Raw genomic sequence first — 144,179 nt, 5'->3', positions numbered from 1 at the left:
TAATATGATGGTGGGCAGAGGAGGAGGCTACTGTGAGGATGTATCATGTCCGCAGCCTCTGTCCACCTCCTGTAGTATGTCCGCAGCCTCTGTCCACCTGTACTATGTCCGCAGCCTCTGTCCACCTCCTGTAGTATGTCTGCAGCCTCTGTCCACCTCCTGTAGTATGTCCGCAGCCTATGCTCAACTCCTGTATCATGTCCGCAGCCTCCGTCCCCCTCCTGTAGTATGTCTGCAGCCTCTCTGCACCTCCTGTAGTATGTCTGCAGCCTCTGTCCACCTCCTGTATCATGGCCGCAGCCTCCGTCCACCTCCTGTAGTATGTCCACAGCCTCTGTCCACCTCCTGTAGTATGTCCGCAGCCTCTGTCCACCTCCTGTAGTATGTCTGCAGTCTCTGTCCACCTCCTGTAGTATGTCTACAGCCTCTGTTCACCTCATGTAGTATGTCCGCAGCCTCTGTCCACCTCCTGTAGTATGTCCGCAGCCTCTGTCCACCTCCTGTAGTATGTCCGCAGCCTCTGTCCACCTCCTGTATCATGTCTGCAGCCTCTGTCCACCTCCTGTAGTATGTCCGCAGTGTCTGTCCACATCCTGTATCATGTCCGCAGCCTCTGTCCTCCTGTATCATGTTCGCAGCCTCTGATCATCTCTTGTCTTTTATCATGTCTGCAGTCTCTGAGGGGATCCTAGAAAGGAGTCAAGAGTGGGAGCGCCGCCGGGATGGGGGTTACGGGAAGAGACAGACATGTGTGGACTGTGGAGAGGAGACTATAGAATAGCCGCCAAGCTGGAGCCACCTGGCTGAGCCCTGCAAGGTGCACCTGAGAGGTGGTCAGTGACAGCCCTGCCAGGCCAGTCTGGGGGGGTCACTAATGTAAGGGTGGAGTGAATACAATAATGTAAGAGGGCACTGATATTAAGGTTCCCCCCTATATTAGTAACCCCCCTTACCTTAGTGTATTCACTCTGCGGAAGGTCTCTGGTCACCATCCTGCACACTCTGATGTAAGGGGGAACTCTCTGGTGGCTGGGTTATAGTAACCTGACCTTCATGTAAATTGAGAAATATATTTTTTGACTTTTGTTTAACTTAAACACATTGGTAATAGCACTAGCTATGTATTTATAGTTCAAATATTGATATTTTCACAGTTTAGCACTAAAACAGTAATTTTAGGTAAATTGTTACACTGCCAGTAAAGAGTGGGGATGCGCCAGTAAATTTCAGGATTTTTATGCCAGTAAAAAATTGGTGCCGTTTGTAAATTTTGGCTTTCTGCCAGTAAATTTCACTTTGGGGGGTTGGCAACACTGATGTGAGGATGTAGATATATATATATAAAAAAAAAACAGGCTCACCACCTGCTACAGCACGTACTTGACACACACATGTGGGGGTTGTTGTGGTGTGGTGGTCACAGATCTCTCAGCTGCTCCCCAGATCAACATCTGAATTTCCCCCGACCCCATATATGGGGGGAAGGGGGTGGGGGGACCCCCCGTCTCAACCCCGGGTGAGACACTCTGTCCGAACCCCCTGCATTTCCATCTTGGAATTGGGCATGGTCTATGAGCGGAACCATAAGTCTCTGATTAAATGTTAGCCCCTTTTTTATAGTCGTGTCCCTTTGAGGATACTATATGCTAATGGTCCTCTCTTTAATTATAGTACAATCACTGCATCCCACTCTTATGAGTAGCTTTAGGCTACGAAACGCGTAGAGTCTACAACAAGGGTGCTCAGACAAGCTCGTCATAATCATGGCTTTTAATCTAATATAACATTTTTTTAATACTGTATACTAAGGTGTAATATTGGATGTACCATGCTATTCTGGATCTGCTTTGTTGATCATGTCTATATATGTTCTCCTTTGATTATAAACTCTTTATTTCTGTACCAACAATGCCTTTTATTATTTGATTATGAATTGACGTGTTTTTGATTAAAGCATATCGATACTAGAGTTAATGTTATTATCATTATTATTATGAGTATTATTATTATTATCATGAGTATTAACATTATTGGTGGTGATGTATTACTTTATGAATACCACTATCAATTGTTGACTATCTTAATCAAACAACATACGTGTACTGATCTGATGTGTGCGGTTGCTTTGCAATAATTTGCAAAGCTACTTCATTACATCATATCATTATCAAATGCTATTACAGAATATATACCGTTTATTTCAATGCTCAAATGCACAGACACGCCTCATGTAAAGTCCCACCAATTTTCTTTTCTTTTGGCAGTACCTGTGAGTCTATCCAAAGAACGGCTTCGGGTGCCGACATCGCGGGTTCCCCGGACAGGTAAGTGTCCATATATTAAAAGTCAACAGCTACAGTATTTGTAGCTGGTGACTTTAAAAAAATTTCCTAGGCAGAACTCCGCTTTAACAACCAACTATTCCGGGCTGTTTTGTTTACATTCTGCTGTCAGAGGGCAAGCAGCATGACAGCAGATGAGTCATAGTTATTAAAGACACGCTGGCTGCCCACTCCTTAGCAACCAGCTATTCTGGGCTTTTTTTTATTTTTAATGACATAACAAAATTTACAAATCGATTCTGAACAACTAATCTGAATTCTGAAAATGAATCATTTTAACATTACGATTGTGACAAAACAAACGTATTTACTTAACCACCTCCCGCCCATGCTATATCTGAAAGACGGCTACAACGCTGGCCTTAATTACTGGGAGGGCGTACATGTAAGGGGCCGATCCCAGCCTCTAACCACATGATTAGCTGTCAGCCAATGACAGCTGATCACGTGATGTAAACAGATCGTAATCGGCTTTTTTTCCTCCTCATGCTGACAGTGTGAGAAAAATTACCTGTTTGCGAAATTTTATAACAAACTATGAAACAGTTTTTTATTTTCAAATATGTCGGTCTCTTTTTAGCAAAAAATAAAAAACCCAGCAGTGATTAAATACCATCAAAAGAAAGCTCTATTTGTGTTTAAAAAATGATAAAAATGTCATTTGGGTAGAGTATTGCACGACCGTGTAATTGTCAGCGCTGTAATGTAAGCTGAAAATTGGCCTGGGCAGGAAAGGGGTTTAAGTGCCCAGTAAGCAAGTGGTTAAAGTGATTGTAAAGTCTCGTTATTTTTCCTACAAAAAAACAAACATGTTATACTTACCTGCTCTGTTGCAGTGGATTTGCACAGAGGAGCCCAGGTCCTCCTCTTCCCAGGTTCCTGTTCTGTGATCTTGGCCCCTCCCTCCTGTTCAGTGCCCCCACAGCAAGCAGCTTGCTATGGGGGCACCTGAGCCGAGTCACAGCTCCCTGTGTAGATTCCCAGACGGAGCCCTGACCCAGTCCTGCCCCTCTCTCTCCTGATTGGCTAGCTAACTTTGATTGACAGCAACAGCAGCCAATGGCGCCGCTGCTGTGTCTCAGCCAATCAGGAGGGAGAATCTTGTACAGCTGAGGCACTCGTGGACATCGCTAGATAGAGAGGGACCTCAGGTAAGTATTAGGGGGGCTGCTGCACACAGAAGGTTTTTTTATCTTAATGCATAGAATGCATTAAGATAAAAAATCTTCTGACTTTACAACCACTTTAACAAAAGAATCCGAAATGAAAAGATTTTTTTTTCTTGTGCACATTTCTAGTGGTGACACTCTCTAATTGGAAGTTGGTTGAATGATTCTGGGCATAATTAGTCTTGAAAGACAGCAGCAGAGGACCTAAGAGAGGACTTTCTTCGGTATGGTGAGCAGTTTTTATTTTTTATCATTGTCAATATGCAAGATGTTATGTTTATTGGTGTATTTAGTTTTATCCCTTATTGCTAATGCCATTTTGTTTTTTACATTTTGCTGTCATAATAATACTTTTTTTTTACTTGACTTTTTTCTCGATTTCTTTAAACATTCAAAGTTACAATATCATAAAAATGTACTTCCACATTCAATAGTTTGGTTTGTGCTTTAAATCTAAAAATAGTAATGTCTAAAGGAAGAAGGATTTTCTGACATGAAATACTTTGACACCTATGTATTCCCAGAAACATTTTCCAATTTTAATACCATAAAACCTGATTTAGAGCTTGATAAAGGAGGGCGACTGCCATTACAAATGCAGTGCGCATGCTTGGAAACGCACTGCATCTGGTCCAGTGACGTCACCACTGCTCACGCATCGCTCCACGAATGCCTAATCCCTCGTTCTGGGATTCCTTCCAGGAATTGATTGATGGGCTGTATTGGCTGGAAATGGTGTTCCTGGTGACTATCACTGTTGACAAGCCTCCCCAAGATACTTTTCAGACATGCTTTCTTTAAGCTTAATGTGAAATGCCAACTGTTTAATTGCAATAAATGTACCTTATTACGTCTGCACTTAGAGGCGCCTTTCCTTCTCCTTTTTTAAATAAACAGCATACAGATTTACAATTATCATTATAGTGTTCATTTTTAAGTTCAAAATATAAATTAGTACAAAGTACAAATAGCTAGTAATGTTTCCTCAAATACATTTTGATTTTTACACATAAAGGCTGATTTACTAAAGTAGGTAAGAATCTTCACTCAATAAATTGAGTGAAGATTTTAATCCAGTTAACCAAACACAGCTACAATTTAATGAAGTGAAGATTCTCCCTTCTAGTAAATTAGCCTTATTTTATTTGATTTACTAAAGGAGTAGAGAATTTTCACTTAGTAAAGTGAATATTGAATAGCAACTTCGGGTCAACTGCTTAATATACAGCTGAACTACACATATTTCAGAGGAAAAGAGATTCAACTTCCAGATATGGAAAGACTTTTTCACAGTAAGGCTAATTTCACACAGAGGCGTGTGGGCGCTGGCGGTACAGCGGCGCTAAATATAGCGCCGCTTTACCGTCGTTTTAGTGGCACTAGTGGGGCGGTTTTAACCCCCCGCTAGCAGCTGAAAAAGGGTTAAAACCACCCGCAAAGCGCCGCAAAGAGCAGATTTGCAGCGCTGCCCCATTGTTTTCAATGGGAAGGGGTGCTTTAGGAGCGGTAAATACACCGCTCCTACAGCGCTCCAAAGATGCAGCTTGCAGGACTTTTTTGACCGCCCTGCAAGCGCACCGCTCCAGTGTGAAAGCCCTTTGGGGCTTTCACACTGGAGTGCATTGAGCGGCTCTTTAGTGGTGCTTTGCAGGCGCTCAGTGTGAAAGTAGCCTTAGAGCTGTGAAAATGTGGAATAGACTCCCTCAAGAGCTGGTCCTGGCCAGCTCAGTAGATTGTTTTAAACAAGGCCTTGATTCTTTCCTAAATAATATAACTGGATAATAACATTTGGTAAAGATGATCCAGGGTATATCAAATTTCCTCTTGGGGGATCAGGAATTTGTTTGGAGAAAACTGGATCATTTATTTTTATTTTTTTTGCCTTCTTCTGGATCAACTTCTTCATAGGATCAATTGAGGAAAAGGACCTCCAAGGTAGTGTTCTCAGGAATACTACCGGTACATCGAGCCACACCAGAGAGGCAGAGGGAGATTAGGGAAGTAAACAAGTGGCTGAAGAGCTGGTGTAGTAAGGAGGGGTTTGGGTTCCTGGAGGACTGGGCCGACTTCTCAGTCGGTAACCGGTACTATAGAAGGGACGGACTGCACCTAAATGAGGAGGGTGCAGATCTGCTGGGAATGAAGATGGCCAAAAAGTTAGAGGGGTTTTTAAACTAGGCGATGGGGGGGAGGGTCCAGAGACAGTGATAGCCAGCGCGGAAGATATTCCAGAGGGTAGTATTGGGGGCATTAGTGGTAGGTTAACCAAAGCACAAAAACACAAGGTGAGCATAGTAGCAAGTCCAAGTTGCAATCTTGAAACACCCAATACGAGGACAATATGCGACCGGTCTAAACTATGTGGCATGTTCACCAATGCCAGGAGCCTGGCGGACAAGATGGGTGAACTAGAGATACTGTTGTACAAGGAGGATTTGGATTTTGTGGGAATTTCAGAGACCTGGTTCAACAGCTCTCATGATTGGCTGGCAAACATTCAAGGGTATACCCTATACCGCAAGGATAGAGAGGGTAAAAAAGGGGGAGGGGTATGCCTATATATCAAGAATAATGTACAAGTGAATGTGAGAGATGACATCACTGAGGGGGCTAGGGAGGAGGTGGAATCTTTATGGGTAGAGCTCCAAAGGGATGAAGCTAAGGGGAAAATAATACTGGGAGTATGCTATAGGCCCCCTAACCTGAGGGAGGAAGTGGAGACGGATCTCCTATCACAAATTGGATTAGCAGCAAGGATGGGAAGTGTTATCATAATGGGGGATTTTAATTATCCAGACATAGACTGGGCGGAGGGAACCGCACATTCATTTAAGGCTCGCCAGTTCCTTAATGTCTTGCAGGACAATTTTATGGGTCAGATGGTAGACGCACCAACTAGAAATAAAACATTACTAGATCTACTGATTACCAACAATACAGACCTGATAACAGATGTGGAAATACGGGGCAATTTAGGTAACAGCGATCACAGGTCAATTAGTTTCAGTATAAATCACACAAATAGGAGACATGAAGGGAACACAAAGACACTGAATTTCAAAAGAGCCAACTTCCCTAAACTACAAACCTTGCTAAAAGGCATAAATTGGGATAAAATATTAGGAACAAAGAATACAGAGGAGAGATGGGTTTGCTTTAAGAGCATATTAAATAAGGGCATTAGCCAATGTATCCCATTGGGTAATAAATTTAAAAGAGCGAACAAACATCCTGGATGGCTTAACTCCAATGTAAAAATGCATATAAAAGCAAAGGAGAAGGCCTTCAAAAAATACAAGGTTGAGGGATCATCCACAGCATTCAGAATTTATAAAGAATGCAATAAGAAATGTAAGGGTGCAATTAGGATGGCTAAGATAGAACATGAAAGACACATAGCGGAGGAGAGCAAAAAAAATCCCAAGAAATTCTTTAAGTATGTAAACAGTAAAAAAGGGAGGACAGACCATATTGGCCCCATAAAGAATGAGGAAGGACATCTGGTTACAAAGGATGGGGAGATGGCAGAGGTATTGAATTTATTCTTCTCCTCAGTATTCACGAGTGAATCGGGGGGCTTCAGTAACCAAAACTGCAGTGTTTATCCTCATGACACAACACAGGAAGCACCTACATGGTTAACAGAGGACGGAATTAAAATTAGACTTGAGAAACTTAACATTAATAAATCACCGGGACCAGATGGCTTGCATCCGAGGGTACTTAGGGAACTCAGTCAGGTGATTGCCAGACCATTGTTCCTAATTTTTACAGACAGTCTATTGACTGGAATGGTGCCAGCTGATTGGAGAAAAGCCAATGTAGCACCAATATTTAAAAAGGGCCCAAAAAACATCCCTGGGAATTACAGACCAGTTAGCCTAACATCAATAGTATGTAAACTCTTGGAGGGGATGATAAGGGACTATATACAAGATTTTAGTAATAAGAATGATATCATTAGCAGTAATCAGCATGGATTCATGAAGAATCGTTCTTGCCAAACCAATCTATTAACCTTCTATGAGGAGGTGAGTTGCCATCTAGATAAAGGAAGGCCCGTAGACGTGGTGTATCTGGATTTTGCAAAAGCATTTGACACAGTTCCCCATAAACGTTTACTGTACAAAATAAGGTGCGTTGGCATGGACCATAGGGTGAGTACATGGATTGAAAACTGGCTACAAGGGCGTGTTCAGAGGGTGGTGATAAATGGGGAGTACTCAGAATGGTCAGGGGTGGGTAGTGGGGTCCCCCAGGGTTCTGTGCTGGGACCAATCCTATTTAATTTGTTCATAAATGACCTGGAGGATGGGATAAACAGTTCCATCTCTGTATTTGCAGACGATACTAAGCTAAGCAGGGCAATAACTTCTCCGCAGGATGTGGAAATCTTGCAAAAAGACCTGAACAAATTAATGGGGTGGGCGACTACATGGCAAATGAGGTTCAATGTAGAAAAATGTAAAATAATGCATTTGGGTGTCAAAAATATGAATGCAATCTATACACTGGGGGGAGAACCTCTGGGGGAATCTAGGATGGAAAAGGACTTGGGGGTCCTAGTGGATGATAGGCTCAGCAACGGCATGCAATGCCAAGCTGCTGCTAATAAAGCAAACAGAATATTGGCATGCATTAAAAGGGGGATCAACTGCAGAGATAAAACGATAATTCTCCCGCTCTACAAGACTCTGGTCCGCCCGCACCTGGAGTATGCTGTCCAGTTCTGGGCACCAGTCCTCAGGAGGGACGTACTGGAAATGGAGCGAGTACAAAGAAGGGCAACAAAGCTAATAAAGGGTCTGGAGGATCTTAGTTATGAGGAAAGGTTGCGAGCACTGAACTTATTCTCTCTGGAGAAGAGACGCTTGAGAGGGGATATGATTTCAATTTACAAATACTGTACTGGTGACCCCACAATAGGGATAAAACTTTTTCGCAGAAGAGAGTTTAATAAGACTCGTGGCCACTCATTGCAATTAGAGGAAAAGAGGTTTAACCTTAAACTACGTAGAGGGTTCTTTACTGTAAGAGCGGCAAGGATGTGGAATTCCCTTCCACAGGCGGTGGTCTCAGCGGGGAGCATTGATAGCTTCAAGAAACTATTAGATAATCACCTGAATGACCGCAATATACAGGGATATGTAATGTAATACTGACACATAATCACACACATAGGTTGGACTTGATGGACTTGTGTCTTTTTTCAACCTCACCTACTATGTAACTATGTAACTATGTAACTGTTGGTTGTGCATATGGAGGTTTTCTATTTGACACAGGATCTATATTTCCATCTATGCAGTCCATTTAGCTCTGAGGCACATCCCCTGATCTGACTTTTATGAAGTTCAAAAATAAATCTAGGTCACCTCCCAGCCCACAGCCTCTGACTGGTCAACAAAGGAGCAGCAACAGACTAATGCCGTGTACACACAAGCGGAATGTCCGACAGAAAAAGTCAGATGGAAGCTATTCATCGTCGTGTGTAGGCCGCATCGGACTTTTTTTTGCGGAAATTCTGATGGACCTAGAAATAGAACATGTTCTAAATATTTCCGACGGAACCAATTCCTATCGGGAAAACGTCCATCGTACGTGCTGTACGTCACCGCGTTCTGGACGGTCAGACTTCAGTCGGACTTTGGGTTGACAGTGTGTAGGCAAGACCGCTTGAATGGAATTCCGTTGGAGTTCCGTTGGAGAAACCTTCAGAGTTTATTCCGACAGCAAAACCGGTCGTGTGTACGCAGCATAACAAGATCAAAACTCCAACCCTACAGCTGTACAAGAGACTGAAATCAAGTTAAATTTGTTTTTTTTAAACATGTATTTGAATTACTTAAGTCTATTTTGCTATAAATAAGTAATTACATTAATTCTTTTTTTTGCTAATATTGGCGAGAAATTTAGCTTTAGCTTAGTTTGGTGAATAAAGTAAACCTGGTCACTTTAATAATCTAAATAGGTGCAAATCATAATTCTGTTTCTGTTAAATTTTCTTGCATATGATTGGGAATTAAAGTGCACACAGCTCCACTTTGTTTAATTAACTAAATACAATTTTTGTTCTACTCCTTTAGTAAATCAACTCTTATGCATGCCATTTATTTATTTATTATTCAGATGTTTTTTCAGTTTAATTTTCCTTTTTAAACCGTTATCTCTAAATGTTTTCCTTTTTTAGTCTATTTTTTTTCCTGTATTTTTTGGGTTCATTTTGGTTCATTGTTTTTCTCTTTTGGTGTTGTTTTGGATCACCATTTACAAAAGACCATTATACCCTGTTTGTAAATGATGACTTTAAAGTACTAAGAAGCAACATGATGGTTTGACTCTAACATGTAACTGTTATGGAAAGGGTTAATGGAGGGACATGACGCAAACCTGCACAAAAGGTTAATGGAAAAATTAGGTTTCCGGAAGGTAATAATGGATGAACTATGAACTGCATTGATTGGACTGATTTCTTTGTCATCTTTCAGGCAGACAATAAACCCCCTATGAGACGTCTCTCAGATTTCATGCTATCTGAGACAGTTATTGACAAAAATATCACATAACACTTTGCTGTTGGCCACAATGACATGGCAACAGTCTCGTCATGATAGCAATGTACTCGCAGGCCTGTGCCAAAGCCAGGAACTGATATTCAGTAATCAGCATAAAGGGAAACATTACATGAAGACAATACTTCCTATATATGTCCCAGAAAAAAGAATAATTTGCTGAAACCAGTATTAACCACTTTACGCCTAACACCGTCATATGACGTCCTGGAATTTGAGTGTGGATATCTGCAGGCATCATTCAGATATCATCTTTTTCAGCCGGCGATTCCCTGCAATGTAATGCCCCGTACACACGATCGGACTTTCCGACAACAAAACCGTGGAATTTTGTCCGAAGGGTGTTGGCTCCAACTTGTCTTGCGTACACACGGTCACACAAATGTTGGCCAAAAATTACGAACGTAGTGCCGTACAAGACGTACGGTGAGCCGATAAAAAGGAGGTTAGATAGTCATGTGATGTCTGCATTACGAACGCTAGTTTTTCAAGACTGAGCGCTTCCGGCTTGTACTTGATTCCGAGCATGCATGGACTTTTGTGCGAAGGACTTGTGTACACACGATCGGAAAGTCCGACAACAAAAATTTGTTATGAGACGAAAATAAATGCTGGACAGCCGCACTAATGTTAGTGCTTACTCATATGAGTAAGCACTAACGGTGCTAAACGTCAGCTCTTCTCCTGTCTGCTGTTACTTTTGATCTTGATGTGAATTTTCTGAATAAATGAGGCAAATCTACGAGTGCGGCTGTCCAGCATTTATTTTCGTCTTATTGCTACTAGCAATAGCCAGCACCAACAACCTCCTAACCAAGAAGGACTTACCTTTTGCCTGTTTAATCCTCCTGGAGCGGTAATTATTCTCCAACAAAAATTTGTTGGAGGAAAATTTGAGAACCTGCTAGCCAACATTTGTTAGCGGAAATTCCGACAACAAATGTTCGATGGAGCGTACACACGGTCAGACTTTCCGCCAACAAGCTCACGTCCAACATTTATTGTTGGAAAATCCGATCATGTGTACGGGGCATAAGGACAGTCATAATAGCGGCAGTTCAGCCGCTTAATCGTTCCTACAGTCGGCCGGAGGGGACGCCCCCCCCCCCCATTACAAAGACAAGCAAGTTCCTCTGTAGGACTTTTAAAGGCAGAAATTCCTTGACAAATAAATGTAATGAAATTATATTGATGTTTTATTAGAAAAGTTTAAAAATGAATTGGTGATTTATGGGAAGTCACAATAGGATGCATATATCTATTATACGAAAATACAAAGTACAATATCAAGAAACATGTGTGTATATGTATACAGACAACCACTTGAGACTGGCCAGTAGGTAACTGGGTCAGACGATAGCCGGCGCGTTTCAAGGTTTGTAGCGATTAAACCTCTTCTTCAGGGGCTAGTGGTTCATTGGTTGTCTGTAAATTAATAAAAAGCAAAAACAAACATAATAAGCATTTATCATGCAGAATATATGAATAAGCATTACATAATGAACGTATAATAGACTAACAACATGAGATCTAACCATGTTTCTTGAGATGCCAGGAAAAATGCATCCGGTTAAAAGAAACAGGGAGAAGTGTTCCGCTGCCCCAGATGAGCCAAGATGGAAAAGCCAGGGAGGTTAGAAATGATGGGCCCAAGCCAAAAAAGATCACGCACAGAGGGCGTCTAACCTCCAACCAAGAAAGGAGGGGGAGGGGAGTATTTTTTGACCATGCAGTGAGCCAGGCAAACCCTCCAACAGTCTATAGTAAAACATATGAGGGATGAAAGAAAAACATCAGAAGGAATATCCATTTATAAATACAAAAATGGTTTCAAGATGGAATAGTATAATCTGCTATAGAAAAAAGATTGGTCCAATGAAAAACACACCTTGTTGTAGGCCTGAAGTTGACAATGCGCAGATTTTTAAAAAAAATCTCTCCCACTAGTCCTCCAGTGCTTCTAACGGCTCACCCGTGCGATCGACGTCCCGTAGAAGCAATCCGCCAGTGTCAGGTCTGGCCTGGCAGTTGTAAATATTGCCGTGTACTCAGCTGGAAAGGCCAAGATCATTTTTTTTTAAATCTCAGCCTTTCCTGCCTGGAGGAAAGAAGTGGGGTCTTGTAGACCCCACATCTCTCCATAAAGAGGACCTGTCATGCCCAATCCCTTTTACAAGGGATGTTTACATTCCTTGTAATAGGAATAAAAGTGATAAAAAAGAATAAATTAACGGGAAAGTGTAAAAATAAAAATAAAAAAATAAAAATAAACAATAAAAAAAAAATTTGAAAGTACCTCCGTCCCCGTGTGTTCGCATGCAGAAGTGAACGCATACGTATGTCGCACCCACATATGTAAACGCCGTTCAAACCACACATGTGAGGCATGGCCGTCAAAGTTAGAGCGAGAGCAAAAATTCTAGCCCAAGACATCCTCTGTAACTGTAAACTGGTAACCTGTAAAAATTTTTAAAAAGGTCGCCTATGGAGATTTTTAAGTAGCAAAGTTTGGCGCCATTCCATGTGTGTGCGCAGTTTTAAAGCGTGGCATGTTAGGTATCTTTTTAGTCGGCATAACATCATCTTTCACATTATCCAAAAAAACCTTGGCTAACTTTAGTGGTTTTTTTTTTTAATTATTCATGAATTTTTTCCCAAAAAAAACGCATTTGAAAAATTGCTGCGCAAATACCGTGTGACATAAGAAGTTAAAACGACCGCCATTTGATTTCCTAGGTTCTCTGCTAAAAAAAACAAAAACAAAACATACATAATGTTTGGGGGTTCTGAGTAAATTTCTAGCACAAAAATTATGATTTTTACATGTAGGAGAGCAGTGCCAGAATAGGCCCGGCATAGAAGTGGTTAAACCACTATTAACCCCCTTCCTGACCAGGCCAGTTTTTGCGATACTGCGTTGTTTTTACTAACAATTGTGCGGTCGTGCAACACTATACCCAAATTAAATTGATGTCCTTTTTTTTCTCCCAAATAGAGCTTTCTTTTGGTGGTATTTGATCACCTCTGCGATTTTTTTTTTTTGCGCTACAAACAAAAGAAGAGAGACTATTTTGAAAAAAAAAAACTATATTTTTTGCTTTCTGCTATATAACATATCCAATAAAAAAATTTAAAAAATCAAATTTCTTTGTCAATTTAGGCCAATATGTATTCTGCTACATGTTATTGGTAAAAAAAAATTCCAATAAGTGTATATTGATTGGTTTGCTCTAATGTTATAGCGTCTACAAACTATGGGATAGATTTAGGAACTTTTTATTTATTTTTATTTTTTACTAGTAATGGCGGCAATCAGTGATTTTTAGCAGGACTGAGACATTACAGCAGACAAATTGGACACCTGACACTTTTGACACTTTTTAGCCACTTCAGCCCCGGAAGGATTTACCCCCTTCCTGACCAGAGCACTTTTTACAATTCGGCACTGCGTCGCTTTAACTGCTAATTGCGCGGTCATGCAATGCTGTACCCAAACGAAATTTGCGTCCTTTTCTTCCCACAAATAGAGCTTTCTTTTGATGGTATTTGATCACCTCTGCCGTTTTTATTTTTTGCGCTATAAACGGAAAAAGACTGAAAATTTTGAAAAAAAATGATATTTTCTACTTTTTGTTATAAAAAAAATCCAATAAACTCAATTTTAGTCATACATTTAGGCCAAAATGTATTCGGCCACATGTCTTTGGTAAAAAAAATGTCAATAAGCGTATATTTAATGGTTTGCGCAAAAGTTATAGCGTCTACAAACTAGGGTACATTTTCTGGAATTTACACAGCTTTTAGTTTATGACTGCCTATGTCATTTCTTGAGGTGCTAAAATGGCAGGGCAGTACAAACCCCCCCCAAATGACCCCATTTTGGAAAGTAGACACCCCAAGGAAATTGCTGAGAGGCATGTTGAGCCCATTGAATATTTATTTTTTTTGTCCCAAGTGATTGAATAATGACAAAAAAAAAAAAAAAAAAATTTACAAAAAGTTGTCACTAAATGATATATTGCTCACATAGGCCATGGGCATATGTGGAATTGCACCCCAAAATACATTCAGCTGCTTCTCCTGAGTACGGGGATACCACATGTGTGGCACTTTTTGGGAGCCTAGCCGCGTACGGGGCCCCGAAAACCCAGCACCACCTTCAGGATTTCTAAGGGCATACATTTTTGATTTCACTCCTCACTACCTATCACAGTTTTGAAGGCCATAAAATGCCAAGATGGCACAACCCCCCCCCCAAATGACCCCATTTTGGAAAGTAGACACCCCAAGCTATTTGCTGAGAGGCATGGTGAGTATTTTGCAGCTCTCATTTGTTTTTGAAAATGAAGAAAGACTAGAAAAAAAAATTTTTTTTTTTCTTTTTTCAATTTTCAAAACCTTGTGACAAAAAGTGAGGTCTGCAAAATACTCACTATACCTCTCAGCAAATAGCTTGGGGTGTCTACTTTCCAAAATGGGGTCATTTGGGGGGGTTTTGTGCCACCTGGGCTTTCCATGGCCTCCGAAACTGTGATAGGCAGTGAAGAGTGAAATCAAAAATTTACGGCCTTAGAAAGCCTGAAGGCGGTTCTTGGTTTTCGGGGTCCCGTACGCGGCTAGGCTCCCAAAAAGTCCCACACATGTGGTATCCCCGTACTCAGGAGAAGCAACAGAATTTATTTTGGGGTGTAATTTCACAAATCCCCATGGCATGTTTGAGCAATATAACATTTAGTGACAACTTTGTGCAAAAAAAAAAAAAAAAAATTTGTCTCTTTCCCGCAACTTGTGTCACAATATAAAATATTCCATGGACTCGACATGCCTCTCAGCAAATAGCTTGGGGTGTCTACTTTCCAAAATGGGGTCATTTGGGGGGGTTTGAACTGTCCTGGCATTTTATGCACAACATTTATAAGCTTACGTCACACATCACCCACTCTTCTAACCACTTGAAGACAAAGCCCTTTCTGACACTTTTTGATTACATGAAAAAATTATTTTTTTTTGCAAGAAAATTACTTTGAACCCCCAAACATTATATATTATTTTAAAGCAAATGCCCTACAGATTAAAATGGTGGGTGTTTCATTTTTTTTTTTCACACAGTAATTGCGCAGCGATTTTTCAAACGCATTTTTTGTGGAAAAAACACACTTTTTTTAAATTTTAATGCACTAAAACACACTATATTGCCCAAATGTTTGATGAAATAAAAAAGATGATCTTAGGCCGAGTACATGGATACCAAACATGACATGCTTTACAATTGCGCACAAACGTGCAGTGGCAACAAAATTAATACATTTTTAAAAGCCTTTAAAAGCCTTTACAGGTTACCACTTTAGATTTACAGAGGAGGTCTACTGCTAAAATTACTGCCCTCGATCTGACCTTCGCGGTGATACCTCACATGCATGGTGCAATTGCTGTTTACATTTGACGCCAGACCGACGCTTGAGTTCGCCTTAGCGCGAGAGCAGGGGGGACAGGGGTGCTTTTTTTTTTTTTTTTTTTTTTCTTTATTATTTTTTTGCTTTTTTATCTTATTTTTAAACTGTTCCTTTCATATTTTTTTTTAAATAATTTTTATTGTTATCTCAGGGAATGTAAATATCCCCTATGATAGCAATAGGTAGTGACAGGTACTCTTTTTTGAAAAAATTGGGGTCTATTAGACCCTAGATTTCTCCTCTGCCCTCAAAGCATCTGACCACACCAAGATCGGTGTGATAAAATGCTTTCCCAATTTCCCAATGGCGCTGTTTACATCCGGCGAAATCTAAGTCCTAAAATGCTCGTAGCTTCCGGTTTCTTAGGCCATAGAGATGTTTGGAGCCACTCTGGTCTCTGATCAGCTCTATGGTCAGCTGGCTGAATCACCGGCTGCATTCTCAGGTTCCCTGTTGAGACAGGAGAGCCAGAGAAAAACACAGAAGACGGTGGGGGGGGGGGGGCATTCCCTCCCACTGCTTGTAAAAGCAGTCTAGAGGCTAATTAGCCGCTAGGATTGCTTTTACATGAAAGCCGACCGCTGGCTGAAAAGAATGATACCAAGATGATACCTAAACCTGCAGGCATCATTCTGGTATAACCACTCAAAGTCGTGAATGGCGTACCTGAAGACAAAAAAATGGTTAACAATAAAGCACAGTAAACGGTAAAGTATAAAAAATTGTATACCTGAAAAGCAAACATGATAAAACATAATAACAATAAAACATTGCAGAATAGAATACAGTAAAAAAGAGCAGAACACCAGAGAGAGAATAGAGAGAGAGAGAACAATAAAACGACAACTATTTTTTTTTATTTTTGTTTGTGTTTTTTTTTTTTTTTTTACACTTTTTTTTTGTAACTGTAACTTTTATAACTGTAACCGGTTCCAGGTTCGGGTCTCTCAAAATGTGATGGCATCTTGGGAGACCCTGTGAAAGTGTGCCTAGTCTGTGCAATGCTGTACCCTACGCTAATACTCAACTAGTGAATGGTAGCGTTCAAAACATTCACCAATGCAAAGACCAGGATTATCAGGACAGGAGGGACAATAATAGCTGGTGTCACGCCTATATCCGCGTTTGCTGCAGACACAACATCTTTTTTGGGGGGTTCGTTGGGTAGGGGTACTCGGGAGGACATATAAATGCCTCTCATGCAGCCGACTGCATTTGGTTGGGGATGTGAATGGGGGAAGTACGGGCGCTGCAGAAGTGGTGGGTTCCCAATTAGGATTGGCGAATGCAGCAGGAAGGGCATTATGGGCACGACGGGCCTGTGTTTGTCTTCTTGGTGGCAGCGGGACACTACTTGTGCTTGCCACCTCACCAGCTTGAACTGCACTTATGGGACTCGCCACGTCACCAAGTGTTACTGCAGTGCTGGTTTGACTACGACCGGGGTGTACTAGGCCGCTGGCGCTTGCCAGTTCACCAAAACGCTACAAAAAAAAGTGACAGTGATCGATCGATACTGCACTTGGGTGGGCTGGGCTGGGCCGGGCGGAGGGGCAAAACGCAGGTGCTAGCAGGTATCTGGGCTGATCCCACTAACACTGCGTTTTTGGGAACCCTAAACTGCTGGGGACGCTAGTATAGATCTGATCGGATCAGATATTGATCCGATCAGATACTATACCACTAAGGGAGGTGTACGGTGCGTGCGTGGGTGTTAGTGGTACTGGCGCTAATCTGACGCTGCTTGGGGCTGGTGCTTGCCAGTTCACCAAAATGCTACCAAAAAAACTGTTAGCGATCGCAGGGATCAGGCCTGACTCTGCGAACGCTGCAGTTATGCGTTTAGTGTTTTGTAAGTGACAGTGATCGATCGATACTGCACTTGGGTGGGCTGGGCGGAGGGGCAAAACGCAGGTGCTAGCAGGTATCTGGGCTGATCCCGCTAACACTGCGTTTTTGGGAACCCTAAACTGCTGGGGACGCTAGTATAGATCTGATCGGATCAGATATTGATGCGTTCAGATACTATACCACTAAGGAAGGTGTACGGTGCGTGTACGGTGCGTGCGTGGGTGTTCGCGGTACTGGCGCTAATCTGACGCTGCCTGGGGCGACGCATATCACCGCCGGGCGATCAGGGGGCTAAACCTTTATTCGGTAATAAACGGCGGGTGCCCTGACACTATAAAAAATAAACAAACTAACCAGCGTCACCCATAACAGTTATACAGTGATCAGTGGTGAAAGGGTTAACTAGGGGGCAATCAAGGGGTTAAAACATTTATTAGGTAGTATATGGGGGTCCCTGTCGCTATAAAACGCTGACAGCGAACCTAAATATTTACGTTCCTAACTAGCGTCACCAGTGACACTAATACAGCGATCAGAAAAATGATCGCTTAGCGACACTGGTGACAGGGGGTGATCAAGGGGTTAAAACTTTATTAGGGGGGGTTAGGGGGGTACCCTAGACCTACAGGGGGGTAATACTAACTGTCCTACCACTGCTAACTGTCACAAACTGACACTATGCAGTAATCAGGAAAAAAACAAAACAAAACAAAAAAACCTGCTTGGTGTCAGTTTGTGACGGGGGGGGGTGATTGGGGGGGGATCGGGGGGCGATCGGGGGGGGATCGGGGGTGTTTAGTGTGCCTGGCATGTTCTACTGTGTTGTGTGTGTGTGTTGGTGCACTTACATGTCTTCTCTCCTCGGTGCTGGAACGGAAACTGGCCAGCCGAGGAGAGATGACATCACATCCTCTGCCTCTGTGTACTATACAGAGGCAGGGGATGTTTCTCATTGGCTGGGAGCGATCGCGAGGGGGGGGCCACGATCGGATGGCCTCCCCCTCATCTCTGATCGCTCCTAGACAAATGCCGACCGCCGCTGGCACCGGGGGGGGGTCCAATCGGACCCCCAGCCCGCGGGAAGGCAATCACGTACCAGGTACGTGATTTTGCCTGCCCGTGCCGCTCTGCTCACGTATATATGCGTGAGGCGGTCGGCAAGTGGTTAGGGACCAGTGACACCAATACAGCGATTGGTGCTAAAAAAATGCACTGTTGCTGTACTAATGACACTGGCAGGGAAGGGGTTAACATCAGGGTGATCAAAGGCTTAAATGTGTTCCTAGGGAATGCTTTCTTACTGTGTGGGGGATGATTTAACTGTAAGAAGATAGAGATCTGTGTTCCTGCTTAGCATAAACACAAGATCTCTGTCTTCCTTACTAACAGTATGGTGATCTGCCTTGTTTACATAGGAAGACCGTCGTTCTTTTTCCTCGCTTGGAACGATCGCTGGCGAACATCGGGTCTGCCGGACCCGTTGATTGGCTCCCGCTGTGATTGAGCGCACCCCAGCGGTTAAACACCAAAACAAAAATTTTATATATTGCAGCCTACTATTTTTTTTTGTGGTGGCTGAACTCATTTCATTTTTTTCCTTTATTCTCACCTGGTGACCTGGCAGTTAGTCTGTTCTTTTTCAACTTACTTTAACAGACCGAGCTGTCCACCAAAACTGTCAGAGGACTGAGACAAACCATTTACCACTGAAAGGGGTGCTTACAATGGTCAGATTTGATTAATTTATGTAAAACTTTTATCCCAAAAAGAAACAGGCTGTTGCTGTAACTGCCTATTTTGTGTTAACTAGAGTTTAGCTTTAATTTGTTAGTTAAGTTCATCTAAATCTGCTAGTGCATTTAACACTCCCCTCTCCCAAAACTAAGAATGCTGCTGTCCAAAGTTGTCTCTACTGCTCCTCCAGTGGAGTGGAGACATCCTAAGGTGGGAAGTGTATTACTGTCCCGATCATCACGTGAAAAATCCTAAAAACATAAAACCAATGAAGCCACCACATATAAAGCAGTATTAAACATAAAGCCAAAAATGTATTATATTGCAGCTTACTTATCATTAAATGTGGAGGCTGCTTTTGTTATTTTTTAGGCTTTTTTCCCTCTGTTTTTACCTGGTGACCTGGCCAGTATTAAAGTGCCTCCACTCTGGATGAAAGAGCACAGGGGCACCTTTGGACAACAGCATTGTTAATCTGGGGGGAGGGGAGTGTTAGATGTACTAGATTTGGTTACACTAACAAACTGAAGCCAAACTCCAGCTCACACCACAGTTAAACAAGCAGTTATAGCAACAGTTTTTTTTTTCCTTTTGGGATAAGGGATTTGCTTTAATAAATAAAAGCTGATCATTGTAACACCCCCGTCAGTGGTAAATGGTTTGTTTCAACACTCTAACTCAGGCGTCTCCAAACTTTCTAAACAAGGGTCCAGTTTACTTTCTTTCAGACTTTAGGAGGGGCTGGACTGTGGCCATTGGGAGTAGAAAAGTTTCCAACATCAGTGGGAAAAACATCTTTGGTGTTACTGGGAGAAATTGTGCCTTATCTTTGATTGTCATTGGGAGGAATTGTGCCCGATCATTGGGGTCATTGGGCCCAATTGTTAGTGTCATTGGGAGGAATTTTGCCTCATCGCTGTTTCACTGGGAGAAATTGTGCCCCTTCAGTGGTGTAAGTTGGGGGGTAATGATGTCCCATTGTTGGTATTAGTGGATGAGATAGTGCCCCAAGGGCAGGAGAAAAGTAAAAAAAGGGCCACATCTGACCCCCGGGCCACAGTTTGGAGACCACTGCTCTAACTGATACATTTGTAGAAACGTTTGTTCTGTTGAAATGCAACAGACCTACTGACTGGCTATCCAGATGAAAATAAAGTAAAGAAAGCCTAAAAAAGAAAACATATGCAAGCATCTGATCTAAGAATTGGGTTTAATACCACTTAAGGCCCCTTTCACACAGGGCAGACTCTGCTGGTGATCCGCTTGCTCAACAGGGGATCTGTCTGTTGATCCCTGCTGACCAGGCGGAAAACAGGTCCATGCTAGCTCCGCTTATGCAAAATGGACACAGACACAGCCTGCTCTCCTCTATAAGCAGTCGGGTGTAAACGGTCCGGCTATCCATTTACACCCGACTTCCTCTAATCCTGTCCGCCCAGACAGAGGGGAATAGATCCCCCTTCCATTTGTTTTTGGTGGATCAGAATGGAGGTAGGCGGGTGTAAACGGACACATGTCATAGAGGACAATAGAAGTTCCAATCGGGTCTGCCTGAAAAACAGACATATGTCTCAAAAAGGTGGATGATGTAAAATGTGGGTTACCGACAAAGTCGCTAGCTTGCTCCACACTACCATGCAGCCTACCACTGGATATCAGCAGAGTGATCTCCTGAGTGTGAAGCAAGCATAGCAGTTCATGCTAATGGACATTCTTCTTGGCATTTGATGGAGGTCCTTGAGAAAGAAACTGATTTGCCAAAAGTAAACTTTGTATCGGATTTCACAAACCAGGCTTAATCTTCCTGTTGGCAATTCTACAAGAGGCGTTTCTTTAGGATATGGTGTGAAAGTTTCAAATGAAGTCAAGTGTTTAGCTGGTGCAATTGTCAGGAGAGATAAGCAGCACATCTTACCTATTACCATGAAAGTACTTGGCAACTAGGGATGAGCCGAACACCCCCGGTTCGGTTCGCAGCAGAACATGCGAACAGGCAAAAAATTTGTGCAAACACGCAAACACTGTTAAAGTCTATGGGACGCGAACTTGAAAAATCAAAAGTGCTAATTTTAAAGGCTTTTATGCAAGTTATTGCTATAAAAGTGTATAGGGAACCGGTTCCTGCCCCAAGGGACATGTATCAATGCAGGAAAAAGTTTTAAAAACTGCTGTTTTTTCAGGAGCAGTGATTTTAATAATGCTTAAAGTGAAACAATAAAAATGAAATATTCCTTTATATATCGTGCCTGTGGGGTGTCTTTAGTATGCCTGTAAAGTAGCACATCTTTCCCATGTTTATAACAGTACCACAGCAACATTACATTTCTAAAGGAAAAATGTCATTCAAAACTGCTCGTTGCTGTAATGTGTTGTCAGATCCCGGCAATATAGATAAAAATACCAAAAATACCAAAAAAAAAAAATGGCGTGGATGTCCCCCTCCAAAATCCATACCAGGCCCTTCAAGTCTGGTATGCATATTAGGGGAAAACCTGCACCAAAATGTTTTAAAAATGGAGTGGGGGTCCCCCAGGCTTCCAGGCACTATATAGTCTGAACAGCAGTATATATACTATACGGCCTGCCTTATATACTCTACAGAAAAACTGTGCCTTAGGTGTTGGTGGTACACTGATGGATGAGAACACAATAGTCTAAGTTGGTGAAGTAAAATTAGAAAAATATATATAGAAAAACATTTTCAAAAATAAAAAAATGATAATTGGCATGTGCGTATGTATTCACCCCCTTTGTTATGAAGCCCATAAAAAGCTCTGGTGCAACCAATTACCTTCAGAAGTCACATATGAAATGAAATTATGTCCACCTATGTGCAATCTAAGTGTCACATGATCTGTCATTACATATACACCTTTTTGAAAGGCCCCAAAGGCTGAAACACCTAAGCAAGAGGCACCACTAACCAAACACTGCCATGAAGACCAAGGAACTCTCCAAACAAGTAAGGGACAATGTTGTTGAGAAGTAAGTCAGAGTTAGGTTATAAAACAATATCCAAATCTTTGATGATCCCTAGGAGCACCATTAAATCTATCATAACTAAATGGAAAGAACATGACACAGCAGCAAACCTGCCAAGAGACGGCCGCATACCAAAACTCACAGACCGGGCAAGGTGGGCATTAATCAGAGACTCAGCACAGAGACCTACGGTAACCCTGGAGAAGCTACAGAGTTCCACAGCAGAGACTGGAGTATCTGTACATAGGACGACAATAAGCTGTACAATCCATAGAGTTGGGCTTTATGGCACAGTAGCCAGAAGAAAGCCATTACTTTCAGCAAAAAACAAAATGGCACGTTTTGAGTTTGCGAAAAGGCATGTGGGAGACTCCCAAAATGTATGGAGGAAGGTGTTCTGGTCTGATGAGACTAAAATGTAACTTTTTGGCCATCAAAGAAAACACTATGTCTGGCGCAAACCCAACACATCACTTCACCCAAAGAACACCATGTTTTTCAGCAGTCGGGACTAGGAAACTGGTCAGGGTTGAGGGAAAGATGGATGGTGCTAAATACAGGGATATTCTTGAGCAAAACCTGTACCACTCTGTGTGTGATTTGAGGCTAGGACGGAGGTTCACCTTCCAGCAGGACAATGACCCCAAACACACTGCTAAAGCAACACCTGAGTGGTTTCAGCGGAAAAATGTAAATGTATTGGAATGGCCAAGTCAAAGCCCAGACCTCAATCCAATAGAAAATCTGTGGTCAGACTTAAAGATTGCTATTCACAAGTCCAACCCATCCAACTTGAAGGAGCTGGAGCAGTTTTGCAAGGAGAAATGGGCAACAATCCCAGTGGTAAGATGTGGCAAGTTCATAGAGACTTATCCAAAGCAACTTGGAGCTGTGATAAGCGCAAAAGGTGGCTCTACAAAGTATTGACTTAAGGGGGGGTGAAAAGTTATGCACATTGGCTTTTTTTGTTATTTTGTCCTATTTGTTGCTTGCTTCACAATAAAAAAAAAAAAAAATCTTCAAAGTTGTGGGCATGTTCTGTAAATTAAATGATACAAATCCTCAAACAATCCATGTTAATTCCAGGTTGTGAGGCAACAAAACACGAAAAATGCCAAGGGGGTGAATACTTTTGCAAGGAACTATATATCACAACCCAACGACGAGAATTAAGGTCAATGGTACGTTATCGGACACTGTATTAATTAATAACGGAATGCAAAAAGGGTGTCCTCCTTTGTCACCTTTACTCTTCATCCTTACCCTTGAACCATTAATTGGAACGGTAAATAATTCCCCATCAATACAGGGCTTTCAAGTAGGAACCAAATTATATAAATCTGCGGCATATGCCGATGAGCTTCTGTTTTTTATCACCCAACCACATATCTTACTGCCTAATCTATGTAAAATCTTCGCACACTACAACTATTTTTCTAACTTCAAAGTAAACTATAAAAAGTCTGAGGCATTGAACTTAATACTAATAGGAAATAACCACACTACTACACGGAATAATTATATCTTTAAATGGGAAGACAAGGCCATTAAATATCTTGGGATCCGGCTCACCCCGAAAATGGAATCACTATATACAGTAAATTTTAAGCCACTTTTACAAAACATTACTAAGGATTTGGAGAAACGGTCCTTAAATTATTTTTCCTGGTTTGATAGAGCAGCCATAATAAAAATGACAGTCTTGCCTAGAATTCTGTACTTCTGCCAGACTCTACCGGTCCTGTTACCAGCAAGCTTTTTTCATGCATTGAACTCCATGACTAGGACATTCCTTTGGGCATCTAAAAATCCACGTATTAACATCATGCTACTCACAAAAGCAAAACACATTGGGGGCATGGGTTTTCTAAATTTCAGAAACTATTATCTAACCTTGCATGTGAATCGCATGATCGATTGGAAGCAGACAATAAGGACTGGGTGAGTCTGGAAAATGTCATAGGGCCTATCCTGATAAAATACACACCTTGGATTGCATGGGAAGCATGCCCTACACAATTTAAAAATCATCCAACTGTAGGAGCCATGCTAAAAGTTGTACAGAAAATTATTAAAGATACAGAACTGATCTCATCACCGGGTCCATTTACTCCAATAAGTAATAACCCTGAACTCCCACCAGGTCTAAAAATGCGAAAAGACAAAACAGAAGATGAGATAAAACACTTGCTAGCAATACACTGTTTTGAGAAGGACAGAGTGAAATCATTACTAGAATGTAATCAGGCAAGTGGACAGGAAGCATTGTCACACTGGGAATATCGCCAAATTTATAGCTTTATCTCCAACCCCAATAAACGTAAATACTGTACTAGGCCATTATCACCAATGTGTGCCTAGAGGCTGAAAATAGTGAAAAGACTATTTCTTTGGCATATACATGGCTGCAATCATCAGGAGCCACAGAACTAAACAAACACAAAAGGTTATGGAAAGATGCTCTAAACACTGCTTTTAGCGATGATCAATGGATACATGCATGTGTGTTTGTGCACAAATGCTCAATTAGTACACGCAACCAAGAAACCTCCTACAAACTTTTGATTAATTGGTACAATACAACTAAAATTCATAAATGGTTTCCCATGGCTTCAGATTTATCTTGGAGATGCAAGGGGGCAAAAGGAACAGCGTACCATATATGGTGGGATTGCGACCTGATTCGTCCATTTTGGCAAAAGGTTTGTGACATCATTAAACACATTATAGATACTTCAATTCCACTGACGGCAGCTTGCTGCCTATTACACATTTCTAACAGCCCAATGAAAAGATACAAGTGATCGTTGACCAGATTTCTAATTACAGCTGCAAAAGCCCTAATTCCCAGATATTGGAAAACCACAAAAACACCCACTATTAAAGAATGGCTCTTTAACCACTTGCTGCCCGCCCGCCGTCATATGACGGCGGGACGGTGCAGCTGTTGTTCTGGGCCACCGTCATATGACGGCGCAGCCTTCCAGGCAGCCCAGGGGGCGCGCGCCCGCCCCCTGCATTGCTCGGGTCCCAGGGCGCGTGCCCGGTGGCCACGATGTCCGCCAGGCACCCGCGATTGCCCGGTAACCGAGCAGGACCGTGGATCTGTGTGTGTAAACACACAGATCCATGTCCTGTCAGATGGGAGGAGACCGATGGTGTGTTCCTTGTACAGAGGAACACCGATCGGTCTACTCCCCTTGTGAATCCCCTCCCCCCACAGTTAGAATCACTCCCTAGCAACACATTAACCCCTACAGCACCCCCTCCTGGTTAACCCCTTCTTTGCCAGTCACATTTATACAGTAATCAATGCATTTTTATAGCACGAATCGCTGTATAAATGTGAATGGTCCCAAAAATGTGTCAAAATTGTCCGATGTGTCTGCCACAATATCGCAGTCATGATAAAAATCGCAGATCGCCGCCATTACTAGTGAAAAAAAAAATAATAATAAAAATGCTATAAATCTATCCCCTTATTTTGTAGACGCTATAACTTTTGCGCAAATCAATAAATATACGCTTATTGCGATATTTTTTACCAAAAATATGTAGAAGAATATGTATCGGCCTAAACTGAGGAAAAAATTTGTTTAAAATTTGGATACTTATTATAGCAAAAAGTTAAAAATATTGTGTTTTTTTTCAAACTTGTCACTCTTGTTTTGTTTATAGCACAAGAAATAAAAAACGCAGGGGTGATCAAATACCACCAAAAGAAAGCTCTATTAGTGGGGAAAAATGATAAAAATTTCAGTGCAAAGTGGATTTGCCTTTAGTAAATAACCCTCATTGTGTTTTTGTGAATTGTTATATCTACCATTACATAGTATACAATTAAGATTATTTGTCTTAACCGGTTCAATACAAGGCATTTTCACCTCCTTCCTTCCCAGACCAATTTTTAGTTTTCAGCGCTGTCGCACTTTAAATGACAATTGCGCAGTCGTGCGACGTTGTACCCAAACATAATTCACGTCCTTTTTTCCCCACAAATAGAGCTAGCATCAACAAGATTGTGGAGGAATAGGATAGTCAGCATAGGCAGTCTTCAAGGGATCCCAGATCCATAGCAAATTCAATCAGTTACATCAGCATCAGGTGCTTGATAGCTGCTAGGGATTGACTTTATGTTTGGGTCAAACATGAGTTTGATGCCAAACAGCGAACAATTTGGGGTGATCGCGGCAAATTCGAAAGCCGCGGAACACCCTTTAAAAGTTTATGGGAGAAATCAAAAGTGCTAATTTTAAAGGCTTATATGCATGGCATTGTCATAAAAAGTATTTGGGGACCTGGGTCCTGCCCCAGGGGACAAGTATCAATGCAAAAAAAAGTTTTAAAAACGGATGTTATTTCGGGCGCAGTGATTTTAATAATGTTTAAAGTGAAATGATAAAAGTGTAATATTCCATTAAATTTCGTACCTGGGGGGTGTCTATAGTATGCCTGTAAAGGGGCGCATGTTTCTCGTGTTTAGAACAGTCTGACAGCAAAATGACATCTCTAAAGGAAAAAAAGTCATGTAAAACTACTATCACTAATGCCGGCTATAATGAATTGTCGGTCCAGCAATACACATAAAAGTTCATAAAAACGGCATGGAATTACCCCACAGGGGAACCCCAAACTAAAATTTTTTTTAAAAATGCGTGGGGTCCCCCTAAATTCCATACCAGGCCCTTCAGGTCTGGTATGGATATTAAGAGAAACCCTGCGCCAAAATTAAAAAAAAAATGGCATGGGGGTCCCCCTCAAAATCCATACCAGACCCTTCAGGTCTGGTAAGGATTTTAAGGAGAACCCCGGCCAAAATTTGAAAAAAAAAATGGCATGGGGTCCCCCCAAAAATCCATACCAGACCCTTATCCGAGCATGCAACCTGGCAGGCTGCAGGAAAAAAGGGGGGATGAGAGAGCGCCCCCCCTCCTGAACCATACCAGGCCACTTGCCCTCAACATTGGGAGGGTGCTTTGGGGTAGCCCCCAAAGCACCTTGTCCCCATGTTGATGGGGAGAAGGGCCTCATCCCCACAACCCTTGCCCGGTGGTTGTGGGGGTCTGCGGGTGGGGGGCTTATCGGAATCTGGAAGCCCCCTTTAACAAGGGGACCCCCAAATCCCGCCTCCCCTTGTGTGAATTGGTAATTAGGTATAAATGTACCCCTACCATTTCACAAAAAAAGTGTCAAAAAGGTTAAAAAACACAAGAGACAGTTTTTGACAAGTCCTTTATTAATTTCTTCTTCTTCCATCTTCTTTCTTCTGGTCTTTCTTCAGTGTTCTTCTTCTTCCTCTATCTTCTTCCTCTCCATCTTCTTCTTCCTCCCCCCTTCTCATCTCGCATCTTCCTCCAGGTTCTTCTCCGCTCCGTCCGCATGATCCGCCTCAGTGGGAGTCTTCCGCCGTGTGACGCTTCGGTTCTTCTGACGCTTCTTATATAATGCAGGGGACTTCACGGGGACTTACTTCTGGCTTTCCCCATGTTGTCAGAGGAGGCGGGGTCCTCTGGTTACGTAAACGGGTGACCCCACCACCTCTGACAACATGGGGAAAGCCAGAGGGAAGTCCCCGTGAAGTCCCCGTGCATCAGAGGAGTCCCATAGACTTTAACGGTGTTTGCGTGTTTGAACAAATTTTTTGCCTGTTCGCATGTTCTGGATGTGAACCGAATCAGAGGGTGTTTGGCTCATCCCTAATAGCTGCTGATCCAAGACTGATTTATTTTTATGAATGTGAGCCTATCAACAGAGTCTGTGAACAGGCACACTCTTTGATCCGTTACAAACCCTCCAGTAGCACTGAATGTACATTCAGAAAGCAAGCTGGATGCAGGACAGGCCAGTAGCTCAATTGCATATTGAGCAAGTTCTGGCCAGTGGTCCATCCTCAAGACCCAGTAACCAAGTTGATGCTCTGTTGGAAAGGTCTCCAAGTCTGCTCTTGCCCCTAGATATTCCTGCACCATATAATGTAGACGCTGGCGATGGTTGCTTGAACCGATCAGACCTTTGTGCTGAGGACTGAAAAATAGTTTAAAGGCATCGGTCAGCCACCTTCTCCACCACTCTTCCTCTGACTGAACGAAGCCTCAGCAACACTTGGTCCAGCACCAGTAAATGGTAACCTCCCAGGGTCTGGAAATGCGTTACACTAACCTTTCTTCAAGGCCTACTGAAGATGTTTCATCCTCTGCTCCCTCTGCGAAGGCAGGATGAGTTCTGTAACTTTACCCTTGTAATGTGGATCAAGAAATGTTGCCAGCCAATAATGATCCCTCTCCTTGATACCACGAACCCTAGGGTCATTTCACAGGCTTTTCAGAATCAGGGAGGCCATGCAGCGTAAGTTTGTAGAGGCATTCGATTCTCAGTCCTCTGGGTCACTAAGGATCACATTATCCTTAACTACCTCCTCCCAGCCACGTACAACTCCAAACTTGGGTTTTTGGGGACTGAAAACCATCCCTTGAAGACTGCTGCTGAGTGCTATTCTCTACATCTATGCTGACACAATCCTCCTCCTCGTCTTTCTGTGTGTTTGGCAGGCCCGCAGAAATGCTATCTGAATAAAGGGGGCCTTGAGAGGAAGGGAAGTCCTCCTCTTCCTCCCGCTGTTCTGCCCCAAGTGCCCTGTCCATGATTCCACGAAGCGTGTGCTCCAGCAGGAAGACTAGAGGGACAGTGTCACTGATGCATGCATTGTCGCTGCTCACCATCCTTGTGGCCTCCTCAAATGGTGACAGGACAGTGCATGCATCCTTGATCAGTAGCCACTGGCATGGTGAAAAGAAGCCAAGCTCCCCTGACCCTGTCCTGGTGCCTTACTTTCACAGGTACTCATTGATGACCCTCTGCTGTGTGTGCAGCCTCTGCAGCATTGCTAATATTGAGTTCCACCTGGTGGGCATGTCACAAATGAGGCGGTTGGTGGGCAGGTTGCATTCCCTTTGAATGTCAGCCAGCCGAGCACTGGCATTGTATGACCGGCGGAAATGACCACAGACTTTTCTGGCCTGCCTCAGGAGATCTTGTAAGTCTGGGTACCTGCTCAAGAACCGCTACACCACCAAATTCAGAACATGTGCCAAACATGGAACATGAGTCAAGTGTCTCTGTTGGAGGGCAGAGAGAAGGTTGGTGTCATTGTCGCATACAACCATTCCTAGGTGAAGCTGGCTTGGCTTCAACCACCTCTGAGCCTGCCCCTGCAGAGCTGACAGAATCTCTGCCCCAGTGTGGCTCCTGTCCCCTAGGCAAACCAACTCAAGCACCGCATGGCATCTTTTAGCTTGATCGCTTGTGTAGCCCCTTGAATGCTTACAGAGCACCGCTGGTTCACAGACCAAATCTGCAGAAGAGGCCATAGAGGAAGAAGAAGAGGAGGGGGTGGAGGAGAGAGCTGTGGCAGAAATACCACTAGCATTTTGGATCCCCTCTAGACATAGGTTGCAAACAGCAACGTGCGATCTGCTACACACGCGTTGAAAAAGGCCCACACCAAGGAACTTTTAAAAGTCAGCGGGGAGTCAGCAGCGCTCTGCACCTGCGGAGCTCTGCGTTGTGATGCAATAGGGTGGCTGCCCTTTAGCTGCTCCCTAGTGGATATCCTGCTTCGTTGGAGTTTCGTTATCCACTCCACCAACTCTTCTGCATGTTGTGGCTCAATAACACGGCCAGCAGCAGAAAAAAGGACAAGCGCACCCCACGGCCACCTGCAGAGAATGCACCGTGTCCATGACCACCACTGTTGACTGTAGACACAGAGGCTGCTTGCCCTCTTTTAGTGGCCTGTGAGGGTCTGCCTCTCCTTGGTGGCCTTCCAGACATAATGTATTTTTTGTTTTGCAATACCACACTACATTGCATTAGATACTGTGTACACCACCTGAAGTGTATTAGAAACTGTACACACTGTATTAGATACTGTGTACACCACCAGAAAAGTGGTAGAAACTGTACACACTGTATTAGATACTGTGTACCCTGCCTGAAGTATATTAGGAACTGTACACACCATATTAGATACTGTGTACACCACCAGAAAAGTAGTAGAAACTGTACACACTGTATTAGATACTGTGTACACCGCCTGCACTGTATTAGAAACTGTACAATGGCTGCAATGTATTGTATACTGTGTACACCACCAGAAGTGTAGTAGAAACAGTACACACTGTATTAGATACTGTGTACACCGCCTGCACTGTATTAAAAAACTGTACTACGGCTGCACTGTATTGTATACTGTGTACACCATCAGAAGTGTAGTAGAAACTGTACACACTGTATTAGATACTGTGTACACCACCTGCACTGTATTAGAAACGGTACTACGGCTGCACTGTATTGTGTACTGTGTACACCACCAGAAGTGTAGTAGAAACTGTACACACTGTATTAGATACTGTGTACACCGCCTGAAGTGAATTAGAAACTGTACACACTGTATTAGATACTGTGTACACCGCCTGCACTGTATTAAAAAAACGGTACTACGGCTGCACTGTATTGTGTACTGTGTACACCATCAGAAGTGTAGTAGAAACTGTACACACTGTATTAGATACTGTGTACACCGCCTGCACTGTATTAGAAACTGTACTACGGCTGTACTGTACTGTGTACTTTGTACACCACCAAAAGTGTAGTAAAAACTGTACACACTGTATTAGATACTGTGTACAACGTCTGATGTGTATTAGAAACTGAAAATACTGTGTTAGATACTGTGTACACCACCTGAAGTGTATTAGAAACTATACACACTGTATTAGATACTGTGTACACCACCAGAAAAGTAGTAGAAACTGTACACACTGTATTAGATACTGTGTACACCGCCTGCACTGTATTAGAAACTGTACTACGGCTGCACTATATTGTATACTGTGTACACCACCAGAAGTGTAGTGGAAACTGTACACACTGTATTAGATACTGTGAACACCGCCTGAAGTGTATTAGAAACTGTACAAACTGTATTAGATACTGTGTACACCGCCAGAAAAGTAGTAGAAACTGTACACACTGCATTACATACTGTGTACACAGCCTACACTGTATTAGAAACTGCAGTTTTCAGTTTTCTTGTGCATCATCTTTAGAAGAGGCTTACATCTGGGACAACAGCCATGCAGATCAATTTAATGCAGTGTGCAGTGTATGGTCTGAGCACTGACAGGCTGACCTCCCACCACTTCAACCTCTGCAGCAATGCTAGCAGCACTCATACGTCTATTTCCCAAAGACATCCTCTGGATATGACGCTGAGCACATGCACTCAACTTCTTTGGTCGGCCATGGCGAGGCCTGTTCCGAGTGGAACCTGTCCTGTTAAACCGCTGTATGGTCTTGGCCACTGTGCTGCAGCTCAGTTTCAGGATCTTGGCAATCTTCTTAGAGCCTAGGCCATCTTTATGTAGAGCAACCAGGGCCGGTCCTAGACGGGGTGCACGGGGTGCAGTGCACCCGAGCGCCAGAGAGGTGGGGGCGCTGAAGCGCCAGAGTGCTCCCCTCCCTCCTCCTCCTCCTCTTGTTTGTGTCCAGCGGCGCCTCTCTGCCGGTGTTCTAAGAAGAAAGGCGCCACTGTATTAACTGCTCAAGCTGGAGATGAGAAGGGAGGCAGAGCGGCTGGTCTCTGTGTGGAAAGAGACCAGCCGTGAGTGATGTCGCGCGCGGGGGGAGGGGGGGAGGAGCGGTCCGTGCTGACACATTCTCCTCCTCTCTGTGTCTCTCACTCCTGCTGCCTGCTGTGTACACTTCTGTTCTCCACCCGGGCGGCGCGGCTGCACACTGTCCTCTCCTCTCCAGCTGCCGCCCGGGTGTTTTTATGTACTGTACCCTAATGGAGGGGGGGGTCTGTACTAATGGAGAAGGGGGGTCTGCCCTGGGGGGTCATTACTAATAGAGGGGGGTCTGTACTAATGGAGGGAGGGTCTGTCCTGGGGGGTCTGTAGTAATGTAGGGAGGGTCTGTCCTGGGGGGTCTGTAGTAATGGAGGGGGGGTCTGTCCTGGGGGGTCTGTAGTAATGGAGGGAGGGTCTGTCCTGGGGGGTCTGTAGTAATGGAGGGAGGGTCTGTCCTGGGGGGTCTGTAGTAATGGAGGGAGGGTCTGTCCTGGGGGGTCTGTAGTAATGGAGGGAGGGTCTGTCCTGGGGGGTCTGTAGTAATGGAGGGGGGTCTGTCCTGGGGGGTCTGTAGTAATGGAGAGGGGGTCTGTCCTGGGGGGTCTGTAGTAATGGAGAAGGGGTCTGTCTTGCGGGGTCTGTAGTAATGGAGGGGGGGTCTGTCCTGGGGGGTCTGTACTAATGGAGGGGGGGTCTGTACTAATGGAGGGGTGTCTGTCCTGGGGGGGTCTATACTAATGGAGGGGGGTCTGTACTGGGGGGTCTGTACTAATGGAGGGGGGTCTGTCCTGGGGGGTCTATACTAATGGAGGGGGGTCTGTCCTGGGGGTCTGTAGTAATGGAGGCGGGGTCTGTCCTGGGGGGTCTGTACTAATGGAGGGGGGTCTGTCCTGGGGGGTCTATACTAATTGAGGGGGGGTCTGTCTTGGGGGGTCTGTACTAATGGGGGGTCTGTACTAATGGAGGGGGGTCTGTACTAATGGAGGGGGGTCTGTCCTGGGGGGTCTGTACTAATTGAGGGGGGGTCTGTCCTGGGGGGTCTGTACTAATGGGTGGTCTGTACTAATAGAGGGGGGTCTGTACTAATGAAGGAGGGGTCTGTCCTGGGGGGTCTGTACTAATGGAGGGGGGTCTGTACTAATGGAGGTGGGGTCTGTCCCGGGGGGTCTGTACTAATGGAGGGGGGTCTGTCCTGGGGGGTCTGTACTAATGCAGGGGGGTCTGTCCTGGGGGGGTCTGTACTAATGGAGGGGGGGTTTCCTGGGGGGGGTCTGTACTGAGGAAGGTCTGTACTGAGGGAGGGGTTTATACTTAGTGCGGGTTCTTCACTGATGGAGGGGGTCTATACTTAGTGGAGGGGGGTCTGTACTGAGGGGCGACTATAGTTGGTGGAAGGGGGAGTGACCCCAACCCTAGTGATGCCAATGCAGCTGCGGGCTCTTCTTTCCCCCCTCTCCCTCTCCCCCCTCCCTCTCCCTCTCGCGCACGCTGCTGTACTAGTGAGCAGCGCTTGCCAGCACAGCTGCCCACTATGTATCTTCCCCCGCCTTCATATGCCCAGGGAAGAAACAGAATAGAAAAAGGAGCAGAGAAGAGGATTGTGGGACATGTAGTCCCGAGGACTGGCAGCCCCACTGTAACACAGAAACTGGAGCTCACACAGCATGCTCAGCTGAATGGGAGAGAGAGAGCCAGGAGTCCGGGAAAGCTTTCAGGGAAGTACACCCAGGACTCCAGAGGGAGAGGACATTGCTGAGGGAACCCCATCAGAGAGAGAACCCCGCTGCCCTGCGCCACCAGAGGGAAAGCCACACAGCCTAGCACCATCCCTGGTGGAGAAAGGAATGGAGTCATTGTCAGAATACAGATCTGGGTGCTATCCAGCGGACTCACCACGGGCAATTCAGAGTAAGCTGACTCCTGATCAGAGGAACCGTTGCTGTATCGCTGGGTCAGGTGAGAGGGTCGATTGGCCATTATTTACTAACGTCCATAGGAAATGCAGTCTCTGACCATCTCCTGTACTATGTCTGCAGTCTCTGACCATCACCTGTATTATGTCTGCAGTCTCTGATCATCTCCTGTACTATGTCTGCAGTCTCTGATCATCTCCTGTACTATGTCTGCAGTCTCTGACCATCTCCTGTAATATGTCTGCAGTCTCTGATCATCTCCTGTATTATGTCTGCAGTCTCTGATCATCTCCTGTATTATGTTTGCAGTCTCTGATCATCTCCTGTACTATGTCTGCAGTCTCTGATCATCTCCTGTACTGTGTCTGCAGTCTCTGATCATCTCTTATATCCTGTCTGCAGTCTCTGATCATCTCCTGTAGTATGTCTGCAGTCTCTGATCATCTCCTGTAGTATGTCTGCAGTCTCTGATCATCTCCTGTACTATGTCTGCAGTCTCTGACCATCTCCTGTACTACGTCTACAGTCTCTGATCATCTCCTGTACTATGTCTGCAGTCTCTGACCATCTCCTGTACTATGTCTGCAGTCTCTGATCATCTCCTGTACTATGTCTGCAGTCTCTGATCATCTCCTGAACTATGTCTGCCGTCTCTGACCATCTCCTGTACTATGTCTGCAGTCTCTGACCATCTCCTGTACTATGTCTACAGTCTCTGATCATCTCCTGTACTATGTCTGCAGTCTCTGATCATCTCCTGTACTATGTCTGCAGTCTCTGATCATCTCTTATATCCTGACTGCAGTCTCTGACCATCTCCTGTACTATGTCTGCAGTCTCTGATCATCTCCTGTACTATGTCTGCAGTCTCTGATCATCTACTGTACTATGTCTGCAGTCTCTGACCATCTCCTGTAATATGTCTGCAGTCTCTGATCATCTCCTGTACTATGTCTGCAGTCTCTGATCATCTCCTGTACTATGTCTGCAGTCTCTGATCATCTCCTGTATTATGTCTGCAGTCTCTGATCATCTCCTGTATTATGTCTGCAGTCTCTGATCATCTCCTGTACTATGTCTGCAGTCTCTAATCATCTCCTGTATTATGTCTGCAGTCTCTGATAATCTCCTGTACTATGTCTGCAGTCTCTGATCATCTCATGTACTATGTCTGCAGTCTCTGATCATCTCCTGGTTTATGTCTGCAGTCTCTGATCATCTCCTATACTATGTCTGCAGTCTCTGATCATCTCATGTACTATGTCTGCAGTCTCTGATCATCTCATGTACTATGTCTGCAGTCTCTGATCATCTCCTGTACTATGTCTGCAGTCTCTGTTCATCTCCTGTATTATGTATGCAGTCTCTGACCATCTCCTGTACTATATCTGCAGTCTCTGATCATCTCTTATATCCTGTCTGCAGTCTCTGATCATCTCCTGTAGTATGTCTGCAGTCTCTGATCATCTCCTGTAGTATGTCTGCAGTCTCTGATCATCTCCTGTAGTATGTCTGCAGTCTCTGATCATCTCCTGTACTATGTCTGCAGTCTCTGATCATCACCTGTATTATGTCTGCAGTCTCTGATCATCTCCTGTACTATGTCTGCAGTCTCTGATCATCTCCTGTACTATGTCTGCAGTCTCTGATCATCTCCTGTATTATGTCTGCAGTCTCTGATCATCTCCTGTACTATGTCTGAAGTCTTTGATCATCTCTTATATCCTGTCTGCAGTCTCTGATCATCTCCTGTACTATGTCTGCAGTCTCTGATCATCTCCTGTACTATGTCTGCAGTCTCTGATCATCTCATGTACTATGTCTGCAGTCTCTGATCATCTCCTGTACTATGTCTGCAGTCTCTGATCATCTCCTATACTATGTCTGCAGTCTCTGATCATCTCATGTACTATGTCTGCAGTCTCTGATCATCTCCTGTACTATGTCTGCAGTCTCTGATCATCTCCTGTACTATGTCTGCAGTCTCTGATCATCTCCTGTATTATGTCTGCAGTCTCTGACCATCTCCTGTACTATGTCTGCAGTCTCTGATCATCTCTTATATCCTGTCTGCAGTCTCTGATCATCTCCTGTAGTATGTCTGCAGTCGCTGATCATCTCCTGTAGTATGTCTGCAGTCTCTGACCATCTCCTGTACTATGTCTGCAGTCTCTGACCATCTCCTGTACTATGTCTACAGTCTCTGATCATCTCCTGTACTATGTCTGCAGTCTCTGATCATCTCCTGTACTATGTCTGCAGTCTCTGATCATCTCTTATATCCTGTCTGCAGTCTCTGACCATCTCCTGTACTATGTCTGCAGTCTCTGATCATCTCCTGTACTATGTCTGCAGTCTCTGATCATCTACTGTACTATGTCTGCAGTCTCTGACCATCTCCTGTAATATGTCTGCAGTCTCTGATCATCTCCTGTACTATGTCTGCAGTCTCTGATCATCTCCTGTACTATGTCTGCAGTCTCTGATCATCTCCTGTATTATGTCTGCAGTCTCTGATCATCTCCTGTATTATGTCTGCAGTCTCTGATCATCTCCTGTACTATGTCTGCAGTCTCTAATCATCTCCTGTATTATGTCTGCAGTCTCTGATCATCTCCTGTACTATGTCTGCAGTCTCTGATCATCTCATGTACTATGTCTGCAGTCTCTGATCATCTCCTGGTTTATGTCTGCAGTCTCTGATCATCTCCTATACTATGTCTGCAGTCTCTGATGATCTCATGTACTATGTCTGCAGTCTCTGATCATCTCATGTACTATGTCTGCAGTCTCTGATCATCTCCTGTACTATGTCTGCAGTCTCTGATCATCTCCTGTATTATGTATGCAGTCTCTGACCATCTCCTGTACTATATCTGCAGTCTCTGATCATCTCTTATATCCTGTCTGCAGTCTCTGATCATCTCCTGTACTATGTCTGCAGTCTCTAATTATCTCCTGTAGTATGTCTGCAGTCTCTGATCATCTCCTGTAGTATGTCTGCAGTCTCTGATCATCTCCTGTACTATGTCTGCAGTCTCTGATCATCTCCTGTATTATGTCTGCAGTCTCTGATCATCTCCTGTACTATGTCTGAAGTCTTTGATCATCTCTTATATCCTGTCTGCAGTCTCTGATCGTCTCCTGTACTATGTCTGCAGTCTCTGATTATCTCCTGTACTATGTCTGCAGTCTCTGATCATCTCCTGTACTATGTCTGCAGTCTCTGACCATCTCCTGTAATATGTCTGCAGTCTCTGATCATCTCCTGTATTATGTCTGCAGTCTCTGATCATCTCCTGTATTATGTCTGCAGTCTCTGATCATCTCCTGTACTATGTCTGCAGTCTCTGATCATCTCATGTACTATGTCTGCAGTCTCTGATCATCTCCTGTACTATGTCTGCAGTCTCTGATCATCTCCTATACTATGTCTGCAGTCTCTGATCATCTCCTGTACTATGTCTGCAGTCTCTGATCATCTACTGTACTATGTCTGCAGTCTCTGACCATCTCCTGTAATATGTCTGCAGTCTCTGATCATCTCCTGTACTATGTCTGCAGTCTCTGATCATCTCCTGTACTATGTCTGCAGTCTCTGATCATCTCCTGTATTATGTCTGCAGTCTCTGATCATCTCCTGTATTATGTCTGCAGTCTCTGATCATCTCCTGTACTATGTCTGCAGTCTCTAATCATCTCCTGTATTATGTCTGCAGTCTCTGATCATCTCCTGTACTATGTCTGCAGTCTCTGATCATCTCATGTACTATGTCTGCAGTCTCTGATCATCTCCTGGTTTATGTCTGCAGTCTCTGATCATCTCCTATACTATGTCTGCAGTCTCTGATCATCTCATGTACTATGTCTGCAGTCTCTGATCATCTCATGTACTATGTCTGCAGTCTCTGATCATCTCCTGTACTATGTCTGCAGTCTCTGATCATCTCCTGTATTATGTATGCAGTCTCTGACCATCTCCTGTACTATATCTGCAGTCTCTGATCATCTCTTATATCCTGTCTGCAGTCTCTGATCATCTTCTGTACTATGTCTGCAGTCTCTAATTATCTCCTGTAGTATGTCTGCAGTCTCTGATCATCTCCTGTAGTATGTCTGCAGTCTCTGATCATCTCCTGTACTATGTCTGCAGTCTCTGATCATCTCCTGTATTATGTCTGCAGTCTCTGATCATCTCCTGTACTATGTCTGAAGTCTTTGATGATCTCTTATATCCTGTCTGCAGTCTCTGATCGTCTCCTGTACTATGTCTGCAGTCTCTGATTATCTCCTGTACTATGTCTGCAGTCTCTGATCATCTCCTGTACTATGTCTGCAGTCTCTGACCATCTCCTGTAATATGTCTGCAGTCTCTGATCATCTCCTGTATTATGTCTGCAGTCTCTGATCATCTCCTGTATTATGTCTGCAGTCTCTGATCATCTCCTGTACTATGTCTGCAGTCTCTGATCATCTCCTGTATTATGTCTGCAGTCTCTGATCATCTCCTGTACTATGTCTGCAGTCTCTGATCATCTCATGTACTATGTCTGCAGTCTCTGATCATCTCCTGTACTATGTCTGCAGTCTCTGATCATCTCCTATACTATGTCTGCAGTCTCTGATCATCTCATGTACTATGTCTGCAGTCTCTGATCATCTCCTGTACTATGTCTGCAGTCTCTGATCATCTCCTGTACTATGTCTGCAGTCTCTGATCATCTCCTGTATTATGTCTGCAGTCTCTGACCATCTCCTGTACTATGTCTGCAGTCTCTGATCATATCTTATATCCTGTCTGCAGTCTCTGATCATCTCCTGTAGTATGTCTGCAGTCGCTGATCATCTCCTGTAGTATGTCTGCAGTCTCTGATCATCTCCTGTACTATGTCTGCAGTCTCTGATCATCTCCTGTACTATGTCTGCAGTCTCTGATCATCTCCTGTACTATGTCTGCAGTCTCTGATCATCTCCTGTATTATGTCTGCAGTCTCTGATCATCTCCTGTATTATGTCTGCAGTCTCTGACCATCTCCTGTACTATGTCTGCAGTCTCTGATCATCTCCTGTACTATGTCTGCAGTCTCTGATCATCTCCTGTATTATGTCTGCAGTCTCTGATCATCTCTTATATCCTGTCTGCAGTCTCTGATCATCTCCTGTACTATGTCTGCAGTCTCTGACCATCTCCTGTACTATGTCTGCAGTCTCTGATCATCTCTTATATCCTGTCTGCAGTCTCTGATCATCTCCTGTACTATGTCTGCAGTCTCTGATCATCTCCTGTACTATGTCTGCAGTCTCTGATCATCTCCTGTACTATGTCTGCAGTCTCTGATCATCTCTTATATCCTGTCTGCAGTCTCTGACCATCTCCTGTACTATGTCTGCAGTCTCTGATCATCTCCTGTAGTATGTCTGCAGTCTCTGATCATCTCCTGTACTATGTCTGCAGTCTCTGATCATCTCCTGTACTATGTCTGCAGTCTCTGATCATCTCCTGTACTATGTCTGCAGTCTCTGATCATCTCCTGTACTATGTCCCCAGTCTCTGATCATCTCCTGTATTATGTCTGCAGTCTCTGACCATCTCCTGTACCATGTCTGCAGTCTCTGATCATCTCTTATATCCTGTCTGCAGTCTCTGATCATCTCCTGTACTTTGTCTGCAGTCTCTGACCATCTCCTGTATTATGTCTGCAGTCTCTGACCATCTCCTGTATTATATCTGCAGTCTCTGATCATCTCCTGTACTATGTCTGCAGTCTCTGACCATCTCCTGTATTATATCTGCAGTCTCTGATCATCTCCTGTACTATGTCTGCAGTCTCTGACCATCTCCTGTACTATGTCTGGGGGCTCTTTCTAACAGACTCTCTAACAGAAGCCCTCTCTGTGTGCATCAGAGAGACCCCCCTTCAGGTCTCATTAGTGTACTCTCTTCCTGTATTTTCTTTATTAAAAGATCACAGGAGGATCCCAGGGTAACAAAGACTTCTTAGGGGAGCATCTCTGTGTTTGAGTCGTTGCCATAGAAACATTTGTAAATGGGAGGAGTTGGTAAGATGACCAAGCCCATGTGGGGGCGCCAAAAATATTTCTGCACCCAGGCGCCGGTGACCCTAGGATCGGCCCTGAGAGCAACAATTCTTTTTTTCAGATCCTCAGAGAATTCTTTGCCATGAGGTGCCATGTTGAACTTCCAGTGACCAGTATGAGAGAGTGAGAGCGATAACATCAAATTTAACGCACCTGCTCTCCATTCACACCTGAGACCTTGTAACACTAAGGAGTCACATGACACCGGGGAGGGAAAATGGGTAATTGGGCGCAATTTGGACATTTTCACTTAGGGGTGTACTCACTTTTGTTGCCAGCGGTTTAGACATTAATGGCTGTGTGTTGAGTTATTTTGAGGGGACAGAAAATTTACACTGCTGTACAAGCTGTACACTCACTACTTTACGTTGTAACAAAGTGTCATTTCTTCAGTGTTGTCACATAAAAAGATATAATAAAATATTTTTAAAAATGTGACGGGTGTACTCACTTTTGTGAGATACTGTATACTAGACTGACTGTATATATATATATATATATATATATATATATATATATATATATATATATATATATATATATATAAAATACACTGCCACTAACTGAATAACCTGCCTGCTTAATCTAACTCAAGCTATCTCTCTGTCCACGGCAACAACACTATACACGTCCGCCGTGTAAGCAGCCTTATATAGTGTGGGGCGTGGACTTAGTCCCCCTGAGTCTTGATTGGCCAAAGGTACCCTGCCCTTGGCCAATTATGGCTCTTTCAGCAGAGCATGCTGTGATTGGCCAAAGCATGCAGGTCATCATGCATGCTTTGGCCAATCATCATACAGCAATGCACTGCGATCTGCATTGTGGTGCTCGAATTTCCCGCCAATGCCTCATAATGTTTGCTGTTCTGCGAACGAGCAAACACCCGATGTTTCAGTCGAACGTATGTTCGACCCAAACATCAAGCTCATCCCTATTGGCAAACAATGATTTGTCCCACAATAATGTGCTTTCCATACAGAGGGATTTTCAGAGCCTGGGCTAGGATTTTTGCAAGGTAGGTTGGATATTTTCAGAGATCTTACCTGTCTGTAATGCACAAGAATGAAAAAAATGTTTTTAATTACAGAGTTCAATGAGTAATGAAGCATGGTGTAAAAGTTTTAGTTATGTAGTCCTAAGGTTAGCAGGTAGTCTGAGATTGGGCTGTAAAAAGGAGATGGTCTGCATCACTCACACAAGAGTACAGAGCTCCTTAGTATGGGATTCAGAAGTTTTTGGGACATAAATTAAAACTGATTGAAATCAGGCAGAGCTTTAATTGATAGGGAAAATTTCTGTCCCCAGCAGGTAAAAACAAATGAGCGTTTGTGTTTCGGTAATGGAGTTTTTTTTAATGCAGTTAAAGATTCTGGTGCTAACGTGAAGGTGCTTTCACATTCTTTGGTAGCATCAGACTTTGCAACTAAGCCCTGTTACCACACATTTCCAGGTTCAGGCAAGCTTCAGAATTTGCCAATTTTTTGTCTATTCAAGGTTTTGGATGCTTCAACAGGTTTGTACAGGCACCTCTCAATGCCCAAACTTAATACCTAAATCATATTTGTTTTTTATTCCCTTTTTTATGTTATATTTATAAATAATAATATTAACCATCATAATAATATTTTAGTACTAGTGAATTTCGTATCAAAAACATATAAAGAAAAAAAAGTTTTCAATGAACAATTCCCAGCCAAAAATTGCTCCAAAGAACCCTATGTATACAAATGTAAAATTATGTTTGCTGGGTTACCCTCGCAAAAAACTTGACAAATACGTTTAGGTTTCTTACTTCTTTTCATTTTATAAAAATTGGTCCACTAAGTATATTAATGCCCTAGACTCAGTTAGGTCTTTAAATGTCTCTGACAAGGTTTAAAAAAATGTTATAAACATTCTCCTTTAATACTATATGCTGTGACTTACCATGGCTTCAGGGATTAAAATAGAAGAGTTTACAGAAAAGTAATGGATCCCGTATTATAGAATGGTTTAAGATCTGCATCCCTGACATTTTTTCCAATTTTCTGAGCAGCGGAAAAAAGTCAGCCAACTGTGACTTGGCATAAACAGGTTTAACAACCTGCTTCACAAGTAGGGAGAACCCGGAGCAACTACACTCAATTATTTTCCAAAAGGCTGACTTTCTGTCAACCTCAATTTATAATGTCCAGACAATAAGAGTGATTTGTTTCCTTTTGCTGTGCACTAAGCTGTAAAGTGAGGACATATAGCTTCATGGGCCACCTCCTTCCTGATTTAAGCAAAAAAGATGCTAAAGAGCTCTTGAAAGAGTTTTCAATGCTAATTAAGTTATACGCTGGGAAGAAGGTTTGGAGGCTTAAGCTTCACTGTAAGGGTAAGGACCAAACCCAGACAAAATTAATGGGACATCACACATACCCCCTATATCTTGGACAGATGTAATATAGAATCCACCCCACCACATGACCATCCCACAATGAAGATATGATGATCTCCACCATGTTCTGGTTGGATACTCTCCATTTCATGACTGTGCATGCATCAGTACCTATGAGGGTGTATTAGTCTCACCAAGAGACCCCTAATGCATACCTGGGTGCAAGTACATGCTGGTTTTTAATACCAGCCTGATGCCGTGGGAGTGATTGGCTCATAGGGTGCAGCTCAGGGAACTTTGCATACTGGTGATTTATCTACTACTATGAGTTATGGTTTACAAGGTAATATCTGATTTGGCACGTTAAAGTAATCTTTCTACTAGTTGCAGTACCATGCTTTACCACTTGGAACAGTTCAGTAATAACTAGGTATCCAAATGAGTGAGTTTAGGATTGGATATTAGTTCCTCGTTTGATGGGGCTTAGTTTCCCTTAGTTAATCTACAGTACACAAATGTGTTTTTTCTGTTTTTTTTTTTATTTTTGTTTGCATGTTGAACATTATTACTGGTACTTTAATGTCATTTTGTATGACCCATAGCTGCTATCAATAATGCAAGGGCGAGCGGAGGTGCAGTGATTTTTTTGTTTAAATATCAGGGATATGTCACTATTATGTGTGCTTCACTGCCCCAGTATTGCACTTATTTTAACGAGGCTTTATAGGGGGGAATCGTCCTGTAAGTTACGGCAATGTAAATTTGCATATTAATTAATGAGGGGGAGGAACCCGCACGGCCGCTCGCCTTATAAGACGTGAGGTGTAGTAAGATGGCGCCGCCTTTGAAAACGTTGATGACGAAATGCGTAAGTCGGAACTCACATTACTTTCGGTACTACAGCAGGGAGCCTGGAGTGCACGTGCACGCCATGCCGGCCCCTGAATACATTGTATTCACCATAGACTGTAGCAGCTTTTTAAGGTTTTTTAAGGTTTTGTACTCACTCGACGGGAAGCTTGTTTTTTACTTTGATTTTTAAATAAATAACCTTGATACTACACTATGGAAGCCCAATCTCTTCCTTATGAGGATTTATCCCTGGGATCTTACTGAAGTATTCTCTGGAACTGCCATTGGGAATTGCTGAATAGGAGATTGCTTGGATACCTTGGTTTGGTGAATTGCTTGGAGAAGCCATCAAGGGACATTACGCCCGGTTATGCATACACGCCAATCACCCCTGTAGGGGTAATAGGAGCTGGTGAGTGGGGACCCTTAAGGGGGAGCACAAGAGTCTCCTGATCTGCTGAGCACTTGGTCACTTCGGAATTCCTGGTACAGCAAGAATACACATCACTGTTTTTGGGATTATTCGTGTCAATACACATACAAATTTTTAAACAAACTATTAGTCATATTTTTCCCTTTTTTTGATTATTAGCATTGTGTTTTGATAACTCAGTGCTTACATTTTTATTTATAGTTACACACACATTGCTTTTGAGATTGTTTATGGTGTTTTTTTTCACAGATGGAATATAGTTATATATGTTGGATATTAATTATTGATTATTAAACTAATGTGAAAGCAGAGGTTTTTTGGTTTGGGGCTTGCACTTCTAATTAGCTATTACATGTGACATCATATGTTGGTATATGTGATTTAAATACTTATGATTATCACCATAGGAGCACACTAGCCTCTGGGTGGTGCACCATTGTTATAACACTGAGGGATTGAGATAGCCCTCTTCAGCCTAGGGTAGCGCCATTTACCCCATTTACTTTACTTACTGAAGCTTCACTGTGTTGTAATGGGCACTGGTAAAAGGAGCTATGAATTGTGAAGGCATTACATTTCAGATTTGGTGAACAGTAATTATTACAGCAATGTCAAATAACCCCTGAAGGCTTCAGATCTTGGCTTTTCCATTCTGATTCATGTTATTTTTTTTTAGATGGCTAACCACAAGGTTGACAAGGATTGAAGCTCAAAGATAAGTTGAAGCTCCTTGCCGATGGACATTCAAAACTTTTTCATTCATTTTGATGGGTCGGACTAAAACTGACACCAACCTTGTAGACACAGAGTAAAAGATAGAGAAATCAAGACATGTTTTCAGCCTTCTGAAAATCTTGAAAGAGCTTATATGTTGCTGTTGCTTTGAATATAACCTCCACTTCCCAACCCTTTTTATCCTAACTGAAGGGAGGAAGTTGAGAAGCGTTATTGGCTTTTGTTTTTTATCTTCTTGTTTGCAGGGTATGTGACCTTAAAAATCTATGTTCTCTATTATTTGTTTCATGGAATTATCTTAAGAATGTTTCCATTTTTAATTCTTTTTTTATATACATTTTCATTTGGGAAAAACATGCTAATGTTGCTCATGGTTAGTAAAACTACCAAAATGCAATGAGGAGAATTTATAGAAACATGCTAATTGTAAGTTACAAATTGTTTTTTTATTTTTGGGTATATATTCTAATTTGCTTCTATTCTGCAGCCAATCTCTAATTTTTAATGTTCTAAGTCTTTATATGTGTTAAAATTATTACTATTATGGCCTCCCTTGGGCTTGTTCAGTAACACAATGCAAAATGATAATGTGCATAATGCAGTACCTACTGCATTTAAACATTTTTATGTTTATTAAAGTTAGATCAATGAAAGATAATCTCTAATAGGGTACTGTAAATATTTTGCACACTTATTGTCAAATAAGCCCATGTATGTTATTGTACAATGCTATGACAGATATTTTAACCACTTACAGACCGGAAGATTTGGCTGCTTAATGACCAGGCCATTTTTTGCGAAATGGCGCTTTAACTGACAATTGCAAGGTCGTGCAACGCTGTACCCAAACAAAATTGACGTCCTTTTTTTCCAACAAATAGAGCTTTCTTTTGGTGGTATTTGATCACCTCTGCAGTTTTAATTTTTGGTGCTATAAACAAAAAAAGAGCGTCAATTTTGAATAAAAAACAATATTTTTTACTTTTTGCTATAATAAATATCCCCAAAATGTTTTTAAAAAACAAATTTCTTCCTCAGTTTAGGCCAATATATATTCTTCTACATATTTTTGGTAAAAAAATTGCAATAAGCATATATTGATTGGTTTGCGCAAAAGTTATAGCATCTACAAACTATGAGAAAGATTTATGGTATTTTTATTATTATTTTTTTTACTAGTAATGGCAGTGATCTGCGTCATTGCAGCAGACAGATCGGACACTTTTGACACATTTTTGGGACCACTGACATTTATACAGCGATCAGTGCTAAATAATGCACTGATTATTGTGTAAATATCACAATAGGGAAGGGGTTAACACTGTGTTCCTAACTGTATGGGGATAGGACTGACTGGGGGAGGTGACATATCGTTGTTCCTACTTAGTAGGAACCAACAATATGTCGCCTCTCCCCTGACAGAACAGGGATTTGTGTGTTCCTGTGTGTTCCTGCGATCACGCCCACCGGGTTCCCCGCTGTGCAGCGGCCGCAAGCGCGCCTGCTATTGCCCTTAAAGGTACAGACGTACCCATAAGGCAATTCACGATAACGAACCACTCTGCCGACGTATATCAGCGTGAGCTGGTCGGCAAGTGGTTATTATTATTTTCTAAAACAGTTTAATTTGCACTTGAGGAAGTACAATAACCCATAGCAACCAAATATTGTGCAGATGACCAGTTAAAAGAAACATTTCGATTGGATACTACAGGTTCCTGCCTTTCGCACATGATCTTTAAACTTGAAATTCAGTCCCTCACTTCTTCTGTGACCGTGCAGAGCAAACCCAACTCATTCCTGTGCAGAGGCTGTCTATTTTTGGGGTGCATAAAAGATAGCCTCTTCGTAGAAATAAATAGGGCTGTGCATCTTCAACTAAGGAGTGTTGACAGGTGAGTATACACATAGGTTGGACTTGATGGACTTGAGTCTTTTTTCAACCTCACTCCACCAACATTTCGGGGTGTCGGGCCCTGGACTTGAAGCTAGGACCTCTGATGTGTCTGGCAATGACTCTGCTTGCTAAGCCACCTGGAATGCTGGACAGTTCCCTAGACAATTCCTTGAATAGTCCTGCCTTATATCTTGTTTGTCTTGAACCTTGAGCTCTTTGCTTCTCCCATGAACTTCCTGATTTAAGCCATATCTCTGCACTTCCTATTTGTCAGATTATTGTGCTCACTCCAGCCAATATCTCGTCTTTGTCTCTTTTGCTGCTATTCGTATCTTCGCTACCATTCGTTACTGACCTTTGGCTTATTCCTAAACTACATTTCTGCTTAATCCCAACTTGCAACTACTCATTACTGACCTTTTTGGCTTGTTTCCTTACTACGCTTCTGCTTGATCCCTACCTGCTATCTCTGCTATTGGACCCCGACTTGCTCACCTCCTGGTGTGGCGATCCTGAGGACCGCGACCTGGTACTAACATGCAGCAAACCCATCTCCATCATCAGGAGCTCTGGGCAATACCAGTTAGTACGTAGACCCTGCACCTCAGATGAACCGGTGTAATCAGCCAAGGTGTCCTGCTTGTAAACCTGTCTCACTTGTTGGTGGGTGCTGCTGCACTGCTATAGCTACTGGCCTCCGAGCCTGAATCCAAACCGTGACAGGGGGGTGTTGGGAGTAGGGAGAAACTGAAATGATAAATATACAAACATATCCTTTAAACAAATTGATTATTATATTATTGATGGGGAGCTGAATTGCAAAGTTATTTTCATAAGCTTCACACCGGTCATATTCTCTTTCTAAAGGCAAGAATATAAGTATTAATATGATGTCTTTTATACATGGTGCTATGATATTTTGTAACATTTCACTGTAGGGTCTACAATATACCTTGTTAACAAAAGAGAATAAAGGGAGCTGAATCTATGATGGATTGGTTTGTCGAAGCGTACAGTCTCTTTAGGCTTTGCAGTAATGTGTTAACCAAAAACATTAGAATGTCTGACTGTCTTCTGTCTAACATCTGACAAGACAACTTTCATATTAAAGATCTGGCTGAGAGCTGGTTAATATTTATTGAATGATTCCTCCAAATAGCTCTCTAAATTATTCAGCACCATGAACAGGGACATATTCTCGACACTACAGAAGAATAAATCTGTCCAGCAGTTCTGTCTTGTTAATGCCACATTGATAGACAAAAATCCATTAAAATGAAATTAATTTGGTGTCACTAATACATTTAACAGATTTTAGTGTATCCAAATGGCTTCGTGCATTTCCTTCATCTGTAGGACACACTTTTTATTTGGGAAACTTCTCTTTTCTTAGTTCTAGTCTAGAAAAATTAAATACATTAATGTTAGGCAGTGAAAAGACACAGGTGCCAAGAAGCTGAACCAGCGAAATTGAGCTTGGAAGTACTAATGTCAGATGAGCAGAGGTGTGGAGTCAGGTCGCAAGTTGAGTTCTGTAACAGTAAAGCAGATAGGTATGAAATCACAAACAGAGTCCAGTTCAGAGACAAGCAAGGGTTGGCAGGATGCTGGCAGTGAAGTTCAAAATCAGAAAACAGAAACCTGGTCAAATGTCCAAGCCAAGGTCAGTAACATGGATGAGCTGCAGACATAAACAGGCAAAGGGTAATCTGGAGAAGAGTCAAATATAGCCAGGTCAGGAATGGAGTCAAGCAGGCTTCAGGAACACAGGTGACAAGGGAATAAGTTGAAAGACCATCCAGCAATGATCCCATGTGGGCTTCAGCTTTAAAAGGGTCATCAGGCACTAGGATCTGTGGTAGATGTACCTGTGCATCCATGTTTGCTGTGGTGTGTGCATTTTTATGTGCCTGCCAATCTTAGCATGCTTAGTTGTGCTTCTATGCTCAGGAATACGTTTGTGCACACATGCATGGAAATGAGCACTACTTCTATGATGGCCAGCATGAGGTTACTGACACAGTATCAGTTAGCCCTTAATGCCAAAGGTAAAACAAACCTTAAAGCCTGAGCCCAGTTTTGTAGCTTCAGCATGTATTAGTAAACTGTATGTATCTTTGCAACAACTTAGTATATCTGGATGAAACATACTTATTGGGCCTTCATTTGTTTGTAAGTATTAATTGGTAAAAGGAAAACTGGCCCAAAAAAAAAAAAATAACTGCCATTATCATGACCCACCGCCTTCAAAATGGCAACCTAAAATAAATTCTCCTACTTCTGATGTGCATGGGCATACTACATAAATACACTATATTACCAAAAGTATTGAGACACCTGCCTTTACTCGCACATGAACTTTAATGGCATCCCAGTCTTATAGGGCGTACACACGGTCGGACTTTGTTCGGACATTCCGACAACAAAATCCATGGATTTTTTCCGACGGATGTTGGCTCAAACTTGTCTTGCATACACACGGTCACACAAAGTTGTCGGAAAATTCGATCGTTCTAAACGCGGTGACGTAAAACATGTACGTCGGGATTATAAACGGGGCAGTGGCCAATAGCTTTGATCTCTTTATTTATTCTGAGCATGCATGGCACTTTGTCCGTCGGATTTGTGTACACACGATCGGAATTTCCGACAACGGATTTTGTTGTCGGAAAATTTTATCTCCTGCTCTCCAACTTTGTGTGTCGGAAAATCCGATGGAAAATGTCCGATGGAGCCCACACACGGTCGGAATTTCCGACAACACGCTCCGATCGGACATTGTCCATCGGAAAATCCGACCGTGTGTACGGGGCATTAGTCTGTAGGGTTTAACATTGAATTGGCTCACCCTTTGCAGCTATAACAGCTTCAATTCTTCTGGAAGGCTATCCACAAAGTTTAGGAGTGTGTCAATGGGAATGTTTAGGCATTCTTACAGAAGCGCATTTGTGAGGTCACTGATGTTAGATAAGAAGGCCTGGCTCGCAGTCTCCGCTCTAATTCATCCCAAAGGTGCTTTATCAGGTTGAGGTCAGGACTCTGTGCAGGCTAGTCAAGTTCCTCCACCCCAAACTCGCTCATCCATGTCTTTATGGACCTTGCTTTGTGCACCGGTGTGCAGTCATGTTGAAACAGGAAGGGGGCATCGCCAAACTGTTTCCACAAAGTTGGGTGCATGAAATTGTCCAAAATGTCTATGGTATGCTGACACCTTAAGAGTTCCCTGGGGTGGGGTGGAGGTGGAGGTGGAGGAACTTGACTGGCCTACACAGAGTCCTGACCTTAACCCGATAGAAGACCTTTGAGATGAATTAGAGCAGATAATGTGAGCCAGGCCTTCTTGTCCAACATTAGTGCCTGACCTCACAAATGCTCTTCTGGAAGAATGGTCAAACATTCCCATAGACACACTCCTAAACCTTGTGGACAGCCTTCCCAGAAGAGTTGAAGCTGTTAAAGCTGCAAAGGAATGGACCAACTCAATATTGAACCCTATGGACTAAGACTGGGATGCCCGTAAATTTCATGTGCGTGTAAAGACAGGCATCCTAATACTTTTGGTAATATAGTGTATGTGTACATTATTTTCTTTTATATTTGTAGAGGGTCCCAGAAACAATAGTGCTCATTTTGCCCTCAGGTGTATTATCACTTTTTCAGCCAAATTGGGATGAGACCTACTTTATATTTGCCACATGTCTCTATTCACTGAGCATAAATTAAAAAAATATTGAAAAATTCCAGCTGACCTTTTTTTGGATGCTCTTTTTTGGACCCTTCAACAGGGAAAAATTCTACTAGTTTTCATTTTTTATGAGTGGGCTGGGCTGCTGTGTTTGCCATAACTGTCTGTACTGTCTAGGCAGATTGTCATTATCAATTGTAACTAGATCTGAACACTGTCTGTCCCAACAAAGGGTTAACATTGTAGAGGCCGGGCTTCTTGCATTCTATGTTAATTAGATCAGACGTGGGACAGGCTTACTCGAACATTGTGTCAGAAATCATGAATTAGACTGCGACAGAAGTACAGTTAAATCACATTTGTTTAATAATAATAAGAAAAGGTAAACAGCGTAAACGTCGTCAAAACATAGCCAGAGTTCGGGAACCGGAACGGATAGTCAGACAAGCCAAAACATCAGGGAGCCAGAGATGAGCGTAGTAGAACAGCAAGCAGGATCTGGAGCCAGAAGGAATGTCAGCCAAGCAAGTCTTTAACAAGAACAGCTGAGCGGCCAGCTTTGAGAAGGAAGGGCAGAGCCCAGCCCTGACACATTGTTAATAAAAACCTAACAGTCAGACATTATACCTTCTGCTAAGAAATATCTAATCAGTAAGGAATAGTTAGGAAAACATTTTTAGGCATGCTGTGTGAATGGGAACACATAACAAACATACTGTATAGTGGAATTTTCTCAAATTTAACTGTTAAAGTGGAAATACACTTTAAGCAAGGACAAATAATCCAAATTGGCTGTCACAATCATCATGTGATTAGGAGCCCATTCTTTCAGACAGAGTTGGTGGCTTATATGAGAAATTATTTGAGAAAGACATTTTTTGGATACGCACTGTTTTTTCAAACAATCTGGGCTTAACCGCTTGATCTGTTTCCAAATGAAATCTTTAGAATTACTATGAGCATGGTTTGTGGAAGCTACTATTGATTGAGGATTGTAATGCCACATTCATTATTATTTTGAACATTTTATAGAGGTTGCTTAAGACACAGGATAATATTGTTATACATAAAATTGTAATGTCATATCATAAAAACAATGGTTTTTTTTTTACGAAAGGCAAATCCACTGCAAGTGCACTTGGAAGTGCAGTCGCTCTCAATCTAAGGGGTAGATCTGAAATGAGGGGAAGCTCTGCTGATTTTATCATCCAATCATGTGCAAGCTAAAATGCTGTTTTTTTATTTTCCTTGCATGTCCCCCTCGGATCTACAGCGACTGCACCTCCAAGTGCTCTTGTAGTGCAAAGTGGATTTGCCTTTAGTAAATAACCCCCAATGTGTCTGTGGATTATGTAGAGAAATTATTAATGCTGTCAACTTTGTTATATTTTTGTTATGTCTCTGTTACAATTTTGTTTTCGTTTTGATACATATTGATTTTTACAGTATCTGATTTTAGATTGTTGCTCACACACAGAAGGCATTAGCACCACCTAAGGGAGTTAATATTATCTGCCCCCTCCCATTGGGACTTAAAGTGGTTTTAAAGTCAGAAGGTTTTTTATCTTAAAGCATAATATGCATTAAGATAAAAGGGCTTCTGTGTGCAGCAGCCCCCTCAGCCCCCCCCAAAACTTACCTGAGGTCCCTCTAGCTCCAGCGATGTAGGATTGTCTCGGCCATCCGGGACTCTCCCTGCTCATTCGCTGAGGCAGCAGCGTGGTGCCATTGGATCCCGCTGCTGTCAAAGTCAGTCAGTCGATGAGAATAGAAAGGGATCGGGGCCGGGATTTAGCTCCGTGTCTGAATGGATTCACAAAGCTGTGACTCGGCTCGGGTGCCCCCATAGCAAGCAGCTTGCTGTGGGCGTGCCCAACAGGAGGGAGGGGCCAGGAGAGCCGAATAGGGACCCGAGAAGAGGAGGATCCAGGCTGTTCTTTGCAAATCCACTGCACAGAGGAGGTGAGTAAAGCATGTTTGTTATTGTTAATTAAAAAAACAAGACTTTACAATCACTTTAAGCAGATATTTCTGTGTGTGAACATTCAGTCAGAGTCAACTACTTTTAAAATGATAATAAACACACACTGTTTAATTTACATTGTCCCTTCTATTTCTGTATATGAATGCTGGCTAATTATTTTAATAAAAAGGAAGTACCTTTTTCCTAATCGATATACAGCTGGTCACATGACCCAGCTCTCTCCCAGCCTGTCTGCAGGGAAACATAAGCAGGAGGAGCTTCTAGTCCTCTGCTGCTGGTCACATGTTAAAAATAAATGCCATAGTTATATCATGCTATAGCCAAAAGAATGCTACAGCAGGGGCTTAAAATGCTGGAAGGGCATCCATGGATGTCCTCCCGTGCTCACACTGTCTGCGCGCCCCCTGCGGCGCACTCTGTGATTGCCGAGTCCTTTACCATGTGATCAGCTGTCAGCCAATGACAGCAGATCACGCAAGTAAACAGAAGTCGGTTATCGGCTTTTTTTTCCTCACGCTGACAGCATGAGGAAAAACAAGGATAGCTGTTAACCGGCTTCTGTTACAGGGACATCGGTCCTCTCAGTGCCCACCAGTGCTGCTAATCAGTGTCCACCGGTGCCACCTACCAGTGCCCATCAGTGCTGCCAATCAGTGGCGATCGGTGCCTCATCATCAGTGTCACTTATCAGTCCTGACTATCAGTGCCACCTACCAGTGCCTATCAGTGCCTATCAGTGCCGCCTATCAGTGCCCATCAGTGCCACCCATCAGTGCAGCCTCATCAGTGCCTCCTGATCAGTGCTTCATCATCAGTGTGACTTATCAGTCCTGACTATCAGTGCCACCTACCAGTGCCTATCAGTGTCCATCAGTGCTACCTATCAGTGCTCATAAGTGCTGCCTATCAGTGCCCATCAGTGCCACCCATCAGTGCCGTCTCACCAATGCCCATCAGTGCCACCTATCAGTGCCCATCAGTGCTGTCTCATCAGTGCCTATCAGTGCAGCCTATCAGCACCCATCAGTGAAGGAGAAAAAGTACCTGTTTGCAAAATTTTATAACAAATTATAAAAAAATTTTTGTTTTTGTTTTTTTTTCAAAATTTTCGGTCCTTTTGTTGTTTGTTTAGCAAAAAATAAAAAACCCAGTGGTGATTAACCACTTGACAACTGGGCACTTAAACCCCCTTCCTAACCAGACCAATTTTCAGCTTTTGGTGCTCTCACATTTTGAATGACAATTACTCAGTCATGCAACACTGTATCTATATGAATTTTTTGTCCTTTTTTTCACACAAATAGAGCTTTCTTTTGGTGGTATTTAATCACTGCTGGGTTCTTTATTTTTTGCGCCGTAAAAGAAAAAAGACCGAAAAATCTGTAAAAAAATAAATTTTTCTTCATTTCTGTTATAATATTTTGCAAATTAGTAATTTTTCTTCATATATTTTGGCCAAAATTTATACCGCTACATATCTTTGGTAAAATTAACCCAAATCGGTGGATATTATTTGGTCTTTTTGAAAGTTATAGAGTCCAAAAGCTATGGTGCGAATATCTGAAAATTGATCACACCTGAATTACTGACGGCCTATCTCATTTCTTGAGACCCTAACATGCCAGAAAAGTACAAATACCCCCCAAATGACCCCTTTTTGGAAAGAAGACATTCCAAGGTATTTAGAAAGATGCATGGTGAGTTTTTTGAAGTTGTCATTTTTTCCCACAATTCTTTGCAAAATCAAGGTTTTTTTTTTACTTTTTTTTTTTTCCACAAAATTGTCATATTAGCAGGGTATTTCTCACAGACCGCATATGCATACCACAAATTACACCCCAAAACACATTCTGCTATTACTCCCGAGTACGGTGATACCACATGTGTGAGACTTTTACACAGCGTGGCCACATACAGAGGCCCAACATGCAGGGGAGCACCTTCAGGCGTTCTGGAGCACCCAGGCCAATTCTGACATTTCTCTCCTACATGTAAAAATCATCATTTATTAGCTAGAAAATTACTTAGAACCCCAAAACATTATATATGTTTTTTTAGCAAAGACCCTAGAGAATACAATGGCGGTCGTTGCAACTTTTTATCTCGCACAGTATTTGCGCAGCAATTTTTTTAACGCGTTTTTTTTTGGAAAAAAAACAGTTTTGTGCTTTACAAAAACCAAAATAATAAAGTTAGCCCAATGTTTTTGCATAATGTGAAAGATGAAGTTACGCCGAGTAAATAGATACCCAACATGTCACCCTTCAAAATTGCACGCGCTTGTGGAATGGCGCCAAACTTTGCTACTCAAAAATCCCCATAGGCGACGCTTTAAAATTTTTTACTGGTTACATGTTTTGAGTTACAGAGGAGGTCTAGGGCCAAAATTATTGCTCTCGCTCTACCGATTGCAGCGATACCTCACATGTGTGGTTTGAACACCGTTTTCATATGTGGGCGGGACTTACGTATGCGTTCGCTTCTGCATGCGAGCACACAGGGACAGGGGCGCTTTAAAAATTTTTTTTTTTTTTTTTATTGTTCATTTTACTTTATTTATTTTAGTTTGATGCTTTTTTCCCAAAAAAAAAAATTTTTGACCACTTTTATTTCTATTACAAGGAATATAAACATCCTTGTAATAGGAATATGGCATGACAGGTCCTCTTTACAGTGACATATGGGGTCAATAAGACCCCACATCTCACCTCTAGGCTGGGAAGCCTGAAATTAAAAAAAAAAAAAAAAAAGATCCTGGCTTCGATCGTAGCGGTGAGTCGGTAGAAGCACCGCAAGGCAGCGGGAAGGGGGGACGTCCCCTCTCGCCTCCCGTAAGAACGATCAAGCAGTGGAACAGCTGCTATGATCGTTCTTATGGTGTAGGGAATCGCCGGCTGAAAAAGCTGATATCTGAATGATGCCTGTAGCTGCAACCATCATTCAGATATCTCCGCACAAAGTCAAGGACGTTGTATGACGGCGGGCGGGCGGGAAGTGGTTAAAACGCTTTTTTTTTTTTTAACACAAAGTTGTCCATTTATACAATATTTCTACCACATAACATGTACATACCAAAAATGACACCCCAAAATAGATTCTCCTGCTCCTCCTGAGTACGGCGATACCCCATGTGTGAGACTTCCACAGCCTGGCCACATACAGAGGGCGAGTACAGCTGAGCATGGCTCAGCATGGCAGGGTATGGCGGGGTATTGCGGAGTATGGCGGGGTATTGCGGAGTATGGCGGGGTATGGCAGGGTATTGCGGAGTATGGCGGGGTATGGCGGAGTATGGCGGGGTATGGCAGGGTATTGCGGAGTATGGCGGGGTATGGCGGAGTATGGCGGGGTATGGCAGGGTATGGCGGAGTATGGCGGGGTATGGCGGAGTATGGCGGGGTATGGCGGGGTATGGCGGAGTATGGCGGGGTATGCCGGGGTATGGCGGAGTATGGCAGAGTATGGCGGAGTATGGCGGGGTATGGCGGAGTATGGCGGGGTATGGCGGAGTATGGCGGAGTATGGCGGGGGCATGGCAGAGTATGGCGGGGGGCATTGCAGAGTATGGCGGGGGGCATTGCAGAGTATGGCGGGGGCATTGCAGAGTATGGCGGGGGCATTGCAGAGTATTGTGGGGGCATTGCAGAGTATTGCACAGCATTGCAGAGTATTGTGGGGGCATTGCAGAGTATTGCACAGCATTGCAGAGTATTATGGGGGCATTGCAGAGTATTGTGGGGGCATTGCAGAGTATTGCACAGCATTGCAGAGTATTGTGGGGGCATTGCAGAGTATTGCAGAGTATTGTGGGGGCATTGCAGAGTATTGCAGAGTATTGTGGGGGTATTGCAGAGTATTGTGGGGGTATTGCAGAGTATTGCAGAGTATTGTGGGGGTATTGCAGAGTATTGTGGGGGTAATGCAGAGTATTGCACAGCATTGCAGTAGTGAGGGATGGCTGAGCATGGATGGATGGATGGATGGATGTCTCTGTGCAGCGCTGTGGGCACTACACATACAGCCCACAGCGCTGCAGACATCCATCCGTCCCCCTCCCCGCTCACAGTGTACCGATCGGTACACAGGAGGGGAGGAGAGGAACCGGCGTCATCAGATGACGCCGGTCTGTTTACATGTGATCCCGCCGTCATTTGACGGCTCGATCACATGGTAAACGGCCGCGATCAGCGGCCATTTACCGGGATCCGTGATGCGCCGGGTCCCCTGGACCCGGCGGTCACGGATGTGTTCGGGTGCGCGCCCCAGGGGGCGCGCAAGAGGGGAATTCTGGGAGGACGTCATAGTACGTCCACCCAGAGTTATCCAACCGCCCTGCAGCCGTCATTCGGCTATGGGCCGGTTGGTAAGTGGTTAAACACCACCAAAAGAAAGTTCTATTTGTGTGAAAAAAATGTTAAAAATTTCATTTGGGTACAGAGCTGCATGACCATGCAATTGTCATTCAAGGTACGACAGCACTGAAAGCTGAAAATTGCCCTGGGCAGGAAGGGGGTGCAAGTGCCCAGTAAGAAAGTGGTTAAAAATAAATAATTAATATAAAAAAACTGTTTAAATTGCCATTTAAATATATATATTTGAAATAAAATCTTATTTTTTGACAATAACATGGTGTGGGTGGATTTCTGCCATTCACAGGATGTGTCACACCCCTCCAGCCGGTGTCTTAGAATAAGGAGGTGAAGCCTTCATCAATCTACATGTAATATCTTGCCCCCATTGTGTTTAGCTGGTTAGTTGGCATGGAGGAGGAAGGAGGGAGTGGGCTGTCATTTTCCACTGTGTATGCGTCCACATGTGTGACTCTATAGTCACATGGGCTGCTCAGATGTGATAGGGAGCAAATGCTCAGCATAGAAACTCACTGAAAACTAAGCATGTGCAAAGCTGCCAACACTACTCTGCAAAATCCCTAGCTGCAGTGGGGATTTGGACAGAAGGACACGGTGACTGAGTAAGTATGAACAGCTTGTAATACAGCATTTTTTGATAGTTTTTTATTGGCTGAAACATGTTAGATGACTATGCCTTTTCTAATGCATTTACCTAATTTCAATAAAGCATTCTGGAGAGTGTCGTGTGTGGGACTTATACTTTCATTCTTGGATATATGGACAGATGCAGATCCTTTAATGCACAGGCTTCTCCCTGTGTGGTCTATTTGACAGCCAAGTTGAGCAGGTATATGATTTTCCTTTATTGGGAGCCCATTCTACCAGCTCCCAATTATCATCAGAGCATGAGCTGTTGGTTACAGTTCGGTCACAGTGCTGGAAGCCCACGACTGGACACGCTCCTGACACAAACAGAACCACATATATCTGGTAGCATGTAATAAGGCTCACCTCATGCTACCAGATATATGTTTGTTAATGAGAATTGGAAAAGGGAGAGAGGCTACAATGGACTTTAATGGTACCGTAGGGAATAGAGATAAACAGTCTCAGTATAGAAAAAATTTATAAATGTTATTACAAAAATGTTAAAAATATACAGTGTTAAAACAAGCTATGGTAATCAACAAGATATATGCTCTATAGTTACACAATAGTGATAATTATACAGTGATGCCACCTGTGTACTAGTTGCTCGACATGTTTCGCGGACAGAAATACCGCTTCTTCAGGAGCTTTATTTGTATATGTAAATTAAGTATCATAGAGCGATTATAAATATATAGCTTTGAAAGAAAAGAACACGCATCAATAAATCAATATCATATATAGTCTATTAATATAAAATACAGTGTATATCAAAACATTTATTCAATGTGGTGATCCCCCGAAGGGAATGGTCATCTTACCCATGATGCGAGCATGCGAACGACCCAAAGGAGGAAGGCCTGTCCCGAAGGGCAAGGAAGCCCAAAACACACTGAGGACACGAAAAATGTCAAAAGTTCTTTCTTTGTATACTGGCTTTTAGGAGTCCCTCTACCTATATGCATACTGATGGGTATTGATGTGTACTCTTTAATCCAGCGATCTGTGTTACACATGAGCTCTCACACTTCATCTACTTCTTGAGGTGAGACATCCCTACTCTGGTCAATATTCATAGATTTGTCTATCTATATTTAGAGCCATTGCTACAATTTTGGTTTCCCTCTCTTTATAGGCATATTTGAGAACATTAGTGCATGGGTCTTTTTCACCTTGTAGGTACTTGTTTGTTACCTCTCAATTGTGGGTGTGTATGTATATGTGTGTGTGTGTGTATATATATATATATATATATATATATATATATATATATATATATATATATATCCCTGTGACCTTTACATGTTTATCCATATACATCTGTGGACCTTTGGTTATTGTGGACTTCCTTCCCTGCTCCCTTCAGGTTCCCCAACATCTGTGCAGTCAACTTTTGACATTTTTTGTGTCCTCAGTGTGTTTTGGGCTTCCTTGCCCTCCAGAACGGGACTTCCTCCTTTGGGTCGCTCGCATGGTCGCATCGTGGGTAAGGTGACCATTCCCTTTGGGGGATCACCACATTGGATAAATGTTTTGACATACACTGTATTCTATATTAATAGACTATATATGATATTGATTTATTGATGCATGTTCTTTTTTTTCATAGCTATATATTGATAATCACTCTATGATACTTAATTTATGTCTACGAATAAAGGTCCTGAAGAAGTGGTATTTCTATCCGCGAAACATGCCAAGCAACTAGCATACAGATGGTAGCACTGTACAGTTGTCACTATTGTGTGATTTTTAGAGCATATATCTTGTTGATTATCATAGCTTGTTTTAACACTGTATATTTTTAACATTTTTGTAATAAAATATATATATTTTTTCTATATTGAGACTGTTTATCTCTATTCCCTACGATACCATTAAAGTCCATTGTAGCCTCTCCCCCTTCTCCAATTCTCTCTAATATTATTGGGACGAAGGTACTAAACCATATGTATATTAATAATGAGCCGAACAACCCTGAGTTTGGTTCGGCTGGGGTTTGCCAAACTTCAGTGAAGTCTGGATACCAAACCTGAACTCCATTAAAATCAATGTGAGCTAATTTGTCAAATTAAAAATGCCCACTTTCTGAGACATTTTTTTTTGTGTTCGGTCTGAACATTGAGCTCATCCCTAACGTATATGGCCAGCGAAAAGCTCAGTAACAGTATGCTACTTTCCTCTACTTTCAACAAACTGCATCGCTCCAAATGTTCTACAAGATAGTTTAAATAGAACCAGATAACTATAGTTAGTTGGTTAGCCATTAGACATTAAAAGTTTTTTTAATTTTCCTGCCGACTACACTGCAGAGCACAGAGAGTGAAAATGCACTGGAAAGGCAAAATTTTCAGGATAAGGGCAATGAAGTAAGTATAATGTAGATCATTACACCCACTTTGTCTAAGTTTAGGGGTGCCCCATTCCTAGAGTTTTTCTAAAGTGGATAAATTATAAAGTGCATGATACACAAAACATTTTCCTTTCATTTTTGGTAGAGTAGAGAGTTCTATGCAATGCTTATCTGCTTCTTTATAAGAAATATGAAAATGCATTCTTCTCCATCAAATTAGTAAAATAGGAATTGTATGTGTGATAGCTTTATTATGTATCAGATGGTGTGTCTGCCTGTAAGACTAGCAAGTTTATTTTTTGCTATCCATTTTTATTTTTTTACTTTGCGTAGCAACAGAATAGAAAAACTGCAACATAGACAGCGGCATATGAAAAGCTGCAGGAAGTAATCAATATTAATACAAGAAAATGAATATGTGTAATGCCCTTAGAAGTTTGTAGAACAAAAAAGTCTGTTTAGTTATCCCACTAAAGATATCATTGTGTGCAAAGTTGATTGTAGACAGACAGATGTCTCTATGATAATGACAAGTGTTTAAGCTGAATTCCAGATATGGATACTTTTACATAGTTACATTGGTCCAGCTTGGACTAATATAACTAAACATATACCATACCTGTAGGATCCCTCTAAAAGCTGGAAATCACTGTAGTAGACACCGCTACTCCAGTTGAAAATGCTTCTGTGGGTGGGTGTTTAAATATTCAAATATAAAGGCCTTTGGCCAGAATAAATGTGTCCAAGATGGTGGCTACAAAGACAGGTACCTGGGTGCTCTATCAATGAATAAACAGGGCAGGCTGGCGCCAACCCTGTCCAAGTCTCCTATATGTCTGTCTTTGTATGCTGTGTAGCAGGCAACATATTTGAAGCCGCTACCTCCTCTCCTTCCCACCTCTCACTGGTTGTTAAGGACGCTGTTGGCTTCACAGCTGACAGCCTCCTCACAGCCAGTGACACTGACAGGGGTGGAGAGTAATAGGGAAGTCAATGACTCTCTCCTTGTGATTGACAGCAGGTAAGAGGTAGATATAGATATCTATAGCCAATGGCAAGCTATCTAATGGCTAAGGATCCACTCATTGCCTGCAGTCAGTCATACGGTAAGCGAACCTGATGGGTAACTAGTCTCTTAACCTCCCCCTCAGGCTTTGCCCACACAGCCCCAAATCTTCTCCACCGTGTGCAGAAGGGAGCTCAGCTGCACTCAGGTTGGAGTGTCCATATTGACATTCCAGTCTCATTATACCTCCAGTCCATACAACAGGTACATGAATCCGTCACCTGCACCTTAGACACTCTTTACGATTTCCCCTGAATTGGTCTACCTTAAGAGCAGAAATACCTCCTGAAACTATAATACTTCTGTGCCACTGGTTAAGCACCTGTCTTCTGCATGTCTATCACTTATCATAACCTTTGCTTATCACTTATTCAAAATCTGTAACAAATGAATCAATCATTGAGAAACACCAGTGAGAGAAATTAGTTATTGAACTCCTAATGCAATCCATAAGACCAGTGTGTTAAAGTCAAGAAATCCATTCACTTCACCTTAGGGGCCCATGTACATGGTTATCGAATTCACAAGCAATCAAATGCAGTATGCTGCTAAGTAGAGCTGAGTCTTCTTTTTCAGTAAAAAAGATCATGGAATGCCAGAAGAATACTGTAGATCATTAAGATGATTAAGTGTGACAAAAAACACTTTTATTGAAGTGTATCCAAACTCCAACACAAAAATTCTAAATAATGTGGATTATCAGTCTTTAAATGTGGTGACAACGCAGTCTTGAGGTGACAAAACTTGGTAACAGTACTGAATCTATGAAGAAGCAGTGTTGTCAAACTAGGCTGCTTGTCTGATTTGGACTAAAAACACCTTTCCTCCTCTCATCTTTTCCATAGCAAGGAGGTGTTCTCTAGCTCAGACAAGATAGCTGTCAAAGCTGATGACATTGTTTTAGATATAAGTTCACTGCAGAGGAAGTGACAAGGATATTACATTTCCAGCATTATCAACAGTTGCACAGTATTTCTATATTTGCTGAGTTGTTTGTAGCCCTGCAGGAGCTGCTTGGTAGATTTGGTTTCCTGTTCTTCTGGCTCGACTGTGAGAACAACCTTGAAGCAATGAAAACTTTGACTCTCTAAAGAGGTACCTCTTACTATAGACAATAGGCAATGTTCCTGTAAAGCAGCTATCTGAGTGAGCAGTCTTTAGCCCTAATTCTTCAGCCAGCTAGCCCAGTCTTTATAGCGGTGCACATGTGTAAAGTCCCAGTAAAGTCTTCATGCAGTAAGTAGTGCTGCTATTTAGATGGCCAGTCCCTATGTGCTCAGTCTCTGCAAGTAGCAACAGGTTAACGGTAGCAGTGTCCTCTCACAAGTCTCAGCAATACAGCAACGGGGGTCCCGGTGTTCAAATGTCTGCTCACTTATGGGTCTGCCTGGAGTGACTCCAGTCCTCAGCGTTTGGCTGCAGGCTTGTAGCAGGTTGATGTGCACACAGGAGCAGTGATGTGCACACCTCGGTCTACTTGTAATAAAGAGGAAATCTCTTGCTATTCAGCCTATGAAAATACAGCTCTCTCTTTCTGTATACCTAGCTTGCATTGGGAATTGTAGTCCAATCATCCATTTACTACCATAATAATTTACAAAAAAAAAATCTAGTGGTGAACCCTGCAGGCCCCCAGTGAGGAAAGATAATGGACTATTTAAATATTATTTATACAAAGATATTAAAAGGGCATAGATCCACAATTTGAGTAAAACAGCAATTTGTGATAACATTGTTAAATCATATAGTATACAAACAGATCTGGCTGGTAGCATAATATCGTCAGACATACGCTGAGGACATAGAACATATACATTCTCGATGTATTGTATATCCTCTAGATGTTTCGTGGTGATAGCCATTTCTTCAGGAGTACATTATCACAGGGTATCAATGAGTTGTAATGAGGGGAGTATAGTCAGTGATTTGCTTACCCAAGAGGAACCAGCATTAGAACAGCAATGCAGATTGGGATGCCATGATGGCTCCCCCACGGCAGACACGGGGGGCATTATCTTTCCTCACTGAGGGAATGCAGGGGTCGCCCCCAGATTTTTTTTAAATATCAAATTTAGGATGATGGTACCTCTACAACTCTTAAATTATTTGTATGGATAGAGACTTACAATTTCTAATACTTTTGCCTACTTTACAGTTTGTGCTTTACAACTGTGTTTTCTTTTGTTCACTTTCATAATAAAGTTTTATTCCCAAACTTCATCTCTCATGATTCAATGCTGCCAACTATCAGGTCTTTTGAGCTCCTTCTGATTGTCAGCTCTCCCTGGTGGATGGAGGCAAAGTAGTGTTAACCCATTCAGCTGAAGTCCAATGGAGACACAGAAGACACTGCAGAACAGTGTCCTAAATCACTTTCTGTCTCTAGCCAAGCACCTGGCTACACAATATAATTTTTTGTTCTTTGGTTTAGATATCCTTTAAGAGTAGGTAGTGAATGCTTTTCTGGAATTACACAAATTCCCCTTCTTTAGTAATAATAAATGCAAAAGGAAAAAAAACTTTTTTTTATCAAATCAATAAAAGTAAATATCAAGAAGTGTGTATTGTAACATGTGACTAGAAAAAAGGGTAATGCTATCCAGAAGTGTGTTTGATTAGAGGTATGTGGCTTCTTGGCTTTTTAAACATGCATTTTAAGGTGAAGCCAGCAGGTCCTAGGGGTGGGAAAACTTAGAGATGAAGTGGAGAGGATGTGCCGGACCGAAACCGACTAAAAAAAGTAAGTGTACAGATCTTTTTTTTTACACAGGTTAGACATAATAGGTAGGAAAATCCCAAAATGTGGGATTTTCTTTTACATTCACTTTCAATTATTATGGTAAAGGGGACAAATGGGGAGGTTGTATTTCCTAAATTGGGGCACAGACAGCAATAAAAACTGAAAGATTCTAATCCCTCTTCAATCCATCCAAAACGTAAAAAAAAAAGTTTAGCCTTTAGTTATATTTTAAATACTCCTTTTTCTCAAAAGCCACCTACCGTTATGTACAGTACACTTTTTTGTACAAACTGCAAATCTGCTTGTTTACATGTTAGGTTAGTAGAGGTTCAGCTGTACGTCTTGGATGTTGACGCCACAGGTCTCATAGACCTCAGTGTTGAGCTCATGTCCCCGCCTCCCTCTCCTCCCTTCCATTCGCAAAACAAAACCTGTAGCTGTGTGTTTTGTGAATAGTAAGGAGGAGAGGGAGACGGAGAAAAGGAGAGAGGAGAGGGTGCTCAGGGTCAATGTGACCTGCAGTGCTTGCATCTGAGCAGCCCGGAAGTACCATGGGAGCTTTACTAATCCCAGCATGTAAGCAAGCAGGATTTAAAGAAAGCGTACATGACGGGAGGTGGCTTTTGAGGCAAAGGAGTGTTTAATTGCTTTAATACTGGTAAGCTTTTGTGCTCAGAGTTGGGCTTTAAACTTTAGAGGCTCCCTGTAGTATCATTTAACCACTAGCAAAACCTTATCAATTCCCTAAAAGGTAAAGCAAATTCACATTCCATGCAACTCCTAGAACTTTGATGTCTATCCCTCCAGCAGACACCTTTTCATCTTCAAAACCAGTATATGATAATCGCTTTCCATAAATACTCCGACTTTATGTATATGTTATTGACTTTCATCTGCTTCTGCACTATTCATATGCATTATACATAATGAAGAGTGATAACAGAGGAAGGAGCCAGTGGGGGGATAGAGAAAAGGAGAAAGATTTGGGAGGAGAGCAGGATAATGGGATAGAGCTAGAGAGGTTTGTGTTGGAGTGTGAAGTTGTACGTTTCTATGCAATTATCTTTGATTTGGTTACCCTTTTATTTAAAACAGCAGATCTAATTTCAGATAAAAGATAGACAAGATTGCCACGTGTTACATGCTTATCAGTGTACAGGGGAAGCAAAAGCAAGTGAGGCAAGCACAGTGAAAACGCAATGATAAAGCCACGCAAAGAGGATCAAAGATTAAAAGGGGAAAATTAGGAAGATAACAGAGAGTTGGATAAGAGACAAAATTAGTACAGTGAAGAAATTTGTTTCAGAGCAACTTTTCTCGTGGGCACACAGCAAAACTCAGGTGCTTCTGGTAAAGCTATTTTAAAGGGTAAACCCGGCCATAGATGGATCAAAATTTGGCAGGTTCAGCAGGAATCAGCCAAATTTCAATTCATGCATGGGCAGACTGGTTGTACTGAAGTTGATCTTTGGATCGACTTCAGTGCAGCCAGCCTGTTGGGTTTTGTTTGTTTGATCACTCGCTGCTATAGCCTCAAGCAGTGATCATTGTATTCTAATGGCTAGGTAACCATCCACTGTCAGAATACAATAGCTTCTCGGGAGGTCAGTCAGTCAGTGTTGATGGTTGAAGGAAAGAAAACTGCATAATGTATGGCCTGCTTAAAGGATAAGTTCACCTTTATGAAAAAATAATAAATGCACATTTTTTTTCCAGGTAAAAAAATCTGCATTTATTTTTTTAGCTTTTTTTAGCGACCTGTAAAGCATCAGCAGATCATGGGTTGAATGCCAGGGTCCTGCAGACTGTCTGTGTGTCTGTTTGCCCATACCTCCGATACGAGCAGGCAGTTACACTTCAGACAGGTAGCTCGATGAACTACCACAGCGCTCAACAGCACTGTGGTAGTTCATTGAGAACTACAAGCCGACTGCTGCAAAGGCTGTTGGATCTCGTAGTTTTCCCCTGAACAGAACGCTGTGAATGGATGACTTGATTGGGCAGGCAGAGCCCTGCATGGCCACGTCTTTTTAAATCCCCCAATAGCTGTCAGAAAGGGGGATTGGGGAGAATATGGGTGTAACATGTAACATGTTACAAAAGGTGAACTTATCCTTTAAATCTAACATGTACCATATTATTTTTTTCAATAATACTTAACTGTTGGAACTCCTGAGAAACAGATGAATTATGCATCCAGAATAACTTTTTATTGTTATATTCATTTAAAGTGTAAGTTCACCTTCTGGAAAGGTGAACTAGCACCATACACCCTCCCCACCTCCTCCTCGGGCTTCTGATGTAAATACATCCATGAATGCTGAGCTGTGAGTGGCCACACAGTCGGTTTAGAGGTCTGGGGATTTGAAATTTCCAAATTTTTTCCCTCTGGAGCACTTTCGGATGGATCAGAGCTATGCTCTATTCTGGCTCTGATCAATCCGAATTGCTCTGATCCATCTAGGAAGTACTGCACAGAGAAGAGTGGGAATTTTAAATACCTGGATAAATACACCAACTCATGGCCACTGACAGCTCAGCATCCATGGACATGGAGTTGAGTGCAGCAGAAGCTAAGAAGGGGGGTGTACAGTGTTAGTTCACCTTTTCATTGTTTCATGGGCTGCCCTCCACCTAGCAACATGAAGCACTGACACTTTAAACGCCTGTGTTGACAAGCTTTTGTTGAGATTGGAACTGCTTCTTGCCCCATACAAGTTAATGAAAATACAAAACCACCTTGAAGCAGGTTGATGCAGCCTATCAGCAGGTCAAATTCATCTATCAATGAACTCTGAATTAGCCCAGAAGTCACTCAAACTGATGTCAAGCGCAAGTTGAATGCAACTGAAAGGAAGCTAAATTTGTCCATTGACACAAGCCCAAAGTCCACTGACAAGGCCCTAAAGACACCAATTGACATATGACGATCCTCACCAAATTCAATTGATTTTAACTGGAATGATGGTAAATGCTCATGCTATTAAATTTTCAATGCTATTGAAAGTAGCCCTGGATAATCATTCTCAAAGCAAGTAGTTACTGATGCATAGGATAATTGTGTTTTTATTTTCCAAGATAAGGTAAGTGCCAGTAGAGTCTCGCTCCTTATGTGCATTAACAGGCACCCAAACAGATGGACCATTACCATTCCAGCTCATCTGACCACCATCAGAATCCTTTGGCTAAATTTAATCTAATCTGTGAGAGACCACATCAAAGCTGCAGCAAATATGCTGTTTTTCAGCTTGGCCAAGTTCTAAGTAGAGGACTGGGAAACTTTGAAGGCAAGTTTCTGAATGACCATAATTCATATTGTTTCTAAATCAACAACATAAGCAAGATATGAGCCGGGCAACAAGATTCAGAGCTGGGAAATCAAGGACCCTGAATTCTTTAGGAATTGACAGCTTAGGCTTTATAACTATCAGGAGTTCAATGGGGGAGATTCATAAGGTTGTCCCTACTCCCTAATGGGCAAATATTTCCTTGAGGATAAAGAACAGAAAGACTGCAACCTTTACCCATTGGTGACATACTGCAGTTATATGGCACTTTGATTCTTTTTATCTGCACTATGAAAGAAGAAATAATTGGGTCTGCTTTCAGGGAGATTATTTAGAAAGCTGGAAGCGTTTGTGTTTGCCCCTGGAAGTTCAGAAATGGCTTAATTATTGGAGAAGGGGATGCTTAAAAGCACTTGCAATTAGCAGGCTGTTTATGGCCAAGTGTTGTGATACATTTGAGTGTTTCTTGTAATAATTGGGTGGTTATGTGTTAATCATGATGAGTGTTTTCAAGCTGAGCCATTACGTCAAGGTAGTCCTGTCTTACAAAGTTTATTAACCTACATCTGTGTACACCAAGCAAGCCTAATAAGCACAGTTAAACAAATACATATTTATTTGTGCTAATTCAGAAATTACATTTGTGCTACCCAAAAATTACACAATTACATTGGCCATGTATAGATTACATATAGATTAACGTAAATCATATATTGCAAAGCTGAATAGAACCACTATACAAATATTGACTCACATACCCCAACTTGTCCACCGTACCTTTGCAAATGTCTTTTAAAGGGAGGAATTCCTTAGCATCCATCAGAAACAGAATGGTTCCAGTATATCAAATGATTTTAGCATAAGCGTTTCCCCAAAAGAGCTGCCAAGAGAGGAAAAATATTGAGTTTGATTTTGAATTCATCTTCATGAGAATGTTTAGGTCTTGACCATGAACTTTCATGATTGCATGGGTAGGAGGGGAATAAGAAGTTACATTTTTTATATCTTCATAGGAGATCTAATCATGACAGATATCATAATTATGACAGAATCACACTCTTTCAAAAAATGGAGTTCCATCTGAATTGTCACCCCTTATGGACCAGAGGAATTTTAAAATTTCTGCTATGAGCATATTAATTACGCTGTCATTATTTAACCGCTTCCAGTTTGGGCCAATTCTGACATTTCTGTCATACATTTAAAAATCAGCTTTATTTTGATAGAAAATTACTTAGAAACCCCAAACATCAAATCTTTTTTTTTTAAAGCAGAGACCCTGGAGAATAAAATGGTTGTTGCAATGTTTAATGTCTCACAATATTTGCACAACTGTTTATTAAATGCTCGTTAAAAATTGAATCAGTTTTAGTGAACACCGACACAATATAATATGCATTTTTGGGTAAAACATGAAACATGATATTATGCAGAGTAAATAGATACGTAACGTTTAAAATTGCATACACCCATGAAATGGCGCCAAACTATGGTCATAAAAATCTCCATATGTGACGCTTTAAAAGCCTTTACATGTTATCAGTTTACGATACATGTTACGGGTTAAACAGGGAGTCTGAAATTAGAATTATTTCTCTCGCTATGACGTTCATGACGATATCTCACGTGTGGTGTGATCACCATATACATATGCATGCAGGACCTACATACGTGTTTGCATTTGCGTGTGATCATTATTTATTTTATTTAACTTTTCTTTTACATTGTGCCTATATATATTTCCTGACAGACTCCATGGCAGTCTACGTGTGGGTTAACCCCGCCTCCTCTCCAATGCTATAGGACCCCACTCCCATAAATTTGAGCTCACCGCTAGAGACTGCATTCGTTTTTTTGTCCTCCTCATTAGACCTACAAGCAATGCACTTACATTTAGTGAAGTCCAATCGATTGAGGTTGATGTCGGGCCTATGTTCTAGCAGTGTCAGGATAGCCCAGGGCCCAGCCATAGGCAGTTGTGTGGCTCCAGGCCTCTGTGTCTGGTGGTGGGGACGGCCTTTGTATGCCCAGGTGCGGTGGATCGGCTGGAAGGTCTGAAGATCCCTCCATGGCAGCAGTTTTTGTTTATATGCCCCTTGTATGTCTCCCCTCATGTGCCTCTTTCTTTCCCCTTCTCCCTGCTTTTTTTTTCCTCTATGGCGCCTGGAACGCAGGAGTGTTCCAGGACACGGCTCCCTCTTCCGGGTCATCCAGCTCACTTCTGCGCATGCGCGATCCTGGTCAAACCGAGATCAGTTTGATCAGAGGCTTTCACAAACCAGTAATGGCTTGTTTACAAAATCAAAACCGGAAGTGAAAAAATCATCATTGCTTCTTCTTTCTGGTGTCACACAGTGGGAGGAACAACATCAGGTCCTCACACTGTGTTCTAGGAAGTGGATGCCGCTGATCCCATCCCCAATTGGACAAGGGAAATGGCCGATGGCCTGTTTTTTTTTTTGTTTTTTTAAATAGCAGCAGGTTCTATGGCTGCTATAATTATACAACATCTCCCAGCTATCATTTTGACAGTCAGAAACTGCCAAGTGTGAAGGGGAGAGTGGTAATGGGGCAGAATGACAGGCACCCTACATAAATTAATATATAAAGTATAGTGCTACTCACAAAGAAAGAAAGAAATAGCTAAAAAGTGCAAAATTAATATAAATACTACATAAGCCTTGTGTACTTCAAGTTTTTCGCCCATGTGTGGTACACCCAGTGTCCACAATTGGTTAAGTTGCCCTCACCTTTAAAAAACCTACAGTGTATGGATGGATGGTTTGTTATGTGAAATGTATAATATATTTTTTCAGTTGGGGCTGTGGGCTAGATTGAGTGAGGTGCTGTTAATACAAATATTGTCCTGATGTCCTAAATGTAATGAAGGCTCTACTCTTTAATTACTACTACCTCACATAGGCTGGTGCAATACATCAGCATCCTGTAGTGTTTTATAAAGTAATATATATCTATATGTATAGATATATACATAGAGATATATCGATATCTATCTATCTATCTATCTATCTATCTATCTATCTATCTATCTATCTATCTATCTATCTATCTATCTATCTATCTATCTATCTATCTATCTGTCTATATCACGTTATGTGTTTATTTTTACAAGTTAAGTTTCTCTTCAAAGCTGATTTCTGAACATATATAAAAGGAACAAATTTAATGTATCTCTGTAACCATTAATGGATCATTAAAGTGTATCTCTAGTGTATCTCTAGACATAATAGAAAAAAAAAACTGTTTGGCTGGAGCTGGGAAGGGTTAGACCCTCTGCCAGGTTCTTATTGCTGTCAGAATCCCCATTGGAAAGATGTACCCTACATTTTCAAATAAAAATTTTAGAGTTATCCCCAGTACCAAAAGTAAGGGTAAATATTCCAATGGGTACATCTGTCTGTTTTGGGGTCAACTGTCTGAGAAGGGAATTCCCCTCACTTTTAATTTCCTTTAACATCTTGTTGTATCTCTGGGGCAGGAAATCAACAGAAATTTTTCCAATGGTGCACATACAACAAAAAGTAAACTGGCAGGGGTTTTGACCCTTCCCTACTCTATGCAAATCAGAAAAATGTTTGGCTGTTCATACACTTTGAGTGTATTTATAAAGAGGTTGTAAACCTACCTTTTGCAAGTTGTACCTGTAGGTAAGCCTAGAATAAGGCTTAACTATAGGTAGTGTAAATATCTCCTAAACATGCACTGTTTGGGAGATATTTACAGTATACTGCGCTGATGATGTCATTGGTGTATGCACTGTGAAGAAACGCCCCCCCATGCCGTTTCTTCACGAGCGAGTTCCATGACTGGCCGCTCCCACACTCATGAGGGCGAGTGACATCATGTTGCACCAGCCAGTCACAGAGCCGGAGTCCACGCCTCCGGAAGGAGGAGGAGGAGGGGCAAGCATGGATGCAGCCTGCTGCGGGGAGGGCGTGGGCTTCGTTTACAGGTGAGTGTTACATAATATGCTATTATGCAGTGCATACTAGCACATTATGCTTTTACTTTGCAGGGTAAAACAAAGGAAGTAAAACCCATCAGGGTTTTATTCCTCTTTACAGTATTTGTTACTTTTTGCATTTGTATTAGTGTTGAATAGTGTTGTGCTGTGTTATATAATGCAGTAAATGCAGTACTTACTTGTTTGAAGTGCCACCAGTGAATCCTTCCACCTTATCACAAAAAGCCTCTTACCGGAACAAAAGATCCCTTCGAGAATGCCTGTTCGGATGAAACACTTGTTGGGGCAGAGCCTGTGCTGGAGTCACCGTGCACGCTGGAGCCGGCACCAGCTGCGTTGTCTTATTGTTTTGACATGCACATTTTATTTGAATACATTGTAAGTAGATAACTGTTTTTTTTCAGCCAATAAACCTAGCAGCTTTACACTATTGGAGGCTGTCATTTATTTTGCAGGGCTGTCACTCTTGGAGTGAAAGAAAGAGATACACAGTGGAGTCTCCAGTTTTATGTGCCTAAGGCCTAATGTACACAGGACGCTGAGGCAACCTCTTCTGAACGATTTTTTTGACAGCTTGAAACCGACATTTAAAAATGCCAGTTTAGCCGCGTTTACATGCCGCGCTTAGTCACGTTTAGCAGCGTTTTACCGCGTTCGCGTCTAGGAGGGTTTAATTAGGATAACATCGTAAGACCCTCCCAAAGCACAAAAAACTGTATTATTTAACTATTTCAGCCATTCTGTGAGACCAGAGTGAGTAGCATCAGCTGAGAGAGCAGCAGTGTACTTGTATCTACCTCAATTTGAGTGCTTTTACTATGGATCCCATAATGAGCATATGTGAGGAAATGCTCCTGATGTTGCTGTTGACGAGGCTGGAAAGACGTCGGAAATTGCATGCAAGGACCATAGTTCATCTGGTTCAAATCTAGCAACATATAGGTCAAATTCCAATTCTACTTTGGCTAACAGCAATGCTAGTGTTGTATTGGATTGGATCATGGGCTCATTAGGGGTATATAAATGGTCTATGAAGCATTGCAAGCAATTACAAGTTTTTAAAAAAAATTTTAGTGGTTTTTCATCATTTGCTATCATTTTTAAGTTTTGTAATGTAAAAAAAATAGGACACCTTTAAAAACGCTTCTAAACGAAAACGCAGCTAAATGCTGGTACTGCGTTTAGCCGGGTTTAGTGTCTGAAACTTTGGCGTCTGAACTCATTTTTTTGCCTTCAAAGGAAAGACTCTAAATGCAACTGCCTAAAAATTCAACAAACCTGTGTGCATGTACACATAAGATAACATTGAATGATTTCAGGGGCAGCTGAAAAAAGCATCCAACTGCCTCTGAACGTCCGTTTACCAGCAGTTTATCAGTGTACATGAGGCCTTATGGTTCCATGTGATGAATGATCCAATACTAATTTACTACAAGGTCCATGCAGATTTGAGTTTTGATAGACCACCTATAATTTGGGGACTTTTGTTCTGGTAAGAGGCTGTGTGTGATAAGGTGGAGGAATTCACTGGTGGCACTTCAAACAAGAAAATTCACAGATGAATCTTGTTGATACTGTTTTACACATAATGTTTAATTAAAGGACAACTGATTTATTCACTTTATCACTAGTGGTGACTGTTACCTTTATTTAGGTTGCGTGCAATAGTAAGCACTGTATTTATTGTATTGTATAACACAGTGCAACCATGTTGATATATACAAATTTCTACACTTGTATTTTTGTGTTTCTGAGTATGTTTGTCATACTTTTATATTCATATTTTTATTTTGATTGTTTTAATTTGATACGATCTTGGCACTACACACGTTTTTTTTAATTTCCGTATATCCTGTAGAATAGGACTGAAGGGTGAGAGGAAGAAGCAGCACAAAGGGGCCAATTAACAGATTAGCTCATCACTGTGCTGTTTCTCCTTTTACTGTCCAGTGATGAGCTGGAGTGAGTCCAGGAGGACCTGGGCTCAACAAATGTTGAATCATGCTGGCCAATCAATCTGAGGACATCTACTGGCATAAAAAGTAATGTGGGAAAAATGTCTGGATTTATGATGAATATTGCAGTAAAAGCTGATTTTCTTATTTTTGTCTTTTAACGGACAGTTCGTGTTTATATTATTTTTGGCTGGAGTTCTGATTTAAACTTTTATTTTGAATGTTTACCATTTAGAGGACTGAGAGCCATTCCAGCACACAGATGAGAGGAACGTGAAACCAAGTGAAACCAATGAGGAATACAAGAAGCTGGAATCACAGGGGAGATGGTGGAATGAATCAGGACACACTTCTCCCAGCAAAGAAAAAGACAACATTTTGTGAGGATAAAGAGGAGCTGATGTATTATTCATGCAGCCAGGATGGGTGTCTGACAGTGTGCAGCGCTTGGGGAGCTATGGGCTCTGCTGTCTCTCTCTCTCTCCCTTTATCTCCCTTCACAGCTTGTAATTCAGACCAAATATCAGAGGAGTCTCGGAGATTAATTTGTGAAGATTTGCATGGGGGGAGGGAGTGTGTGGGAGTGTATACATTGCTGTGATTGTGTTTGTCATTGCCTTATGCTGTATACCATTCCATGAATGAACATATGTCTTGAGTAGGATGTACATGATGGTATATGCAGGCAACAAAGGACAGTTATACCATCCATCATTGTCAACTTAGCCCTTTCATTACTGCAAAGTCTATGATACATAGCTCCCAACTGTTCCCGATTTCGAGGGACTGTCCCTGATTTGGAGCAATGTCCCTCTTTCCTCCTCATCTGTCCCTCATTTTGGTCTGATTTATATAGATGTATATAAAATGCACTTTTTATCTATCAAAAAGTGTTTTCCAGCACTAAACCTTTCTGATTTCTTATGCCCTGTACACACAATAGGATTTTCGACAACAAAATCCATGTTTTTTTTTCTGACGGATGTTGGCTCGAACTTGTCTTGCATACACACGGTCACACAAATCTTGTCGGAAATTCCAAAGGTTAAGAACACGGTGACGTACAACATGTACGACAAGCCGAGAAAAATGAAGTTCAATAGCCTGTGTGGCTCTTCTGCTTGATTCCGAGCATGCGTGGAACTTTTTGCGTCAGAATTGTGTACACACAAGCGGAATTTACGAGAACGGATTTTGTTGTTGGAAAATTTGAGATCCAGATCTCAAATTTTGTGTGTCGGAAATTCCGATGGAAAATGTCCGATGGAGCCTACACACGGTCAGAATTTCCGACAACAAGCCGTCGGAAAATCCTATCGTGTGTACAGTGCATAAATTGCTGCATTTGTGAATTCCAAAAGCCAATATAAAGGAATAGTAGTGGTAAGAAAATCACTTGTGGGTTTAATCAATCTTGTTTTTTGTTTAATTCTCCTTTAAAGGGGCGTGGCAAGGGGTGTGTCCTATGCCTGCATACTTTTGCTGATAGGTGTTCATCATTCCCATCTCAAAAAGTTGGGAGATATGTATGATATCTGGCTTCTGTTGTCAGGTTCAGTCAGTCCTTGCAATTAGCCAACCACATAACTTGTGTAGCTTATGTGTCAGTAATTAATCAGTTGGCAACTCTTAATAATTACCGATACATGAGTTATAAAACTTTATATACTGTAGCTTATCAGTCTTTCGATGAGGTTGTTTTATTTTTTGGGACTTTTTCCCCTTTATTTTCACCTGGTAATACTACAAATAACACACTTCCTGTTTTTCCATGTCTACACTCAATCCTTCACTGAATCTATGGGGGCAGCCATGTTTGCCACACAGGCTGGGCACCAAACATTTCTGCATTTGTTCATACATGATGGATTGTTCAGACTAGTAGCTTACATATGAAAGGTGAGGTTCTTTGCGCTTTTCTTTAACCACTTAAGGACTGGAAAGATTTGCCCCCTTAATGACAAGTCCATTTTTTGCGATACGGCACTGCGTCACTTTAACTGACAATTGCGTGGTCGTGCGATGCTGTACCAGAAAAAATTGACGTCCTTTTTTTACCACAAATAGAGCGTTCTTTTGGTGGTATTTGATCATATCTGCGGTTTTTATTTTTTGTGCTATAAACAAAAAAAGAACTACAGTTTTGAAAAAAATATATATTTTTTACTTTTTGCTATAATAAATATCCCAATTAAAAAAAAAAAACAAATTTCTTCATCAGTTTAGACCAATATGTATTCTTTTACATATTTTTGGAAAAAATATTGCAATAAGCGTATATGGATTGGTTTGCGCAAAAGTTATAGCGTATACAAAATAGGGATTTATGGCATTTTTTATTTATTATTTATTTATTTTTTACTAGCAATGGCGGCGATCTGAAATTTTTAGAGGGACTGCAACATTGCGGCAGACAGATCGGACATTTTTGACACTTTTTTGGGACCATTGACATTTATACAGCGATCAGTGGTATAAAAATGCACTGATTACTGTGTAAATGTCACTGGTAGGGAAGGGGTTAACACTAGGGGGCGATCAAGGGGTTAAATGTGTTCCTTCATGTGTGTTTCTAACTGTGGGGGGATGGGACTGACTGGAGGAGGAGACAGATCGCTGTTCCTAATTACTAGGAACAGCAGATCTGTCTCTCCTCCCCTGTCAGAACAGGGATTTGTGTGTTTTCATATACAGATGCCTGCGATGGCCGGCAGACACAATGGCCTCCGGCCACGAGCATCGGGCCCCCTGCCGCGCAGCTGCTCTTAAGGGAGCTAACATACAGGTATGGCGATTCGCGGGAACGAGCCAACCTGCCGCTGTATAATGACGGCGGCTGGTCGGCAAGTGGTTAAGCTTATGAGAAGACACAAAGAGGCTGCATTTCTGGCAAGATCGGCAGGTATTTCCTGGACCTGCTGAAAATATTCTTAGCTTAAAAATGAAAAATAATGCAACCACCACATCGAAGGACAGGTAGGTTGCATTATACTGTAATAGAATTTCCGTCTTACTTGTAAAACCCTTTTCTTGGAGTACATTACAGGACACAGGATGAAGTATTCTGGAACCAATGGGTTATGCTGCTATCTTTAGGAGATTAGACACTACCAAACAAAGCTGTAAGGACAGCCTAGTATAACTCTACCCACTCCCATCATGCCTAATCTTGGTTGGAAGCAATAGTAGGAGTTGCAAATAAAAACATATGGGAGGCACCTGAGTCCTGTAATGTACTCCAAGAAAAGGATTTTACAGGTAACTTTTGTAAACAAACAGCCGGCTTCTGTTGGACCGGCTGACATACACAAGGGCCAAATGTTGGCCGGTTTTTATTGAACTGGCCGATGTCTCCCAACATTCTGTCCAAGTGTACAAGGCATAAGACTTTTTCCTTTGAGTGCATTTCAGGACACAGAATGAAGTATTCTGGAACTAATGGGATGTCAAAATGCAGTCCAACTGAAGGATGGTCAAAAAATGGACTAATGGCCTGTACACACGATAGGATTTTCCAACAACAAAATCCATGTTTTTTTCCAACGGATGTTGGCTCAAACTTGTCTTTTATACACACGGTCACACATATCTTGTCGGAGGCTGTCCCAGGCTGCCAACCAAGCAATTTCCTCTTGCTGCAAGGAGGACTGGGGGAAGCACATCTATCTATCTAGGTGTGCACCCACCTGACACCAAGCCTGCAGCCTTAGCTAGGGAGGACTGGAGTCACACTGGGTGGATACAGAAGCAGACCAATCTCTTGACAGTGGAACTAAAGTGGCTGTATCTCTGGGACTTGTGAGAGGGCATTACTGCCATTGATTTGTTGCTGCTGTTAGAGACTGAGAGCATAGGGACTGGACATCTGACTAGTAGCCTTTACCACTGCATGCAGACTTTAACAGGACTGTACTTATGTGTACCACTGTTAACACTGGGCCCCAACGCTAGCTGGCTAATGAACTAGGGCAAAGGACTGTCTCCTTAGATAGCTGCTGTACAAGGATTTAATTTGCTGTCCATACAAAGGGAAACCTCTGCAAGAAGGCCTGGGTGTTAGCATAGTCATTCATATAGAGTGCACTCTAAGCAGTATAGTATACTGGTCTCTGAAAAGTGATTGGAGCCCTGATTACCATTGCCATTAATGTTATCTGTTCTATTGTTTAATTCTGACTTGCAGGTTCCCAGGTATAGATTATTCTAACCATATACAGTATATTCTTTATCATAAATTGCTACAATATAGTAACTCCTTTGTCTAGAGAATTGTGTTTGACTTACACTTGTTTGTAAATGTACATATTGCCACCTACTTTACTCCATTACAATAAAATGCATTTCTTTACTCCTAACTTAGTCTAGTGCATCCTGATACTGAAATGTAGTGCTTGCAGAATAATTATACTTGTGCTAGTAATAGTAGTTCAATATCTTACTTGCTTAACCTGGAGTGTCAGAGGTTTGAGGTCGTTCACTGGGTTGATGCAAAGACCCAATTCTACCAAGTAACTCCAGCGGAGGTAGCGCTCCATGGTGATCATATCCCCCCTTAACCACTTCAGTTCCGGAAGGTTTACCCCCATTCATGACCAGGCCATTTGTGCGATACGGCACTGTGTTAGTTTTCCTGACAATTGCACGTTCATGTGACGTTGTACCCAAATAAAATTAATGTCCTTTTTTCCCACAAATAGAGATTTCTTTTGGTGGTATTTGATCACCTCTACAGTTTTTATTTTTTGCATTATAAACAAAAAACACCCCAACAAATTTGAAAAAAATAAAAAAATATATCTTTTACTTTCTGGTATAAAACACGTCCAATAAAAAAATGTAAAAAATCAAATGTCTTCATCAATTTAGGCCAAAATTTATTCTGCTACATATTCCTGGTAAATAAAAAAATCCCAATAGGCGTTTATTGATTGGTTTGCGCAAAAGTTATAGCGTCTACAAACCATGGGGTATATTTATGGATTTTTTTAAACATTTTTTTTTACTAGTAATGGCAATGATCAATGACTTAAAGCAGGACTGCGATATTGCGGCGGACACTAAGTACCACTTTTTTGGGAACCAGTGACAGCAATACAGTGATCAGTGCTAAAAATATGTCACTGTACTAATGACACTGGCCGGGAAGGGGTTAACATCAGCGGTGATCAAAGGGATAACTGTATGCCTAAAATGTGCTTGGTTACTGTGGGGGAGGTGCTTGTACTATGGGAAGGCAGAGATCCGTGCTCCTGCTTTGGAGAAACACAGGATTGCTACCTTCCCTACTGGCAGAATGACAGTCTGCCTTGTTTACATAGCCAGACCGCTGTTCTGCTTCTTTCCCGAACGATCAGCGGGTCCCGGCAGACATCGAGTCTGCCGGACCTACCGATTGGGCACAGCAGTAGCCAATCACAGCAGGAGCGGGTCACCAGCAGCGCGCATGTGCCCCAGAAGTGTCAGGTACATGATCTGGCACAGAGTGGCCTCCCTGCCGCAGTAAATGTACGTGGGGCAGCCAGCCGCTAAGCAGTTAATCGCCTTTCCTCAAGAGAGATTCAATTAAGTTCTGCTAATCCTTCTTCATAACCAAGGTCCTCCATCACTGATCATTAATTTACTAAGTTGTCCTCATAGCTTTGTTTGCTAGCATCCCATCTCCTGAAGATAGCAGTATAGCCCATGAGTTCTAGAAAATGTCATCCTGTGTCCTGCAAAATACAATTCAGAAATTTTATTTTTGTTTTTGGGTTTAAATACTATTTAATACAATTGCATAAATGCACACAAATGTGTTTTATACCATTGCTGTTCAAATTAGTTATATGTCATAGTTGCAACTTTTTTTTCTTTACCAAAACAGACCTTTTTACCCATCTAATTAAATAAAATGTCAATTGCTGTTTAAAAATATTTTGAGCTTCTGAAATCTGTAAATACCACTAATTAAACATTTGTTCTAAATAACAACTTTCTGGAAATTTTAAATGGCAAATCTGTTTAGATTTCTAAATATATCTATACTATGTGAATAATATTGTCCCAGCAATTGAAGATGTGAGGGTTGTGGATATTAGAATTAGGAGAGCACCTAAACTAGACACCCAAGTAATTTATTTTCTGTTCTGCTTTTTAAACTCCAACAGGCAGAATAGGACCCAGGGAGCAGTGTTCCATTTTTTTAATCAAACGAGGCTTAGTTGAACTACGGTCTGCCATGAAAATTATTGAATGTGGGTGTACCTGGGGTCCCATATATGCAGGATATAACTGGCCGTTACTATGGGAAGTGGTAGAGGTATGCATGCATGTGAAGAGTGATCTGATCTGTGATTGTACAGTGCCAAAAATCAATCAATAATTCTACTCCTTTACAAAACACTGGTTTGACCTCACCTTGAATATGTAGTTCACTTTTGGTCATCAATCCTCAGGAAAGACGCTGTTGAATTAAAAGGAGTTCAGCGGAGGGCAACAAAATTAATAAGGAGTAGGGAGGACCTCAGCTATGAGCATCAATTACATAGATTGCAGTTAGTCACTCGGGAAAGATGCTTAAGAGGGGATATGATTGCAATGTACAAATATATCAAAGGTAACTCCAGTAACTATAATAAACTGTACTGTATGTTTCTAGAGGAGGACATGCAGCCATAATTTGAGTTTTCAGCAAATGAGGTATAATCTTAGATTGCAGAAAGGGTTCTTTACTGTTAGAGCAGTAAGAATGTGGAACTTCCTCCCCCAGGAAGTGTGTCAACAACTTTAAAAAAAATGTTTAGATGTTTTTTCAGGAAGCAGAATACACAAGGCTGTGGGAATCATTAGAGAATAAAAATCACACAAACGCACACACACACGAGCGTTGAACCGGATGAACCTACGTCTTTTTTTCAACCTTATAAACTAAAGTGTGGCTGTAAAAAAGACGTTGGCTCCTGCCGCTGTCCAACTATTCTTTCACTTGTGTATGGCTGTAAGAAGCATGCTGATTTTATTTGATTGAATTTCAACTTTGAAGCTAAAGACAGCTCTAGATCAAGTGTCTAAACATGTCAAATATATGTCCTGTGGGTGGAAACAGCCAGAGAGAGCTCTTCATCTTGTTTTTGGAGTGCATGAAGTATTTGCTAAGGTGAACACTTCAGCAACGGTGTTATCTTCAAACGGCTGTTCTTTTTTTATCTATCCCCTTAATCAGAGGCCAAATGTTCAGATAGCTGAACAAAAATTATCTTAAGCCGGCCAAATTTTGGCTGGTTAGGCAGGGACCGAGATTGTAACCATATATGGGCAAGCTGATTGTATCCAAGTCAATCCATCCATAGATTTGGGTACAACCAGCATGTTGGATTTGACATGAGATTATTACAAGCGGCAATAGCTGCTAGCAATAATCACTTTGTTCTCCCAGTATGGACGGCACCTTGCATCCCCCCCCCCGCCAGGAGAACACAATAGCTCTGCGGGAGGGATTCCCACATAAACACAGTCAGTGGTTGCAGGAAAAAAAATTGCATCATCTCTGGAGTGCCTTAAGCTTAGTACATACCACTAGTTTTTTTTCCTTCAACTCCAGCGGTTTGAAGGGAAAAAATAACTGACAGCTCCAGTCAGAGCCACTGTACTAACAATCTGATGTTAGTACAGTGAGTTCCCCTGCTATTCTATTGTGTTCTAAGAGGGGGGTGGCCCCCCTGCCAGAACACCACAGGTCAGCATTCTAAGCCATAGCTTAGGAGTGCTGATCGGGAGCTGTCTGGCTGCCATACACACAGGTCGAATGTTGGCCAATTTTTATTGAACCGGCCAATGTTGCCCGACATTTGGCCCGTGTGTACTAGGCTTTAGTTGGCTTTAGATGCGATACAGTACATGATACAGTACACAATTACTTTAGTCAACATATCAAGTGAGGCATAGATGTGAGAACATAACATAATTTCAGAAGTAAGCTGTAAGTAACCCCAAAAACCCTTTCTGCACTTGCTAAAACGGGCATAACCTGCCTTCTGAAATGATCCTAAACAGAAAACCAGAGATGTGTCTGGTATCTGCTTTACCGGAGACCATTTAGGCATAGTCAAAATTCCTGAACCCTGAAGTGGGAGTCTGTTTAGCCCTGGAAACATGTTGGATTTTTCCTGCTATGAACCAATTTTCTCAATAAAAGCTTTGGTCTCTTGGACATTTGTTTGGTGCTCTCATTGGACTGTATATATTTGAATTCTCAACCTGGGGTTTTCCTTTTGTTTCTAATGGGTATCTCTGTTTTGTGGAGTGCCACTGAATCTAAGTCAGTGTGGCCAGTAATAATTTTATTGACCTGTTGGAAATCCAATGCCTCACTTTTACTTATTTTTGGAATCGCACCACACATGTGAGGTATTGTCGCGAATGTGTGACATAAAAAGTTGCAACACCCAACATTTTATTCTATATGGCCTCTGTTTGAAAAAATACATTTTATATATATATATATATATATAAAATGTTTAGGGGCTCTAAGTCATTTTCTAGCAAAAAAAGTAGATTTTTACATGTAGAAGCGAAGTGTCAGAATTGGCCCGGATACGAAGTGGTAAATATTATCATCTATAATGAATGTTTGCTAAAAACATTAGCATTTTGTTATGCTTCTATTAACCTCCCTGGCGGGTAAATTTTCTTTGCCAAAAGCGGTAACCCCGAGCCACACTCGGGATCGCATCGCAGGATCCAGGCAAAGTTACTTACCTTGTCACCAGGATCCTGCGATGTCCTCCCGCTGTGTGCGCGAGCCGTGTCCTCCGCTCGATTCATTACAGTGGTGAGCTCCATTCCCTGTGAGCGTCGCAACATACGAGGACGGAGCCCGGCGCCAAATTCAAAAAGTGAAAAACACATAACGCATACAGTACACTGTAATCTTACAGATTACATAACTATTTCCAATTATTTCACCTCCTTTTTGTCCCTAGTGGTTTGTCCAGTGCTCTGCATGCAGTTTTATATTATAAATACTGTTCTTTCTGCCTGGAAACTGGAGAATGTCCATAGCAACCAAAAAGTGTCCCTTTACGTCAAAAGCGGTTTTAGACCAGCTAGAAAACAGCGATAGTAAATTAGAACACTTGCATAATTGAGCGATAGTGATTTGTGGAGATATTCGTCATCAAACACTGAAAGTAATGACAGCGACAATTCTGCAACTGAGCAAATTTCAGTGTTTTTGATTTGAATATATTATTGAATACATTTTGTTATTATTATATTATTATTTGTTATAATTATTTATAGCTATTTATTAGATTATAATTTATGATTTTGTGTTTCAAACTTTATCATTCCCGGGATGTCTACTTGACTCTTGTTTGGACAGATTTAAGTGTGTTATTCCTAAGAATTACAGGCCTACAATATAAAACACCAAATTTCTATGCAAAACATTGTACCGCTTTCAGCATCAAAAATCTGACATTATCATACCACCAGGGAGGTTAAATCATCCCATAGAACACTGCACGGAAATTGCACTGGTTTTCTGGAGTACCATTGCACACCAGAACTATTTAGATATAATAATCACTGCAGAGTAGGATCAGTTTTACAGGGGTAATGGAGTATGGGCATTTTAATGGGGTTTGTGGTATTGTTAGCATTTTTTTATTGTGTTGGATAATAAATAGGATACTTAAAATGCAGTTTCTATTGGCAAGATTATGTATGTAATTTATATATAGGCTTTTCATAACAGTTGAGTCCGTGGCAGTCTGCTGAGCAGGGTTTGAAGCGTTTTTTTCCCCTTTTTGGATGTCCATGGGCATGCCCTAAGCATGGATGTCGGTGGGGGAGAAGAAGAGATTGCAACAGGTAGGTTAAGGTAATTACAAGGATTCAAGACAGACATAAAAATGTAAATACTCACTAAAGGAAATAGAGTTAGAATTATTTCTTTTTTTTAGTTCCCCCTCCAGCAATCCTTGAATGAGAAAGTAATGAGATGTCTTGAACAAAAACCTGAACACTTAGTTATATTTGTTATCAGCAGAAGGTTATAGAGGCCAGCTAAACGTGTCATGTGCATTGCAAAAAAGATTTTCTGAAGACAAGCATCTCCTCTAAAAGGCTATAGACCCATGTGCTCCTTATTTGTATACTAGAAACAAAGCTGTTTTCTGCAGAATTTAGTCCGGAACCAGTGGAGATTGATGCCGCTAGGTCACCCACTGGAGACGAGACATCATACTTTAGTCGTTTAGGCTCATGCCAGAGCTTGCAGCTATAATTTGTATGTGAAACAGGATCAGCAAAGTGAGAGTTTGCAGACAGCCTCACAAATAGGTCACTGGTGGTCAGCAAAGCACAGGTGGAAGCACAGATTACAAATGGATTAATAAAGTGCACTGCTGCTAGAGGAGAAAGTTTCAAAATGTCATCTGCCTGTGACAATTAATTTCTGTATTGTCACTGGAAAAGAAATGTAAAATATGCGAATCGGAGACGCATAACCTCTATGCAACAAAGGGAAGGGCTAAGGACCTCAGCTAGGCAGCAGCCCAATTTTCCTTACCATACAGTGAAAAGAAATACAAAAACTCCACTGGTAGCAGGAGAATAGTTCTGTCAGAATACATTGTTCATGTATTTTATGCAACAACTACATCAACCAGTAGATGATAGTGTTTATAAGTTTTAGCTGAACCTATGACTATACACTGTCAGCCTTTTTCAACCAGGGTGCCCAGGCACCCTGGGGTGCCTTCAGGTTCCTTCAGGGATGCCTTGGCAAAATGCCTACAATTCTTCAAAAATTGTATACAAGCCAGTGGGTGGATCAAGCCTGCCGTTTAGTTGCATAAAGACACATGTTTTCATTGTGCACCATTACAAACTTCTAGCTCTCAGCGTCCTAACTAGGGTTGCCACCTCATCCCTTTAAAACTGAACACATATTAATTACACAGGTTCTGTGGCTGATTAAGGTGGTAATTAAACTCACTTAGTGCCTTATCTGCATTAAATTAGCCTTAGATCCTGTGTAACTCATATGTGTTCAGGTTTAAAGGGGTTGTAAAGGTAACATTTTTTTCACCTTAATGCATTCTATGCATTAAGGTGAAAAAACTACTGACAATACCGCCGCCCCCAGCCCCCCCGTTTTACTTACCTGACCCCTCGAAAGTCGGCTGCTCATTCCCGACATCCATTCCGCTGCTCAGCCTGGCCGCTGATTGGCTACAGTGGATGGATTGGAAGCAGCGCAGCCATTGGCTCGCGCTGCTGTCACTCACATCCAATGACGCGACGCGCTGGGGGGCGGGGCCGAGTGATACAGCGAGCGGCTATAGCCGCCGGCTGTATCACGGGAGCGCGCCCGCAACAACTAACCACCATGCGAGGGAGCTCGCATTGAGGTGGTTAGTTCTTGCGGGGAGGAGCTGAAACAGCCGCCGAGGGACCACAGAAAAGCAGGTTCGGGGCCACTCTGTGCAGAATGAGCTGCACAGTGAAGGTAAGTATAACATGTTTGTTATTTTAAAAAAATAAAAAAATTACCTTTACAACCCCTTTAAAGGAATGAGGTGGCAACCCTAGTCCTAACAACCAATGATATAATTGGTTGATAATGAGAACGTTGGGTGCCTGCACTACACTGCCCTCCCTCTCTGTCAGCAGTGGGGTCACATTAGCTGAACGGGGGAGGGAAACTGAGGGAGAAGAGAAACACTGGAACTCTAGTCAGTACCAGTGTGCAAAGGTGTATTTTCTTTGGAAGAATAATTCATCTCTAACGTTGGCTGTCCTACATATGCTAATGTTGCTACATTATGTAAAACTATTGGTTTAGTTTTTACATTTTAGAATGGGGTGCCAAAAGATTGTGCAAAATTTTAAAAGCTGTCTTGATCGAAAAAAAGATTGAGAAACACTGGTCTATGTCTTCTTCCTGAATAAAGTTCCTGTTTTCTGTTTTCAGAGAAGCAGCAGATAAGCCCATGTGGACTGTGCACTGTCTGTTCTATAGGGTTATATACAGAATCTCTAAAAGGTTATGGGCCTAGACAGGGATGAGCAGGGTTCGACTTGATGTTCAACTTGAACATCGGCTGTTCGCCAGTTCGCCGAACAGCGAACACTTTGGGGTGTTCGCAGCAAAATCGAAAGCCGCGGAACACCCTTTAAAAGTCTATGGGAGAAATCAAAAGTGCTAATTTTAAAGGCTTATATGCATGGTATTGTCATAAAAAGTGTTTGGGGACCTGGGTCCTGCCCCAAGGGACATGGATCAATGCAAAAAAAAGTTTTAAATACGGCCGTTTTTTGGGGAGCAGTGATTTTAATAATGCTTAAAGTGAAACAATAAAAGTGTAATATTCCTTTAAATTTCGTACCTGGGGGGGTGTCTATAGTATGCCTGTAAAGGGGCGCATGTTTCCCGTGTTTAGAACAATCTGACAGCAAAATGACATTTCAAATGGAACCCGAACCAAAATGTAAAAAAAAAATGGCGTGGGGGGGTCTCCCTAAATTCCATACCAGGCCCTTCAGGTCTGGTATGGATATTAAGGGGAACCCCGGCCAAAACTTTTTAAAAAAAAATGGCGTGGGGGTCCCCCTCAAAATCTATACCAGACCCTTCAGGTCTGGTATGGATTTTAAGGGAAACCCCGCCCCAAAATAAAAAAAATGGTATGGGGTCCCCCAAAAATCCATACCAGACCCTTATCCGAGCACGCAACCTGGCAGGCCGCAGGAAAAGAGGGGGGGATGAGAGAGCGCCCCGCCCCTCCTGAACCGTACCAGGCCACATGCCCTCAACATTGGGAGGGTGCTTTGGGGTAGCCCCCCAAAGCACCTTGTCCCCATGTTGATGGGGACAAGGGCCTCATCCCCACAACCCTTGCCCGGTGGTTGTGGGGGTCTGCGGGCAGGGGGCTTATCGGAATCTGGAAGCCCCCTTTAACAAGGGGACTCCCAGATCCCGCCCCCCCATGTGAAATGGTAAGGGGGTACACAGTTTTTGACAATTCCTTTACTTAAAGTCTTCTTTTTTCCATCTTCTTTCTTCTATCTTCTTTCTTCTATCTTCCTTCGGTTTCTTCCTCCATCTTCTTCTTCTTCTGGTTGTTCTGGTTTTTCCTCCGGTGTTCTCATCCAGCATCTTCCTCCGCGCCGTCTTCTTCCCTTCTTCTTCTTGGGCCGCTCCGCATCCATGATGGGAGGCTCCCGCTGTGTGACGCTTCTCGTCTTTTGACGGTTCTTAAATAACGGATGGTGGGACCACCCGGTGACCCTGCCCCCCCTCTGACGTCACGGAGAATGTCACAGGGAAGTCCCCGTCAAGTCCCCATTGCGTCAGAGGGGGGTGGGGTCACTGACAGAGGCTTCTTTTCACGATCGGAGTTGCGGGGTGTCAGACTGACACGCCGCACTCGCGATCGCCGCGCTACACGCCGCAAGGGCGCGCGCCGGCGTGTTATCCTGCTGGACATCATATGACGCCCAGTCAGGATAACAGAGCCACTTCCCGGTCATCATTATGCATACGGTGGGCGGAAAGTGGTTAAAGATGAAAAATAAGAACAAAAACAGTAAAACATGCAACAAGAAACACGTGAATGTTTTGTGTGCAAGAAACAAGGTTATTTAAAAGCAGACTGCTAGAATGCAAAAACAAACTTAACTACAAAACGCCAAAAGTCTGAAGGAAGAAACAGAAAAGTAAAACAAAAAAATCACCACAGCTAACAGGAAAATAAAAGAATCAGAGGGAATAGGGGATGGGTTTCTTTAATGCCCTATTTCCCAGAGTGTCACTAGAAAGATACCTTTGAAAAATGTTCTCCATGTCCCTACTCTTGAAACTAATTTTTTGTCAGTTAAGAAGCTCACAAAACAAGGCAATGCAGGGACCTTCCAAGATGACAGTTGTGTCATCACAAAAGGGAATATATTACTTTCAAAGGCTAAAATTACAGATGAACTGTATCAGCTGAACTGCAATGAGGTGGTTAATACTGCCAAGGAGGAAAACATTCAGAGTGCATTCACACATGGGAGACAACTTGGGCACAGACATGCCTGACATAATAAAGAAATTAACTGAGAATGACTATGCAAGTGGAATAAAAATGAGTCCATGTAATCAAATAATGAAATGCACCAGCTGTATACAGGGGGTCCCCGGGTTACAAACAAGATAGGGACTTTAGGTTTGTTCTTAAGTTGAATCTGTTTGTAAGTCGGAACAGGTAAATTTTTTAAGTGTAGCTCCAGCCAAAAAATCTATTTTTAAGTTTTGTAGATAGCATAGGGAAGGGTTATCACCCCTGTAACATTTGTTTTGCTGTCTGTGCCCCGTTGAGAAGATTTCACCTCACTTTCTGTCCCAATGACAATTGGATTTTGAAAATTTGGGGTTATTAGGGAAATAAGGATAGGTGATGAAGCATCAGTGGAGACACCTTTTTCCCATATTAACTCTTACAGGAGTGAATTTCCCTTCCTAGGGGTAGATTTCCTCTCACTTCCTGTTGTCTCCCTCCGTTTGTAAGTAGGAGTCGTTTGTAAGTCGGATGTTTGTAAGTAGGGGACCCCCTGTAAAAGGAAAAAATGACAACAAAAACCTTTCCAAAGCAGAGTAACAGCAGAGCTAAGAAACCTCTGCACTTAATTTATTCAGATCTTTGGGGTCCAATGGAAAAATTGACTCTGGAAAAAAAGAGGTATTTTCTCACTTTTATAGATGATTGCTCCAGGTATACTACACTATATTTGTTAGATAAGATAAGATAATTTCTTTTTGTCATTGCAACAAGTCACAATGAGATTTCTTCATGTAAAACACTTGCATTATATGAAAAAATAAATAAAAACATGCAACAGTAACAACGCACACAAACCTAATCCCCATACCCCCCCCCACAACATGAGCAGTTATCACAGCAGATGCCCAATCTTCACTACTGTCTATTTATTTTTATGTAAGACTTCATTCATAGACCTGATGGCTCTTGGGAAGAAACTTTCTCTGAAACAATTTGTCCTCACACTAATATTTCTGTACAGTCTGCCAGATGGCAGCAGTTCAAAAAGATGATGTCCAGGATGGGACAAATTGCTCACTATCCTTTCCGCTCAACCAACACAGCGGGACTGATACATTTTGTCTACAAAGACAAACTTACAGCCCACAACTCTCCGTGCAATGTTTACAATTCCCTGGAGCACATCCTTTTCTGCTAACGTACAGTTGGAATACAGGGCCAGAATACCGTAAGTCAGCACGCTCTCAATACAGGACTGATAAAAGGACTCTTATGCCGTGTACACATGGGCGGACTTTCCGACTGGACTGGTCAGACGGACCAAATCCTTCGGACAATCTGACCGTGTGTGGTCTGCATCGGACTTCCGACGGACCGTTTCGGTCGGAAATCCGACGGACTTTAGATTTGGAGCCTGCTTCAAATCTTTATGTCGTAACTCCACCAGACTCAGTTCCTAACGGAAAGCCCATTCGTCTGTGTGCTGGTCCGACGGACCAGACACGACGCAAGGACAGGGTACTGCATCTCGCGCTCGCTGCAATAGGAAAAACAAATTTTCCTATTGCGGCGAGCATGAGGGGGAGGCGACGATGTCCCTTAGGTCTGGTATGGATTTTAAGGGGAACCCCCTACGCCGAAAGAATGGCGTGGGGTCCCCCCAAAATCCATACCAGACCGCTATCCGAGCATGCAGCCTGGCCAGTCAGGAAAGAGGATGGGGACGAGTGGGCGCCCCCCTGAACCGTACCAGGCCACATGCCCTGCGGGCCCCCCCCAAAGCACCTTGTCCCCATGTTGATGAGGACAAGGGCCTCTTCCCGGCAACCCTGGGGGCTCCCGGATTCCGATAAGCCCCCCGCCCGCAGAACCTGACAACCAACGGCCAGGGTTGTCGGGAAGAGGCCCTTGTCCTCATCAACAGGGTGCCCCCATCCCCCAAAGCACCCATCCCCAATGTTGAGGGCATGCGGCCTGGTACGGTTCAGGGGGGGGGCGCTCGCTCGTCCCCACCCCCTTTCCTGACCGGCCGGGCTGCGTGCTCGGATAGGGGTCTGGTATGGATTCTGGGGGGACTCCACGCTGTTTTTTCGGCGTGGGGGTTCCCCTTAAGATCCATACCAGACCTAAGGGCCTGGTATGGCCCGCGACGGGGCTCGCAAGGTGTCAATCTTGCCGATAAAAGCGGCGAGATTGATTTCCTTTTCTAGTCCCGTCGTACTCGAGTCACGTTCAAAATGAACGGACTTGTTCGTGTGTGGGCAAGTCCGTTCATTTGGAAAGTCTGCCGTAACTTCGTTGTGAAATAGGTCCGCCGGAAAGTCCGGTCGTGTGTAGGCAAGGTCGTCCGTAGTCCGGTCTTGTGTAGGCAAGTCCATTCGTAAAAAAAAGTCCGGCGGAAGTCTGTCAAAAGTCCGTCGGACCAGTCCGGTCGAAAAGTCCAACCGTGTGTACGTTGCATAGGATGTTTTTACCTAGACCAGGGGTGTCCAAACTTTTTTCAAAGAGGACCAGATTTGATGAAGTGAACATGCGTGAGGGCTGACCATTTTGCCATTTTTAAACCATTAACATTCAGTCTAAGTGTGTTCACCCAAGCACTAATACACTGCCCAACAAGATTTCTCTTGCCTTTGTAGCTGTGTGTGGTGAAGAGATGAGCTTGGGCATGTTACAGGCAGTCCCCGAGTAACGAACGGGTTAGGGACCGCCGGTTTGTTCTTAAGTCAAATTTGTTCGTAAGTCGGAATCGCATGCGCAGACCGGCGGAGACGTTGTTTTCCGACGTTCTGTCAAGTAGCCGCGCATGCGCTGATGTCGTTTTCCAATGTCTTCTGATGTTTTCCGATGTTCTGTCTAAAATTGGCCTCGCATGCGCAGAACGTCATGCCGCCTCCCGTTCATAAGTAGGAGTCGTTCGCAAGTCAGAGGTTCGTAACTCGGGGACCTCCTGTATTTGGATATACCATATTTATTGGCTTATAACATGCGCCTTAACTTTAACCACTTGCCGACCGCCTAACGTAGATATACGTCGGCAGAATGGCACGGGCAGGCAGAATCACGTACCTGTACGTGATCTGCCTCCCGCGGGCGGGGGGTCCCCTCGGACCCCCCCCCGGTGCCACCGGCGGTCGGCATCTGACTAGGAGCGTCGGGAGGCGAGGGGGAGACCATCCGATCGTGGCCCCCCCCTCGCGATCGCTCCCAGCCAATAGGAATCCTCCCCTGCCTGTGTGTAGTTTCACACAGGCAGAGGATGTGATGTCATCTCTCCTCGGTCTGGCAGTTTCCGTCCCAGCGCCGAGGAGAGAAGACATGTGAGTGCACACAACACACACACACACAGTAGAACATGCCAGGCATACCTTACACCCCCGATCCCCCCCCGATCGCCCCCCGATCCCCCCCCGATCACCCCCCCCCCCTGTCACAAACTGACATTAGCAGTATTTTTTTTTTTTTTTTTTCTGATTACTGCATAGTGTCAGTTTGTGACAGTTACAGTGTTAGGGCAGTGAGTATTACCCCCCTTTAGGTCTAGGATACCCCCCTAACCCCCCCTAATAAAGTTTTAACCCCTTGATCACCCTCTGTCACCAGTGTCACTAAGCGATCATTTTTCTGATCGCTGTATTAGTGTCGCTGGTGACGCTAGTTAGGAACGTAAATATTTAGGTTCGCCGTCAGCGTTTTATAGCGTCAGGGACCCCCATATACTATCTAATAAAGGTTTTAACCCCTTGATTGCCCCCTAGTTAACCCTTTCACCACTGATCACCGTATAACTGTTACGAGTGACGCTGGTTAGTTCGTTTATTTTTTATAGTGTCAGGGCACCCGCCGTTTATTACCGAATAAAGGTTTAGCCCCCCGATCGCCCGGCGGTGATATGCGTCGCCCCAGGCAGCGTCAGATTAGCGCCAGTACCGCTAACACCCACGCACGCAGCATACGCCTCCCTTAGTGGTATAGTATCTGTACGGATCAATATCTGATCCAATCAGATCTATACTAGCGTCCCCAGCAGTTTAGGGTTCCCGAAAACGCAGTGTTAGCGGGATCAGCCCAGATACCCGCTAGCACCTGCGTTTTGCCCCTCCGCCCGGCCCACCCAAGTGCAGTATCGATCGATCACTGTCACTTACAAAACACTAAACGCATAACTGCAGCGTTCGCATAGTCAGGCCTGATCCCTGCGATCGCTAACAGTTTTTTTGGTAGCGTTTTGGTGAACTGGCAAGCACCAGCCCCAGGCAGCGTCAGGTTAGTGCCAGTAGCGCTAACACCCACGCACGCAGCATACGCCTCCCTTAGTGGTATAGTATCTGATCGGATCAATATCTGATCCGATCAGATCTATACTAGCGTCCCCAGCAGTTTAGGGTTCCCACAAACGCAGTGTTAGCGGGCTCAGCCCAGATACCTGCTAGCACCTGCGTTTTGCCCCTCCGCCCGGCCCAGCCCAGCCCACCCAAGTGCAGTATCGATCGATCACTGACACTTACAAAACACTAAACGCATAACTGCAGCGTTCGCAGAGTCAGGCCTGATTCCTGCGATCGCTAACAGTTTTTTTGGTAGCGTTTTGGTGAACTGGCAAGCACCAGCCCCAGGCAGCGTCAGGTTAGCACCAGTACCGCTAACACCCACGCACGCAGCATACGCCTCCCTTAGTGGTATAGTATCTGAACTGATCAATATCTGATCCGATCAGATCTATACTAGCGTCCCCAGCAGTTTAGGGTTCCCACAAACGCAGTGTTAGCGGGATCAGCCCAGATACCTGCTAGCACCTGCGTTTTGCCCCTCCGCCCGGCCCAGCCCAGCCCACCCAAGTGCAGTATCGATCGATCACTGACACTTACAAAACACTAAACGCATAACTGCAGCGTTCGCAGAGTCAGGCCTGATCCCTGCGATCGCTAACAGTTTTTTTGGTAGCGTTTTGGTGAACTGGCAAGCACCAGCGGCCTAGTACACCCCGGTCGTAGTCAAACCAGCACTGCAGTAACACTTGGTGACATGGCGAGTCCTATAAGTGCAGTTCAAGCTGGTGAGGTGGCAAGCACAAGTAGTGTCCCACTGCCACCAAGAAGACAAACACAGGCCCGTCGTGCCCATAGTGCCCTTCCTGCTGCATTCGCCAATCCTAATTGGGAACACACCGCTTCTGCAGCACCCGTACTTCCCCCATTCACATCCCCAACCAAATGCAGTCGGCTGCATGAGAGGCATTTTCTTTATGTCCTCCCGAGTACCCCTACCCAACGAACCCCCAAAAAAGATGTTGTGTCTGCAGGAAGCGCGGATATAGACGTGACACCCGCTATTATTGTCCCTCCTGTCCTGACAATCCTGGTCTTTGCATTGGTGAATGTTTTGAACGCTACCATGCACTAGTTGAGTATTAGCGTAGGGTACAGCATTGCACAGACTAGGGCACACTTTCACAGGGTCTCCCAAGATGCCATCGCATTTTGAGAGACCCGAACCTGGAACCGGTTACAGTTATAAAAGTTAGTTACAAAAAAAAGTGTAAAAAAAAAAAAAAAAAAAAAACATACAAAAATATAAAAAGAAAAAAAAATAGTTGTCGTTTTATTGTTCTTTCTCTCTCTATTCTCTCTCTTTATTGTTCTGTTCTTTTTTACTGTATTCTATTCTGCAATGTTTTATTGTTATTATGTTTTATCATGTTTGCTTTTCAGGTATGCAATTTTTTATACCTTACCGTTTACTGTGCTTTATTGTTAACCATTTTTTTTGTCTTCAGGTACGCCATTCACGACTTTGAGTGGTTATACCAGAATGATGCCTGCAGGTTTAGGTATCATCTTGGTATCATTCTTTTCAGCCAGCGGTCGGCTTTCATGTAAAAGCAATCCTAGCGGCTAATTAGCCTCTAGACTGCTTTTACAAGCAGTGGGAGGGAATGCCCCTCCCCCCCAACGTCTTCCGTGTTTTTCTCTGGCTCTCCTGTCTCAACAGGGAACCTGAAAATGCAGCCGGTGATTCAGCCAGCTGACCATAGAGCTGATCAGAGACCAGAGTGGCTCCAAACATCTCTATGGCCTAAGAAACCGGAAGCTACGAGCATTTTATGACTTAGATTTCGCCGGATGTAAACAGCGCCATTGGGAAATTGGGAAAGCATTTTATCACACCGATCTTGGTGTGGTCAGATGCTTTGAGGGCAGAGGAGAAATTTAGGGTCTAATAGACCCCAATTTTTGCAAAAAAGAGTACCTGTCACTACCTATTGCTATGATAGGGGATATTTACATTCCCTGAGATAACAATAAAAATGATTAAAAAAAAAAAAAATGAAAGGAACAGTTTAAAAATAAGATAAAAAAATAATAATAATAAAGAAAAAAAAAAAAAAAAAAAAAAAAGCACCCCTGTCCCGTCCCCCCTGCTCTCGCGCTTAGGCGAACGCAAGCGTCGGTCTGGCGTCAAATGTAAACAGCAATTGCACCATGCATGTGAGGTATCGCCGCGAAGGTCAGATCGAGGGCAGTAAGTTTAGCAGTAGACCTCCTCTGTAAATCTAAAGTGGTAACCTGTAAAGGCTTTTAAAGGCTTTTAAAAATGTATTTAGTTTGTCGCCACTGCACGTTTGTGCGCAATTTTAAAGCATGTCATGTTTGGTATCCATGTACTCGGCCTAAGATCATCTTTTTTATTTCATCAAACATTTGGGCAATATAGTGTGTTTTAGTGCATTAAAATGTAAAAAAGTGTGTTTTTTCCCCAAAAAATGCGTTTGAAAAATCGCTGCGCAAATACTGTGTGAAAAAAAAAAATGAAACACCCACCATTTTAATCTGTAGGGCATTTGCTTTAAAAAAATATATAATGTTTGGGGGTTCAAAGTAATTTTCTTGCAAAAAAAAATTATTTTTTTATGTAAACAATAAGTGTCAGAAAGGGCTTTGTCTTCAAGTGGTTAGAAGAGTGGGTGATGTGTGACATAAGCTTCTAGATGTTGTGCATAAAATGCCAGGACAGTTCAAAACCCCCCAAATGACCCCATTTTGGAAAGTAGACACCCCAAGCTATTTGCTGAGAGTCATGTTGAGTCCATGGAATAATTTATATTGTGACACAAGTTGCGGGAAAGAGACAATTTTTTATTTTTTTTATTTTTTTTTGCGCAAAGTTGTCACTAAATGATATATTGCTCAAACATGCCATGGGAATATGTGAAATTACACCCCAAAATACATTCTGCTGCTTCTCCTGAGTACGGGGATACCACATGTGTGAGACTTTTTGGGAGCCTAGCCGCGTACGGGACCCTGAAAACCAAGCACCGCCTTCAGGCTTTCTAAGGCCGTAAATTTTTGATTTCACTCTTCACTGCCTATCACAGTTTCGGAGGCCATGGAATGCCCAGGTTGCAAAAAACCCCCCCAAATGACCCCATTTTGGAAAGTAGACACCCCAAGCTATTTGATGAGAGGTATAGTGAGTATTTTGCAGACCTCACTTTTTGTCACAAAGTTTTGAAAATTGAAAAAAGCAAAAAAAAAAATTTTTTTTCTCGTCTTTCTTTATTTTCAAAAACAAATGAGAGCTGCAAAATACTCACCATGCCTCTCAGCAAATAGCTTGGGGTGTCTACTTTCCAAAATGGGGTCATTTGGGGGGGGTTTGTGCCACCTGGGCATTCCATGGCCTCCGAAACTGTGATAGGCAGTGAGGAGTAAAATCAAAAATGTACGCCCTTAGAAATCCTGAAGGTGGTGATTGGTTTTCGGGGTCCCGTACGCGGCTAGGCTCCCAAAAAGTCCCACACATGTGGTATCCCCATACTCAGGAGAAGCAGCTAAATGTATTTTGGGGTGCAATTCCACATATGCCCATGGCCTGTGTGAGCAATATATCATTTAGTGACAACTTTGTGCAAAAAAAAAAAAAAAAAATTTGTCACTTTCCCGCAACTTGTGTCAAAATATAAAACATTCCATGGACTCAACATGCCTCAAAGCAAATAGCTTGGGGTGTCTACTTTCCAAAATGGGGTCATTTGGGGGGGTTTTATGTCATCTGGGCATTTTATGGCCTTCAAAACTGTGATAGGTAGTGAGGAGTAAAATAAAAAATGTACGCCCTTAGAAATCCTGAAGGCAGTGATTGGTTTTCGGGGCCCCGTACGCGGCTAGGCTCCCAAAAAGTCCCACACATGTGGTATCCCCATACTCAGGAGAAGCAGCAGAATGTATTTTGGGGTGGAATTCCACATATGCCCATGGCCTGTGTGAGCAATATATCATTTAGTGACAACTTTTTGTAATTTTTTTTTTTTTTTTTTTTGTCATTATTCAATCACTTGGGACAAAAAAAATGAATATTCAATGGGCTCAACATGCCTCTCAGCAAATTCCTTGGGGTGTCTACTTTCCAAAATGGGGTCATTTGTGGGGGTTTTGTACTGCCCTGCCATTTTAGCACCTCAAGAAACGACATAGGCAGTCATAAATTAAAGGCTGTGTAAATTCCAGAAAATGTACCCTAGTTTGTAGACGCTATAACTTTTGCGCAAACCAATAAATATACACTTATTGACATTTTTTTTACCAAAGACATGTGGCCGAATACATTTTGGCCTAAATGTATGACTAAAATTGAGTTTATTGGATTTTTTTTAGAACAAAAAGTAGAAAATATCATTTTTTTTCAAAATTTTCGGTCTTTTTCCGTGTATAGCGCAAAAAATAAAAACGGCAGAGGTGATCAAATACTATCAAAAGAAAGCTCTATTTGTGGGAAGAAAAGGACGCAAATTTCGTTTGGGTACAGCATTGCATGACCGCGCAATTAGCAGTTAAAGCGACGCAGTGCCGAATTGTAAAAAGTGCTCTGGTCAGGAAGGGGGTAAAACCTTCCGGGGCTGAAGTGGTTAAAAAGAAAGTTTTGGGAAAAAATCTTAAATTTTAAATAAAGAACTGTGAAGCAAAATAAGGGTCAGTGCCCATCAATGCAGCCTAATCAGTGCCCATCTGCAGCCTTACAAGTGCCATGAATGCAGCCCCACCATTGCCATGAATGCAGCTTCACCATTCCCATGAATGCAACACCCACATTGACATGAATGCAGCACCCTCATTGATATGAATGAAGACTCACCATTGCCATAAATGCAGCACCCCCATTGCCATGAATTCAGCACCTCCATTACCATGAATGCAGCACTCATGTTGCCATGAATGCAGCACCCACGCTGCCATGAATGCAGCACCCACGTTGGCATGAATGCAGCACCCCCGTTGCCATGAATGCAACACCCCTATTGCTATGAATGCAGCACCCACATTGCCATGAATGCAGCAAACCCCGTTGCCATGAATGCAGCACCCCCATTGTTATGAATGCAGCACCCCCATTGTCATGAATGCAGCACGCCCCATTGACATGAATGCAGACTCACCATTGCCATCACTGCAGCCTGATTCATGCCCATCTGCAGCCTTGGAGGAGACAGGGAGGGGGCGGGCGAGCACCAACAGATTACATACAAGAGAAATTCCTGTTTTCTCAGCGGCCTCTTTAATAGAAAGTCCCGCCCAAATTTGATGACACTAGTTATTGGAAAATAGGAAGTACAGTCACAAGTGTATTATGAGTACAGCAGAGGACTAAACAAAGGGACCCTGGCAACTTTTGCTACAGCATTTTAGCAACTAGTAAGTCCGGATGTTACACATCAAAAGTGAAGTACCTGAGAAACTTGAACAGTATTTGGCTCAAGTAAGCAAAAAATTTGGCAAAATGCTGAGTGTGTTGTGCACAGACAATGGAACTGAATATACAGGTGATAACAAGCGATTCTCATAAAGCATGACATAATATTTCAAACTACTGTACCATGCAACCCAGAACAAAACAGGGTTGCAGAAAGAATGAACAGTACTCTATGTTAGAGTGGAAGAATATGCCAACCACATACTGGGGGGAGGCAATATTGACTGTGTGCCATCTCCAAAATCAACTACAACCCCTGGCAAAAATTTTGGAATCACCAGTCCCTGAGGATGTTCCTTCAGTTGTTTATTGTTGTAGAAAAAAAGCAGATCACAGACATGCCCAAAAACTAAAGGCATTTCAGATGGCAACTTTCTGGCTTTAAGAAACACTAAAAGAAATCAAGAAAAATAATTGTGGTGGCCAATAACAGTTAGATTTATAGAACAAGCACAGGGAATAAATTATGGAATCACTCAATTCTGAGGAAAAAATTATGGAATCACCCTGTAAATTTTCATTACAAACACTAACACCTGCATCAGATTAAATCTGCTTGTTAGTATGTAGGTAAAAAGGGTAAATCATCATGCAGTGTTGCACAAGATGTTGGTTGTTCACAGTCGGCTGTGTCTAAAACATGGACCAAATACAAACAACATGGGAAGGTGGTTAAAGGCAAGCATACTGGTAGACCAAGGAAGACATCAAAGCGTCAAGACAGAAAACTTAAAGCAATATGCCTTGAAAACAGAAAATGTACAACAAAACAAATGAGGAACAAATGGGAGGAAACTGGAGTCAACATCTGTGACCGAACTGTAAGAAACCACCTAAAGGAAATGGGATTTACATACAGAAAAGCTAAAAGAAAGCCATCTCTAACACCTAAACACAAAAAACAAGGTTACAATGGGCTAAGGAAAGGCAATCGTGGACTGTGGATGATTGGATGAAAGTCATATTCAGTGATGAATCTCGAATCTGCATTGGGCAAGGTGATGATGCTGGAACTTTTGTTTGGTGCCGTTCCAATGAGATTTATGCAGACGACTGTCTGAAGAAAACATGCAAATTTCCACAGTCAATTATGATATGGGGCTGCATGTCAGGTAAAGGCACTGGGGAGATGGCTGTCATTAAATCTTCAATAAATGCACAGGTTTACATTGAAATTTTGGACACTTTTCTTAACCCATCTATTGAAAGGATGTTTGGGGATGATGAAATCATCTATCAAGATGATAATGCACCTTGCCATAGAGCAAAAACAGGGAAAAAATTCCTTGAAGAAAGACACATAAGGTCAATGTCATGGCCTGCAAACAGTCTGGATCTCAATCCAATTGAAAATCTGTGGTCGAAGTTAAAGAAAATGGTCCATGACAAGGCTCCAACCTGCAAAGATGATTTGGCAACAGCAATCAGAGAAGGCTAGAGCCAGATTGATGAAGAGTACTGTTTATCACTCATTAAGTCAATGCCTCAGAGACTGCAAGCAGTTATAAAAGCCAGAGGTGGTGCAACAAAGTACTAGTGATGTGTTGGAGTGTGTCACGGAACGCCCCACACTCCGCTTGAGTGCTTCCGTCATATACCGCTTCCTAAGTTCTGGAACAGGAGTCCAATGGATCTGGCCATAGGAACCCCAAGAACTAGACAACACCAGTCTTGGAGTACATCAGAACTGTCTTTTTTTATTTGAGATATCACACACATTTATACACCAGGCTGACTCAAAGCTAACCTAATTAACATGAGCTAATTATCTCATCCTTTATACAGCCTAGGTGGCTGAGACATGACCTTTCGCCCAGACTTGTGGTCACCGAACTTCACACAGTTATATCAACACAATAGCTGGAGCTAATTACAATTAACAATACAAACATAACCTAATTAACATGAGCTCCAATAGGAGTCGTCCCGTCTCCTACATTGTATAGAGGACAATGTGATCAGCTCATTCAATTAACACACATTACCATAAACATCAACACAGGGTTAATTAGAACAAACAACAATGAGTTGAATACCTTTAGAACCTAGACTAAACTTATTTACATTAAACCCATTATAGCTGACATCAGACAGGTGAGTGGAGATGATGACATTAGCATCTCCTCACAGGATGTGTCCCAACAGTATAATTCAGTCTTATCATTCTAATATGGCATATAACGGGTTCCAGAGTCTGTGTGTTTTGGGGGGACATGGAGCTGAATCCAAAGTAACACCAACCCCAGGGTCCCCAGGCATACAGCTCACAGAGAGCACCATTCCCCCAAATGCTAGGGCCCATAATCGGTGGGCAACAGGCTTGCATACAGTCTTCTCCAACAGCCTCTGTTCTGGCTAGGTCTGTGACATTTCTCCCCTTTCGGCAGGAGACTAACACAGGAGGAGACCCCAGACGGGTTGACTCCGAAGTTAGTAAACAGCTCCAGTCCTCTACTGCCTGTACCCACACAGTACCCCAAATAAATTGTTCCAAACAAAGCATTACTCACCCAGCCAACCTCTGCCTCTCTCAGAGAACATATCTGCTGCTGGGGAGAGGCCTGGACTGGCCTTTCTCCCTGGAATCCTTTCTGCCGCTGGAGAGAGGACAGGGTGTCTGGGCTCACTCTGTCATGCTGTTGGGGATCTGGGCCCACTGCCCAGCATCCCTGGAGTATACAGGTGGAGACTGAAGTCCCATCCACCTTCACAGGAAATCCATCCTCTGTTAGTTGAGGGCAGAGTCCAGCAGTCCTCGGCCCTGTTGCCAGCCCTTCTGCTGGAAACCCCACACCATCTGTTCCGGCTAACTGTTGGGGAGGGAGGCCGACTGCCCCGCCTCCCTGGAACTCTGTAGTTGTTGCCGGTGGAGGGCAGAGGTTGGTAGCACTCTGCCCTGTTGCCAGCACTTCTGCTGGGGACTCCGCATCCTCTGCTCCGGCTAACTGTTGGGGCAGGAGGCTGGCTTCCTCCACTCCCAAACTGTGTAGCTGCCATTGGGGAGGTGAGCCGGCTGCTTCCTTTTCCATTCCCTCATCTGGCTGCTGGGACGACATGTCGATGGTACTGTCTCCCAGGTACACGGATCTTTGCTGGGGAGGAAAGCCCACTTCCTCCACCCTGGCCAACTGTTGGGGAGGGACAACACACACCTCCTCTCCCTTCTCCCCCTGTATCTGCTGCTGGGAAGTGATTGCCATCTTCTCAGCCTGAGCCTCCACAATTGCTGCAGGTGTGGGGCAGAGGTCTTGGACCCTCTGTCCGGTTGCCAGCACTTCTGCTGGGGGTTTGCCAGGTGGTTCCTCCTCTACAGAAACGTCTATTAAATCCCCAGTCTCTGGAATTGGTAAAAGTGTGGGACAGAGGTCTTGGACCCTCTGTTCAGTTACCAGATCTTCAGCTGGTATTTCCTGATAGTCCCAGGCAAAGGGAGCCCAGCCCTGGCACTGAGCAATGTCTAGCAGCCGTCTGTAGGCGATCTCTAGCTCCCATTCCTGAACGGCCAGAAACTCCAAATCTTCCTGTGCCCAGTGCACTTCCAAAATGTTCAGTAGCCCTTCTCTGAAATCCATGATTTCGTCCACCCGCCGCTCCAAATCACTCCCAAAGTTAGGGTCCCCTGTCAGCTTCACAAACAACAGTCCCAAGCCGCCGTAGCTTAAGCCTTCCGTTGGGCTGTCATCCGCTATCCAGGGACATGCTTGGGATACATGCCACCGGAGGGCTCTGTAGCTCTCATCCAGCTTTATCTCTGCCCAGACCAGCCTGCTTAATTCAGCTGTCTGCTTCTTGTGTGGTTTTTCTCCCAAAAACCGCACCCGCAGTCCGTACTGCGACCAGTACCTTTCCTCGATGGAGGGAAGAACTTTTCCCTGGTGTCGCTGCTCACGGGCTAGCGCTTCCTTCCAGAGTTTGCAGCGAATAGAATCACATCATCCCAGCAGGACCTGCTCCGATACTGGTCCTCTGTGCTGTATCTGCATCTCTTGCAACTTCCTTCTGAATTCCTCATCCATGGCGGCTGGTATCTGTACCTCTCCTCTCCTGCTATCTGGACCTTGGATCCAGATGGAAGTTTGGATGTCCCAGACTGTAGGAAGCTTTCCCGCTGCTTGCCACCAATGTCACGGAACGCCCCACACTCCGCTTGAGTGCTTCCGTCATATACCGCTTCCTAAGTTCTGGAACAGGAGTCCAATGGATCTGGCCATAGGAACCCCAAGAACTAGACAACACCAGTCTTGGAGTACATCAGAACTGTCTTTTTTTATTTGAGATATCACACACATTTATACACCAGGCTGACTCAAAGCTAACCTAATTAACATGAGCTAATTATCTCATCCTTTATACAGCCTAGGTGGCTGAGACATGACCTTTCGCCCAGACTTGTGGTCACCGAACTTCACACAGTTATATCAACACAATAGCTGGAGCTAATTACAATTAACAATACAAACATAACCTAATTAACATGAGCTCCAATAGGAGTCGTCCCGTCTCCTACATTGTATAGAGGACAATGTGATCAGCTCATTCAATTAACACACATTACCATAAACATCAACACAGGGTTAATTAGAACAAACAACAATGAGTTGAATACCTTTAGAACCTAGACTAAACTTATTTACATTAAACCCATTATAGCTGACATCAGACAGGTGAGTGGAGATGATGACATTAGCATCTCCTCACAGGATGTGTCCCAACAGTATAATTCAGTCTTATCATTCTAATATGGCATATAACGGGTTCCAGAGTCTGTGTGTTTTGGGGGGACATGGAGCTGAATCCAAAGTAACACCAACCCCAGGGTCCCCAGGCATACAGCTCACAGAGAGCACCATTCCCCCAAATGCTAGGGCCCATAATCGGTGGGCAACAGGCTTGCATACAGTCTTCTCCAACAGCCTCTGTTCTGGCTAGGTCTGTGACAGAGTGTTATTTTGTTTGTTTGTTTTTCATGATTCCATAATTTTTTCCTCAGAATTGAGTGATTCCATAATTTATTCCCTGTGCTTGTTCTATAAATCTAACTGTTACTGGCCACCACAATTATTTTTCTTGATTTCTTTTAGTGTTTCTTAAAGCCAGAAAGTTGCCATTTGAAATGCCTTTAGTTTTTGGCCATGTCTGTGATCAGGTTTTTTTCTACAACAATAAACAACTGAAGGAACATCCTCAGGGACTGGTGATTCCATAATTTTTGCCAGGGGTTGTACTAGGAAATTCAACTGAGAAAACTCCATATGAACAGTGGAATGGAAGGACTTTGAATTTGAACCATCTAAATATTTTTCAAAGCAAAGCCTATGTGCACATCCCAAAAGAAAATTGTAAAAAATGGGATGCTTGCGCAAAGGAAGGTGTGGGTTACAGTGAATCAAAAGGGAAACAGAATTTTACACCAAGACACAAACAAGGTAACCATCAGTAGAAGTGTAATTGTCGATGATACTTCAGTGTGTTCAATATTTCAAGAACTAACGCAAACACTTCAAACTGAGTGAAATTCCACATCAGTGTCACATGAACCCCGTTGCCATGAATTCAGCACCCCCATTGTCATGAATGCAGCACCCCCACTCCACTCCCCACTCCACTCTGCAATTCTTCCTACCTCCTTCCTGTAGTACTCCTCGTCACCACCCTGAATTCGACCAACTATAGTAGTATCATCTGCAAATTTGATGACACTATTTATTGGAAAATAGGAAGTATGAAAGTAATGAATGCAGCACGCCCCATTGACATGAATGCAGACTCACCATTGACATCACTGCAGCCTGTTTCATGCCCATCTGCAGCCTTGGAGGAGACAGGGAGGGGGCGGGCGAGCACCAACAGATTACATACAAGAGAAATTCCTGTTTTCTCTGTGGCCTCTTTAATAGAAAGTCCCGCCTCCTATGATGGACAGAACAGTCGTCCAAAGGCAGCACAGGAGACGGGACTTCCTTTTACAGAGCACGCCATGGAAATTCTCCTGTATGTACGGCACTCGTCCCGCCCCCTCTCCGTCCCCTCCAATGCAGCCAGCATATATATCTTTTGTGGCCCCCGGCACCCGGAGATTCCGTAACGCGGGCTGCGATAGGCCCGCGGGCCAGACTTTGGACATGCCTGACCTAGACCATGTTTCCTAAGGAGTCGCAGAAAATACAAATGTTGCTGACACTTTTTAGTGACAGATCTCAAGTTTGCTGACCAAGTTAAGTTCTCTGTGATATAAACACCTAAGGACTTAAAAACAGAGACTCGCTGTACCAATTTCCTTTAATGTAGAGCGGTGCCGGGTTAGTTTTCCTCTTCCTAAAATCTAGTATCACTTCCTTGGTCTTTCCTGTATTTAACCACTTCCCTACCCGCCCATAGTCATATGACGTCCACAGATGGGATCTCCAATCCTGGGTGGACGTCATATGACGTCCTGGAATTCCCGGCCGTCTAGGGGGCGCGCGCGCGCCACCGGGAGCGTGCGCGCGCACGCCCGCCGCGTTCCTCGGGACCCGGTGCGTGTGCCCGGTGGCCGCGATGTCCGCCGGGCACCCGCGATTGCCCGTTAATCGGGCCGGCATGTGGATCTGTGTGTGTAAACACACAGATCCACAGCCTGTCAGCTCAGAGGAGACCAATCTGTGTTCCCAGAACGGAGGAACACAGATCGGTCTCCTCCCCTAGTGCGTCCCCTCCCCCTTCAGTTAGAATCATTCCCTAGGAAACATATTAACCCCTCCCCGCCCCCTAGTGGTTAACCCCTTCACTGCCTGTCACATTTACACAGTAATCAATGCAATTTTATAGCATTGATCGCTGTATAAATGTGATTGGTCCCAAAAATGTGTCAAAAGTGTCCGATGTGTCCGCCATAATGTCGCAGTCACCAAAAAAAATCGCGATCGCCGCTAAAAAAAATAAAAAAATAATTTTTTTTTAAAAATGCCATAAATCTATCCCGTATTTTGTAGACGCTATAACTTTTGCGCAAACCAATCAATATACGCTTATTGCGATTTTTTTTACCAAAAATATGTAGAAGAATACGTATCGGCCAAAACTGAGGAAAAAATGTGTTTTTAAAAAAAAAAAATTGGGATATTTATTATAGCAAAAAGTAAAAAATATTGTGTTTTTTTCAAAATTGTCGCTCTTCTTTTGTTTATAGAGCAAAAAATAAAAACCGCAGAGGCGATCAAATACCACCAAAAAAAAGCTCTATTTGTGGTGAAAAAAAGGACGTCAATTTCTTTTGGGTACAACGTCGCACGACCGCGCAATTGACGTTTAAAGTGCGACAGTGCTGAAAACTAAAAATTGGCCTGGGAAGGAAGGGGGTGAAATTGCCCGGTATTGAACCGGTTAAGGACAGGTTGTTTTCCCCACTCCACTCTGCAATTCTTCCTACCTCCTTCCTGTAGTACTCCTCGTCACCACCCTGAATTCGATCAACTATAGTAGTATCATCTGCAAATTTGATGACACTATTTATTGGAAAATAGGAAGTACAGTCACAAGTGTATAATGAGTAGAGCAGAGGACTAAACAAAGCGACGCTGGCAACTTTAGCTACAGCATTTTAGCAACTAGTAAGTCCAGATGTTACACATCAAAAGTGAAGTACCTGAGAAACTTGAACAGTATTTGGCTCAAGTAAGCAAAAAATTTGGCAAAATGCTGAGTGTGTTGTGCACAGACAATGGAACTGAATATAGAGGTGATAACAAGCGATTCTCATAAAGCATGACATAATATTTCAAACTACTGTACCGTGCAACCCAGAACAAAACAGGGTTGCACAAAGAATGAACCGTACTCTATGGTAGAGTGGAAGAATATGCCAACCATATACTGGGGGGAGGCAATATTGACTGTGTTCTATCTCCAAAATCAACTATTAGGAAATTCAACTGAGAAAACTCCATATGAACTGTGGAATGGAAGGGCTTTAAATTTGAACCATCTAAAAATTTTTGGAAGCAAAGCCTATGTGCACATCCCAAAAGAAAATGGTAAAAAATGGGATGCTTGCGCAAAGCAAGGTGCGGGTTACAGTGAATCAAAAGGGAAACAGAATTTTACACCAAGACACAAACAAGGTAACCATCAGTAGAAGTGTAATTGTCGATGATACTTCAGTGTGTTCAACATTTCAAGAACTAATGCAAACACTTCAAACTGAGTGAAATTCCACATCAGTGTCACATGAAGATAAGCAACAAATTGACACAGAAATAGAAATTAACGCAGACAATCCAAATGCTGTAAAAGAAGAAACCAGGCCACAAGAGGCTTCAATCAGGAAATCCACCAGAAGCGACAAAGGAATCCCAGCCAAACGTCTGTCCTATGTTGCTCACGTAGCATTAAAGCCCAGAGCCAGATTCATGGAATGAGATGCAAAGACTTCCAACTCATGAGAAACAAAAGGGGATCAGAGCTGCTGATGAAGATTGCAGAAGCTTTGACGAAAACGCTTACAAGAAACAGATTTATAGAACTGAGATCCAAAATGGGACTAATATAAGGAGTAGTTGAGTAAGTAGTTGAGTAAGGGTGTTGGAACACATTGTTCATGTATTTTATGCGACAACTATATCAACCAGTAGATGGCCGTGTTTTTACTTTTTAGCTGCATCTATGACTAGACTATATATAGTTACATAGTAGGTGAGGTTGAAAAGTCCATCCTTAAAAGTCCAACCTATGTGTGATTATATGTCAGTATTACATTGTATATCCCTGTATGTTGTGGTCGTTCAGGTGCTTATCTGCTAAGACCACTGCCTGTGGAAGGGAATTCCACATCCTTGCCGCACCTACAGTAAAGAACCCTCTACGTAGTTAAACCTCTTTTCTTCTAATTTTAATGAGTGGCCATGTGTCTTGTTAAACTCCTCCCTTCCATGAAAAAGTTTTATCCCTATTGTGGGGTCACCAGTACGGTATTTATAAATTGAAATCATATCCCCTCTCAAGCGTCTCTTCTCCAGAGAGAATAAGTTCAGTGCTCGCAACCTTTCCTCATAACTAATATCCTCCAGAGCCTTTATTAGCTTAGTTTTCCTTTTTTGTACTCACTCCATTTCAAGTACATTCTTCCTGAGGACTGGTGTCCAGCACCGGACATAATACTGTAGCCTCCCTGGGTAAAATTTCAGCACCATTAGCGGTAACCCCGAGCCACACTCGGGATTACATCTCAGGATCCTGGTGCTGGTTACTTACCTTGTCCCCAGGATCTTGCGATGTCCCCCAACGTTGTCTGTGGGCTCCGTCATCTGCCCGAAGCCTCTCTGTGCCAGGCTCCATTCCCTGCAAGCGTCGCGACGCACGGGGGGGAGCCTGGCTGCAAATTCAAAAAAATTAAAAAATCATAAAACATTCAGTATGTAATCTTACAGATTACAGTACTGTATGAAATCATTTCACATCCCTTTTGTCCTCAGTGTTTTGGCCCATGCCCTGCATGCAGTTTTATATTATATATACTGTTCTTTCTGCCTGGAAACTTGAGATTGTCCATAGCAACCAAAAAGTGTCCCTTTACGTCAAAAGTGGCTTTAGACCAGCTAGAAAACAGCGATAATAAATTAGAACACTTGCAGAATTGAGCGATAGTAAATCGTGGGGAAATTTATTTTATTATAATTATTATATTATTTTTTTTTTATTATATATATTTATTTATTATATTATAATTTATGATTTTGTGTTTCAAACTTCATCATACCCGGGATATCTACTAGACTCTTGGTGGACAGATATAAGTGTTATTGCTAAGAATTACAGACCTACAATATAAAACGCCAAATTTCTATGCAAAATAATTGTACCGCTTTGAGACGCAAAAATCTGAAATAATCATACCGCCAGAGAGGCTAGGTGCCGCCGGTCCAGAGTCTTGTAGAGCGGGAGAATTATTGTTTTATCTCTGGAGTTGATCCCCTTTTTAATGCATGCCAATATTCTGTTTGCTTTATTAGCAGAAGCTTGGCTTTTCCATCCTAGATTCCCCCAGAGATTCTCCCCCCAGTGTATAGATTGCATTCATATTTTTGCCACCCAAATGCATTATTTTAAATTTTTCTACATTGAACCCCATTTGTCATGTAGTTGCCCATGCCCACCCCATTAATTTGTTCAGATCTTTTTGCAAGGTTTCCACATCCTACGGAGAAGCTATTGCTCTGCTTAGCTTAGTATCGTCTGCAAATACAGAGATTGAACTGTTTACCCAATCCTCCAGGTCGTTTATGAACAAAATAAATATGATTGGTCCCAGCACAGAACCCTGGGGGACCCCACTACCCACCTCTGACTATTCTGAGTATTCCCCATTTATCACCACCCTCTGAACTCGCCTTTGTAGCCAGTTTTCAATGCATGTACTCACCCTATGGTCCATGCCAACGGACCTTATTTTGTACAGTAAACGTTTATGGGTAACTGTGTCAAATGCTTTTGAAAAATCCAGATACACTACGTCTACAGGCCTTCCTTTATCTAGATGGCAATTCACCTCCCCATAGAAGGTTAATAGATTGGTTTGGCAAGAACAATTCTTCATGAATCCATGCTGATTACTGTTAATGATACAGTTCTCGTTACTAAAATGTATATAGTCTCTTATCATCCCCTCCAAGAGCTTGCATACTATTGATGTTAGGCTAACTGGTCTGTAATTCCCAGGGATGTATTTTGGGCCCTTTTTAAATATTGGTGCTACATTGGCTTTTCTCCAATCACCTGGTACCATTCCAGTCAGTAGACTGTCAGTACAAATTAGGAACAATGGTCTGGCAATTACTTGATTGAGTTCCCTAAGTACCCTCAGATGCAAGCCATCTGGTCCAGGTGATTTATTAATGTTAAATTTCCCAAGTCTAATTTTAATTCTGTCCTCTGTTAACCATGGAGGTTCTTCCTGTGATGTGTCATAAGGATAAACACTGCAGTTTTGCTTACTGAAACCCCCCAATTACCTTGTGAAGACTGAGAAGAATAAAATCAGTACCTTTGCCATCTCCCCATCCTTTGTAACCAGATGTCGTTCCTCACTCTTTATGGGGCCAATATGGTCTGTCCTCCCTTTTTTACTGTTTACATACTTAAAGAAATTCTTGGGATTTGTTTTTTCTCTCCTCCGCTATGTGTCTTTCATGTTCATCCTAATTGCACCCTTACATTTCTTGTTGCATTCTTTATAAAGTCTGAATGCTGGTGATGATCCCTCAACCTTGTATTTTTTGAAGGCCTTCTCCTTTGCTTTTATATGCATTTTTACATTGAAGTTAAGCCATCCAGGACTTTTGTTCGCTCTTTTAAATTTATTATCCAATGGGATGCATTGGCTAATGCCCTTATTTAATATGCTCTTAAAGCAAACCCATCTCTCCTCCCTGTTCTTTGTTCCCAAGATTTTATCCCAATTCATGCCTTCTAACAAGGTTCGCAGTTTAGGGAAGTTGGCTCTTTTGAAATGCAGTGTCTTTGGTATTCCCCTATGTCTTCTTCCTGAATAAAATTCTGTTTCCAGAGAAGTACAGTAGAAGATAAGCCCATTAGGACTGTGCACTGTCTGTTCTGTAAGGCTATATGCAGAATCTCTGACCAGTTCAGACTATAGTGGACTGTTGTGGTGTGTTAGAGTAGAACTATGGACTATACCTTACTCCACTGTTTCCTCACTGTTTCCCATTGCCCTTCATTTTTGCTTAAATTACAATTTAAATACCCCTTTCTCTTGCTTTTCTATGCAGCCCAATGGCCAGAAAACTTTGGCTCCTGTGTGCAATGTGCAGGGCCAATGATGGGGCTAAATTCCATATGGCAGTGATTTAACCCACCTTTGTTTACTGCTCTAGATGCTGTCAGAGAGAGTTCCCTCCCACCAGCTGCACAATACACAAAGGAGGCGGAGTTTTGCGTTCACATGACTGCATAAAAAAACAAGGAAAAATGTATATTTTAACTAAAATTTATGCTAAAATGTATATAGGACAATAGGAGCAATTGGGATGCAGCATTTTAAGGGTGGGGGTACTGTATAGCCTAAGCTTCTACTTTAATGCACGCGAGTTATAGTGGAAATGATAGATCGCTTCATGCTGGCCCCTTTTGCAAGTATAACTATGTAACACATTAAAAATAAGTTGCCTATACTGTTTAAAATCCAGTAATGCACCGTCTCACCCTGCTCTGCACATGCTCAGTTGCTCTCTATTCTAGGTGCCTAAAATCAGTGATACTATAGCCCAATCAGCTGACATTTTTCATATTTACTGTTGCTAAAGGGGAAAGAAAGCAACAGGAATGACAGTCTGTGTGGAGGAACCATAGATTAGGGAGGGGGAAGAGAAAAGCAGAGGTGTGACAGGACAAACTGTGCTGCCAGGCAGGCACAAAAGATAACATTCTGTGATAGTCTATCTTTTCTCTATCATTGGCAGCCTATGAACTTTTGCACTGTAAAGCTTCTGTCAGCCTTCCTCTCTAGCTAAGCCAAGACATACAACCAAGGCTGGAAAAGTACACATTTTAATTACAGAAAGTGATATATATATTTTGAAACCAAGTAGAGAAGGAGAGTTTCCAATAAGAAATTGACTGCTCTGGGCATCAACAAAATGGCAGCCTCCAGCAATAAGAAACAGGAGCAATACTGGTGGCAATTTACAGCACACACTTATTTTGGCAGCATAATTATTAATGGGGAATGTATGCTCTGTGGTTAAAGAACATTAATTGTTATCAAACTGTGTTTGATAACAATTAATGATAACAGTTAATTGTTAGCAAAATGGATAAAGTTCCACTTTAAATCATTTGATAATGTGCATAATGTGTTAAAGGCAAACCAATCATTAAGGAATGGCTGCCAATGCATACAAAGCAACCAAAAATGCACATTTTTTTTTAATGCAGGGCATGTGTGTTGTGAGTGCATTGCCTGCCACTCCTGTCACGCATCAGAATGCCATTCTAAATGAAAGTAGCCACAAAGCTCTACACAATTACTATGCGCTACCATTCATTACATGATGAAATTTGCGTTTCCGCAACACACAAGCCTGAATAGGCCCTAATTCTGACTGGGTCACGTATAAAATCTTACACTTTAATTTTAAATGTGCTTCCTATGGTGGCCATCAACAACTCAGTTGAAAGAGAATTTCACAGTTTGATAACCTTTTACTTAATTCCAAATAAAACACTTCTCTTTTGGTTAGAATCTTTTCAGCATGCTGCCTTCACATGGTATTTTAAACCTTGCTGCTGCACATTATAAGTAAAAAATGTATTACTATTTATGCAGAAAGACTGGATTGCATTAATAAATATAGGAGCTTCAATTACGTTTAAATATACCGTATTTAAATCAAGACGTGTGAACTTTAAAAAGTTTGTAACAGGCTGTGTATATTTAATGTGTGATATCTTCTGACAGCCAGCCTGATCATAATACCAAGAGTAAATATTAACCTTACAGGATCTCCAATGAGACGCATTTTTTCTCTGACGTTTCTGCACAGCCAGGGCCGGTGCTACCACTAGGCAAACTAGGCAGCCGCCTAGGGCGCACTGCTGCCTACGGCACCCGGCCACTGTTGTTCCTACTCTCTTCTATCTGCAGCAAGCAACCAAGTCTCAGCATCAGCAGGGAGATGCCGCTACGTTCACACATAGAGGCGCAGCAGTGGCGGAGGACTGTGTCTGTGTCCCGACTCCCGAATGAATGGAAGCAAGCAAACATTCATTGATGGGCGCTGGTAGGCTACATTTGATGGGCGCTGGTGAGGCTGCATTTGATGGGCACTGGTAAGGCTGCATTTGATGGGCGCTGGCAATGCTGTATTTGATGGGCGCTGGTGGACTGCATTTGATGGGCGCTTCATTAAAAAAGTGGGGTACATGGGCAGGGCAAAGGGGGTAGAGTCAGGGCTGGAGTCGGGGGGGGGGGCAAAATGAGGTTTTACCTAGGGTGTCAAAAATCTTTGCACCAGCCCTGTACACAGCATTATACTACATTTTCCTACTGAATAAGAATAAATAAATTCAGCATTAACAGGATACATAGCAGTGGCGGCCCGTCCACTAGGGGCACCCGAGCGCCGCCCCCTCTATGCTCTATCTACACCACCCCCTATATGAATGGTGGATAGATTCATGCATAGCATGAATCTTTCCACGGCCGCCGCGGCCACCCCCTATTCATGCATCCAGTCCCTTTCAGGTCGCCGGGCGCCTAAATTACAGGGGTTTTTTTTAAGCACCTGATTAGGGCCATAGGCTCTAATAGGCTTCAAAATAGGGTGGGCTTGGAGTACAGAGCATTGTGCCATGAGCCAATTCAGGTGTTACAACAGCGAATGAATATTTGATGTTGTAACACTGATCCTCAATCCGGCCAATCAGAAGGAGGTCTGAGACCCATTTTCCGATTGTCTGAAAAGAGAAGACTCCAGATTGGCCGCCGCCGTGGAGGAGGGAGGAAACGGAAGGGCCGATGCCCATGGAGAGCAGAGGAAAGGAAAGGTGACGCCGCTGCTGTCGAGCAAAGGAAGCCACCGGTGAAGAGCTTCATAGATGGGGTAAGTCCTCCAGACTGCCTGCCGACCGACCAACCGATGGGGGGGGTGGTACTGTTTGCCGTCCCCCACCCCAAAACATGCAAACATCGCTCATCCATGTCTTTATGGACCTTACTTGGAGCACTTGACCGTGCACTGGTCCAAATCATTTGGTGGCGGGGGGGGATTATGGAGTGGGGTTGTTTTTCAGGGGTTGGGCTTGGCCCCTTAGTTCTAGTGAAGGGATCTCTTAAGGCATCAGCATACCAAGACATTTTGAACAATTTCATGCTCCCAATTATGTGGGAACAATTTGGGGATGGCCCTTTCCTGTTCCAACATGGCTGCGCACCAGTGCACAAAGCAAGGTCTATAAAGACATGGATGAGCGAATTTTGGGGTGGAGGAACTTGACTGGCCTGCACAAAGTCCTGATCTCAACCCGATAGAACACCTTTGGGATGAATTAGAGTGGAGATTGCGAGCCAGGCCTTCTTGTCCACGTCAGTGCCTGACCTCACAAATGCACTTCTGGAAGAATGGTCAAACATTCCCATAGACATACTCCTAAACCTTAACCTGTCACCTGCACCACATGGCATTCAGACCAGCTAGAACCACATGGTTGGGCCTGACACTAACTCGGCCAGGCCTCGGCTATCTGATTTTGTGGGGAGAGACCCTGGACCCCTATGATGTAGGAATAGTTCCGGTGCTAAATGTCCTCAGCTCAGCTACTGATCCCTGTAAGCCTTCTTCAGGCCCTGCCAGCCCTCCTGGCTACAGCTGCCTCTTTCCACTGCCCTTCCCACAGTCCACTCTTCTGGTTCTGCACCCATCCCAAACTGCAAACTCCCTGTTCTCTCAGGCGTGCCTCCCCAGTCCTTCTGACTGTGCTTCACTCACCAGCCCTCCTGGCTGCGATCAGTTGTCCTCTCTGGAGTCTCTTAGCAGTGCTCCCCCCAGCTGTCTTCTCTTTGCTTTCTCATGTAACTCTCCTCAAGGATCTCTTCTGCTCCTGGCTGCACCCGAGCCCAGGTCCAAGGTCACCCCCCCCCAGACTGGGAAGCTTTCTGTTGGCCCCGACAGCCTCCATACTCTCTCACTCCAGGTCTTCCACCTGACAACTCCTCCCCAGCTGGGCTGATCCTGGGTATTTAAGGAGGCCTGCCCCTTGCCAATCCAAGTTGGGATTGATCAAGGCTCCTTAGAATACCCTGGGCAGCTCCACCTCTCCTCCTCTCTTTTTTAGCACCTTCTAGAAAGCCCTGCCCTGAGCCACTCCCAGCCCAGAGTGAAAACAAACAGGCCTAGCCACCAACTAAGCTTGCCTAAATATTTCTACTCTATAGAAAAATCTAACTTCTAGCACCTACCTAAATAGAGGGTGCTACACTTACGTACCAACAGTGTACAACATAAAAACAACTTTAATAACATTTACCCTAAATAGTTATAGTTTCCCTTTTTGAACAGACAAGCAACATCAGCACATGAGAGTCTTTGCTTTTGCAGTTTACTTGATGCACGTGGCATTTCTCCTCCTCTGGACTATAGCAGTCTTATTGACAAGACAGTTTCCAACAAACATGCAAACATTTTACCATCATAGCAGATGGAGCTTTGGCTGATTTGCGCTGACACCACAGTCGCTAATGAATGCTGAAGTCTTTAAAGTATTTGTTTGTTGTTGAGTGTGTACTTTGCTGCAGATGTTGCATATAACTGAAGTAATATAGCAGAAGAATGACATAGGTGGGATTGGTGTTGGCAGAAATTGTCAGTCAGACACTTGGTAGTTAGTGACAATGCTTATGTCTGTTATTTCTGGCATTTTACGCTAAAGCAAATCAGTACAGAATATATCTGAAAAACAAAAAAAAAAAAAAACAAAAAAAAAAAAAAACAGAAGAAACTATGAAAGAAACATGTCATGGTTTCTAAAGTACTAACTAAACCAGTGGTCTCCAAACTGTGGCCTGTGGGCTAGATACAGCCCTTTAATAGCCTTTATCCTGTCCTTAGGGCACTATTCTTCCCTCTGATACAAGGCACTAATACCAACAGTGGCGCATAATTACTGCCACTGACACCAATGATTGGAAACTATTTTTCCCACTGATACCAATGATGGGGCACTATTCCTCCCACTGATACCAATAATGGGTAACTATGAATCCCATTGATTAAGGATTACAAGGCACTATTACTCCCACTGATACCAATGATGGGGCACTATGACTCCCACTGATAAAAAAATACAGGGCACTATTCTTCCCACTGATACTAATGATGGGACACTATTCGTCCCACTGATCCCAACGATGGGGCACTATTCCTCTCGATTATACCAATGATGGCCCACAATTCCTCCCACTAATACCAATGATGGGGCACTATGACTCCCACTTATAACAATGATGGAACAGTATTCCTCCCGTGGATACCAATGATGGGGCACTATGACTCCCACTGATAAAAACATTACAGGGCACTATTTCTCCCACTGATACCAAAGATGGGACACTATTCGTCCCACTAATACCAGTGATGGGGCACTATTCCTCAAACTGATACCAATGATGGTCCACTATTCCTCCCAATAATACCAACGATGGGGCATTATGACTCCCACTGATACCACTGATGGGACACTATTCCTCCTACTGATACCAATGATGGGGGCACTATTCCTCCCACTGATAACAATGATGGGGCACTATTCCTCCCACTGATACCAACAATGGGGTACAATTCCTACCACTGATACCAATGATGGGGCACTATTGCTACCACTGATACCAATGATGGGGCACTTTTCCTTCCACTGATACCAATGATGGGGCACTATTCATTCCACTGATACCAATAATGGTGCACTATTCCTCCCACTAATACCAATGATGGGGCATCTTCCTCCCACTGATACCAACAATGGGGGCACTATTCCTCCCACTAATACCAAAGATGGGGCACTATTCCTCCCACTGATACCAACAATGGGGCACTATTCCTTCCACTGATACCAATGGTAACGCACTATTCCTTGCACTGATACCAATAATGGCGCACTATTCCTCCCACTAATACCAATGATGGGGCACTATGACTCCCAGTGATACCAACAATGGGACACTATTCGTCCCACTGATACCAATGATGACGCACTATTCCTCCTGCTGATACCAACGATGGGGCACTATTCCTCCTACTGATACCAACGATGGGGCACTATTCCTCCCACTGATACCAATGATGGGGCACTATTCCTCCCACTGATAGCAGTGATGGGGCATATTCCTCCAACTGATACCAATGATGGGGCATTATTCCTCCCACTGATACCAATGATGGTGCACTATTCCTCCCACTGATACCAATGATGGGGCACTATTCCTCCCACTGATACCAATGATGGGTCACTATTCCTCCCACTGATACCAATGATGGGGCACTATTTCTCCCACTGATACCAACAATGTGACAGTATTCCTCCCACTGATACCAATGGTGGCGCACTATTCCTCCCACTGATCCCAACGATAGGGCTCTATTCCTCCCACTGATGGCACAATAGGACACTATTCCTTCCACTGATACCAATGATGGGGCACTATTTCTCCCACTGATACCAATGATAGGACACTATTCCTCCCACTGATACCAACAATGTGACAGTATTCCTCCCACTGATACCAATGGTGGCGCACTATTCCTCCCACTGATCCCAACGATAGGGCACTATTCCTCCCACTGATATCAATGATGGGGCACTATGACTCCCACTGATGGTGCACTATTCCTTCTTCTACTGACAACAGATGCTTTGACGTTTATTTACCCTCACCGACCAACACGCCTGAGACAGTATCTACTCCCACTGATGCTGGGACAATTTTTACACCCACTGGCCCCCTAGTTTGAAGGGCAGTAAAGTGGACACCTGTTAAGAAAGTTCAGAGACTTCTGAACCAAACTATCATACCTTGTGCACCTTTTTGTGGCTAACCCTTAATTGGGTTCATGCTAGCCTTGACATTATAGGTCCATCACAATGTAACATGCAATGAACTACTGTTTGTATAATTTGATATTTGACACACTTATAATTCAGAAGCATAGTGAAATTAATATTAATACTACAATGGCAATTCAAATGCTTACGAAATAATAGCAGATCGCATAATTTTTCCTGATGATGATGACAACAGTGGACCTTGAGATAGAGTGTGACAAGGTGACAACAGGGTGACTCTTCTTGCTGAATTAGTTTAACTGTCAGCAAAGTGACTTCATACATCATGTCTCTACCCAAAAACCAACCTTCCTTGTTGCATTTCACTCCTCCCAGCTTGCTCACAAGGATAGGGGAAGGCTAGGGGACAACACAGAAGCACAATAGGAAGACAGGGACAGAGCATTCTTACCCTGTATAAGGAAATGCCTGCACAAGGACCTTCATGGAACGATTGACGATTGTTACTTTAATAAAAGCTGCAAATTTAGAAATATTAAAAATTATTTTTAAATGACTTTACCATGTTAAAACTTTTATGAGACTTGAGTGGTTTGCATATAATAGAATAATGAGATAAATTAATCATTTTCATTAAAATATAAAATTAATCTAAAACAAATGATAATGTGGCACCGCCAAAGGGAGATTAAAAGCATTGTTTATGTTTTATTAATGTCTAATAAAAATAACTGTAAATAAACTTGCCTCAATTGCAACCATATTAATCTCAAATAATATACGGTAATCATTACTAAAATAGCTATGATTGGTAATAAAATATTGATATACAAGATTGAATTTCTAATCTAACATAATTAAAATAATATAGTGTAAACAGAGCTAGAAACTCTATTCAGTCCAGCTTCAAGGTTACAGGAAATAAAAAAATAAAGAACATTTTTGTAAATAGGACATGTCCACACCAATACATTGCAATTCTGAGTTTTGGAAAATATTTCTGTAATTTGGTGCAGCTGTGCATAGATTCCAATAAGCTTCCAGGTTATATTATCAAAGCGTAATTAAACAAGCAGAAATTAGAAACTGATTGACTACCATCCACAGCTGCACCATATTTTGCACTCTCCAGTTTTAGTAAATCCACGGCAAAGTATATTAACCACTTGCCAACCGCCGCATGTACATATACGCGGCAGAATGTCACAGCTGCACAAATGGGCGTACCTGTACGTCCCTTTGATTTTGCAGCCTTGTGGTCACGTGCGCGCCGGCGGCGGCACACGCGAACCTGCCGGGAGCTCCGTGAGCCGAATCGCGGGTCCCACGGACTCGATTGCCACAGGGATACCCACAATCATTTCACGGAGCTGAAGAACAGGGAGATGCTAATGTAAACAAGCATTTACCCGTTCTGCCTAGTGACACTGACACTGATCATAGCTCCCTGTGAACGGGAGCTATGATCAGTGAAGTGCCGTTCATAGGCCATCCCCCTAACAGTTAGAAACACTCCCCAGGACACACTTAACCCCTCCCTAGCCCCCTAGTGGTTAACCCCTTCACTGCCAGTGTCATTTTTATAGTAATCAATGCAATTTTATAGCACTAATCGCTGTAAAAATGACAATGGTCCCAAAAATGTGTCAAAATTGTCCGATGTGTCTGCCATAATGTCGCAGTCACGATAAAAATTGCAGATCGCCGCCATTACTAGTAAAAAAAAAAATTATTAATGAAAATGCCATAAAGCTAACCCCTATTTTGTAGATGCTATAACTTTTGCGCAAACCAATCAATAAATGCTTATTGCAATTTTTTTTAACAAAAATATGTAGAAGAATACATATTGGCCTAAACTGAGGAAAAAAAATGTTTTTTTTATACATTTTTGGGGGGTATTTATTATAGTAAAAAGTCAAAAATAATGCGTTTTTTTCAAAATTGTTGCTTTATTTTTGTTTATAGCGCAAAAAATAAAAACCGCAGAGGTGATCAAATACCACCAAAAGAAAGCTCTATTTGTGGGAAAAAAGGACGTCATTTTTGTTTAGGAGCCACTTCGCACGACCGCGCAATTGTCAGTTTAAACGAAGCAGTGGCGAATTGCAAAAAGTGCTCTGGTCTTTGGTCAGCAAAATGGTCCGGGGCTTAAGTGGTTAAAAACATCAATTTAATGCATGATCATGTTAAAGTGGTTGTAAACTCTGTCACACCACGTATACCTACAGGTAAGCCTATAATAAGGCTTACCTGTAGGTATTGTGAATATCTCCTAAACGTGCACCGTTTAGGAGATATTCAGAGTGCATGCAGCCGCTGGTGTCACCAGCACATGTAAGCTGGACCTTGAGTGCCCGTGCCGTGGCATCATCGCACCTCCAGCCACTCATGTAGCCGGAGGCTGCAAACCCGGAAGAAAGACTAAGGTAAGATGTCAGCCCTCATAGCGGTGACAGCGCGGCGCTGGAGGGCTTCGTTCTAAGGTAAGTTTCTCATATTGTGCTAGTATGCATTGCATACTAGTACATTATGACATTTTTTTTTTTTTTAATGGACTGTGGTTTACTATCGCTTTAAGGAATGTGTTATGCTGTGAATGAGCCCTAAATCTAAGGCTGCATTCACATTTTAGCGTTTCGTGAATGCCTGTCACGCTTGCATTGCCATTCATTGTAAAAGGCACCCAAACGCGACAAAAAAAGACACGCATTTATCGAGCAAAAAAAAAAAAAAGCAGTGAAATTCAGCAAAAAAACATACAAAGCTTGACACTCAAAAAGGTACATGAGCTACTTTGCTGCATTTGTCTTGCATAGGGCAACCCATTGAAATCAATGGGCTGCCTTATGCATATGGCGCAAAAATGTGGCTCGATTTTATGCGCATTTTCAAAACGCAAAATGTGAATACAGTCTGTAAGCTTGCTGCTGTGACATGTTTAAGCACAGTCACATTTACATAAAATCTTTTTGTTTTGAAACAGGATCTATGAATGGGGGAGGTAAACCTTTTAATCATCTGCCTGTCCTCTATTCATAGATTGTGTTTCATTCATAGAAGCTAAAGTATGGCTTCTATGGATGGAGGAGGGGGGTGGAAATACTCGAACACTCTTGAGGAGTCAAGACTGTCACAGCATATTGCTTTATTAACCCCTGCCACACAGAAGATTATGGCAGCAGGGGGGTGGGCAAAGATTTCAAAGAATGCAGGAGCCATCAGCACAAGAGATTAGATTAGAACAGATTAATGGTAAGTAATGTCCCTTGTGTTGATTTTTTTTTTTTAACTTAACCCTAACTTTAAGGCCTCATGCACACTGGACGTTTTTACAGCTGCTGTTTTAGGCTTCAGACGTTTTTTTTCTGCAGTCAATAAACTCCCCAGCATGTTATCCTAGGTGTTCATGCACACATAAGCCGTTATCAGCATTCCACTGAACGATTTATCGGTCATTACATGATGGCACTATCGTTTGCGCTCACGTCCAAATGTTTGTTTTTCAAAAATGGGTTTGGCCGATTTTTCGTATAATGTATGGCCAGCATACCTAACTAATAACTAACTATTAATTATAGGTATTAGAATTTACTTTCAAATTTGGCTGTTAGTGAACATAACAAATACGAATTTATCTGAAGTTACGAATAATCCAAAATAATGAATGCCGCATATAAACAAAGGGAACGGAACAAATTAAAGCGGGGTTCCACCCAAATTTTTAACAATATCTGTATGTATTCTCTTCCTTGCCTAGATGCTGACATGCCATTTAAAAAAATTTAAATCGCAGTAATTACCTTTTATTTTTCTATTCTTCTTTGCACTTCCTGGTTCTCCTCCCGTGGGAGTAGGCGTGTTTCTAGCCTCTCCCAGACTCCTGGGAGCTAGTCTCAGGCTTCCCAGGATGCCAATGAGCATGTGCGGAAACGAGCAGTGAATGCTGGGAGCACAGCATTCACCACATCCAGGAAATAAATGCTTGTGGGCTTCAAATGCCCACAATGAAGATGGAAACCGCCTGCAGTGAATAATATAAGTTATTCTTTCCGACGAAATCTGACACAGGCGGACATATTACACGCAATATGTGAGTATGTAATGCTGGGAAGAAAAGTTTGTGAATGAACTAAAAAAAAAAAAACGATAGGTAGGTGGACCCCCGCTTTAATAATAAATAATAAAAAGTTTTTATTATTATTATTGTTATTTATTATTAATTCATTACATTCCATTTGTTTAGATACGGCATTCGTTATTTCGGATAATTTGTAACTTTTGGTAAATTCGTATTCGTTAGGTTCACTAACAGCCACATTTGAAAGGAAATTCCAATACCTATAATTTAATAGTTAGTAATAGTTAAGTTATTATTAGTTCGTTATTATTTCAGATTTTTCAAATTTTCGGGTTTTCAGATTTCGAATTCCTGAATTTTCGAATTTACAAATTTACGAATTTTCGAATATTCGAATATGGGTTTTGATTAATTCGGATATTTCAGAATTAATGAATTTGTGGAAATTCGTTAAAAAAACAAATTTGGAACAAAACTAATTGCACATGTCTATTCACAACCCATCATTCTACAACGTGGCAAATGATGAGATGTCACTAGAATACAGTTAATTTACTAAAGCAAATAGGCTGTTCATTTTGAAAAGGAATTTTCCTTTGGCTTAGTGAATGTGGTGAAAGTTTACTTTGCAAAGACTATCCAATCAAGGTAATTTAAAAAAAAACTTGGACGATGGGAGGCAGCAGAGCTGCAGCTCATTCACTGAGCTCTGGGGAAAATTCCCTTGCAAAGTGAATAGTCATTTTGCCTTTAGTGAATCAACCTCAATATAAGAAAAAAATCAGACTGGAAGCAATGAACCTAAGGTGGATGTAAACCCTAACTAGATGACATTTCATTTGCTAAAGTACTGTTTGTCATAAGCACTTGCTATATTTTTTTCTTTCACAAAAATATTTTTTTAGCATTCTTTATTCTTTTTCATATCTTAGTGCTGCTAACCTCCCACAGCGGGAAACAGAAATAGAATGGTTTTACCCTTTGACAGAAAATGCCCCAACAATTTAATTTAATGAATGCACACTGGACGTTATAGAAAAGCCAGCAACATTAGCTGTAGATTTTGTAGCTATAGAATGAGTTTTCCAGTGTTTTTGTAGTAGCGTTTTTCTGAGTGTTTTTAGCTGTAGCATTTTTTAGCTTTTTTTACCAATGCATACTAGCCCATTATGTGACACTTACCTGCAAACGAAGCCTGCGCTGTCCCCTGTGCAGGCCACGTCCATCTTCACCCCTCTTTCTTCCGGGCCGTGGACCCTGGCTCTGTGACTGGCCGGAGCCACGTGACATTACTCATCAGTCACGGCACACCCTGGCGAAGAAACGGCACGGACGTCTGTTTCTTCATAGCACATCATTGGCGCACTACAAATGAAATATCTCCTCGACGGCGCACGTTTAGGAGATATTTCCACTACCTATAGGTAAGGCTTATTCTAGGCTTTCCTATAGGTAAAAGTCAAACAAAACAGTTTACAACCACTTTAAATACGTTAAACTACAAAGGCCCTTCATTGCTGTGTCAGTGACATGTGATCAAGGTGTAGTTTGTTGCTATCAGTCTCACAATGAAGTGTGATATTTGCCTTTGACACTCAATGTTTGATATTTTATTAAACTGCATATAAAATATTCTTTTTGTTGTAGAGACTGAGACAGATGGTTGGAGTTCCAGCTGATTATCATATCAAGTGGGGGTCCAGGAAGCCTCTTGGGGACTCTTTCAACATTACATCTCCACCATTTGATAAGGTTATCATTATTCTCCAGTGTGTATAATTCATTTTTCCTTTCCTGCATATGGTTTCCTGTCTTGAAATAAAGATATAAAAAATAGCATTAATTTATTTATTAACTGAACAAAGAGGGCAGCAGTTTGTCATATCAAGAACAACAGATGGGGAAAGTTCTGTCTTGGTATGACAAACTATCCATCCTTACCCAAACTGTACCTACCAAAGTTGCCACAGTTTTCTAGTGGACTCAAACGATGCCCATATGTGATGCAAATATAGGGGAGATCCCTTTCTGTTTCCTATAATGCTGACTCGGGTATGCACATTTGGTGTGTTTCTCCACAACCCCGTGGTATTTACGCAAATGTTTATCAAACCAATATATTTGCAAAAAATACACTAAAACCATTATTAGCAGATAAAAACACAGCTAATTTTACAAAATTCCAGCTAAATGCCTACTAAATATAAACGCCTACCCTGTATGGAGTTAATAAATAACAAAAAATTAAAATTTTTACATTGCGCCTTTTTGCAAAATGGTGAAAATCGAACATACGCAAAAATGTAAATAACCAAATTTCTCTAAAAATCGGATAAAATCTAAAAAATTATTGCGGAAAATACCTAATTTATTTGGTCTACTTCCCCAGCCGGCTGGGATTTGTAGTCCATATCAATTTGGCTAAATATAGAATTTGACTCCTTGGACTACATGTCCCAAGATGCTTTGCTCCATTCTTAGTTCTCATTTAACCTGATTTCAGGATGTGATGACACGGAGTCTGCCCCGGGCACTAGGAGGAAACAGTGCAACTGTGGCAACACTGCAGAGTGTCTCCTAAATATGCAGGCAACTCTAGCCAGCTCCTGGCTACATAAATATGTATACAATCTAGACCAATCTAACCAGCAGTAATAAAAGGACTTGATAATAAGGTATAAAAAGTCAGATGCTGTATAGTTTTCACAAGAAAAGGGACAGACGTAGTGTTTGAGGAATTCATTACATTTTTGCTGTGGGCCCCCGTGATTTGTAGTTATGTCCTTGGGCAACATCTTATTTTTTTCCTTAGCATTCTTGGCTTCAGGCTTTCTAAAGAAGTTCAAGTACAGTGTTAACATTGTTTTTTTTATTTTTTTTTTACAAAATTACATTTAGTTTAGTCTAATCTATGTTCCAAATTAATCATTAGAGCAAGGAACTTGAGAATCCTTACTAAAGGACATTTACATTTTCTATAGTAAAGAGCTTTTCATTCAGAACTTGACAATACGGGATTACTGAAAAGCCAGCAGCCAGAAAAAATAGTCCTGACTACTGTGTTATCAAAATTTGTTCAGATAGACATTAAAGGTCAGACAGAAAAATACAAGGACTTAACATGCCTGAAGACAGCTAGATTTTTGCAAGACACTGCATCCGTTTGGAAAACACTTTGCAATGTTGGGGTCAGGGTTATTGTATTTGGATGTTCCCTACATGGTGATAACATTAACAAGTATTTGTAGAATCCTCTTTGACACTATGTTGTCAAAAGTATTATGATGCCTGCCTTTATACGCACATGAACTTTAATGGCATTCCAGTCTTAGTTCGTAGGGTTCAATATTGAGTTGGCCCACCCTTTGCAGCTATAACAACTTCAACTGTTCTGGGAAGGCTGTCCACAAACAAGGTCCATAAAGACATGGATGAGCGAGTTTGGGGTGGAGGAACTTGATTGGCCTGCACAGAGTCCTGACCTCAACCCGATAGAACACCTTAGGCATGAATTAGAGCAGAGACTGCGAGCCAGGCCTTCTCGTCCAACATCAGTGCCTGACCTCACAAATGCGCTTCTGGAAAAATGGTCAAACATTCCCATAGACACACTCCTAAACCTTGTGGACAGCCTTCCCAGAAGAGTTGAAGCTGTTACCCAGTGATGTGTATGGGTGACCCCGCCCCCTCTGATGCAATGGGAATCCTAGGAGGGACGGGTTTCCGCGCTCACGGATCAAAGGTTTGCAGCCTCCCCTTACACTTACCCCTAAGGGGGTGAGGTTACTTGTAAAAGAGATTATAGATAGGGGTAGGTGGCGATACCTTTAACAGGGTACCTTAAAAAATATAACATGAATATACAAATAAATAAGTAATATGTACTCATATGTGTAAAGCAACAGTCACTCAAGATCACTGGTTAGTGGGTGTGAGTGTGCATCTCTTAAATAGTGAACCGTGCTAATATGCCAATCTCATATCATACCTATAGGTATATAAAGTGTAGTTAACCATCAAATGTGAATAATATATATCAATGTAATAAATAAACCATTCAATAAACACCACAATCTGTAACATAGAAGGGAATCAGTCCAATAGGAATCCCCCCTCGGGAAGCAATGTGGTGCCCACTCTCCAAGTAGCATTAATCAACACATGCAGCTAGTGATATCCCATAACCCAGATCCCGTGTTGATCCACTTTCCCATCCACAGCCAAACAAATGGACGGGAACCACAAGTGTATCCAAAAATAAATGGTATAAGGGTGAAAAGTCTAAAACATCTGAAGATATATCCTAAGTAGTCCCAGCTTAGGCAAAAAATGCAAAGATACAAAAAACAGAAAATGGTGAAAAAATAAGGCAAAAATAATGCATCAAATTCCAGCATAGGCAAAAAGTCTGTGATTAGTGACTTTCGTGAAGACAGCGGTTCAAATCCAGTGACTTGCGGTGCTCCCCCACAAAGATCCCCACTCACGAGCTCCCTACACCCCTGCAGGGGTAGTAGGCATGTAGTACCAGGCAACACCTTTGACAACGTCGATGACGAAACGCGTAAGCCGGAGCTACGCACTGACGTCACATGCGGAAGTAGGAGAGAGTGTGGAACGCAGCTGAGGCGCACGCCGCTCAGCTGATGGTCCTATTACCACGAGCTCTCTCCATACCAATTTGTTTACACGCAGTGTGACTATCTGGCTTTCCTAATAGGAGCCCGGATTTTTATTTAGTTTATTTTATTTTATTTTTTATGTGCTGTTTTGATGATAGCTTAAAAAAATATTTAAAAAACGTATCACACTATGGAGCCCTGTTTCTTCCTTATGAGGATAAAATGACGGATACATCACAGCTGGAGCGGGAGCACCTGGGGACCCAAAACACCATACTGTTGCCTGGTACTACATGCCTACTACCCCTGCAGGGGTGTAGGGAGCTGGTGAGTGGGGATCTTTGAGGGGGAGCACCGCAAGTCACTGGATTTGAACCGCTGTCTTCACGAAAGTCACTAATCACAGACTTTTTGCCTATGCTGGAATTTGATGCATTATTTTTGCCTTATTTTTTCACCATTTTCTGTTTTTTGTATCTTTGCATTTTGTGCCTAAGCTGGGACTACTTAGGATATATCTTCAGATGTTTTAGACTTTTCACCCTTATACCATTTATTTTTGGATACACTTGTGGTTCCCGTCCATTTGTTTGGCTGTGGATGGGAAAGTGGATCAACACGGGATCTGGGTTATGGGATATCACTAGCTGCACGTGTTGATTAATGCTGCTTGGAGAGTGGACACCACATTGCTTCCTGAGGGGGGGTTCCTATTGGACTGATTCCCTTCTATGTTACAGATTGTGGTGTTTATTGAATGGTTTATTTATTACATTGATATATATTATTCACATTTGATGGTTAACTACACTTTATATATCTATAGGTATGATATGAGATTGGCATATTAGCACGGTTCACTATTTAAGAGATGCACACTCACACCCACTAACCAATGATCTTGAGTGACTGTTGCTTTACGCATATGAGTACATATTACTTATTTATTTGTATATTCATGTTATATTTTTTAAGGTACCCTGTTAAAGGTAGCGCCACCTACCCCTATCTATAATCTCTTTTGCAATGGGAATCCTGCATTGCATCAGAAGGGCGTGGGGTCACCCGTACATGTCACTGGAAAACCCCGGCGTTTCCCTTTGTCAGAGGGGGGCAGGATCATGTGACAGGTGGCCCCGCCCTCAGCTACATAAGAGCTGTCAAGCTAGCACCGCGTCATTGGCTGGGTGCCTCCAGTGGAGGCAGGATCCTGTGCATGTTCCTCCATCTCGCTGGAGATCATCTATCGCTGGAGATCGAGAATTGGATTACATCGCTGGAGTAGGAGCATGGATTTATTGGATTACATTGCTGGAATCTTTTTTTTTTTAAATTTTTTTATTTTTTAATAAAGCACTTGTCCCAAGCCGTCTCCTGTGGTTTTTTTAACATTTTGACACTTTATTTGTGAAATGGTAGGGGTACAATGTGGGGGGGGGCGGGATCTGGGTGTCCCCTTTGTTAAAGGGGGCTTCCAGATTCCGATAAGCCCCCAACCCGCAGACCCCCACAACCACCGGGCAAGGGTTGTGCAGATGATGCCCTTGTCCCCATCAACATGCAGTTCAGGGGGGGGCAATCTCTCGCCCCCCCCTCTTTTCCTACGGCCTGCCAGGTTGCGTGTTCAGATAAGGGTCTGGTGTGGATTTTTGGGGGAACCCCACGCCATTTTAAAAAAAATTTTGGTGTGACGTTCCCCTTAATATCCATACCAGACCTGAAGGGCCTGGTAATGGAATTTTGGGGGACCCCCACGCTTTTTTTAAAAATTTTTCAATGACTTTCAATGACTTTTATTTGTATTGTCGGGACCGACAATTCATTAATAGCCGGCACTAGCGCTAGCATTTTAAAATGACTTTTTTTTCCTTTAGAAATGTAATTTTGCTCTCGGACTGTTATAAACATGGGAAACATGCATTACTTTACAGGCATACTATAGACACCCCCACCAGGTACGAAATTTAAAGGAATATTTCACTTTTATTGTTTCACTTTAAGCATTATTAAAATCACTGCTCCCGAAAAAACTACCATTTTTAAAACTTCTTTTTGCATTGATACATGTCCCCTGGGGCAGGACCCGGGTCCCCAAACACTTTTTATGACAATAACTTGCATATTAACCTTTAAAATTAGCACTTTTGATTTTCCATGTTCGTGTCCCATAGACTTTAACGGTGTTGGCGTGTTCGAACAAATTTTTTGCCTGTTCACATGTTCTGGATGCGAACCGAACAGGGGGGTGTTCGGCCCATCCCTAGTAACTATACATGAGCAGAATTCTAATTGAAAATTGATAACAACTTATTATTACTCAAATTGTATATCATTGAGACTCACCACAACTGATGTTCCTGATTTCCTAATGCTTTTCTTTTGAAAGCAATCTTTTTTTGCTTATGAAAGAATATGAGATTTTCAATTTTTGCAAAAAATATTTGTCACCCTTTGTTATAAGTGATACCTACATCTGAATGCGCATTATTATGTCAAGAGGTGATGGACAGGAAATAAATGACACACAATAAGACATTTTGCAGAATTTTTCAAGTTTCTGACAAAATAGAGGGATAAAGATAAATTAGAGCTACATATTATTAGGAATTTGGTATCTGTAGTAGATTTGTATATTCAGGGGTCTAATATTTTCTTTCGATACTATTATACCAGTAAGCCTATAGCTAAAAGTGTATGCATATAGAACCTTAATGGCCTTTGAAGCCTGTAAGAATTATGCCCACTAAAATGTTCATAGTATGTAACAGAAGACCGTAGTGTATGTGTATGTATCTTGCTAGTCATGCCAAAAAGCACTCAATAAAAATTATGAACAGTATTAATGTGCATACACACAAATAGTGTCCCATTCAGTTTGGTCATATAACTTGATTGTAGAAATTATGATTATGCAGCACTAAAGTAAAAATATTAGACTAAAAAGTCCATATGATGATCAAAATCTGTTGATCCCTTTTACCACTGGATCCATACATAGAAAAGACAACACCGACGGGCATGTGAAGGAAAGAAGGAATTAGGCACCAAATATAGGAAGAATGTCCCTGAAGTTCTGCCAAAGTTAGGTGGGCATCCCATAACTTCCCATCCCTATCCAAGTTATTAACCCTCAATAAACCACGTAAACAAAGTTATGGACTGTTCCCTCGAGAGTGCCTGTAAAAATTTGGTGTGCTTGGCTGTGCAGGGTGGGGGATCCTAGTTACGTGCGGCTCCTTAGGGGGCGTGCTACATTTAATTTTTATTATCTTCATAGCTGCTTTGAGGGTTTATGTCCACTAGGCGGTTGAAAAAATGCCAGAAGCAGCATAAAAAACGCTCATAGTGGTTCGTATTGCACAAGAGTTTACATGTGTTTATGGGCATTTGCTTTCATCAGCGTTTTTTTCCAAAATATTCTCCTCTGCTCAAATTCATTATAATCAATGTACACGTAAAAACTCCAGACGCTCCCAAATGCAGCAGTTATGTACGTTTAGGCACGTCCAGTGTTTTTTCTGCCCAAATGCTCCTCTCAAAAACTCACCGCTCCTCTGCAAATATGCCTGTAAACGCCTAATTATGCATAGACAAAGCGTACACACGGTCGGACTTTTCAACCGGACTGGTCCGACGGACGCCGACAGACCAAATCCGGCGGACAATCCGATCATGTGTGGGCTTCACTGGACCTTTAATGGACTTTCCAGTCGCAAATCTGACCGACTTTAGATTTGGAACATGCTTCAAATCTTTACGTCGTAACTCCACCGGACCCAGAAATCCGCTCGTCTGTATGCTAGTCTGACAGACAAAAACCAACGCTAGGCAGCTATTGGCTACTGGCTATCAACTTCCTTATTTTAGTCCGGTGTACGTCATCACGTACGAATCCGTTGGACTTTTGTGTGATCGTTTGTAGGCAAGTCCGTTCGTTAGAAAGTCCGTCGGAAGTCCGCCAAAAGTTCGTCGAAAGTCTGTCAGACAGGCCGTCGGACTTTTGTTGCTGAAAAGTCTGACCGTGTGTACACGGCATAACATAGGGTTGCTTATACAGGCTGAAGGGAAAAAAACGCCAAAAGCCTGTATAAACTGCATTTCTTGATCATACATCACGGGACACAGAGCCTTCATTACATAGTGGGTTAGATAGGCACTTTCGGTGATTGGACACTGGTTAACCCCAATTAAGGAGAATTCGTCCCCTATATAACCCCTCCCACACGGGGAGCACCTTAGTTTCTTCGCCAGTGTCTTAGGTGGTTGGTCACGTAAAACATGTGCTATGAAGAAAGCTCTAGTCAGGTTCCTGCGGGGGCTTAAAGGGCTATGCTGACCGGATCCATATCTCGGGCCGATATTTTTGACTCCCAAGATGGTATGGTACCCGGGCCTCGTCATCCAAAGAAACAAGGTTTTGCCTGTAAGTCTCTCCTTGGAGGACTGGGCTCTGAGAAACCAGGCTTGGTGTACTATTTAAACAGTGGCACGAAAGTTCTGGTAGAGTCTTTTACAGGTCCAGGTAAGAGGTTTCTCTAAGTAGAAACCCAAAAAACCCTGAAGGTTGGCACAACGCTACCCGCCGTGATGGGTGAAGGCTGGAAACTGTCTGTTCTCAGCAGTTCCTGTGGCGGGGACAGGTAAGAGAAGTTAATCCTATATATATATATATATATATATATATATATATACCCTGTTTCCCCGAAAATAAGACCTAGCATGATTGTCAGTGATGGCTGCAATATAAGCCCTACCCCCCAAATAAGCCTTACCCTGTTTCCCTGAAAATAAGCCCTACCCTGAAAATAAGCCCTACCCTGAAAATAAGACCTACAAGGACTTTAACTAGGGCTTATTTGGGGGGTAGGCCTTATATTGCAGCCATCACCGACAATCACGCTAGGTCTTATTTTTGGGGAAACAGGGTATTACATTTGGATTCTTCCAAAAGTAGTTGCATGTCTTACCTGGGTCCGCCACTAAAGGGAGTAAAGAGCAGCCTGGTGTTACTTACATGCCTTTCCAGGATATACACTCGGTGAAGCCAGTCTCCAGACCGCTCACCTCCCCCACTGCAAGCTCTGCCACAAGGATGAAATACAAAGGGTTCCCATATAGTCTGAGGGTCGAGCGATGGTCTACAATGGTCCTCCTCCCCCCCGCCCATCCTCGCCGCTGCCATGACGGTCCTACGGGTGCACGCAGAGGGCGCGCTTTTTCAACTCCAGGCGGGGAACAGAGGGGGGGCGTGGTTGCGGCGCCGTGCACGCCACACGTCCAGTGTGCAGGCGCCAAGCGGCTAATTTTAAAGCCTAGAGCGTCAGAGCTCTGTAAGCAGGTGGACACAGAGTGTGGGCAGTAAGCATCCTAAGTGATCGGATCCAGGCTAACCTAGACACCTACTCGACACCAGGTTTTGCAGTATTAAGCATATATGTGTATTGTGAGACTTTTAGCACAACAGTGATTGCATATGTACCAGTACCTCTGCTTTGTAGCTTTGGACTATGTCTCCTCATAAGAGGGTCTCAGGGGGAGGTAACAAGGGCACAAGGAAGTCACCGCCCACGTCTAGGGGTCCTAAAGATGCCTGTAGATTACCATCCCCCCTGCAAGACTGGAGCCAGCCTCACAGGATGAGTCAGTGCCCCGGTTTTGCAGCCTCTCCCAATGTTGCAGCCCCAGCATATGTCACGGAGGATTCCCTTAAGGCTACGTTAGAGGGTTTTGAGGGAAGGATTATGAGTTTTATTTAAGCTTCCTTAAAAGATAGCATGAAAAGGGGTAGATCCCCTCCCTCTGCTGCACTTTCTCTTTCAGAAGATTCTTCTGACAATGAGGAGAGATCCCTATCCAGAGATAGGGATCAAGAGCAGTCAGAGGATTCAGAGGAAGAGGATAGAGTTTCCACCTCTCAGGCACTCAAGAGGCAGGTCCAGTATTACACTGAGTTGGTGCGTTCCACATTCAGAATGCCCTCTGCTGAAGCCATCACATTCTCTGTTTCCTCCTTGGGGGTCAGAAGGATCCCACAGACTGCTTTTTCCTTTCCAATTCATCCTTTAATGGATAAATTGTTGTATGAGGACTGGAGACATCCCGATAAACTGTTTACTCCTCCTAAAAGGATTTCTACGCTTTATCCTTTGGAGGAAAGCTTCACCTAGAAGTGGTAGGTCCCATCCGTAGATGCGGCTGTCTCTTGTGTGAACAAAAACCTGACCTGCCCTCTGGACAATGCTCAAATGTTTAGGGATCCTACTGATAAGAAGCTGGAAACCTCATAAAAAAACTCCTTTTCCATGGCTGGCGCTGTGGTTCAACCTACAGTCGCAACTGTGGGTTTGTGTCAATTCCTCAAGGAACAGGTTAAGCAGATGCTTAGTCTCCTTCCCAGTGAGGAAGTGGAGAACTATGCAGACCTTCCACAGGTGCTGTGTTTTATGATTGATGCCATTCTGGATTCTGCCCAGCAGGCATCTCGTTTGTCTCTCCTGTTAATACATATGCGCAGGTCCCTTTGGCTGAAGAATTGGGCAGCGGAGCTTTCATGCAAAAAATACTTAACTGGCTTCCCATTCAAAGGGGAACGCCTATTTGGGGATGACCTAGATAAGTTCATCCAAAAAATTACAGGTGGTAAATCTACACTCCTACCAGTCAAAAAGAGTAAACGTCCATCATTCAAGCATTCTCTTTCTCCTTCCCCTGGAGCATCAGGCTCTAAGCAGTGGCGACGGCCTTCCCAATCTGCTTTCAGAGGAAAGGCCCAAGGTCACGCCCAAGGGCAGAAAAAGACTTGGACACGAAAGTCTGCCAAGCAGAGCCCCAAAGCATCCCTATGAAGGGGCACCCCCACTCAGCCGAGTGGGGGGAAGGCTCGAACTGTTTTCAGGAGCCTGGCGGGAAGAGGTTCAAGACAAGTGGGTAGTCTCTTCAGTATCGCTGGGCTACAAGATAGAGTTCCAGGAGCTTCCACCAGCTCATTTTCTAAGGTCAAGGGTTTCCAAAGATCCAGTAAAGTGAAAACCGCTACTTCTGGCCTTAGATCGTTTGCTATCCCAGGGGGTGATAGTAGAAGTGGACCCAAAAGATCATGGGTCAGGGTTCTGTTCAAATCTCTTCACCGTTCCAAAACCAAATGGGGATGTCAGACCTATCCTAGATCTAAAAGATCTGAATCAGTTTCTGCACATTCGATCCTTCCGAATGCAGTCAATCCGTTCAGTGGTCTCCACCCTTCAAGGGGGAGAATTTATGGCATCAATAGATATCAAGGATGCATATCTTCATGTGCCGATATTTCCCGCTCACCAGAAATATCTAAGGTTTGCGGTAGACCAGCGCCATTTTCAATTTGTGGCCCTTCCTTTCGGTCAAGGCCATAAAGGTTCTAGTCCGCCTAGTCAATATATGCAAAATAATCCTGCGCTGCTCATAAGGGAGAAAAAGCAGCTAACACAACCAACAAAGTGTATATGCAAAAAAACAACAAAAAGTGTAGCGCTAAACCATATCTTAAATAACCCTAAATGGGTAGATATACAGTGAAGGGGATCACCAATATAAAGACCTATTCATGGATAGGAAGTCCTGATATAGGTGTTTATGGCTAAAAATGACAATGTTTAGTCCTTAGGTAAACATATTATAAATGGGTAAATCCAGTGTCCCAAAACGGCAGATCAGCTCACTACCACCGAGAGAAAAGAAGGCTTACCAGATGTGGTGGACCCGACAGGGCATACGCCGAATTGGGTCAGATAAGGCTTGGGTGGTAAGAGGCTGTGGATGTCTGTGGTATCGCAGATTGCTGGATTCCTCCGACTGGTGCCCGGGTCCTGGAAGGTGTGCAGAGTCTCAAGAATATGGATGATTCTGTAGATCCCAGGGGGGGGATGAGGTGTTCCGTGGATGGATCCCTGGATGTGACTTGGTATCAGCCTCTTGCAGTCCCTCTACATAAGAGCTGGAGTGTGAATGAGAGCAGCATATGGAGCCAATCAGTTCATGTGCTAAGGAACATACTGATAAGAGGTGAAAGCAGAGTGCTACTCGCAGAAAGGGCAGAAAGCCATGTTCCCTGCCTATCTGCGGTATTCATTCCAGGGATGGAAAATTGGCAAGCGGATTTTTTAAGCCGCCAGCAACTATGCGCAGGAGAATGGTCTCTACACCCCGACATATTTCAGATCATATGTCACAAGTGGGGTACCCCCGATGTAGATCTTTTCGCGTCCATGGGATCAGTACCATCTAATCTATGCCTTCCCTCCAAATCCGCTTCTTCCGTGGTTCCTGGGAAGAGTCAGAAGGGAAGCAAAGTCAGTCCTTTTGGTAGCCCCTGCTTGGCCCAGACGGACGACCTTGGTATGCAGATATCGTAAAAATGGCAGTGGGCAGGCCTTGGGTCGTCCCACTCTGACCAGATCTACTCTCACAGGGTCCAATCTACCACCCTGCTTTACGAAGTCTAAATTTGACGGTTTGGCTGCTGAGACCCACATTTTAAAGGATCGTGGGTTCTCGGAGTCAGTCCTTTCCACTCTGGTCAATGCCAGAAAGCCGACCTCCAGGCTTATTTACTACAAAATCTGGAAGGCATATGTTTCCTGGTGTGAACCCAGGGGATGGCATCCTAGAAAGTATGTCGTTAGCAGGATCTTGACCTTTCTTCAGTCAGGCCTAGAGATGAAATTGGCCTTGAGCACTATCAAAGTCCAAATTTCGGCTTTGTCAGTATTTTTTGTCCGGGCCTTTGTTCAGGGGGCACTGCGCTTGAATCCACCAGTCAAACCTCTAGTACGCCCATGGGATCTGAATTTGGTGTTATCTGCTTTACAGGGATAACCCTTTGAACCATTGCACCATGCTCCTTTAGTGTTTAGACATTAGTCTTCCTGGTAGCCATATCCTCTGCTAGGAGAGTATCAGAGTTGGCAGCTTTTACTTGCAAAGAGCCATATTTGATTATTCACAAGGGCAAAGTAGTTATGCGTCCTCATCGATCCTTCCTACCCAAGGTGGTTTCAGGACTTCATTTGAATCAGGATGTGATCTTACCATTCTTTTTTCCAGATCCGCAGTCCGAGGAAGAAGAATCTTTGCACACTCTTGATGTGGTAAAAGCAATCAGTGTCTATCTGCAGACAACCGCTCAGATACGGAAAACTGATTGTTAATTCTGCCAGAGGGCTCTAAAAAAGGTCAGGCAGCGTTGAAATCTACTCTTTCTAGATGGATTAGACAGGTTATTTTTCAGGCTTATGGTATAAAGGGGAAGACTCCTCCTTTTCATGTGAAAGCGCACTCAATTAGGGCTGTTAGTGCTTCTTGGGCAGTGCATCACCAGGCCTCCATGGCTCAGATCTGTAAGGCTGCGACTTGGTCTTCAGTCCATACATTCACCAGATTCTATCAGGTGGATGTAAAAGGGCAAGAGGATGCCACCTTCGGGTGCAGTATACTGCAGGCTGCAGTTTAGTTCCTCTGGTCCGTTTGCGGTCTATGTTTTGATCTGTGTCTCTCTCCCCTCAAAAGAGCATTGCTTTGGGACATCCCACTATGTAATGAAGCCTCTGTGTCCCGTGATGTATGATCAAGAAAACAGGATTTTTGAATGCAGCTTACCTGTAAAATCCTTTTCTTGAGAGTACATCACGGGACACAGAACTCCCGCCCTTCTAAGGGTTTTACGTGGTTACCTATTGCTTTGCTACAAAACTAAGGTGCTCCCAGTGTGGGAGGGGTTATATAGGGGAGGAATTCTCCTTAATTGGGGTTAACTAGTGTCCAATCACCGAAGGTGCCTATCTAACCCACTATGTAATGAAGGCTCTGTGTCCCATGATGTACTCTCAAGAAAAGGATTTTACAGGTAAGCTGTATTCAAAAATCCTGTTTTTTAATGCCCAGTGTTTATGAAGCTTGAAAGTATTAAAGCTAGGACAGTATAATAGCCTAGCAGATAGCATTTACAGACAGAGGTCAGGAAAGCAGCCCAACTTTACTACACAATGAACACTTCCTCCAGTGAACCTGGCAGATACATAGACATTCAAGATTTCATACCTATAGACTGCTTTAATTATTAAACATCATTTATCTACACCAAAGACCAATCACTTACATTCTGTCATCTCCCACACCCTATTAGATTTAATTTATTATGAAATGATTGCAGGCAGCTTCCTACAGCAAAGGTTATCTTTATCCTGTCTGTGGAGTGTAACGCGATAAAGGTCTTAACCGATTAATTCATGCCTTTGACTATACACTGAAATTCTAACCCCTTGAAATTTGATATTGTGACATGTCCTTAGGTGATCCAGTTTGTTTGGTCTCCTTATATCACTCCAGCCTGAGCTGGAAAATCAGAACAGACCGTCTCTGAGACACTGTGTAAGTGTAAAAATACTATACTAGTCAGTGGCGACTGGTGCTCAAAATTTTTGGGGGGGCGCAAACAAACTGAAAAATTCTGAAAAAAAAAATCAATTGCAGCCTCACTGTGCCATCAATTGCAGCCACTGTGCCAACTAACGCAGCCACTGTGCCCCAGTGGCGGCTGGTGAAGTTTTAGGATGGGGGGGTGCCAGACCCTGCCTTTCCTTTTTGACCCCTCCCAGTTGGTGAAAATGGGCGTGGCTTTAGCGAAATAGTGGGCGTGGCTCTAAGGTGGTGTGGTTAGCATCTGAGATGAACGAGGGATGGAGGGAGAGAGAGGGATAGAGGGAGGGACAGCAGGCCCAGATCCTACACAACAATAGAAATATGTGTATTCTAGAAAGTTTAACAATCAGCAGATAAAGATACACCAAACATCTGGTGTTAGCACTTCAATCATCCTGGCACCATGGTTGTTATGGTGTCAGGATGATTGAAGCGCATTATTTCTATTATTACATTGTAATATAAAATGAAATAATTCAACTCACCATAATGCAGAATCAGTGGGAGCCCTGAGAGTGTCACTTGCCACGTCGCCTGCCACCTGATGCCATCAGGTGTCCCCAGCGGAGTCTGTCCTTACATCAGGTGCCCCCAGTGGAGTCTGTCCTTACATCAGGTGTCCCCAACGGAGTCTGTTTTTACATCAGGTGCCCCCAGCGGAGTCTGTCCTTACATCTGTGTCCCCAGCGGAGCCCCTCCATACATCTGTGTCCCCAGTGGAGCCCCTCCTTTCATCTGTGTCCCTAGTGGAGCTCCTCCTTATATCTGTGTCCAGAGCGGAGCCCCTCCATACATCTGTGTCCCCAGCGTAGCCCCTCTATACATCTGTATCCCCAGCGGAGTCCGTCCCTACATCTGTGTCCTCAGCGGAGCCCCTCCTCACATCTGTGTCCCCAGTGGCGTACCTCCTTACATCTGTGTCCCCATGAGCGGAGCAGCAGGGTCCTCCTCACATCTGTGTCCCCGGCAGCACAGCATTCCTTCAAGCCACATCTGTAGCTAGTTCCTGGCTTTCTCCATGTGTTCAGTGGAGAGGGGAAGGGTCTCCCCTCTCCAATGAACACAAGGGGATTAGTCCTCACGGCAGCCATCTTTTTGTAGCCCACCGGAAGTGACTTTGTTCTCACACTGAGAACAAAGCACCTGGCCGGGCGCATGATGGATTGCACTGCAAAGCAGCTCCAAACGCCGCCAATGAAGCACCGCGTCTGCAATCTAGTGATTGCATTGACGTTGCACTTCCCATAGTGCACTGTGTCCGGCCCCTGAACACAGTGCACTTAGTTAAAGGACATTTAAAAAAAAAAAAATTTTTGGTGACTACAGGAGGGGGGGGGGGGGCAGCGCCTGGGGGCTCCCTATAGATGGGTCGCCACTGCTGTGCCCCATCAAATGCAGCCACTGTGCCCATCAAATGCAGCCACTGTGCCCATCAAACGCAGCCACTGCGTCCATCAATTGCAGCCACTGTGCCCATCAATTGCAGCAACTGTGCCCATCAAAGGCAGCCACTGTGCCCATCAATTGCAGCCACTGTGCCCATCAAACACAGCCACTGTGCCATCAAATGCAGCCACTAGGCCCATCAATTGCATCCACTGTGCCTAATCAATTGCAGCCACTGTGCCCATCAAATACCGCCACTGTACCCCATCAAACACAGCCACTGTGCCCATCAATTGCAGCCACTGTGCCATCAAACGCAGCCACTGTGCCCAAGAATTGCAGCCACTGTGCCCATGGTGTCCATCTCAACACTATTGGCATTGATTTTTGGTTTCTAGGCCTGCAGGATGGAATCCAACAAGCTCTGCATTTTTTGGGGTGCCCACAGGTGTAAGGCTTTACACCTGTGTGCTGTGGCACTTGGGATCTTTGGAGGTCTTCTAAATGAATACCGATATGGCAAAGTGGGGAACCATTTATGGCATGGGGTCCTCGGTAAGATGCCGGTAACCGAAGTTTAACTGGGCATTTGGATATGGGTATCAGCGTTGGAAGGTGGAGAGTTGGTATTGTCCTCGAGTCGGTGTGTTGCGACTGGGGACCTTGTGTGGTCACGCCGACACTAAATCGATTTGGTGTCTTTTCATTGCCTTTACAGATTTAATATCTATCTGTGAGGTTATTGTTTGTAAATAAAATGTTTATGGATTTTTGTTAATAAATGGCTGGTATGGCCAATTTTACTCCAAAAAGGGTGTCGTCTGGTTATTTAATATGGCATACAACATGCATGGTAGGTGTAGGGGTTAAAGGTCAGTTTGCATCTGTCTTACCATAGTCATGGTCCTTTTTGGAATTTACTAGTTATGATTTACAAAGTAACATGTCCACATGATCACAAGAACATTATTTTCAATGCAGATATTGTTATTTGCATTTCAATAGCCAGAAAGCATACTCAATTATTTACAAAATTTAAGTAATTAATCACAATGACTCCCTGCACAGTAGTTGGAAAACCCCAAATATAAAGGAGCAGTCATTAGAACTAAATCGTAGAATTACGCTCCCTAGGGCTGCTCTAGGAATCATTGGTCTGTAGATCCAGACAAAAAGAAAGAAAACCTTGAAGACATTTGAGCTAATGACATCTTAAAAGGAAAATAAATTCCTTCCTTACGCCAAATATACCACTTGATCTCTCTGCTGGATCAAACATTAGGGATGATTCAATAAAGCATTTGCAACATTTTTCTGGCATTATGGCCATATCACAAAGTCCTGTGTCAAATTCATCAAAGCAGTTTGTTTTCTTGCAATTTCCAAAGGTGTGACAAATTCAGGTAGTTCTTATGTGTGACACTTTTACATTCTATGGCTATGAGACAAATTTATTAAGAAATACCACCATATTGGTGATAAGAAAAGTGGACCCTGTTGTAGTAAATTGTGCTGCACGTGTAATATTCTATCGCAGACAAAATTCCAACAGATTTATATACACCTTACCAACAGTTACATGAATTTGTCGCCGCAAGTGCGCCATTTGTGGCACGAACGGGATACAGATTTCTAATGAGTGTCTATGACACTCCTTTTGGATTGCAGAGATTATAAACAAGTAAAAAAAGTAAGAATGATTCCAAGAGACATTTGCAACACATTTCTATCATTGTAGTTGATATGTATCCCATGTATTGTTTCAATTGTTAGTTGGTAAAAAAAACAACCACCATCTTATCAGTGATAAGAAAAGTGAAGGTGACCTCGGCCGCGTTGGAGTAAATTCTGTAAGTATTACAGTGCTGTAAAAAAGCATTTGCCCCTCCTTGATTTTATTTTTTTTTTGTGCATATTTGTCACCAGGGCTTTTTTTCTGCTGCAACGTGCCTCTGCCAGAGCACTCCCGTGTTCAAATCTGTGACGCCTGCTGCACTGCTGCCTGTAATAAAGCACTGACAGCCATGGATGGATCAAACACAGAGGCACCTCCACCAGAGCACTCCCTGACGCCGAGGTACCTCTGCCAGAGCGCTCCCCGCTGCCGAGGCACCTTCGCCAGACCACTGGTAGCCGCTGGGGGGTTAAATGGCTGCAGCCTATGACAGTGAAAGGCGGAGTGATCTGCACTCCACTCTGCCTCTCAATACAGACTGATTGGTTTTGGTTTTATGTGTGAAAGCGATGTTTGGTGTGGCCACGTGGGACTGGGCGGTCACTCTTTGCTCAATATATGGGGGGGGGGCAGCTGTCTATAGATGCTGGATGTGGAGGGGGCTGTCTAATGATGCTGGAGGGATCTATTCTTGCTGTAGTGGGTCTATTATTGCTTTTACTGCAGTAACAAACTCACAGGGCTCATGCAGATGGGCGCTTGGAGCTGTACAGAATGGGTGAGCTCCTGTATGTTCGAATACATGTCTAAACTATATGACAAGAATGCTGAAAAAGTCTGGAAGTGTCTCTGAGCTTACTTTGGTAGCGCTGGATATTTCAATTTTTTTGCACATATTACTGCATTGCATTTTTTTAACATATTCCATACAAATGACTTGTATAGGCCCCCAAATTATACTTGGTTCCCTGTTCTCTAAAGGTGTGGTTTTAGGGGGGGGTGGGTCTAGGGGCATTTCCTAGGAGGGGGCAGTTCTATGGGGCAGGTAGGGGCGTGACCTAGGAGGGGGGGTGAGTTCCTGCAAATTTTTTCTGAGAAAAAAAGCCCTGTTTGTCACACTTAAATGATTCAGATCATCAAACAAATTTTAATATTACACAAAGAAAACCGGAATAAATACAAAATGCAGTTTTCAAATGAGGATTTTGTTTATTAAAAGAAAAAGTAATTTGCTGCCTGATCCTGTATGAAAAAGTAATCCCCCCCCTTGCTAAATTATGAATGAACTGTGATTAACCACATTTTTGGAAAGCTGAGGTAAGTTTCACTTGCCACACCCAGGCCTGATTGCTGCCAGACCTGTTGAATCAAGAAATCACCTAAATAGTAGCTGTCTGACAAAGTGAAACATGCTAAAAAATTCACAAAAAGTAACACTTCATGCCACAATAGAAATTCAGGAACAGATAAGGAACAAAGTAATTGACATGTATCAGTCTGGAAAGGGTTTGGGACTCCAGCAAACCACGGTGAGAACTTGGAACAGTGGTGAACCTACCAAAATTACTCCAAGAGCACAATGACAACTCATCCAGGAGGTCAAAAAAGAACACAGAACAACATCTAAAGAACTGCAGCCTTCACTTGTCTCAGTTAAAGCAGAGTTCCACCGAAAAAAAAAACTAAAAGTCAGCAGCTACAAATACTGCAGCTGCTGTTTATTAATAATTGGACACTCATCTGTCCCAGGGTCCAGCGATGCGGGGGAACGAAGCACTGCAAGTCTCCCCCTCGTCTCTGCGACTCTGGCATTGTCACTGTGGGCGCCCAGCTGTGGCTTAACAGCCAGGCACGCACTGCGCATACGCGTGCCGTGCTGCGCACTGTAACTGGCCGGGCAATCATCTGGGACCTGACGTGTCCCAGATGATTGCCAAGAGGGGGGGAGAGGTGAACTTCCTTCCAGCGCCACAGTGCCCCGGGAGGAAGTGGGAGCTGGAACCCTCTAAAAAGAGGGTTTCCGCTCCCCCCCCCAAAAGAAAAATTACATGCCAAATGTGGCATGTCAGGGGCTCATCTTCCCTTAAAGTGGAAGTTCCATTTTTGGGTGGAACTCTGCTTTAAGGTCAGTGTTCATGATTCAACAATAAGACAGAGACTGGGCAAAAATGGAATTCATGGGAGAGTTCCAAGGCGAAAACTACTGCTGACCAGAAAGAATACAAGGTTCCTCTTACATTTGCCAAAAAAAACATCTTGATTATCCTCAAGACTTTTGGGCAAATGTTCTGTGGACTGATGAGACAAAAGTTTAAATTTTTGGAAGGTGTGCGTCTTGTAACATCTGGCGTAAAAAACTAACACAGCATTTAATAAAAAAAAACATCATACCAACATTCAAACATGGTGGTGGTAGTGTGATGGTCTGGGGCTGCTTTGCAGCTTCAGCACCTGGATGACTTGCCATAATTGACGCAACCATGAATTCTGTGGTCTTCCAGAAAATCCTAAAGGAGAGTGTCCGGCCATCAGTTCATGACCTCAAGCTCAAGCACATTTGAGTTATGCAGCAGGACAAAGAACACACCAGCAAGTCCACCTCTGAATGGTTCAAAAAAAGAAGCTAATTAAGGTTTTAGAGTGGCCTAGTCAAAGTCTGAACAACAAAACAAAACGTAAAATTGACACTCTGACTGCATCCACATAGGCTAGGCTGACGGGATAGCTTCCAGATTAATAAATCCCTACTACAGCGAGGCATACCGTCACCCCAGGGATACAGAAGTAATCAACCATAAGGGTGTATTCCTCAGAATTGGTCAGGCATACAAAAAAAGGGGTGGGAACAAAAAGAAATTCCCAAAGAATTCTTCAAAGAGGAAATAGCCGGTATTAAAAGTAAAACATGATTTTTATTTAGAAAACTTCACATAACACTAGCAATTTGATAAATATAAGGGTAATACTAACCTCCACCATGTACATCTAAAAATTAGACAATTGTCTTAAGGACACAGGTGGCCACCACAATCAGGCATACAAGCCTCACAGACAACACACCCCATTCATTTCTCAAAGTTGGATCCTAATAATAAAGGAGATAATAGTAGTATGGCATTTTCACTGAAAAGTTAAAGCTGAATGTAATAGAATGCACATAGGGGGTTATTTACGAAAGGCAAATCCACTTTGCACTACAAGTGCACTTGAAAGTTCAGTTGCTGTAGATCTAAGGGGGACATGCAAGGAAAATAAAAAACAGCATTTTAGCTTGCACATGATTGGATGATAAAATCAGCAGAGCTTCCCCTCATTTCAGATCTTCCCCTCAGATCTACAGTGATTGCACTTCCAAGTGCACTTGTAGTGCAAAGTGGATTTGCCTTTTGTAAATAACCCCCATAGTCCGTACATGTGTACTCCAATTTAGGAGACTTGCAGGGTTAATAATAACCACTTGATAACACGGAGTGCATAAGATCCATCCAAGGTTAAGTTCATATGAATTGAATATTCAGTGAGAGCGGGATGGTTCCCTATGAGAAGTGACAGGCAATATGTTTAGTCCTAAAGGTGCATAGGTTTCTCCCGGGATTGAATTCAAGTAAACAGGAAACTCAACGAGCACGGGTTCCCTCTGAGGAGTAGCACTATATATATATATATATATATATATATATATATATATATATATATATATATACCACCTATTTGATGATACCAGCTAAGGACGGGCTAGTGGATTCCATCCACCGCAGGTGAGTGTATAAATATTTAAATCACTTTGCAAATAGAAAAAATACAGCTCACCGCTTCCACCCTCATGCTGATTCAATCTTGTCCAAGTCCTAGATCAGAGGCAGATGGTGCAGTCATCTCAGTGCTAAGTCCGAGCCACAGGGCATGAGAGGGACACTTCCTGCAATAGTCAGCGTGTCCGGAAGGTACACAGTGTCGTGTATAGTTACTATTTTGCTGCCAGGTCTTTTCCCGAGGTCTCATAGTATTTGCAGAGTCTCCAGTGAGAAGCGGATAGACCATGTCACAGAACGTGATGGCGTCATGCTGACGCATTTCACTCGTCACACAAGTTTCATCAGAGCATGCGCAGATGTCTGCCCCTTGTCTTTAAATATCAGTGAGATCCAATAATTGGAGTCACCGGCGGTTTGCGCAATCGTCCGCTTCTAAATTAAGCAGCCATCCACATAGAAGGACAACAATACAAATGCTAGTCAAAGTCTGGACTTAAATCTGATTGAGATGCTGTGGCATGACCTTAACCACTTGCCGACCACTCCATAGCAGATTTACTGCTACAGGGTGGCTGTGCAGAATCATGTTCAGTATATATATAGGTGATTCTGCAATTCCGCCTAGGGGCGCACCACTTCCACTGTGATTACTCACAGAGGAAGCTGATCTTCTGGTACCAGTGAATGGATGTCCGCCGGCACCCGCCGATGGTGGAGAGAGGCTGGGCGGAGCTCTGCATATGTAAACAATGCAGAGCTCCGTCCTGTCAGTAGGGATGCAAAGCAGGGAAAGAAAATCCATCACATTCCATAGTGAAAGCAGCACACATAGTACACATAAACACTGGTTAGGCACACAGTTAACACTTTGATCGCCCTAGACGTTTAACCCCCTTCCCAGCCAGTGTCATTGACAGTGTATATTTTTAGCACTGATCACTGTATTAGTGTCACTGGTTCCCAGAAAGTATCAAAAGTGTCAGTTAGTATTAGATTGACAGCCGCAATATCGCAGTCCCGCTATCCCACTGATCACTGACATTACACGTATAAAAATATATAAATTCCAGTATATACATGGAAGACGCTATAACTTTTGCACAAACCAATCAATATATGTATACTTATGTACAGTGTCACATGACCGCGCAATTGTCAGTTAAAATTATGCAGTGCCGTATAGCAAAAATGGCCTGGTTATGAAGGGGGGAAAATCTTCCGGAGGTCAAGTGGTTAAACAGGCCATTCATACACGAAAAGCCCAGTGTGGCTGAATTAAAACAATTCTGCAAAGAAGAGTGGGCCAAAATTGCTCCACAGCAATGTAAAAGACTCATTACCAGTTATCGCAAACACTTGATTGCAGTTGTTGCCGCTAGGGGTGGCACAACCAGTTATTAGGTTTAGGGGGCAATTACTTTTTCACATAGGGCCAGGCAGGTTTGGACAGCTTTTTTTCATTATTACATTAAATCATCATTTAAAAACTGCATTTTGTATTTACTCAGGGATATCTTTGTGTAATATTAAAATTTGTTTGATGATCTGAATTATTTAAGTGTGACAAATATGCAAAAAAAAAAAAAAAAAATCAGGAAGGGGGCAAATACTTTTTTCACAGCACTGTATGTGACAGATTTCTAAAGACTATCTACAGCTCTACAACTCTCACAAACTTCACAGTGCATGTTGCTGCAAATAGGGCTTGGCCAAATATTATACTAGGATTCTGTGGAATGAAAGGTGGAGGGGAGCAACAATTTGCAGCACCCCCACCCATAGGACCCTGACAGAACTCACAAAATGATGTATGTTAATGTACACTTATATGGTCTTACCTGTCATGTGATGTACAGTCTGTTGCTCATGGAGTCTCCAGCAGTCCTGTAGCGTGATGCAGGCATCCTATAAAAAGAGAAGACGTGCGTAGTTAGCTCAGAGCGACAGTTGACAGCCAAACAGAGATATCCCACCCTACCGCCCATTGTCACGGATGTGTTTTAGTCCCTTTTCTCGAAGGTGACAGTTTTTACGGTTTTAAAGTTTATTATAGTTCAAGCGGTAATGGCTGAGTTATATTTTTTGGTTTAATATGTGTGCTTTATTATCAATATGCATTTGTTTATATGGTATGAATAAATGATTTACCAATAATAAATCCATAATTTATAATGTTTGTAATCATTTATGGTCATTTTTTTTTTATTGGCTCTGTCTACGGTCCCATAAACAATACATCTGAATACATAACATGGGCCAGAGATGCAATCTTCGCAATGTTAGACAACGATCTTATAGCAGATGTTTTTGATGCATTAAAGGACACTTCTATTGATGTTCATTCTTGTTTCCTCTTGTTTCTTCTTTCATGTCTCTATTGCTCATCTGCTCTTCACACTTTGTATTCCTTTCCCTTATGTTTGTTTATTCATTATCCAAGGGATTGGTGGGAAGCCATATCTTATACTGGTACTTATTCATTAAACCAAACAGGAGTTTATTGAGTGGTTTATCTTGGCAACCTACCGTTTGTATTTTGGAACTAGAATTGATTTTGTGTTGGGCTTACAATACAAAAAATCAAAATGTGATTTGATAGAGCAGAGCTTTCTCTTATCTAATGATTAAAGGCATTGTACACTTTGAAATGTTTTTGTTGTTTTAACTAGGTATCAGTGTACTTACAGTAGGGAAAATAATTATTTGATGGGGAAAGGGGTTGGACCTCCCCTTCTGCTGCTTATGATAACAATCGAGTGGCTACTTAGCCGCATCAGTTGTTATCACATGAAAGACGACCGTCGACTGACTGAGTTCCTTGAAGACTCTAGGGGCCAGGTGCCAGGTCCTGTTGATTTGTTTGTGTCCTCAATGCTCAGAAACACAGGCAGATACTTATCCATCATGCCATACCATCAGGGAGGCATGTGATTGGCCCCAAATTTATTCTGCAGCAGGCCAATGACCCCAAACATATAGACAATGTAATTAAGAACTATCTTTAGCGTAAAGAAGGACAAGGAGTCCTGGAAGTGATGGTTTGGCCCACACAGGTTTTATTTTACTAAAACTGGAAAGTGCAAAATCTGGTTCAACTTTGCAAAGAAACCAATCAACTTCAAGGTTTTATTGCCAAAGCTTAATTGAACAAGCTAAAGTTAGAAGCTGATTGGCTACCATGCACCGCTGCATGCTCCAGTTTTAGTAAATTTCTCCCCCACAGAGCCCTGATCTCAACATCATCAAGTCTGTCTGGGATTACATGAAGAGACGGAAGGATCTGAGGCATCTTACATCCACAGAAGATCTGTGGCTAATTTTCCATAATGTTTGGAACATTTTTTCGATCATCAGTTCCTTCAAAAACTATGTACAGATATTCCTAAATGTGATCATATCAAATATTGATTTGATTTGGATTTCTTCTTCATTAACTTTCCATTTTGTAAATTGATAAAAATAAACTAATAAAACTTTCTGAATACATTCTTAATTTACAGAATTATTTCACACTTGCCTAAAGCTTTTGCACAGTACTGGAGGTCTTCTCTGTTAAGATAGAATTGTAAGTACATATATAAAGGGAGAGAGAAAAGAGACTGAGAGTAGAAAGGGTTTTCTCATAATGTAATATTGTTGTCAGGGGGATTATCTGTTACAGTGATATTGCTAAAATGGGAAGGGAGACACTGAAATTAAAAAGAAAAATGGAGAACAGAAAAAGAAAGGCTTTTTTTCCCACAAAAACATCTAAATAAGATTTTTCTACAGGATCTTAAACCTAATTCAATTTAAAGAAGG

The sequence above is a fragment of the Aquarana catesbeiana genome, linkage group LG02, assembly GCF_042186555.1.
Source record: "Aquarana catesbeiana isolate 2022-GZ linkage group LG02, ASM4218655v1, whole genome shotgun sequence".
Lineage (NCBI taxonomy): Eukaryota > Metazoa > Chordata > Amphibia > Anura > Ranidae > Aquarana > Aquarana catesbeiana.
Note: the sequence above shows the minus strand (reverse complement) of the source record.